The 140,701-nt window shown below is 49.4% G+C and overlaps 6 protein-coding genes across 7 annotated transcripts; 5 read left to right on the forward strand and 1 right to left on the reverse strand.

The window, feature by feature from the left end:
- Positions 1-4,229: 4,229 nt before the first annotated feature.
- On the forward strand, positions 4,230-58,733 carry ATP13A3 (ATPase 13A3; the record flags this gene model as incomplete). Of its 2 annotated transcripts, none has more annotated exons than XM_082003919.1 (33): positions 4,230-4,599; positions 24,867-24,960; positions 26,899-27,072; positions 27,881-28,051; positions 28,367-28,437; positions 32,087-32,167; positions 32,816-32,885; positions 33,634-33,768; positions 34,577-34,649; positions 35,405-35,536; positions 36,539-36,718; positions 39,648-39,805; positions 40,490-40,678; positions 41,620-41,681; positions 42,258-42,408; positions 42,869-42,985; positions 43,994-44,011; positions 44,097-44,250; positions 44,337-44,457; positions 45,536-45,660; positions 46,575-46,753; positions 47,211-47,333; positions 47,417-47,496; positions 48,162-48,204; positions 48,301-48,410; positions 49,242-49,338; positions 50,232-50,304; positions 51,140-51,317; positions 51,982-52,169; positions 52,628-52,716; positions 52,911-52,991; positions 56,881-56,970; positions 58,536-58,733. In XM_082003919.1, the coding sequence occupies 33 exons, from the start codon at positions 4,562-4,564 to the stop codon at positions 58,731-58,733; spliced, it is 3,843 nt and encodes a 1,280-aa protein (XP_081860045.1). The 2 variants fall into 2 exon arrangements, with proteins under 2 accessions (XP_081860045.1, XP_081860044.1); XM_082003918.1 differs by lacking the exon at positions 4,230-4,599 and adding an exon at positions 20,078-20,124.
- An 8,121-nt stretch (positions 58,734-66,854) lies between these two features.
- LOC309407813 (uncharacterized protein) lies at positions 66,855-68,795 on the forward strand (the record flags this gene model as incomplete). Its single annotated transcript, XM_082003457.1, has 1 exon — positions 66,855-68,795. The coding sequence occupies one exon, from the start codon at positions 66,855-66,857 to the stop codon at positions 68,793-68,795; it is 1,941 nt and encodes a 646-aa protein (XP_081859583.1).
- A 10,725-nt stretch (positions 68,796-79,520) lies between these two features.
- On the forward strand, positions 79,521-81,249 carry LOC309408112 (uncharacterized protein; the record flags this gene model as incomplete). Its single annotated transcript, XM_082003852.1, is given in 6 exon segments — positions 79,521-79,901; positions 79,903-79,948; positions 79,951-80,312; positions 80,314-80,568; positions 80,570-80,672; positions 80,675-81,249. Coding segments are annotated over 6 exon segments (1,722 nt in total).
- A 3,166-nt stretch (positions 81,250-84,415) lies between these two features.
- LOC309407814 (uncharacterized protein) lies at positions 84,416-86,514 on the forward strand (the record flags this gene model as incomplete). Its single annotated transcript, XM_082003458.1, has 2 exons — positions 84,416-84,698; positions 84,827-86,514. 2 exons carry the CDS (start codon positions 84,416-84,418, stop codon positions 86,512-86,514), a joined length of 1,971 nt encoding a protein of 656 aa, XP_081859584.1.
- Positions 86,515-90,276: 3,762 nt separating this feature from the next.
- On the forward strand, positions 90,277-93,268 carry LOC309407774 (uncharacterized protein; the record flags this gene model as incomplete). The annotated part of the gene is made up of 1 exon (XM_082003407.1): positions 90,277-93,268. The coding sequence occupies exon 1, from the start codon at positions 90,431-90,433 to the stop codon at positions 93,266-93,268; it is 2,838 nt and encodes a 945-aa protein (XP_081859533.1). The 5' UTR covers positions 90,277-90,430.
- A 29,660-nt stretch (positions 93,269-122,928) lies between these two features.
- Positions 122,929-124,749, reverse strand: HES1 (hes family bHLH transcription factor 1). Its single transcript, XM_082003781.1, has 3 exons — positions 124,654-124,749; positions 124,487-124,574; positions 122,929-123,783 (listed from the first exon to the last, which is right to left on the reverse strand). The coding sequence occupies exons 1-3, from the start codon at positions 124,732-124,734 to the stop codon at positions 123,299-123,301; spliced, it is 654 nt and encodes a 217-aa protein (XP_081859907.1). The 5' UTR covers positions 124,735-124,749; the 3' UTR covers positions 122,929-123,298.
- Between the last annotated feature and the right edge of the window lie 15,952 nt (positions 124,750-140,701).

Genomic DNA, 140,701 nt, shown 5'->3' on the forward strand with positions numbered 1-140,701 from the left:
TTCCTTTGAGTCATATGGTAGGCTCTTCTTACCAGTCAATACTTAGTCCAAAAAAATCTTCTCTTTGGCTTCTCTGCATCATAGTTTTGTTTTTGGGTCTGTATGGATGCCTGCTACTCTGCTTATGTGTTTTGCCTCTGTTTTTCTCTTTCAATCAATATCCAGGCAGAATGGTACCCATTTTAATCTCCCTGCCTTTGTATGACTCTATGAGGGACACTGCTGCCAAGTTTGCAAGGCTAAAAGCAGTTATAAGCAAAAGCAAGCCTGAGGAAATCCTTCAGCACGATCCACATAGAAATTGGGGGAATTCTTCACCAGTGTGTCATTACATGACTTCAATGCTTACGATTTTGATGGCATCAAAGAAGACTCTTCTGGTTTTAAAATAAAAAGAACCATGTTGCTCAAAATGGGAGGCATAGGCGACAGTAAAGAATTATAGATAGGTGGAAATTTGGCAAGCTGATAGCAATGGGTAAATCAACAGTTTGGCAACAGGGGTAATGAATTGGGGAAATTCAGTGAAAATATATGACTGATCACCACCCTTTCCTTGAGGTACAAAGAAAATCATAGCAATGATTTAGGTTGGATATTAGACACAGACAATAACACTTCAGTGGAGAAAAAAAAGCTGAAATTATTCAGTAAATGTTGCTGTTGTTCATCTGGAAAACAGAAAGAACAATGTCGTCAGGGTTAACAGAGGTATTTTTGCCTTCCACATGTAACCAGAGTGAAGGAAAACCACTGGTTAATACCCATCTTTAAAACTAGGGCTGGAAAACTTGTATGCAAAAGTATCTTTAAAATTGCCTGAGAATATCATCAAGCCCTTAGTACTGATTTCTCAGCAAATACTGCATCACTGAATTCCCAGAGAATCAGGGGAAGTAATGATTGAGCCACTATATTAAAATCAGTAACTGATGTGTCCCAGGTAAGCAGGAACCAAAGCTCGGCTAGGCTGATGCCAACTTTTGGCAAAAGTGGTAAGGAGGTCAATGAAGCATGCAGTCAATGCAGAATTAAACTGTGACAGTACTAGAGTTAACACATTAACAGAAAATAGATGGTATTAATTTTTTTTTTTTTTGAGTAGTGGAAGGCAACCATTGTGACTTGAGTCAGAGCAGCTCAGTATTATGCCTGATCTGTGGGCGGCTGCTGAAAGGGGCAGTTTTGTTTCTCCTTTTCTTTTCCTCTCATTCCCTTAAATAGTGGTCACATGCCTGCCCGGTGAATCAGTTCAACACACCGGCCCAACAGAAAACTATGCCTTTTCTTTTCTTTTTATTATTGGCAGAGTTTCCTGCTGGATCCCCGTGCCGGGCTGACTCACCCTGGGGCTATGGGGTCACTGAAGCTGGCGTGGGATGCTGAGAGCGCTACTGGGGCGATGGGATGCTCTGCCAGACATATGTAGCCCCTGTTCAGTCACTGCTGGTGTTGCATGCAATGAGATGTAACAGTCAACAGCTCTCTTAATCTGCAATGGAGGAGAACTATTGGAAAAAAAAAGTAGTACTAAATGAAAATAAATATAGACCCTATTGTGGTTTACAGACCCCCAAATAGTTTACAGTGCTCTTCAAAATCTTTAACTGATGCGTCTGAAAACTTAACCTCTCATCTACCTGAGGGTATGTTTAGTGAATTCAGGCAGGTGTCCATTTTTGGCCTTAGAGTATTAATTATCTTTATATATATTACCTGGAAGTAGTAAGAATAATTTCTAATACAGTGTCTGGAGAAACGCCGAAGCCGGTGGGACAGTAATGGAGTGGGCTGTCAGGCATACCACCCCAGCCAGCTTTCTTGGCTGGGCATATCTGAGCAATGCAAATTTTATAAAATTAAATGCTGGGCTGTAGGCACTGAGAGAAGAGCGCACCCAGGACCCAGCTGAGCATGCTGTGGGGAGCAGCGGCAGGGGAGAGGGCTGCCGATGAGGCAAATAACAAGCAGCTGAGCACTAGGTACATTCCTTGGACACAGTTACGTTTCCAGGTAAGCGTATCGTTAGCGGATGGCAAAGGCAGCCGACAGAAGCAGAGATGGATTATTAAAAGCAGGTGTATATTGGACTGCGGGGTGCGCAAAGGGCCCTTGGCAATCCTGTCCCTGAAGGGGACTGGGCCACCCGCTGGCTTTTTTAAATGGGGGGGCTGGGTTGTGTCCCACACCTGACCGGGGGTCTGCGAGGGAGCCCCTCGGTGGGTGGTGCATCTGCTGCGGCGTCCCGGAGGGATGGGAGGTTTCCATGAGCCGTTCCCCACCCTCTCTCACCGCTACATAATGTATGGAGCGGTCACATACAGTGACATAGCAGCCTGCTCCCCTGGGTGCCGCAGCTGACTGTGAGGCCCACCACGGCGTGAATGCCTGTGCTGGACGGGACCCGTTTCTCCAACAGAGGCTTTAAAGGTCTCGGCCCAGCAGCACCCTGTGGTGCTGCTCCCCGTCCCACAGCCATTGAGGCCTGGGGGTAGCTCAGGAGGGTAACAGGAGGAGCCGGCCCCCAACTCCACGGGGATGGCGGCCCTGCAGCTTTTAGGGGCAACACGGAGCCCCACTGCGCCTGCAGGACACCCCACAGCCAGCACCTGGGGTCCCCCACGAGCCTCTGCTCCCACCCCGGAATGAGGCCTTGCGGCCCAACACCCACTGCCATCCCCAGCTGAGACCCCCAGCACTGCCCCACATGTGTGCATCCCCAGGGAGCCCCAGGCCTGCTCCCGCAGGGCCCCCCACCCCTGCCCAAAGTGCCTCCCTGTGCCCCAGAGACCCACTGCCCTGGCCCACAGAGTGCCCCATAGCCACACGCCCCCGAAAGCCATGTCCCCCCCCGGGCTTCCCGACCCGACCCGTGCCTCCCCTCTGCCCCACAGCTGCCCCCGCCCCCGTCCAAACCCCGCCCCCTCCCGGAAGGCCCCGCCCCTCCGTCGACCCCGCCCAACCCCGGAGCCGCGCGGCACCCCGGTCTTCCGGCGCGTGACGCGAGGGGCGGTGGTGGTGGGCGTATCACGGCGACGTCACTTCCGCGCCCCTCCCTACCCCCGCCCAGCGCGGCCGGCGCGTGGAGCCGGTTGGCGGTGGATCCGGTCGTGCCTCACGAGGCAGCCGCGGGCGCGCCGCCGGGCGGGCGGGGTGGGGCGGGGGAGAACCGGTCCCGCTCCGGTCCCGCGCCCGCCCCGCCGGCATGGGGCTCAGCTGAGGGCGCCGCCGGTGAGTGGGGTGGCGGGCCCGGCCCGGCCCGGCCCGGCAGGTGAGGGAGGGAAGGTCGGTCCGTGAGCCGGGCCGGGCTAGGCTGGGCTGTGCCGGGCCTCCAGCGGCGCCTCGCAGCCCCCGCTGCCTTGGGTTTGGGCCCTCTCGCCCTTCAGCCGCCCCGGCGTCTCCTCTGCGCGCAGCAGCCCGCGCGGGGCGGCCCGGCTCGGGCGCGGAGGTCGTGACGGGGCCGCTGCCGTGAATAGCGGCTCCCCGGAGCGGGGCCCGCCGCTGGGGCAGCCCCTCTCCGCCCGAGGCGGGGCGGGCGTGTGGCTGGGAGCGTGTGCGCGGCTGCCCGCCGTCTGCTGGCCGCCGGTCCCTGGACACGTGCGGAGCCTTCCCAGCGGCCCGGCGGCTCCCCCCCGCCCTCGCCCGCCACTCGGCTCCGCGCCAGCAGCACCGGGCTGCTCCCGAGGCTGCCCTGGCAGGAGTCCGAATACACTTCTTCCGTCTGCGCTGCCCGGCTTTCACTTCTGCCTGGTTACCGCACACCAGGGCATAAAGCCTTTCGCTGCTCGGGCACGCACGGTGTGCTTGCTAGTGGAGGGGTCGGTGGGGAAGGGTGGTGCTCGTGTACCGAAGAGAAGCTTTCCCAGCAAAGGAGGAGAAGAGGGCTCCATGAGTCTCACCCGTTCAGCAGATGAGTCAGTGTGCTGTACTGCTGTTGACAAAGGTTATAGGGCGCCTTTCTGTCAGCTGAGCTGTGGCCGTGGGCATCTCGTGCTGCAAGCGCCCCTGGCAACCACTGCTTCATCCCAGAGAGGGGGCCCGTTTGTGCTTCGTCAGGGGTAAACAACTACTGGGTGAATTGAAAGAATGGATGAGGCGGTTTTAAAAGCTACATTGATACTTAAGGTGAAGAGGAAGAACTTGAGTATCTGCAGTACTGGCTCTAAAAGCTTGCTGCTACCTTTAGTGCTGTGGCTTGCCCGCTGGGAGCTGTGTATCCCTGCAGGTGCTGTGGTTGGAAGACTCTTGGAGCCCTTCAAGAAGCTGTTGTCTCTCTCAGCTGAGATAGTGTAGCCTCCAGCAATGGGAGATGGTTAACTCTAAACTGTTCTAACATGAGCACTGATAGTTGTCAGGCCTCACCGACTGACTGCTTCCTCTTCATCCAAGCTTGCTGAGAATTTCGTTCCAGTTTTAGAATTTGTTAGATGTTTTCTTTGCTGTATGCACTTGCTAGAACTGTACAGTATTTTCTTAGCTAGGGCAGTTAAGATTAAGTTTCATTTAGCCTATTCACTCCTTTGACTATTTTTTTTTTTATTGTAGGTGACTCAGCCGTTGTATGTATGAGATTTGTCCACACACTGGCTCTTCAGACAGGTTAGCTATATTCTTCTGCCATCAGTTTCATCATATATGAAAGAGTTGCTATCTTCGACCTTTTATTAAAATAAAACTGGCTTTTGTACAACACTGTTAATGTCCTGTAGAATTGATTTTCTTGAATCTGTGGAGAAACAGGTTTTTTTGACATTATTTAAGTATACTCTGGTATAAGTCAGGCCCTCAAACTTGGTGTCACTGGTGACAGCAATAGACCTTTACTGCATGTACACTGAGGAAATGTTTGTCTTGGTATGTAGCGTGACAGTAAGGGACACCTACTGCTAGTTTGTAAGCTCCTTTTTCTTATTGGCTAATTACAAATACAGCTTTACAAAGTTTAAGGAGGGTGTACTGTGTAAACTTTGAACTGTATAATCGACTTGGAAGTTTATTGGTACTGACTTAACTCCTGACTTCTAAGAAGCATATCGTTAAGATGGCTCGGTGAAATAAAAGCATTGTGTATTTTTGGTGTGGTCACCAAAGAGGAAGAACAGTGGCTTCTGACAGCGTGGAATCTTCCAGTGTGAGTGCCTAGGTCAGGTAGGGAAAACTGTTGTGCTCCCAAGTGCGCAGCTTTTAAAATGCTTCAGCAAATGGGTAAGAGAGATATTCTTGTTAGCTTTGGTTTTGGCCAAAGCTGACTGTCCTTGCCACAAGGAGGAGAAAGCAGTGAAAGGGCTCTGAGCAGTTCTGCAGACTATCTCGAGCATTGCCGCTGGACAGCAGCACCCGCCTTCCTGAATACCTTCCTGGAGCAGCGGTGCTTTTCTAGATAGTCCACTTGGTGTCTTCCAGTAGTGCTCTCTAGACTTCGAGTTCATTATGCTCACACCCCTTAATTTTTTTGTTGGTTGTCTTCTAGAGTCAAGTGTCTTCCTGTATTTCTTTTTCATTCATCCCTTTCTCCTCTATGGAGGGCTTGATGACTTGGGCAGGCACTAATTCATCCCTAACCTGAAGAGAGAGGGATGAAAGTTCCTAGCTGCCTGGTCAGGCAGTATGCAATGCCTGGCAAGGGAGTGTGGGGGCTGCCTAGCAGAGAGGGAAGTTGCATCACCATGGTTGAGTATGATTGAGAAATTTTGTGACTGAGTACTCTTCTGCTAGTGTGCCATGTGATAGGGATGGTGCGTCAGACAAGCTGTCTTCCTGTAGTCCTAATAAATTATTTTAACAAATAAAAATAATCTGTATTGACATGGAGCCCCCAGATTAATTTTTCTCATTTGCCTCGAATAGGTAGTATCCTCACTGGCTTCTGTGTGGAGTATAAAACAGTCAACAAGACAAAGGTTTTCTGTAGTATGGAGCAAATTCCATTTGTTCTGTGGGAGTAAAATACCTTTTTATTGTTAAAGCCAGGTCCGTGTGGGTTGCCCAGGTCATAGAGGAAATCTGTGCTAGAACTGGGAGCTGACATGGAAGGGCCAGGTTTTCGTCAAGTGTCTTAACCATTGCACCCTTGTTTCATTTTCTGGCAACCTTCAGATACCATTTGCTTTGTTTCTGTAAAATACCAACAGTGGATTACTTTGATTTAGCTTGTCCAAGGTCTGTTGTAGGAATTACTACTTCTGGTGTGAAAAATGTCCAAGTTGAGCAGTAGTATGTTTAAGCATCTTTAACAGCAGGCCAGGGAGAACTGTTGTAACACTTTCCTGGTTAAATGTCTTTCTGATATGACCCTGATAGTAGCTGGCATGGAGGGAAGAGTTTTCATTCCTTTAATAACTTGTGAAACAAAGTCCTTTAGTTAATTCTTCTAAAACTCTGAGTTTTGGAAGTTAGAAAAAAAAGGGCTTCCTTAGCTTTAATTTTCTCAATGGCCAAACAGGATCAGCATAATGTAAAAATGTATGCTTCTGCAGTGTACATTTAGACTCATCTTTTGAGTGGCTTAAAGACTTGCATTGGAGAACTGAGTCTGTATCTAAGTTTATGCTTTTTTGGGTAGGAATTACTGGTCTCCACAGCATAGCATCTAGTATGGCCAAGCCTGCTTGGGATCTGTAGGCATGGTATTGTGCAAATTAGTAGGTTTTGTGTTCTTTCAGTGGTGAAAAAAAACAACATTCTGATTAGTACTTGGGTCTGGTTATGTTTAGCATGGGAGAGTTGGTACAAAACAAAAGAAATCCTAGTTCAAAAATCCTAATTTCCCAATTAGACATTTAAAAAAAGTATTTTAAATAACAGTAATGCTAAAGTGTTTCCCTTTCACTGTTACACAATAAGCTAAAAATAGTTTTCATTCATAAAAAAATTACTTCCTTTGTTAAGTAATCTACTTAGCAGAGAACAAAAGTTCAGTTTGTAGTAAACTGTAGTTGTATTATAGCTTCAAGTCTGACGCCTTTATTCCTGATTGAAATAAGACTGTTAACTAATCTTTGGTGGCTGAAAGGCAGACTTAAATAAAAAAGGATGAGTGATTCACAGTTACTCTTTAGGAGCCATGGATGTCATCTACACAAAAATCTGAAGTGCTGTATGCTGCTGCTCCTTTTCTGAAATACGTAACTTCAGCATCATCTGCGTGGAGTGCTGTGCATGGGTTGGAATTGGGAAGGGGCCTCTGTGGCCATGCAGTCTAGCTGCTTGCTCTGAAGTGGTGCATTGTCAATCATAGTGTTCGTAATCCTGTCAGTCCTACCAAAATTAGCTGCATTTTACATTCATTCTAGATTTTAATTTTTTTCATTGTGTATTTTTCCTTTGAAAGAATTTACCCCTATTTTGAGGTTCTAGTTTATTAGAATTGTGGCATTGCATCATTCATCTTAAATCAGCTCTTTGGAAGAGGACAAGGTACTGGCAATGGTAGCAAGTCCATTACTGCTTTAGTTGGATTTGAGATTTTATGTGGTATTTAAGATCAAAATCAAGATAATGAACTCTTTCATCTTTGACCTTTATCAGAGTTATGTGAAGGTGACATTTTCAGTTTAGAAGGTACATACAGCAACAAAAATGGCAACTCCTTTAGATTTTATTCTAGCTAGAGGATGTCAAAATGAGAGGTGATAAATGGCAATGACTATGAAATCAGAGCTGGTGATCCTTATAAAGGATAGGAGACAGAACAGCAAAATGGGAAGGCTTTTGAGAAATAGAGAAAGTAGTAAGACCAACTTACATTATGAGTTTTTACTGACTTCAGATGCAAGAAGAACAATATATGTGAGCGTGAAAGTAAGTCACACTATGAAGAACATGTGTAAAAGAATAGTAGAGGCAGATATTGGTAAGGCCATAGCGCAAATGGAATTCCAACTAACAAGAGGCATAAAAGCTAGCAAGGTTCCTGTAGAAGTATGTTAATAGCAAGAGGAAGATTGGAAAATGTCTTTCTTGATTCAGTGGAGAACGTATGTATCTACAGAAGGTGCAGAACATTTAAAGTGCTCAGTGCCTGTTTTGCTTGTCTTCTGTAACATAGTGTCATGCAGGTGCTTAATCTTATTAATACTTGTCGTGAGGTAGTATTTTACACTAGATACACAATACATCCATTAGATGTTCCTGTGTCAGCTGACTCTGATAAGCTTCACTGTATGATTCTCAAAACAGCTCAAAAATTGCAAAAATATTATCTAGAAATACTCAGACATACTAGAAGACTGCCAAAGGATGAGTCTTCAGAGAGTTATAATGGAAGAGAGCTGAGGAAGAGGAGTTGAATGCTGAGAGTTCACTTTATATAATTTTTTTCCGTCAGTTGAGATTAATAAGCTATTTTCAAGTGCTTGGAAGAGAACTAAGAGAAGAATAACAGCATGAACTGATTTGTGGGAAAACTAATTGCGTCCAAAGTCTAGTACCTTTCTACTGCAGAGCAGAAGGTTTTGTAGTTATGGTAGAAGTGGCGGAGGTCTTGTCTCCAGATTGATTTATTTAATAAAGTTTTCCACATTTTAATTGCCTCATAAGTAAATGGAGACATGATCTGGGGAAAGTAGTCTACCAAATGTGCAAAATGGGGTAGATGATCCTATTCAGAGAACAGTAATTATTGATTCAGTGTTGAAATGAGAGGTTATGTTGAAGGGTTCTGTCCTGGGTACAGTTGCTTTTAATGGAAACATCAGTCAACTGGCTGATTAAATGTGCTTATTAAATTCTCAGGGACTATGTGTTGGAGGACATGATGAGAGTTCAAAATGACCTGAAAAATAGGGTGAAATTCAATAGGGACAAATGCAGAGTACTGCACTTAGGCAGGAGTTATCAGCTGTGCAAATGCAGGTAGCAAAAGGGCCTGGGGGTGTACTGGATCACAAGTTGAACATGCTGTTTGCAGAAAAGACAAATATCTTACTGGGATGTTTAAATGGGAGTGTTGTCTGTGAGATGTAAAGTTTAAATCCACCGGCTTTATTTGCTGTTGGTATATTCTCAGTGTGCAGACAGGACCTGTTTTGAGTGCCAAAATTCAAGAAGAATTTGTACCACTTGGAAAGAGTTCAGAGGAGAGAGAAAAGCAAGTGATCAGAGTTCGAGGAAACAAATTCATAAACATGGAAGAAAATCTGAGTTATTTTGGCAAGATATGAGGAGGTTAAGGGAAATGTAAGATATTTCAAGTATTTAAAAGATTTGTTACAAGGAAATGTGATTTTCAGTGACCATGATGGGGAGGTTGAAATGGGATTAAGTTCCATCAAGGGAAATGACAATTGAACTTTTAACTTTCTCACAGCAAAAATGGTACTTTAAGAAGTCTTTTATTGGTGGCCATTAAGAACAAGGTTGTGTGTTGAGAAAGACTAGTGTAGTTGGTTTAGGTTGGAGAATAAGACTAAACTCCATTGATGTCCCTTTCATCTCATTTTATCGGGTTCTAGTTTTAGTTTGTGTCAAGTTTGGGCCAAGGAGGGGCAAATACACAGGATTCTTTGTATATTGCTTCATCATATCATGTGAGTTTAGACCTTGCACAGGTTCATACGGCTAGATTGTGGTGTTTGTATCAGTTTGGAAACATACAGTGTTCTGGATGTTCTCCTCTGGGATGCTGCCTCTTGCAAATGAGCAAGTTTTGTTTGTGCTGTTGGGATGTGCTAAACTTCTGTGGTGTAGGTGCTACAGGATGGCAAGGGAGTTGTGTGTGTAACAGTGTAGCAGAGCACTGAGGAATTTTCAATCATTTTAGTAGTCTTAGTAGCTTCAGATTACTACTTTAGACTCGGGTGGTAATCCTAATGCTTCTGATCCATGCTTAGAAAGGTCTACCTTTGGCTTTGAAGATCTTTTTGAAGGACACATACTTTGGTATATTCACCAGTAGAGAGCCTAAGTGAGGATGGACAGATTTCAAAGTGGAAAGTCCAACCGTGAGTCTAGCCATGCTATTTTATTAATCATTATTTTCATGCACTCTTATAATTGCTTTTGATTGTCTGCTGTAGACTGCATGACAAAACAAAGGATCCAACTATTCCTTCTATTTCAGTGATTAATTTGTAAGATAACTGGAATGTGTGGAAACATTTAAATTAATCCTGTGCACTTTGCTGTCATACCATGTCTCCAAATCAATGAAGAAAAGTACAGTTAGCCTTGTGAACTCTGGCCTTTAGATCTGCCACCGCATTTAATGTCAACAATAGCAAGAGCTTATCTTCTGGAGGATCCATTTAATGCAGTAACAGATAGCAGGAGCTGAAAGTTCAATGATGGTAAGGGTTGGCAACCAACGTGGTGATTGTACGGTGTGTTGGCAGTTACGCTGTGTTACCTGCCTGACTTCTACCTTCACCCCATAACAGTATTTATTGAACTGTGTAACTTTTGGGTACAGATTAATTTCCTGAAAAGTCCTATTACTGTTGAATTGCTAGAGAATTTTTTCTTTGAGCAGAGGGACAAAGAAAAACAGAGGAACTGTTTTTATCTTAGATGAGTGGAGGAATCTTAACATATCTGCCATTGTCACTAAGTTGTGAAGGTTTGATCCAAAGCCCAGAGAATTCAGAGTTGTTCCATTGGCTTGAGCAGTTTTTGGCTGAGGGTGCTGCTGTCTAAAGCTGGTGCTTCTGTCACTATAGCAGTACTACAGATCTGACAAGCCAGCAAAAAGTTCTTTTCAAACCAGCTGGTAATTCAAACAGGAACATAAAAGGGCTGTCAAATGTGCAGTCTTGCAGGGCGCATTCTTTGGATTAACCCTATCTTCAGTTGGTCCGTTTGACAAGGACCACAACTTGGTTATGTCAAGTGTCTTGACATTACTTTCCTGCATCGTAACTACATGCTTTATTGCTAGAGGCAATCTACTGAGCCTTAATACTGGCAATGTCGAAGACCTGTGGTGTGAAAAGGAGTAATGGTTTTGACTCCAGTTTGGACAGCCAGGCTTTAAATGCCAACAGTGTATGGATGAAACACAGCTGCTGCCTATTTGTTGTCTGACACAGTTGTACTGCTGCGACAGTTTTCTGATGCTTGGGTGAGATCAATCCGTGGTGAAGGGTGTGTGTCTGGAGGAGAGGCAGATGTAATGTGTCTGAGCGAACAGAAGCACTTGAAAAACAGCTGTTGTGCTTAATTTTGAAAGTGTAGTAGTGTATCTATTAAATACAGCTATGAAAATTGGCTTGATACCTATAACATATAACATCAACTTGAAAGATAGTAAAAATACAGTAACTTGTGGATGATTCCCTTCAAAGTAACGTTAAAGCTTTCAGTCTTTCTCAAAACCTTTTTGATTGTTTTGGTTTCATTCAGATAAAGTAGTTGCTTGTGAATTTCCTTTCCCAAGTGCTGTGACCAAGGAGAAACCAGATTGCATATTCATTCAGCGAGTTGTGGTAGTATTTAAGTTGGGTCTTTCCTAAGTTCTTTTGTTCCACCTTGATAAACAAAGGCATTTTTAAAAACTCTGTGAGGTTGGTTGGTATGTTTGCAGGTAAGATGAGAGCTAAGTTAATGTCTGTCAGAAAGTTGCATGTGTGGATTTCTAACTGTGTTAATAACATTGGTTTCCTAGGTATCTGGGATAAAGCCTGCTGCATCTGGAATTGGGCTACTCTGCTGTAGTTTCTGTAAGGCGCATACAAATTTGAGGACTCTTCAGAGCATCTACAAGTGGTTCAGTTTATGCTTAAGTCTTATGATCCCATTGAAGCTTCAGGGTTAGGTGTCAAGTTTGACTGAGCTGCCCTGTGGTCACTTTGATGTAAAGTGTGAATGTTCAGCCCCTCTTCGTTTGTGTAGAAAGCCAGGGTAAACAAAACATTGCTTACGCTGTGTTTGAAGTGTTTTCAGATATATTCTGTGCTCTGCCCTAGATCTCTTTACTGTGAGGTTCAAAGTGTAAGACAGGGGTGGTGATTTGGATGCTGTGGCACCATCTGGAATAGAAGTGTTAGCTTCATCCTGTAAACCAGAAATCCAGAAGGTCCTGGGCTTGTCAGAAATGGCATGTGGGGATAGTCCTGATGGGAACTTCTCATGTTCTAGAGATATTTCAGAGATCTGGGACTTGATGTTAAGGAATTTGATACCCATATAATTGCAAGTTTTTTCCTTGATGACTTAAGAAGTCATTGAAATGTTTGTTTTAAATCTTTCATCTCGCGAGACACCATTGTTTGAATCTTCTTTTATGAAAACATACTGGGTATGGTAAATGGAATCGCAGGATGATTGAGGTTGAAAGGGCCCTCTGGAGATCATCTTGTCCAGTCCCGCTTCTCAGGCAGGGCCACCTAGAGCCAGTTGCCCAGAACCATGTCCACATGGAATATATTTTTTTTTGTAATATACATAATGGTATTTAATGCTTCTATTCTATAGAGTACTTTTTAACATAAGCACTTAATGTAACCAACAGGTGCTTCTAGGAATGTGTGACTTCTCTTTCATGTACCTGTAAAGACTGGGGAAGAAAATAAACACTTCTGCTCTTGAAAAATAGTTTTTAACCAGTCTTAATTAACTATTTTCATAGTGTATTATTTTCTAATTTATTTGTAGCATTAGTGTGTTATTGGCCATGTGCAAATTCTTATTGGGAATGAGACATTATAAGAAAGATAACATAACAGAACTGTGAAAGATGCTGACAAGGATCACCAGAAGTACAGAATGACCTCTGTAAGGGAAGCTGTTGGTCGTTTCTGCCTGGAGAAAACTGAAGGGTGGGGGATAAAACAGTTTGTAAAAGAACCACAGGTGTCAGGGAGGGAGTAAATAAGGCATGACTTCACTGCCCTTTCAAATACAACAGGTAGAAGGCTTCTGGTGAAACTAGCAGATGCAGGGTCAAAATAAGAAAAGAAAAAATTCCCCATGAACTCGGGAATTCTTTGCTGCAGAATGTTGGCATGTTTAAAATGTACCCCAAAATAATTTGAAAAATTAAGAAAAATTCACTTAGTATTAAATAAGATGATATGGTATTTGGCTGACAAAGCTCTTGAACTGCAAGTCCCTGGGATTGGAGAGAGTCTACTGGATAGTATCGTTCCATGACTACCTGTGATGGCTTCTTGACTGCTGCCCTTCAGAATGCTGGGATAAGTGCATATTTAATCTGACCTTTCGGGGACTGTTATTTTGCTGCTCTATTAGCCTTCAGCCATGTTTTCTATTCTTTGGTTACTTTCATTCAAAGGCTATAAAGTAAAAGCTCCTCACACATTTCATGTTTGTGGAGGATGGCAGCAGTACTTAACAATGCTTAGAAAGCTGACCTGTTTTCACTTAATATTTGTGAAAAAACAAGGCTGATTGGGGAAAATCTGAGTGAAGCATCTGGACCAGAGGTATCTGAGAAGAGGCTACTTCTGAATATTTGGCTAGACAGCAGTGATGTTTCAGTTAGTGAGGTCAACGCTTGAGGAGAGAGTGCTCCTTGATGCATTTAATGTACTTTCATTTCATTCTTGGTTTTAAGAAAACTAGCTTTTCTCCTTGAAGCAGAGAAGATGGGTACAGTTACATCTGTTAGTACTGTTACAAAAAAGTTTATAGGCTAGGAAAGAAAAAAAAAAAAGAAAAAGGTAGCTCAAATGCAGATGTATATGTTGCTCTTGACATGATAAGGTAAAGGAGAATTTCTCCTTTTAGGTCAGTGTGCAGGATAAAAGTTAACTATAAATGGAGTGATAACCAAAAGCTATTGCTTACTGGAAAAAGCAAGTCTGAAGACCTTTACTGACTTTCATCATCAGTGCTGAGAAGATTGCAGCAACTGAAGGGAGATCATGTGTCAGATTTTTGCAGATTCTGCTTCCATTCTACAGAAGATGTCTCCCACTGCTGATGCTGCGGAAGTCATTCCCAAGAGGTACACCAGTGCTGCAAACTATAATTTAGACTGAGCTATTTAAGGCAATGATGAAATGTGTTGTAGTAGGCTGCTGTGAGTTCATTTAATTTCATGGATTGTAGAAGCCCTTCTCTGAGGGATAACTGTGTACTAAATCGCTAAAGCTCTTCTGGTTTGTAGGGCTGTTCTGAATGACTGGGACATAGGAGCTAGGTGGATGTTTACATTACAGGCATGGAGGAATTGGGTTCAATGTTACAGTCCTCTATGTCTGTTCTCTCCTTGTCCTTGTCAAACTTCGGTTCATGGAGATAGAGAGTGTAACTTTTCCCCCTTGGTTTTCTCATCTTACCTCATATGGTAGTTCTGAGAGTAAATTGATAATTTTCAGGAGCTAAGGTGTCAGGTTGTATAAATTCCTGGGAATAAGAAAAACTTCTTTTATAGCAGTCTAATCTCTGAATGGAACTTGTTTGCAGATTTTTCTGTTACTTATTTCAGTTATTAGAATTTGATCAAGGCAAAACAATTGGCCTGCTTGACCTCTTAAATTGTGTTAAATTCTTTGATACAACCTTTTAACTTTAAATATCATATAACAACACTAAAAATTAGAGTTTTAGCAATTTGTCAGGCATAGTATTTCTATTGATTGGTGGGTTGGTTGCACAAGGCTCTTTCCTTAATGTGTCTGATCTAAGCAAGGTAAATTTCCCCCATACTTAAAGCTTTGTATCCATTTATTATGACTTTAAAAAAAATTGTACTTTCAGTAAACATCAGAAAACACAGGTTTAAGTGCTGAAGTTTAACCTCTTTGCATGTATAGATCTTACAGAATAAATTTTTAGAATTGAGTACAGTTTGCTGCTATTTCTGTTAAACTGGAAGATACTCTGTGTGTACATTTAGCAGTCGCATAGCTGAACTCAAAGATTCTTGAAGTTTTACATCATGACTTCAGGAAAGTGTGAAGAAGTACTGCTGCTTTGTCTTAGAATGCTCAGCTGAAAGCAGTGAAAGGTGCTGTCATGCTTATGGTGGGAAAGAAAAGAAAGATGCTAAAGCAAATTGCTTGCTTATGATATATGACTGGTTTTCAAACAATGCTGTGGTCATAGCTGTATGCCAACTATATGTGTTTTTGATGAAACAAAAGTTAAATGTTGAAACTTCAGAGGAAGGTTTGTCTCTTGTGACTAGTCTGGTTGTGCTTGGTGATCTCCTTGTAGGTGGCCAGAAATTTGATTCAAATGTTCTTATGTTAACCTCAAAAATATTTTCCAAGAATTTAGAGGAAGGGGGGGGGAAAAAAGTCATTACCTCCTTTTACTGAGCATCCATACTACAAAAGCAAATATATCCCAGGAAGCAGATACTCTGCATCGCACAATAAGGCGGCAGCCACACAGGAAAGGTTGGGCTCTTGGCACAGCCCCTGAGGGGAAATGCTTCCTTGAAAGGACCCATTGTTGCTGGATCTGGGTCTTCAGACTCCCAGTTCTCTGAGTATGAGGTTCTCTTGGTGCTGGGATGGGGCATCTTTGCCATCTCCATTATCTGACCATAATAGTCTTGGTTATTTAATCAAGTAGAAGGACTGAGTAAAGTTCATGCCCCACAAGAGAAAGGAATGTCTCTTTGGAAACAGCTTCAGGGCTCAGCTATTGAAAACTCACACTGGGTGTAATGGCGCCATGCCTTATCCAAGGCATTTCAAACAGTTTAACTTTCTCTTCCAAGAACAGATAAAACATTTCATTGTCCCTGTGTCAAAGTCCGTGAATTCTAACCCAAATATCCAGTATACTCTTCCAAGAGAGGAAAGAAACAATAAACATCTAAAAGAAATGTATGCTGTATTGGATTCTCTGACCGTGGAACAGACCTTCTTTCCCTCATGGTAGCCAGGTAGGAGATCCAGAAATCTAAAAAGGGAACAAGGAAAGACTGTATTTCTGTGTGCCGGAGAGTGGGAACAAGCTTTGGGCAATTTTGACTTTTGGTGCTTGATTTATCAGTTGAAAATTGTCATTAATGTAAATAGATGCTGTGTGAAGTAAGATAAATGAGATGCCAGGAAGGTTAGGTGGTGAAGTGCTTGATTAGTTGTCCTTGATATGAATGACTGCTTTCCTAAATTGTCTTCTCACGTGTCTTCAACTTGTGCATGTGCTGTTACATTAATAGCAAATTTTTAAGTGGTCTGAAAATAACGATCTGAAGACCAGTTAGAAAGTAAGTTTTAAGTACGGTATTGGCTATAGTACTTTGTTATCATGATGAATTGCGATACTGAGATTATTGTTAAATGTAGAATTCTCTTTCCTTAATGTAACATATATTCTACTATAAACATTGCAATTGCTATTGCAGCCTGCAAAAAGTATGCTTTCCAAAGAATACACTCTACAAATGTAAATACAATTTTGGTTTGGTGATTGTTGGATACAATGGTCTTCCTTAAGCCTAAACACAGAAACAAAAGCTTGTATTATAACAGAAAGCCCAAGATGGGAAGTGATAAAATAGGTATTGAGTGGAGGGCTTTGTTAAAATTTAGCTCGTGTACTTGTAAAATTTCCATGTATTCATTAAACTATTATGTCATTCTTATTGTTAAAGCTTGGTTAGTTGACTAAAGTGTTAAGCTTTGTTTGTAGTACAAATTATAACCTTAACTTCCTTCCAAATATAGCTGGAGGATTTTTGATCTTCCATAGTTCTTTTAGCTTGCAGGTCTTATCCAAACATTTATTGTACATTATGTGGATAACTTTGTATTTAAGGGTTCAGCTGCAAGCTACTGGAGAACCTTAAATCGCAATGACTTCCATTCATGTAAGGTGCATTTCTCAGATTGAAGGTACCTCTGAAGGAGATTAACTTTTCCATTTGTAGCCTGGACTACAAACATAATAAATATGAATATATTAAAATAATACTGAAAGTGTTACAAATAAATTTAACACCTGTAAGCTCATCCTAGTAAGTTAGAGTAAAATGTGGTAACCTTTGTTTTTTATCACAGAATCATTGAGGTTGGAAAAGACCTTTAAGATCACCAAGTCCAACCATCAGCCCGACACCACTATGCCCCCTAAGCCATGTCCTGGTCATAAAAATGTGATATACCCAGACTATTGGCTAAGTTGTGTATCAGGTATAAAGTGATCTGTTCCGGTTTTGAAGTGACCTTTGAGTGACATGGCTTTCGTGTTTGGGAGCAGGCAAACACAGGCTCTCATGCACGGTGTCAGGCTTGCCAGATGACACGAAAAGTCTCTAGCATTGTGCTGCAGCTCATACGTGGATCCCTCTGAGTCCAGGGTGTAGCGTAAACCCATCTGCCCCAAATCACGGCTGTGGTCCTAGATACTAAGTGGAAGTTGTCACTGCAACAGTGGCGCACATCAGAGATGCAGAAATGCTGAGCGTAGGCACACCTGTGTTCAGAGGCTCCTTGAAGACTGTAAGAATCTGTAAAAAGGAACTTTGGAAGCTGTTTCTTCTGAGGAGATTCCAAGACCAATGAGTGAGGGGTGATGAATCCTGGTAACAGACTGTTAGGAGACAAGGTGTCAATGTGGATTTTAGCAGGGCATTCTTACAGCCTCTAAAACTGACTTCTAGCTTTTGTAATTGCAAGTCTGTTTAAAAATGGTCGTCTTTTTCATTTCCAGTGGCTGCAGGTTCTGCCAGTCTTTTCAAAAGCAGCCAGTGGAGAAATTTTAGGAAACAGTACATTATTTTTACAGATGCTGAAATAGGATCCCTTACATAAAGAAAGAGGACTAAAAAGTAAATACGGGACTGATGTCCAAGGCACTGTGGGCGGAAGCTTTGGTTTCAGCTCTTGAAAGCTTGAAATGTTCTGTTCATTTGCTTTTTTTTTGTGACTGATTCTTAAAGTGTGCAGCATATTATATGACAATGTTTTGAGAAGAATGTGCCTCTGAATATTTTTTGTCTTTATTTTTTCTGATCCTTACATCTTCTTAGCCTTGTGTCCTTGTCCATTGATTTATTGGTACAGCACATTTTAAATGAAGTCAGTGTTTTAGAGTCGGCTTTTCAGGTATTGTATGTGGAACTCTTTGGCAGCTGGCATGGGCAGGAGCTGCAAGCTCAAGTAGTAATAGCTGATAAGACTTTTCCTTCTATTTTTATAGCTTCTTTTAACAGTGTGCTTTTTCTAGAGTATGGTCTCTTAAGCTATACCTAGAACATCCTTCCTTGGCTGCTGCAATTCTGACATCAGATTAAATATTACACATGCGTTGAAAGCAATGTATTGAATGCAACTTTGCACAGTCAGTGCTGCCAAGTGTTGTGTAGATCAGGATGTCACGTTAGCAGCATGGCAAATGAGATCTTGGGTCAAGAACAGATTTTTCCTTTTCTGCTGAGAAATGTTTCCTTGGTCCCGGGGGAAGTGTCAGTCACTTTGTAAAATGAACTGCCATCCTATCCTCTTCTGCTAATGGTCAACCGCAGCCCAGGCTGTGTTTTCACCTTTTCTAAGAAACCAAATGTCTTTTGAAACTGAATGTATTCTCACATACCTCTTCCTGGCTTGTTACTGCTCTTCTAGTTCGAGTATTTCTTCAATTTTTAATTCCGTTAACTGCCAATATGGCAGAGATTGAGCATTAGTTGGTGTTTTGTATATGTAAGAGCAATTGCTTACCTCCTGTAGGTGCGTTGCATGAATGCCAAAAACCTTTCCCATAATGTGTGGGAAAATGGACTGTTTGGTAACTGCTTTGAATGTGTGGGAATCCCATGTTACTGGGACAAGAATAAGCCCTGGTGGTAAACATTGCCGTTGTAAGGCCTGTTGCCTTGCTGGGTTGATTCATTCTCGTGGCAAAGGGTTGGAAGTATGGCTCTAAAGTGCAGAAATGTTTAGTTTCTGAGTGACTAAAATGATGTTTGGCTTTCTAGTTTCAAAAAGAACAGGGTTTCTCTGTTTTGACAGCTAGTCAGGATATAGTTGAAGATGATGTCTGTCTGCTATGCAACAGGCACTATCTGCAGTTAGGAATGACTGTTAAAGATATTTTTTTTAAAATTCAGAAATTTGAAAGACTTGTAATGACATCAGGCCATTCAGAAACTTAATTTTCAACTCCAGAGCTGTGAAGTGTCTCTTAATGGAGGATATATTTGTTGTAAATACGTTCTTGAAAAGGACTTGAAGAGTCTTTCAGTAGCTGGTATGGATACCGTAATGGATCCTTTTGGACCCAGGAGAGCCGGACTGGTCACTTAGTAAGACACTAGATCAGATTTCAGGAATATGATTCATGTTTGATCTGTATCATAATATTTTTCTAGACAGGCCAATTGTTTTGGGATTTTTTTGTCTCATTCTCTTCCTGTAGAAATTTATGGTGCTTGGTTTATTTAATGACACTTAGGGACCTGAGGAAGATTGACTTGTATTAATGGCTGCACATAGGTGGTTTTTAAATTTGGTGTGTCTCACTTTCCCTGTCTGCTTTGTTAAATCTTTTCATTTGCCCTTCATGTTCTGACCAAAGCAGTGCTGGTTGATCCTTCTCTTGTACAGAAACGTAACTTATTTCTGCATCGTTTGGGTAGTGGCCAAGTTACCTGTTTTAGCTTTGTAGCAGTTGAGCTCTAAAGGTCGTCTCATTTGGTGTATGTGATTGCTTCATTTTACTCTGTGAGAAACTGTAAACTGCTGAGAGTGAGAAATGTGTGTATTTCTTAACTGCTGCCTTTATCATCGATTAGCTCCTCAAAATGAATGTTGTTGTCTTCACTCACGGCAGCTGTAAATACAAGGAAGGGTTTGGTCAGAAACATACATGCTTTTAGCTGGCCAGATAATATCAGGACTCGTGCATAGACCTGAAGCTGTCTGCAGGCTCCTGGTGAGGCATTTATGGTTTGAATAGAAGGAGCTGGACCGGGCGGCTGATGCCTGGAAGCGCAGCCTCCGCGCCAGCCCGGCCACAGTCTTGCAATTGTTCGGCCACACTGGAGGGAAGAGAAAAAAAAAGGCATTCCAAGCAGTGCCAAATTTTCTTTGATATGTTAATCTTTTGATAACAGTTTGAAAAGCCCTTGGAGACTTTTTTTAGATTTTAGACAAAATAGTTCATTTGTCAGGACTTCCCTTGTAGATAGGGTCTCAGTTATTAAGAACTGCCTCACTAACTCATGATAACAAAAGCAAGTGCAGAGGACAGCTGCTGGACTGCTTGTTGGTAAGAGAAACTCTTTTAGTTGTCTCAGGATTTTTACAAATATCTGAAAATAATAAAATAGGGAATGTTTAAGATCCAGTTTGTAAGTTTATTTACTTGTGTATTTTAAGCTGACGAATGATGACAGAATGTGAGCATATGTAACAACTTGATAATTTTATATGCATATCCATACATGGATTTTACTAAAGATTTGAGCTGTCAAAATTATATTTTCATCTGAGAAACTTGATATTTAAATTTACCCAGTGACTGCAGGAGATCTCAAAAGTTTCTTCTTTTGTAGCTATAGTGTTTCCGGACCTTGGAATTTTTCTTTTGAAATTATGAAACTTACAGTTAAACTGGAAAAAAGAATAAACTGATGGCAATGTACATATGCTAAAGCAGAATTAGTTTTTAAGGATTATGCACTTGGGACAAATGTTGATAAGAGGGAAGGTCTCTTTGCTTCCCACCACCTAAATCAGGCTTGAAGGGTAAAATTTGCACTGAAGTAGTTTAACTATGCCAACTATTAGAAAACTGACTTCAGATAAGCTAGTAGTCCTTTGAAAGTGTGGCTTGCAGAACTCTTCAGGCATACTGAGACTTGCTGTAGGTCTTTAACAACATTTTCCTTAACAAATACGCCATGAGTTCACTTGCACCTTTTATACTATTGCTACAAATGTTTATTGCCTATATATATTTTGGTAGAATGGCTTGGTATCCTGGTTATTTAGTTAGGATAGATCAACAAGTAGATATTCAGAAAAGGTGCAACATTTTCTTCACTGTGGGGGATGCATGTAGTTTTAAGATCTGTACGCTGCTGTAATTTCTCCAGTGATTCAATTTGTGATCTACTTTAGCTCCAAAAGAATAGCAACTTAAATCTGAAACTCTAGGTGCTGTCCTACTCATAGCTACATACTCTTCAGGACAGAGACAAATAGCAAATGCAGTTTAACTTAATTGTGATATACTTTTTTTTTACAGTGGTGCAGATTTACTGTGTAAGCTTGGGATTCAAATGTATACTCTTAGAAGTACTTACAGTTCAGATGCTGTTCATCTGATCGCTATACCATTTGTTAAATTTATAGCTGTGTTCTAAAATGTTACAAACTATATCATTCTCTTAGTCTCAGTGGCAAACAGCATTTCTTTTACAGACCTTTTTGATAATTCCTACTTTTCTAACTCTAGAATATGCTTAGCTATACAATAGTAGCTCAATGAGTGTACAAATTATGTAAATGGAGTGGCAGTAACTTTCACCATTTCCATTGGTTTTGGCCCCTTTCTTTAAAAGGAATAAATAGTGCTTTTTGGTTGCTATTTTCAGTTTGTTAAAGGGGGAAAGGACTTCTCTAGTCATTCAGTCCAGGGAACTTGTGCTGGAGAGAGGCGAAGTGGCAGCCCTTGCATCAGGGGCACTTGAATATTTGAATATTCCTGAGCTCACATTGCTTCTTGTGAGTGGATTTCACTCAATTCAAGTACTAATAAAATGTCATACTCCCTTGTAGTCTGAAAAGCCTGAGGCTTATATTAAAATATTTAATTGTTTAAAGTATTGACATGTTTAATTTCCCACCATATTATAGAAGAAGTAAAGATCAAACGTAGATTGCATAAGTCCCTTCTGAATTGGTGAGGTGCTGCTACTTCTTTCTTCAGTCTGACCCAGCAGCCTGAAGCCACCTCCAAAGAGGGAAACCCTGTGGAGCCCGTGGTGGTGGTGTTCAACCCCAGTTTTTGTCAGGGCAGTGAGAAGCAAACCCAAAGCCGTTATGCATTTGAACTCTTGATGATGAGCTTGGGCTGATGATGTCTCAAAAGGGATAATATTGGAGAAAGAGTGCTGCTGTTTGTTGCTGAATAGTAATGATTTTCATGACCTATCAACTAAGAAAAGATCTCTAATATTTTCTAAGTTTAGAGATTTGAATTTGAGTTTAATACGGAAGATTACAGGCAGTAAGTGAAATATTGAGAATGTGTGTGTTAGTTGGAGATTGCTCAGTAAGTGAGTCTGTATAAAATAATGCAGATGGAGCTAATGATATGAGTCAAAAATAGCCTCCTAATGCTCCTCATGTATTCCCTGTGTGATTCTACCCAGCTGTTCAAAGAACTCATTGAATCACAGGAATTATTGCTGGTGCTCTCAGTGTTGAGATTTCCCTTCGTGCTTCTTCAGAGCGGTGACTTGATGCTTCTTCCTAGCTGTGGAACAACGCTAAATTAAAGCAATTGCACTTCTCTCGTATGCTGCCAGGGTGTCCCTTAAGGTGCCTGTTCTGACGTGTTGGCCATATGGAAATCTCAGTTGAGATTTATTGATGTTGAAGCTGTTTGCATTTATTTTGCTGCCCAGTATCCTGTATCAAGTACAGTTGTTACTAGATAAGTTCATCAAGGTTGGAGTTTTGCCCGCTGGCACTATTTTTGATGTTGCAGTACATTATAGCAGGGAAATTCATGTTTGTTTAAGAGCAGACTAGTTCAAGTATGATAAATCTAATAATTGTCTCATGGAGCTGTGAACTCTATTAGAAGAATAATTATGTAAATACACAAAACATTTTCTGGCTACATGACTTCTTGTTTGAAAATGTGATTTGTATGGTGTACATAAGTTGTTTGATGTTATTAATTCAATGATTGTTCTCAGGAACTTTCTTAGCAATCCTGTGTAGGTTTAGGACAGATTTTATCTGGTTTCATATACATATCTTTCCCAGGATAAAAAGCTGTTTAGTGAGGAAAAGTGGCAATTTAAACAAAAATGTGGTTTAGAACTTGCATGACTTGTGTAACAGATAAGAAAGTATCAGTGGTGCACATCTCTTGGCTTAGTTTCCAAATTAATCTGTGATAAGAAAGATAGTCATAGTTCAGTATTGGATAGAAATAGAAAATCTTGAGCTTAACAATGCAAGGAGTGTGTGAGCTGGTGTTTCTGTCAAAGGAGACAGTTGTTATCAAATTAGCTTCCTTCCACACAGAACAAAATACAAACTGTATCAAGGGCTCAGTTTATGAAGTGCTGAGTTGTTTTTCACCTGTGATTGAGCCCTGTGTTGTGATGCAGCTCTTTGCTTCCAGTGGGTGTTTCTTCCACTAGCACCTTATTCAGCAGTGGGAATAGATTTCTGAGGAGACCCAGATTTCGGCGGTAGCAGAAACCTTTTCTGTTGGGTTCCTGTTTCATTTGTTGGCTTAACTGGAAAGGAGGTGGTAGCTTGCAGAAACCACGCGAGGATGAGATGATGTTGATAAACTGCGGGAGTTGGGAGAAAGGACCTTTTGAAGTTGGCATTGCTGCTGAATGTAAGTGCGTGGATCCAGGAGCTGGCTTGGAGAGGATCTGACTTGGAGTCTGGTGATGTGGTTTGTGAAAGTGTTGGGGAGTTAATGACAGTTCTTTCTTTAGAAAGAACTTGGTAATTGTTGTGCTTTCATCATAAAGCTACACTATTTTGAATAGTGGCATCCTTGTCTTCAATGGAGTTAAATGGATGGCTTTCACCTTGATTTCTTTTTTGTGACAGCCTTCTGTCTGAAAAATGGCAATGACAAATATCTACTTGTTCTATGACAGACAGTCCTTAATACTGGAGGACTGCTTATATGCTGTGGTAGTAAGTGCTGTCTTCAGAGAGATTTATGTATGTGCAGTAAATAAAAATGAAGGCTGTACAATGTCAGTGCAGAGAATGATAGTCCATGTCTTGGCAGGTGATCACTGGCTATTCAGTGGTTTTACCTGTGGTAGGTAGTCCTGTGGAAATGTGATGTGGGTGCATTAATTATAAATTGTGTACAATTAACATGTGTAGGAGGGCCCAAGTGAAGGTTAAATGCAGTTTTAATTTCAGGAATTTAGCTTTTTGACTTGATATCTTTGTTTTTTCTTGGTTTACGTGATGTTGAGACTTCTGATGAGCCTCACAGTATGTTGTAGCCTTTTGTAGTTCTACCATATTGGCATAGGGATCTGTGTGCACTATGTTAGTCTCATAGACAGCTTCATATTTTTTCGTGTCTTTCCCTATTCATGAAACTTGTGATCATAATCTATCCTCAAAGCACCCCTCAAGATTTGCAACTATGAGAAATTCACAATAACAAACCCATTGATGCAAATTGAATGGTAAAAGAATTGGAAGGAAGGGAAAAGACTAACTGACCATCAAGCATATCTTGATTTAGAAATACTAAACTGGGGACTAAACTGTTTTTAGCATGTACTTATTTTTCTGCTCAGATGAGAAATGCACATCTAGGGGGTACAATACGTTTACTCTTGATAGTCTGGCTTTTCAAAGCATCTGATTTGAGCTATTAACATGTAGAATAATATAAATGTGTAATCTTGACCTACTTTTAAGCTTTTTCTACAGGTTTAATTTATGTTTCCATCGTGAAGTTTGTAGAATGTACCAAAAAATGCTTGCTGCGTGTAGAATGTAGCCGAGTTAAATTGGTACAGTCTCTTTTCCCTCCTTCAAAGCCTGCTGTTTCTGCAGTATTTCACTTGTATTTATTCAGTGTTCAGTCTTAAACCTTTACTGGAGGTCCTTGGGTTGTTACTAATGGAAGCTAGTAGCAGTGCAAATTTAAGATCTATATTAACATGTTGTCAGTGTGTTTTATATGTATGCACTTACAGAAAATAACTCAAAACAACCTAATACTTAGGTATAAAATCAGTAATGTTGCTTCAATTTTTAATTCTTTTGTTGTTAAAGGTCTTCCATATCTCAAGTTGAGAAGTTCCATATCATACTAAACATGGAGAAAGAAGAAAAGAAATTTGTCAATAAAGCAGAGGAAGATGAGATGGTAATTAATTGTGTTTGTCTATTTTTATACACTGAAAGAAACACATTTTCATGATTTTCTCTCTATAAGGGGTATATTACATCAGGAAGCGGGCTGTTTCAGTTTAAATCAGTTTAGCAATTGTATAGGGTTATCATTGGTAATCTTTTTTTGGTATTAAGAAATCTAGTCTTGGGGTAGGAACATTTTTGTTGAAAGCCTTTGCAAAGGTTCTGGGTTGGCTACATTGAGGTCAGCAGTCCGATAGAAGATTTTGGTACTTAAAAAAAAAAAAAGGGAAGTGGAAGCAAAGTTGGTTGTTTTGGGTTTTTTCCCCTTGAAATCCTGGAGGTTTTTTTCTTGTCATTTAAAAAAGGTTAATGCTCTGTAATCTGACTGTACTCTGCGTACTCTTGCATATTCATATTTATGCAGATAAGACCCACTCCCTAAAGCATGGCAAGCAGTTTTATGGGTATTTGGTAGCACATAAACCTTGCTTCCTACTAGAGCAATGATATCTTACTGTTTACGTGGAAGATGCAGCAGTTAGCTTTGACACGAAAATAGTGGCAGTTGATCTTTAAATTTTTAGCCCATTCTAGAGGCAGCAGAAAATATTTGGGGTATATAGGGATTTTTGTTTTAAAAAATGGTAGACTCCTGTGAATTGAAGTCCTTGTTCCTTCTTTGTGCACGCTGCTAAGAAAAGCTGCTCTTTGCTAGACCAGCCCTAATACAGGGAGCAGGCAAATACACCTTACAACAACAAATGAAACCAAGATACTTATGGTCTAATCACTAAAATAAATGACTTCCAGATGAAATAATTTTGTTTTGCCCCACAAGAAGCATTAACCTCTCCTACTATCTTTCACTGACCTGTTTTTATGGGTAAGGAGTGAAAACTGGCTCCAGTGTTTTGGGGGTAACAGAGAATGGGTTTTATCTCTGCTTTTTGTCAGCTGGGAAGAACTGCAAAACAAATTTGTTGAAAAGCTTTTTCTTAGGAAAGGAGTTTAAACAGTTTTAATATTGTTTAATGACAAGTAAAAAAAAATTGCAAAAAGTTGGTGTCAATATGAACAACGTGGGTGGGACTCGGTGGGAAACTTCATTGCCTCTTTTGCAGCGGGAAATAAAATCTAATGATGTAATGTGAAACTCAGGAATGTAACACAGCATCTAGTAAGTCACTGAATTATTTTCTGTTCCTGGCTATCATCAGGTTAAGTTGGTACTTGCCTTTGACCAAGACACGCTTAATACTTTGTGAGGTTTTTTTTTTAATGGGAGAAGAGGATTTTTCCAGCTGGTGCAAGTTACAAAACCTTTGACGATGTGGCTTGCAGTTTCTAATGTTTCACAGTAGCATTTCTTACTAAGTAACAGGCAAAATAAGCCAGTTTCTCTACTAAAAAATAACATTTGATAAGTATATTTACTGGCTTGGTTAGCAAGTATGAAATTCAGCTAGCACCCGTAATTCAAAACTCTGTATGCTAGCTAATCAAATGCTAATGTGGTAAAATCGGCATTTGACAAAACCACATAAGTTTTTGCTCTTAAATGCTTATCTGACTTGTGCTGTATCATGGTCAAAAATTTGGCTGCTCGCTGACAGGGCAGGTGGTGTTGCAACCTCAGTCCTTAGGGAGCAGTGCAGAGAGGAGATGGGTCCTGCAATGAGATGTTTTAAACAATGTGGATGTTCTGCCTTTGTCAGGCTTTTACTGATGTTTGTATATCTGACCAAGCAAAACAGTATTCCTTTTTGTTGCCACTCCATCATGTATTAACTTTTAAAAATCTTTCCTTCCCCCAGAAAAGACAAAGAAGAAAATGGCTTTGAAATTTGATTCGCTTCAAATGCTGCAGTCTATGGAAAAATGAATGTTGGCTTCCTGACCCAGAGTAATTAGGAGGGTCATTGTTATTTGTTTCTCTGTTTCCATGCAGGAGATCTATGGCTATGATCTATGTCGCTGGAAGTTGGTGCTAGTTACTGTAGGAGTGGTCTGTTCTGGTGGCTTTCTTCTCCTCCTCCTCTACTGGATGCCTCAGTGGCGTGTGAAAGCAACATGCAAAAGGACTACACTTAAAGACTGTGAAGTGGTTCTGCTGAGAACAACTGTAAGTCTATAGGAGGGTGCACTTCTCCCAGTTTGCAGTTGTTTCACATCCCTCTTGCTTCTTGCTAAAATACACAAATCCTTGCCTGCAATGTAGACATGATTTTGTTTTACAGCACTGCGGAACTGTGCTCCTTGATACGGTACATAGCTTTGCTGCCTGTATGGGAAGGCTGATAGCTGTTTGCAGAGAGCATAGCAAAAAGAAAGTCTTTGCTTTTGGATTTTAAGAATTAAATACATCAATGCTGTTGTCATCAAAAGCTACAGAACAGATACCCTGTTCATATAACCTGATAACATGGTTTTCAGGTTTCCCCTCCTGTGTTCAGCAAAGGCACATTTGTTGAATTAAGGTGAAACTGTGGACCTAAGTGTGGTTTGATTTCAAGTTATTTTCTTCCACAATTGCTGTGTACAGTCCTTGGTTATGGTCTTGTGTTAAATCCTCAGTTATTTGAAGTTACAGGGTGAGTGCAGCTGAATGCATAGGAATCCCATAGTTCCTCCTACTACAGAACAACTGTATTAAATTGTGAAGTGCTGAAATTGTCAAAATTCAAGTACCAAGACTCATTGTTTAAAAAAAAAAAAAAAGAAAAATCTTTCAGTGTGCAAAAATACACTTTTAGAATTGTGAGAAGAAAATGTATTCTTAAGGTAGCTGATACTAACTTGGAGTTATCTTCTGTAGTTACCTGTGGGCTCTGCTAATCTGTCATCTGCTGCTGACACATTTTGCTACGGCTGTTGCAGTAAAATGCTGTTAAATGCTGTGAACCAACTCATTTTTTTCCCCTCTTTGTCAGGATGAATTCAAGATATGGTTTTGTGCAAAGGTTCGCCTTATGCCTTCTTTGGGAGCCAATCCTTTACAGAATCCTAACCCTACTGTACACAAGCTTTCAAATGGCCATGCTGTTCATTTCTGTGAAACTGCTGCAGAAGAGAATAAAAATGATTTGAAAAAATACTTGCCTGTAAGTAAGCCTGCAGTTCCATGCTTGCTAATTTTCAAAGTATCTCAAGTAGTATCTAGAGATACACAATACAGTACATGAGTTACTACTTTTTTCTAAAAGGCTAACTCATTCTTTAGGTGGAGCACAAATCTTTTCCTCAATAATAACCTGTTACTGGAAATTGTAGAATGCTAGAAAGATTATTTTGAAAGAAAACTAGCCATTTTTCACTGAAGTTTTTCTAAATTCACTTTCTATTGCTCTTCAGAATAAAGACAGTCAGAAGAGAGGTGTTAAGTGGTGCTAGTTTAATTATCTATGTTGCCCTTGCAGATTCGTTATTTCACACATCACAGCGTGAAGTATTTCTGGAATGATTCAGTTCAAAGTTTTGATGTTGTACGGTAAGAATACCTTTTCTTTTGTGCTATGCTTCAAACTACATTTTTTAAAGAATACAGTAACATGCCTAAGAACATGTTGAAAATTGCTATCATATACCTGACCAGCTGTTTTAGCTCCTTGAGTCTTTGAACCATAGTGAGAGCAGTGAGATTTTAACTCTGTGTGACTTTGGAAGGAATGTGTTTGTTTAATCTATCTTTATCAAGCATGATTCGTATAGAGTGACAGGCTGCATGCCTCTGCAGGCTTTTTGCCTGTTCTTAGAGTGTTATTTGAGAATCAGAGCACTTGTTTACAGGCAATAGTTCTTCTGTAAACTCTTAAATTCCTTCTGATGGAATAACTTATATTTTTTGCATTGTTACTGAGCTAGACCCAGAAGGTGTATATAGGAAGAGGGGAATTCAGCAAATTCCTTGTTGCTCATCTTTGTGTAGGTCTGTGCTGCTACTTTTTAGTTCGGTTGAGCTGAATTTGATACCTCTGTTACTCTCTGGTAACAAAAACAGGTCTCTTGCATTGATATAAAATATCTTTTAGTGGGCAGTACTAGCTGCGCTCACTGAATGTGATGCGCTGTATTTTCTTTTATCCAGCAGCACTGTTGCATGATCTTAGGGTTGAAGAATATTCTTTTTTCTGATGCTACTGGTAGGGCCTTCTCGTAGTGCTAACAAGTTAAATGAACAGACTTGTCTGGTTTTGACAAATGCTTGTTAACATAAGAAGTTCAGGTCAGAAATATAACCTCATTTTAACTTAAATCAATGTTCACTGCATTGAGCCATCATATGGAAAAGTCCAAGAAGTACATACAGAAAAAATGAATGACCACTGAGTGCAGGAAAGAAAAATAGCCAAAATTTCTGTAAGAAGAAACACACTCTGCAAATTTTTCTTGTTTCCCCAGAAAAGTGTGTGCAAATAGTATGGAAAGTTATCAGCAATGACAACAATTTAAAAGAAATGATCGTAATACAAGCAGTTACAAAACTGGGATCTCCTCCTCTGGGAGGGTGGAAATGTCTCAGTTCATGTGTAAATAATTAAAAGCTTTGTATGCATTTTTTATGTTAAGCCTCCCATGAATTACAGTGGTGCAGGTAGTGACACTTGTCATTTTACATTACAGGGTCCTGTTTTCATGCCTATAGTGTTGATAATTTAAACTGTTCAAAGGGAGTATTTTCTACAGATGAGATTAAAAAAAACCCTCAAATTAAAACTATACTTCTATAATAAGAGCAGGTATGGGGAAAAATCCTATGACTCCATGTGTTTAGAAAAAAAAAGTTGTTCCTTAATATTAAAGCAGTGACTTGACACTTGGCATTTGTTGGCTGTTTGACTGTGCCTTTTGATGTTCTTGTGATAACTCAGCCGATTTATAAGCCCCAGAAAAATCTCAGATATGCCTGTGAAGTTATGTGAGCATTTATTCTATCACATTCTTGCTGATGTGCCAAACTTTCATTTGTTTGATGTATTGGCAATGACTGAGCCTGACCACTTGTTTAGTCAGGTACTGTAGCTGAGCTGGACACCATTATTTAGCAGTTGGATAACGAAGAGGGGAAACAGCTGGATCTGAGACATACCTGATACTGGCAGACTACCAAGTCACTTGCACAAGGTCAAATAAGAATGAGTTTGCTATAACTTCTCTGAAGTAGGTATGATCGTGTAGTGAAGTGCTAGATACCACCTCGGAAATAATAGCTGAACTTAATGAATGATAAAAAATTCTGAAAAGAAGTCCATCGTCAAGATACTTTTTCTTAATCTGTTCTTCAGTTTATGTGAAAAGCAGAAATCGGTATTACCTAATAACATGGTAGAGAATCAAGTTAATAGTTTTCAGGAGATGGGATATAAGACTAAGGGCTCTACAGTGAAATGCATACAGCAAGCAGCAGAGTTGTAGTTGTGATCTAAGCACTATACTGCATCATGAAGATAGCTTCACTGTGTACAGTCAGTTACGCAAGTATCCAGAGATGGAACAGTTTGATCACATAGTTAGACTTAGCACAGTACAGAAGGGAAGCAAATTAGGATTTCTAGGGCAACTAATTTGGTTATGAGAGCTTGAGTTTCATATCATTGTTCGTTTTATAATAACGTAATGTTAAGATCACTCTTTTAAACAAAGGAAGTGCAAGTGTAATTGTTCTTAAACTGAATCAGACTTGGTCACATAGCCAAAGAGGATGCAACTTTGACCTTGTGTGTCTGTTTTGTTTTAGCTAGTGTCAACTGAATCTCTGAATGAGTTGATGAGTGCTTTATGTAATAAACTGTGTGCACACAGGGATTTTTTTAAATGTCCTGGGAATTCAGTACTGTAACAGTACTGTAAAAAGCAGATAACATCCTGCTAGAATCTTTGTCTTTGCATGGATGTTACACACATAGGTATGCATATTTGCATACAAAGTACTTAATTTTAGGGACCCTTCTTAAACCCACTGTTAAATTCCTTTTTGTGCAGGAAAAGAAAAATTGAATAGTTTGGGATAGAATGGGAGGAAAGGAACAGTTATTAACAGAGAATTGTATATTTATTCATCTAAAAATCATCATTTTAAAATCCTTGAACTTGAAAAATTTTAGTGAAACCTTGTAAACCTGTGGTCGGATTTGCACATTAACATTTTCACCTTCTCTTTTATGAGAGGTTGGCAGAAACATGGTCCTAGCCTTTGCAATAGTGAGGATGTTTAAAGCTTTCCCAGTGTTCTAGAGTATGGAAATAATCGTTACTATATATGCACAATAAAGAGTTTTTTCTTCACTGGGACAACTCTGAATCCTTTCTACTAGATAACTTAATAAATATCCAATATAAAAAAGACTTGTGTTGAATCATGCTGGTTTTGTCATGTCATCTGTGAAAGCCTTTTGGAAGGTAATGATATTTTCCTGTGCATCCAAAGTATATCCGCTAGAAAATGCCTGGGTATTGTGCATGATATGTCTGATTTACTGAGTTTGGTAGTTGAAATTATCCCATAGCTGTAAATACAATGATGTTTCAGGTGTGCTTGCTTATCTGCAGATCTTCTAAATTATAGCATTTGCTTTCACAGCATGTAGAAAAGTCCTGTGAAGATGAGTTCTAGTGATAAGGAAGTGCTTAAAACATGGACTGTACTTTACCTAGTCATGGATAAAATTTTGATAGCGAGATGCTGCAAAATAGCTTCAGTATAGATTTATTTGATAAATTAAGTATTGTTTCTGAAATGCTTCCATTGCTACATAGAGACAGAAGATAATTTGAAGAAGTACTAATCCATATTGATTTCATATAACGTTTTATAAAACTTGCTTGCATTTTCTTTATTTAGAGGCCTTTGAATACTAGTTATGCTAGTGTTTGACTTCATTTTTTTAAGTATATCTCCATTTTGATTGAAATAGATATGACTGTCCTTCAGAGTAAGATGTGTCAACAAGAGGGCTGCTTTTAACATCTTATTAGTGTCTGCAGTTGTAACAAAAATAGCTAGAAAAACTTTAATCCATAGACTTTGTTCTTTTGTAATAAGTGTAACTCTTGGCAAAGGCCTAGCTCTTCAGTTACTGAATACTTAATTTTAAATATCAGGTTTCTTAAACAACTCACTGACTTTTTCCTTTACTTAGAGGTCTAGATGAATCTACATTCTGTTCTTCAATTCATAATGAACACAGCACAGGACTGACAAAGGGAATGCATGATTACAGGTAATGTTACAATATTTGAGGGAAGAATTGTTTATGTTCCCTTACCTGTGCTCAAAGTGTTAACAAAACTAGAAGACAATTGAGTGATTAACATTTACAGACAGGCTCTTACACTTCCTTCAACGAAGGCTCTTAGATGTATGAAATTTTTGTTTTTCTTACCTGTACATTGAGTAGGGACTAGACTCTGATACCGTGTTGAGTTACTTTTCTCAAGCTACATTGACCATGGGAATTGGAACTATTGCTTAAAGTAATTCAGAATATGTTTCTGAAATTTCTGAAACTGCAAGCAGTTACGTTTTCAACCACCTTGGCAGATGCCACTTGTTTGAGCTTAAGTTAATGAGAACCCCGTATTAGCTTTTAGAATGACATGTTTAATAACACTGGACCTATGCCCAGTTTATAGGAATATCTTATATGAAAGAACCTAAAAATTAAGTTACAGTTTAAATTGAAGTATAAAATAATCATCTTCATATCAGAACATCTCACTAGGTAAATGTTTTCTGATAAACACCTTTTGAAACAGTATAATAAAGGGGTCACAGATTAAGTAAAATTTTACTTTCTCATATTAATGGAATTACTTTGAATAAGATTTCTAATAACAATCTTTTGATTGTTTTCCTGTTTTTAATGCAGAAAAGCATTCTATGGAGTAAATGAAATTGCTGTGAAAGTGCCTTCCATTTTTAAGCTTCTGATTAAGGAGGTAAGTTCTTTAGCAAATTTAAAAAAAGTGTATCATTAAAAGTTACTTTAAGTACAAAGACTATTGGACTGGTGTTCAACTAATAATGTAAAACGGAAACCTTCCCCCAGAGCCCTGCACTGTAAAGCAAAATGATATGGACCTTTATTTTTCGGATCTCCACGCTTAAGAGGCCTTAGCTGTAAGCTCTTCAGAGCCTTAGCAAGAGGCCTGGTGCCTTAGCAAGGATGTTAGAACAGGTGTCAGAATTCTTCAAGAGGGCACGCATCTTATTTCAAACATAAAATGACCAATTGTGTTCTGCATTATCAGCCCAGGGATTATATGTTACAACATATGTGTCAAATCAAAAGTGTTCTTGCACATTGTTTTGTTGGATTCATTCTATTTGCCTTGTATCAGGTGGACTTGAATAATTGATTTATCGTCCATGTGCTATAATAATGCATGACAAACTTTTGAACAAAGAAACTCTCCAACCTGAACTGCGTAAGAACTTGAGGTGTCAGTGCATTTATTAATAAGAAATAGATAATAACATTCAAATTAATTTAAGAATTGTAACTTGAGGTGCATCAGAAGAGGAAGTAGTGAAAAAGAGGGAGCAGTTTGGCAAAACAGACAAAAATGATGTATGAAGAACTGAAAGGTTTATCTCTTCCGAGGAGGAGGAGGAGGATTCTAACTATTCTGATGGAGAATGCATGTGACCTTTTGGTGTAACTTTAATGTTTTGTCACTTTTCTAGGTTCTCAACCCTTTTTACATTTTTCAGTTGTTCAGTGTGATACTGTGGATCACTGATGAATATCACTACTATGCATTAGCAATCGTGATCATGTCTGTAATATCCATTGTTAGCTCACTCTACACGGTTAGAAAGGTAAGTTCAAACAAAACATATGCATCTTTTCAGTGTTTTACTGATTTGTTTATTTTGATATGAAATTGCCTCCAAATCTTTAAGGATTTTTGAGGTCTACAGGTAAAATATTGTTACAGGTTTTCCCTCTTTGAGTGAAAAAATTTGGATTTACAGTTCTCTCCAAGACCCTTCTCTGGTGACTTTCCATGCTGTTGAATCAGTAGGTTGACTGCAGATAACAGAAACACTACCTCACTTAACTAAAACCTGGACACAAGTTTGTGTACCAACTTGTATTTACAGTAGTGATTCCATCTTGTATTGTTTCCCTCGGTTTGAAAAAGCCCCAATGGAATTGAGCACCAGCCAAATGTGTGGGTTGTTAAACTGGTGACGCATTTTTCTCTGTAGACTTAGCTGTAGCTGATGGAAATCCAAATAGTAATGATTCTTAAATTGCAATCTCTGAATCCAGACCAGAGTCAAAAAAACCCACCCCAAAACCTCTTACCTTAATCCAAGTTCCTACAACTACTGTAGTTTTTACTTACATATGTTAATGACCAAACGTTTTTGTAACATTTTGCATGGCAGTGTATATTTGTTTCCAGAATACTGTTAAAAGTAGGAACTTGTACAGGTTGATGAACTCGAAATTTATTTGCCCATAAGTTTACTAAACTATGTTCAAGAGAATGTTTTGAGTAACGTTTTGTTGTAAAATAAAGTTGGTAAAGAATCTTGTTGCTTGTAGAGATACAATGTGCATTTAGAAGATGACAAGTTTTTTGCTTTTAAATAATGAACTGTTTTCTCCCCTTTGCAGCAATATGTTATGTTACATGACATGGTAGCAGCTCACAGCATCGTCAGGGTTTCAGTCTGCAGAGGAAACCAAGGTAAATTTCACAGGCAGTTTGGAAGGTTGAGTTTAAATTGTTCAGCAAGTGTGTGGGTAAAGTTGGTATGCGTCTGTGCTTTCTTTGATAGCTTGAAATGCTTGCATTTCTTAGCAAAATTGCATGGGAAAAGGACAAGTTGCAAAGTGGAATTGAGATAGGATAATCACCTGTTCAGGATTATCCTTCTACATGGTATTTTTAGTGAGTATCAGGTTTGTTATAGATCAGGTGCTTGTCCTATTCCTGTTTCTCATTATTTACCACTCCACATATGTAATTGTCACTGTCGTTTCTTTCCTGGCTTAAAGATATGAATGTGTTGAGTTTCTGTTATTATCTATTACTCACCAGGGGCTGCAAATTGATTTCGGGACTTTTGCTCATTTCGATACCACAGTAGTTGAAGATGGTTAGGTTGTGGTGTGTGATATTGTAAAACATGCACTTGTGTTGGACTTGTGTCTTTATACTGAAGTTACACTTTAGTTAATTGTTAATATCTTTCGTACAAGCTTGATTCCTTTCACTTGTTATGATGACCTATATCCATGTATTCTAGAGTTTCATCTGTGATGGAACTAGGTTTGTCAATGGCTTTTTCTGTATCTTTTTCAAAAACTTTTCATACTGCCATTAATAAAATGGTGTATAATCTTAATTGTCACCACCTGGATCTTAGCTGTGGGGATCTTTATCAAGTTTTGTAGATGGTAGCTATTTTCAGGTAAACTTGTTTGTATTTTAACACTCAGAAATAGAAGAAATCCTTTCCACTGACCTTGTGCCTGGAGACATCATGTTGATTCCATCTAATGGGACAATTATGCCCTGTGATGCAGTACTTCTCAGTGGTACTTGCATTGTAAATGAAAGTATGCTAACAGGTAAAGTAGACAATGTATTAGTTTATACCTGTGTGCGTGCTTAACTTGCAGTATGCTCTAGCAGAAATGGTTTTATTTATTTTGCTTGAACTGTGTATGTTCTTGCAATTACATATGCTCCTAAGTACTTAACGTACTTGTGTTGTGCTTGTCTGCAACAGCAACCTGGTACCGCTTTGCCAACTCCAAAAACAAGTGATGATTTCTTGTCAAAAAGCTTTCTTGATAGTTTATCTTCCTGCCTCTTGACTTGGTGTTCTCAGTGCAGATTGAGTTCTGCAGTATGTTGCTTCAGAAGAATTTTGCCCCAACTTTTTAGCTGCTTCCAAGAATGAAAGTAGTGAGTAGAATGTTCTGCTGAATTTAAAAACAGAAATTACTATCTCAAGTTGTGCCTGCATACTCTGAAACTAGGGACCTGATGTATTTGAAGGACAGCTTCAGTGAACAGGATGGACTTTTTGTTATTCCTAGGATGATCTGTCCAAACTGGCAGCATTTAGAAAACTGTCGTTCAGAGATTGTGTGTTTTATCATGTTCAGTTCTTTGAATATACTTGAGCCTCTTGGTGCTGCTAGCAACTGATAAAAATTGATTGCAGTCTTTGCTTGAGTGTACTCACTCACCAAAGGAGCTGAGAATAATTTTCTTAAGCTTCTAGTTTTTTCTGAGTAAAGATGGGGTGATGTCTTGCAGCAGAAGAAGGAAGCTTGTCCTGTTTTCTTTAAATGCACTGTATTTTAAAACTATCTGATTTGAAGTTAGAGGCACAAAAGCTGTATTGGTGAATAATGAATAGAGTTCAGTAGGATTTGGGTAAGGGATCTGGTGAGCTGAGGCTAGGTGAGAGACTACCTAATAACGTGCTGAAAGGAAGATGACTTCTTCCATAAATCTGCTTGTGTGCTGATGAAGTGAGATTATATTGTTCTACATGAATTTGTGAAGGAAAAAATGTCTATTCTTACTTGATCTTGCTTAGAGACTTTTTTCCATTTAAGGTGAAAGTGTTCCTGTCACAAAGATTAATCTACCAAATCCTTCAGAATATCCGAAAGCAATGGGAGATGAAATATACAGTCCAGAAGTGCATAAACGGCATACTTTGTTCTGTGGAACCAATGTTATTCAAACCCGTTTTTATACTGGAGAATTGGTCAAAGCTCTAGTAGTGAGAACAGGTATCGATTAAGTTTATCACTTGTTAGCATACTACTTTTGTAGGTGTATGTCAACTGATACTTTGGAGTATTGTGTTGAATGCTGCTAAGCTTGGATGAAGGAGTATACCCCAAATAATTTGATAAATGTCTTAGAACAATAATAGACTAGATAATGGCCTGAAGAGTATCAACTGACAAGCAAGAAAGTGAATCAATCTTTAGCATCAACTTAAAACTTACTTGAATGCATTTTTCAGGTCCTTTTAGATGTCTTTTATGGTGTGTTGGTTGAAGTACATATGCCTCTCTGAAAAGGTTTGGCATACCATTGCATTGGGTGGGTAGAGGGCAACAGCTTATTTTGGTGGAGTCATTGGCAATGTCAGATGTTTTTCTCTGCCCATAGTTTTGTCAAAGCACGTAATATTTGCTTTAAAAATGTGTTCCATCTAGCCCTTTCTACAGAAGCTTATTCATACTAATATGTTAAAGGTTTGTTTTTGGATAATACAGATGTTCTATTAAAAACAATTGCACAGACTAATGTAGTTGCGGCATTCTGCCTTACAAAGATGATCTTAAGAAAACCACCACAAAATAAATTAATGTAAGTTATAATCCAAGCTACAATAGAATTGGATAGAATAAATTTGACTACATTGACTAGACTGCTACTTAAAGCAAGTTTTCCATCAACTAACTTCATCCTAATTAGCCTCTTCTTTCTCTGGTGTCTTCTCTTCACCTTCTGTTAAGTCTCTTTTAGCAGTAAATGTTCTGATTCTTTTATCTATCTAATTCATTATTGTCTTTCTAGAGGCTTTTATTAGTCTCTTTTTCAAAGAAAAATATCTCCCTTTCCTTGAACGCATCTCCCCTTTAATAATATCCATCTCAACTTCTTTTATTTCTTAAATAAGAAACTTTGTGCCCAGCCTGATGTGTATGTACAGATAGGTGGTCCAAAACAGCAACAGAAATTAAATGCTGAAGACTTACTTATTCACCCTGTGGGAAAGATAATGCTTTTTTTAAAGTCTGAAACCATGGTCTGGAACTCTGACAAGGAGAATTGTAATTGTTTCCAACACACTGAGTCTTACTGCCCTGACAGCTGAAGTCAATTTTTTAATCTGCTCTTTGCCCATGACAGGTCAGAGTTAGCTCCTGTATTGTAAATAGGATGAATTTAGCTCTGTGGACTGTGTTCAGATTTTACATATGGACAAAGGGACTTTTCATTCTAGAGAGAGAGGAGCAAGGGGATATAAAATCCTTTCTATTCTCCTGTCTGGTTTATAGGGATGGCTTTTAGGCAAGTAGGGAATTTCCCACTCCACAGAAGTGGATAGATGTCATAGTGCTTGTAGCATCTCACTCCAAGGATGTCCCATAATAAGAACTAAAGTAATTCTTACCCTAGTGAGATACAACTAAAAAATCCCTTTAAGTGAAGAAGGGGGATGCCACAGAATTGAAGATACTAGAAAATTTAGTCTTTGAATGAATCTCCATTCATTCTCCATGAATCTCCACATGGTTCTGTGCAAAGACATGTAGTCTTAATCTTGTTGTAAATCAGGATATAAGATTGATCTGCTGGGACTGTACTCACAGTACTCTTCAGAGTTAAGGCTTTAACATGGAATGTTTGATGCTACAGCTCAAATACACATAAAACACTGATGAACTAAATGCATTCCTTTTTTTGCTCCTGAAACTCTGTTCATGGCTATGTTACTGTGTATGTCACTGGCTCCTATTGCAATTGTAACTAATTTAAAACTGGTGATTTTTTTAGAGAACAGAAATGTTCACTGAAGCTATCTGTATGTCCAGTGTGTTCTCAAGACTCCACATGAGGCTTTCACTTACTGTTTTACCCTGGTGTGTTCTAGCCTGTGTGGCTACAGAACCTTCTGCAAAACGATTGAAAAAAAAAAAAATCAAAAGTAGTTCTGAATTTGGGGGGAGGTGGTGCTGTATCGAATTACAAAGCATTCATGACTAAACACTCAAGTACATATGGACATGCTGAACTTCTCTGAACAGGCCCATGGTTTGTATTTTGCAGCAGTGAATTCAAAGCCTGGAGGCTTCATGCCTTGTTCCTCTTGTGATGAAGTCATCCTCTTTGACTGATGCAATAGCTGCTTTGTTCTGGTAGAATCTTGCATGCCAAATATCTAGCCTTTGCTGGGAAGGCTTGCAGACTGAGAAGCTGTCAAGCAGCTGTCACTAATGCCAGCAGACCTGACTGATACTGAGATTGTAGTAACAGACTTTTGAAGTCTAAGCAGATACTGTGTTGGGCATACAAAACCGGGCACTGGTGTTGGCCTCTCCACTTGTTGAAACAAAGGTTCAAGGAGGATCTCAGGGTGTCTCTTGGTTGTCTAAGACCCTTAGAATTCCCGTCTCCTAGCTCAGCTGTCAAAATGCAGTCAAGAGGTGGGCTTCTCCAAAAGATGACTCCGTACACTGCAGGTTTTTTCCCTGAATCTTTCTTTCTGGACATCAAGGGAGCTTACAGAGACTTGCCATTTGAGTACTTAAAATTGAACTCTATGAATAACTTAACTTTATTTTTGCAAGGACCAGCACAATTAAACAACCAATAAATATGCCTACTAGCTCTGCACTGTGAGGGACAATGCAGTACAACAAACTTCTCCAGGCCAAGCCACTTGAGGGTGTACTGCTGCTGTAGAAAAGGGGTTCATTTGTATGAGCTATGTGTCCTTGCCATAGGAGAGAAGCACTTAGTATGATGTGCACGTACATTTTTGAAGCACCTTAATTACCGTATTGCAAAACATCTGTTACTGTATATTGAGAAACAGTCTTAATGAAATGAGTAGCTTAAGGGTCTCATTGAGGTTTTTAATAATTTTAATAGCTTTGCTCTTGTTTATACTTTTAATAACTTACTCCTTTCTATGTGTAGGCTTTAGTACTGCTAAAGGACAGCTTGTTCGTTCCATACTATATCCAAAGCCAACTGATTTTAAACTCTACAGAGATGCCTACTTGTTTCTCCTCTCTCTGGTAGTGGTGGCAGGCATTGGGTTTCTTTACACAGTTGTCAATAGCATCTTAAATGAGGTATGTTTTAATTTCTTGTCCAGAACAGCCTTATTTTATAATGGGTTGATTGTGATTTCCAACACATTGCAGATGATGAGAAACAATTTGATATAAAGTGAAAATTTTTTTGCTTTATTTTGTATCAGTGAAACTAGGAAGACAGGCTTACTGAGAACAAAATTCAGGACAGAAGCAGAATTTAAATATATTACAGTGAAATTTGAGTTTACCTCAATTTCTACTGACCCAATTGCTAGACTTTTATCTTTATTATATATAAGATTATTATATATAAGATTACAATCTGAGTGATAGCCAGTGGGAAGAAATAGGATACAGCACATCTAAAACATGCTGCTGGCAAAAAATACTTACCAAGAAATTGATAACTGATAACTCTGTAATTTTTCTGTAATTTCTTCAAAAATGTTTGCATTATTCAGTCACTGTTTTAGAGTAATATATTTCCAGGGGGAAAAGTGAAAACTTGAAGTTATGGGCCGTGGATAATTTAGGGCTGGTTTACCATGGTTGCTGATGATGGGTGAAGATTGTGCTAGGTGTCTGGGCAATTCAGAACATGCTGTACTGGGGAAAGCGGTGTGTGGATTTTGCTTTTGGTAACAGTGAGGTAATGCTTCAGTGGGATAGTGAATCTTAAAGTAGTGAGTTCTTGTTCATTAACTCTGACCTTCATTGCAGGTTCCAGCTCATACCATCATCATTGAGTCTCTTGACATTATTACTATCACGGTGCCTCCAGCACTCCCTGCTGCCATGACTGCTGGTATCGTTTATGCGCAAAGAAGGTTGAAAAAAATTGGCATCTTCTGCATCAGCCCACAAAGGATAAATATTTGTGGCCAGCTGAATCTTGTGTGTTTTGATAAGGTTAGGTGAATTTTGAAACTTTGTGTTGCCACCTGGAGAGGCATTGTATTATAAACAGGAATTGATATAGACTAGCAACTACAGGAAAATTCATTACTTGTGTATAAATTAGATAATTTTTGTTCTGGTAGCTTCCAGGTATTCAGTGTTTACCAGGTATTCTCATATGTTAACTCACTTAATGTAGTCTGCTCTAAAAAGTTGTACAGAGCTTTTACAGAGCTACTTTCTTATCTCAAGACTCCCAAGTCCTAACTTATTACTGGCAGCCCAGAAATGTGAGAGTTGGGGATTATTAAGAATTTTATTTAGTACACAGGCTTCTGGAAAACTGAAGTATGAGGTCAGACTTATTTCTCATTTTAGTTTATTTCAATGAAAAGCCAAACCAGCGTATTTTGTTATTATTCCTTAACAGAAACATGAGTGAAAGACAGTAATGCCACTAGCCAGAATCCTTTGCTTTTAGCTAATTCTTAGATAAAATTTATTTTCCTCCTCAGATCTAAAATCTTAAATACCCACACTAAATTTATTATTTCCCTTGAAATATACTCCAGTTACTGTTTTAGCTATGTAAGAAAGTAGTACTAAGGGTTTAATACCTATTGCCTGTTGCCCCCAGCCCCTGAATATAGAGATGTTGAGCTATCACCTTTGGATTTTGAAGGTCTGTTTCGTTTGTCCTATCTCCAAGGAAGGGCATGATTGCTTTGAATGTTTGTTTGGTTTTTTTAAAGTTATTTAACAGTTGGAACTTAGTTACAGTATGTCCCTTGCTTTTCGCTAGCATTTCTTGTCTTGCAGTCTTGATTAAGTGAAAATAGAATATATTGTTCAGGTGTAATTTGGTTAATTAGCTGTTAATTTTTGCTTTACCTGAGGATAACTTGTTTCTGAAGGGTCTTTCTTTGTGCCATGCCCCTTGGTTTATTTTGCAGACTGGCACACTTACTGAGGATGGCTTGGATCTTTGGGGAATTCAACGGGTAGAAGATGCTCGGTAAGAATAAGCTCAGAGCTGATAGCAAATATGATACTTGGTTTAACAGCTTCAGCAGAATAGAATAGAAAATTCAGTGTGAGCTCATATACGTTTGCATTTCTATAATGAGCTGTAAGAATGCAACTGTAAATATGATTTAGGTATAATGAAAGTTATAACTCTTACAAGGCTGAGGAGGAATTTAATTTGTTAAAGTCTGAGACCTCCTTAGGTTCATACTGCAGAAATGATGCAGCTAAAGTATAGCATGTTTCCTTAATCCTGTCCTCCTAAGTGAAGTCTTTTTGGGCTTCTAAAATGAATTAATTAAGCTGAGTTAAGTACAAAGTTATGCAGCCTCTGTATGAGGAATCAAACTAAACAGGGAATCAACACAGCGTTTTTGAAGGAGACAGAAGTTGACTGTCTCTCAAGACTCCAGCCCAGAATCTTACTCTGTTTTCTGTGATGTGTGAAAATACAAGTGAAGAGACTCGTGCAGTCAATTTTCTTCTGTTAATCTAAACAAACCTTTTGAATTGGCTCATAATAAATAATTATAGAGCTAAGTATATTATAACTTCATTGTTTTAGTTTCCTTTTGCCGGAAGAGAGGGCTTGCAGTGACAGCTTGCTGAAGTCCGAGTTTGTTGCTTGCATGGCAACTTGTCATTCCCTTACAAAAATTGAAGGGGTACTTTCTGGGGATCCACTTGATTTGAAGATGTTTGAAGCAATAGGATGGGTAAGTGTCCTCTTGTTTCAAGAGAAGCAATGTTTTTAAGATCAGTAGTCTGAAATTTCCTATGCTGTTATATACAAGATTCGCTGTTATATGGTGTTTCAAGCTGTAATTGTAAAATGGTGGGCTTTTTACAATGCCTGTGTGTCAAAGAAAGTCTTGATATGAAAATGTTCCTGAAATGTGTTCTGTGCAACAATTTATAGAACTGAAAGAATCTGAAGAGCTAATTTACTGTTTTCTGATGTTGTGTGTGGCAAGGTTTCAATGCGTATAATAAACATGTAAAATAGTGAAGTGGATCTTAAGTTAACTGCTAAATTAAGACACCTAATTCTCACAGGAAATCTTGTTTAGAAAGATTATTGCACCTTGACTTCCAAGGTTGTGTTTTTCTGAAAATTACATTGTGAGAAAATTAAAGTTAATGAATCTATAAATTAGTTGATTATTTTTAATACAGATTTTAGAAGAAGCAACTGAAGAGGAAACAGCCCTTCATAATCGAATCATGCCAACAGTGGTTCGACCTTCAAAACAACTTTTCCAGGAATCCAAGCAAGCAACAAATCAAGAAATGGTATAAAAATTCAAAGCAATTATTTGAGTTAAAGTAATCCTTTGTGTTAAACAAATATTTTACTGTATGCTGTGGTTCTGGCTGATATAATTCAAACAGGATCAAAATTGTGTGGTTTTTGATGGCAGAGATAGAGAAGACATGTTTAAACTGTTGTTGAAGGTAGTGGTTCAGTATATGCTACTTTCAAGGTGAGAAAACTGATTGCCAGCACTACTACCCTTACGGACTGGTTATAAAGTGCTGTAATGCTTTTTGAGCCTACGCATTTTTAATATTGGTATCATTACCAAATTCTTATTGTGCTAATGAAGTGCTTAGGTGTGCTCACCTTGTGGTTCCAGCTAAAAGAATTGTTTGTTAATGTCACTGCACGGTGCAGAATTCTTGCCACCATTGTACCTTAGAGATGTATGTTTTAATTACGTGCCGAGTTAAAAATAAAATGGACTTGGCAGATTTAGAATTTTTCTCTCTGTATTTTGAAGTATTTTTTTGAACAGGAGGGGAAGTTTAAGCATATGACTGTATACCCAGATTATCACAGAGCAGGATAGTGGGAGGGTATAGCAGGCAGGTTCCCGTAGAAGAGTCTTACTCTACAGTGGATAGAACCATCTTTTTTTCAGAACTCTCTGTACGTGCACAAGGAGTAACTACTGTGTGGTAGTTGACACATGAACATTCTTGAAACTTATTACATGATTGGGGGGGGGATATACTTAATGATCATGGCCTCATTCTGAAATACCATAGTACTTAAATCATTTATGTAGGCTAAACAGACACTGGTCAAGCTCTAAAGTTCTATGTCTCACTTGAAGTAAAGGATACTAAACAGATGCAGTATATTCACGTTCAGCTTTTATGAAATCCATTACAAGTATAATGTGACTTTATATTAAGAATGCTGTGTAGATTAATTTATTGATTTATGTTGAAATAGTTGGTAGCTGAAAATTGTAACTTTAATATTTCCAGTAAATGTCTTTTTTAATTCTTTTTTAGGAATTGTTCGAGCTTTCGGTAAGTATGCTTTTTCAATTAAGCATGTAATTTTTTCAGAATGTATGTAGATGTAACACTTTTCCTTCCTTCCTGTATGACACAGACCAGTTATGAGATTGGAATTGTGCGCCAGTTTCCATTTTCTTCAGTTTTGCAACGTATGTGTGTAATAACGAGAGTTCTAGGGGAGAAGAGAATGGATGCTTACATGAAGGGTGCCCCTGAAGTGATTGCCAGCTTGTGTAAGCAGGAAACAGGTAAAGGAACGAACTATTTTTTTTCTTGTGTAGCTCAGCTGTAATATGAATAATTTTAATAACTCTAAACTTGACCTTTTTTTAAGTTCCTGTTGACTTTGAGTGTGTCCTGGAAGAATACACTAAGCAAGGCTTCCGAGTTATTGCGCTTGCTCACAGAAAATTGGAGTCTAAGCTTACATGGCACAAAGTCCAGACTATTAATAGGTAAGAGTGACTTCTTTTTTAGTAAGTAACAGGCTTTAAAAGCTGCATACTTTGAATTAATTATGTAACATTTTTGTTTCAATCAATTACTATTCTTCTTTAGTTTTCTCCTGTTTTGACGTATGCATTCTTTATTTGTACCCTGGACAATGCAGAGAAACTTAAGATATGGAAGTTTTTCTGTTAGAATGTGAATTCTGAGGAACATCTTCAAGCTTGAAATGAACTGTGATAATATTTTTTTATGATGTTTAATTTATGCTAATGTGGCAGAAAACCCTTATCTGATTTCTTTGTTACTTGAACATACTTCTGTCATCTGTGTCTGGTAAAGATAATGGCAGGTAGTGGAAACCCTCCTGTGAATGTTTGATTTAGTTTCTTCATCTACTATAGGCAGCATGTCCATTTTATCATTGCAAAGCTTGTCAGAAAGGTTTGGAAGCTAGAAAGATTTCTTCCTTCAGAGAGTGGTATTTCCTGTTAATTACTTTTCAGCTGGTCCTAGTTTTGTGGATCGTGCCATCTTTTCCATAGTGTTTGAAGATGCCAGCTTTGACTCTGTTCTTTATCAGCTCTGTGTACTAGATTTTTGCAAAACAGTACAAAGCAGAGAAATGGCTTTCCAGTTTCAGGTGTGAAAATCTACAGTAGCAGTAAAATACCCACCACTTGTAAATATGCTGACTCATGTAAACCAAGGTTAATTAGCTGCTCTACTTAATTAGCTAATACCTATTAATCTTACTAGCCTTGGTAACATAATGTGGTAGCTTCTATGTTAAGGTTCAGCTAATAACCTTTCTTTAGTTCTTGTGGAAGAAACTAAAACTAAAAAATGTGCTTGAGCGGAAATGATGTTTTCTCATGCTGGTTTTCAACTAAAGCAAGGGAAATAAGTATAAATGATTGTGAATGATGATATCTCTCAGGTCACTTTATAAGGCATGTTCTTCACATTTCATGGTTAAGAATAAACATTTCCCTTTACTCTGATAAACAGAAAATCAGGCTCTTTAAGCTACCTCTAATAATTCTAATTCTTCAAATGTTCTGTTCATTGCCTCCTTTTCTACAGAGATGCTATTGAAAGCAACATGGATTTTATGGGGTTAATCATAATGCAAAACAAGCTAAAGCAAGAAACCCCTGCTGTACTTGAAGATTTGCATAAAGCCAACATTCGCACTGTCATGGTTACAGGTTAGCATGTAAATATTCATACCAAAACCAGATCTATTTTTATCTTTTGAGTATCATTTTAATTATAGTATATGAAGTAAAATGTTAGTGTCAATAGGCTGGGACTACACTGTATTGTAGCAAGAGGGAAGTTTAGAAACTGTTGTGAGAATATTCAGACACCTATGTTTCTTTTTGGGTGAAAGTTGCTTTGGTAAGTCAGAGATCATAAACCAGTATGGGGATTAATTCTACTTTGTAGCTTCCTCTCCCTGGCTCCATGCACAAGTTACTTTATACTGAATTGAAGGATGAAAAAAACCTCAGAGGTCTTCCAGATCAGGCTAGGTGAAAGTCCTGGTCTAATCTTGACTGACTCTGCTTTAAGCAGGAGATTGCACTAGATGACCCTACCATTTTGAATTATATTATGATAAGTCACTTTATCAGATTTTTTTTTTTTGTAAGAATGACTTCTTATGTTCCCATAAGTGGGCTAGGTATCTGTGCTCAGTGATTTTCCATTAAATATGTGTGTTTAACTTTGAAGTCACAGGTACTGCAATTTCAGAATAATGTTTTGATAGACTAGCAATACAGGTGTTTACATGTTCTGTGACTGTGTTTAAAAAGTGATATTTTAAATGACAGCATGTTTTCTGCATGATTTTCAATATATACTAAGCTTTGGTCAATAAGAGATCTCTATGGCTGAAAAGTGTACAAAGTTTCTAGTGATGCTAGTGCAGGGGAGAGTTTTAACACTAGGCTTTGGATTTTGTTTGTAGACTTGGTTTGCCCTAAGGTTGTCGCTGGTACATTAGCCAGTCCTAGTTTAAAACTGCCTGTGTTAGCTTTTCTATTAAGTAGAACATCAGTATATTCTATTGACCCCTTTTCTAACCGAAACCTTTTTAAATGCGATTGTTTAACAGGGGATAACATGTTAACTGCTATCTCAGTGGCTAGAGACTGTGGAATGATTCTACCTCAGGATAAGGTCATTATTGCTGAAGCACTACCTCCAAAGGATGGGCAGGCTGCCAGGATCAACTGGCATTATGCAGATACCCTTGCAAAATGCACTAGTTCATCACCAGCCATAAACTCAGAGGTAACATGAGCATTATTATGCCCTTAGAGTGTAAGCAGTTAGTTTTCCTGTTGAGTGTCTGTCTTTTTATCTTATTCCTTCAAGTAGCAAACCTGCTGTTAAGTGTCACATCAAAATTGATGTACTAGTTAACTTTCAGATCTTAAAATACCAGAGAGTAGTAAAACAGCTGGGGGAGTTAGTTTTTCAACTGTGATAAGACACTTGACATTTTGGTTGTGCAGGAGACAGGTTTTTTCCCACTCTTAAGACTGCTCTAGCTGCTTGTAGTTGAAACATTAAACCATGGTTTCTTATTAATAAGTGTTTTCCTTCTATGAGGTTTTCTTTCAAGTGACACTCTTAAAAACGTCCTCTAGTGTGGGATCCCTTGGAACACCCCTCTGCATATTAGCTTGAAATTACAAGGTACCTGTGTAAATACACTACATCTAGAGTTTTAAACTACTTTTGGTAGGATATTCCAGTTAAATTGGTCCATGAAAGCCTTGAGGATCTCCAGATGACCAAATACCATTTTGCAATGAATGGAAAGTCATTTGCAGTGATTTTGGAGCATTTTCAGGACCTGGTACCCAAGGTGAGCATTTTACTTGAGTATGGGCATTTCTGATGGTGAACAGAATTTGCCCTGTAATCATTAAGAAATCTTCTGTCTTCCAGCTTGTGTTACATGGCACTGTGTTTGCTCGCATGGCGCCTGATCAGAAGACTCAGCTGGTGGAAGCTTTACAAAACGTAGAGTAAGTATTTGCTTAAGCATATAAAGCGGGAGGGTTGACAAAGTGTTTGGTGTGATAGGAGAAAAAATTATGCTGCTAGCTGTTTTGCCAAATGAAAAAGGCTGGGCACTATAACTTCCTTGAGCTGGTAAATCAGCCTATTGGTGGAGCAGGAATGAGAATAGTACCATCTGCTGGCTAGTTGTGAAAGTTTCAGAATTTCCATGAAGTTATAAATGATGAATAACTAAACAGACTAACATATGTTATAACTCTGGTTGCTTGGCTTAATAAACACATCCATCCAGGGTCTTCTGTGTGTTAAAGAAGTTTTAATAGGATGACTTAAGTTCACATATGTTCAGTATAATGTCTGTTGATGTCAGGCCTTGTAGCTATACAAAATACTACGAAAGTCTCTTTGCCTAGAGCAAGATGCTTTAGACCACTTTGGAATGATAGAGGGCTGATAACTATTATTGGTATGATTGACCTGGCTAAGTTGTGTTACTTTTCTGTCTACTTATATGTAAATGGGAACAGTAATTGCTTTCAGCATTAATGATCACTCATTATTATGCAAACCCTGAAAAAGTTAAATAATATAGAAGTATTTAATGAAATAAGCTAAATGGACTATGGTTAGGGACTGGTCCATAATGCTGACACCTGTTTGGTTTTTGTAGTTACTATGTCGGCATGTGTGGAGATGGAGCAAATGACTGTGGCGTAAGTTTATTTTATTTTCCATACAGAACTGTTCAGCTAAATTCTACATCTGAAAGCAAGTTTTAAAATGTTCTCTATTTCAATGTTAAATGGCAGGCGCTAAAGAGGGCGCATGGTGGTATATCTCTGTCTGAACTTGAGGCTTCTGTGGCGTCACCGTTCACTTCCAGGACACCTAGTATTTCCTGCGTGCCAAAGCTGATCAGGTAATGTCACTTACTGTGAACTTAAATGCGTCTGTGTAACTTTTTTTTCATACCCTATATTAGCATATGTTTGATGCTGTAGGAGGCCAGTTTGAATTACAGAAAAAGCCATATATTTTTAGTAGTTCTTTTTCTTTACTGAAGGTACTCTGAGCAAAGGCTTTCCATAGCGTGATTTACTATTTTGTTTTAAACCCTTTTGTCCATGTTTAGAGTGTGAACGAGTTTCTGCACAATAGTATTTGATTTGATGTCTTAGTGACTAGGCTAGTTTCCAGAAAGCCTGTGTGTAATGGCAAGCAGTAAAATTCTTCAGATAAGTACTCAGCACCATATAAAGTAGAAGACAAATTTTCTAGATTAGGTTTGATAATTTTTTGATTCTAGAATTGGAAGCTAGGTAATAATTTTGGATAAAGGTCAGCCAGAGAAGAATCGAGTTAAGTCTGCGTGGAACTAATGAAGTAATGCATGCTCAGAAGCATTTCTGAAGTCAGCAGCTCTGTGGCTGACTGCACATTCATTTAATCCACATAGTAAACTAGGGCTTCATAGATGCTTTTGCAAGCAGACCTTAATTTTAAAACCTCTATTGGAAAACCACATGAAGTCCAGAGAACACCAAAGTAAGGCGGTGGCTCAGTTCAGAAGGCATGCTCACAACTTTGATGTACTTGAAAGTGTACCATTCCACCCCTTTTTCTCGGTCTTTAGCTAATGTCCCTCAAAGGGTTTGCTGATGTGTTTAATTGCAACTAACGATCTGTTAAGCAGAATTTAACTGCTTGCACAGAAAGCTTTCTAGTTACGTGATTGCATTTGTTTTGACAGGGAAGGCCGTGCTGCTTTAATAACTTCCTTCTGTGTATTTAAGTTCATGGCATTATACAGCATTATCCAGTACATCAGTGTTACTCTGCTATATTCTGTAAGTATTCTCTAAGTGCTTGAGCAGTGTCAATGTAATTTGGAGATTTGAAAATTGATAGATATTTAAAATAAATTGTTGCAAGTCTCTTGTGTACACAACACCCGCATTCTAAAAGCTGTCTTTGGACTAAAAGTATTATTAGTATTTTTTGCCTTTTTAAAAAAATATTAACTGTATGAAAAAGATGGTAGCATCTATTTTAAAAAGGCAATAATTAAAACCTGTGAATGTAAAATATGTACAGTGGGAAGTCCAAATAAGCATATAAATTGAACAAAAATACAATTATTTAAAAACTGTCAGCATTTTAAAATAGCGTAACTTTATTTAAAGGGCATTGCATTACTTTTATGTGAGGATTGAAAGAGAGCAGCCTGTAAGTATTGAGTTAGGAGCGAGGGAAAAAAAGCAGAGTAGAGTATTTCCTGTTAATATGATTGAATTTACAGTATGGCATGTGGTAGAAATACTGTATTTTAATTTGTATTCTGAGTAAGTTAAACACACAAAGTTTTAAAGGACCTTTGAGGTGGTAATTTTGACAACTGTATGACTACATAGTGAGGTTATGGTGTTTAGAGAACTGTGGGCCTAAGCTGTTATTTTATTGTTTTGTAGGATTCAGTAATGTAAGTTTGATTATAAACAAATCTCAATTGCAAATAGCTTATGCATCTTGAAACTGAAATTCTTTCATACCTTAATACTTGAGGAACTGGCCTGTGAATTATAGAGTACTCAAGACTCCTGTAGATAAAGGAAGCCAGTTTGACAAGAGACTCTCTTGTTTATAGCATGAAATTTAAAGAATTAATGCTGTAGGAATGTCACTGTAAGATGTTTCTGTCTGTGAAAAAATTAGCAATGTGTCAGTTGTGATTTCTGTCTAGATCCTGAGCAATTTGGGAGATTTCCAGTTTCTCTTCATTGATTTGGCAATCATTTTGGTGGTTGTCTTCACTAGTAAGTATGTGCTGAATTACCCTGCTGGCTTCTATGAAGCAGTTTTTGCTTGATCAAATTTTCTTTAATATCTAATTACATGCTGTTTGGAGTAAGCACTGTGACATACAGTTAAGATGTTATGACTGCTAGAGTATATGCATTAAAAAAGCCCCAACCCACTATGTACTGAGTTAGATTAATCTGAAGTTTGTGAAATGTTGTCATATAAAAAGCAGATTGTGGGCATGATCTTAGAAAAGTAGTTCTTCACGGTATAGGAAGTCATAAATCTCTACTGACATGAGGAAACTCTTTTTGGAATCAAAACGGGAGTTGTTCCAATGTTGTCTTTCTCAAATGTTTTGATTTCTTGCTTTTTTAGTTGAATTTCTGTCCACAAAATGTATACTCGAAAACTGTTATCTAGTGAAGTATTTGATTCCACATGTGAACCTAGCACTCAGTTTACTGGCTAACAGTAGAATTCCATTTTCAAGTTAATAGAAACAGATTCTTTGAAGCAATGGCAGACCAAAACTGAGGAGACGAGCTGTAAGTCCTTGTGCCAGACAAAGGGAATTTGGCTAGACACTACTAATTCCTTAAGTCTCATGGCTTCTATTATTGTCCCCTGCAATCCTGTGGTGCTGGGGGTAACCAGCCTGTAGAAGGCACTGTGGCATTATTCTAGTGTAGTATAATCTTTTCAAGGTGGTTTCACACTTGCAGTTCTGGACTAATTTTTAAAGTGATGTCATGAGCAAGCCATTCTAATTCCACAGAATGAGAACAGGGTAAACTCTTGAAAACCATAATGATGTAATGCATATTTTATTTTTCTTTCTCTTTGCAGTGAGTCTGAACCCTGCTTGGAAGGAGCTTGTTGCACGAAGGCCTCCATCAGGTCTTATCTCAGGTCCACTTTTGTGTTCCGTTCTGTCTCAGATCATCATCTGCCTTGCTTTCCAAACCTTCGGGTTTTTTTGGGTCAAGCAGCAGTCCTGGTATGAGCCTTGGACAACGGAATCTGAGTAAGTGTTTTGGTGGCTCCATGCAGGATACAGTAATGGTCAGAAAGCTATCGGTAATAATTGCAGCAATTCATTGACCCCTTTTGGGGACTTTGTAAATAAGGCATCTGTATGGCAGCTTGTTAGTCTGCTGAATTTTTTGTGAAAAGCATACTAATACATAGGAGTTACCCAATGGCTGAAATGCAAAACTGGGTCAGAGCCAGACTGCAGGGTCTTCAGACTTCGGGACAGTTGAGATCAAAACTTGAAATTAACGGTTCAGACCTATTTCAACTCTTCTACGTTATAAAGTTTTGTTTTCCTGTTAGAGATCCAGTAAATCAAATTAATATTTCTGAAAATGAAGATGTGTTTTCATGTTTTCTTAGCTTGCAATATTTTCTTACTTGTCTTGAAAGTGTATCTACAGTAGTAGTTTCTAAACAGTTCATGTAGTGAACTTACAGGCTGGAAGCATAGAAGTACTGGAAGCTAAGGATTCACAAAAATTGCCACCTCCCTGCCAGTGTTTTGAGTTATTTCTTACTACCTGTAGTAGGTTTTCAAAGATAAGCTTTTTTTTTTACTATTGGAGCAATTTGTTCTGTCATTACTTTTGTTAATAAGTAGGCCTTGTTTGCATTTTCTCCTTAACTCTGTTAATGTTCTTTTGATATTGTAGTGCCTGTAATGTATTGGATGCCACGAACGCCAGCTCTGCACACCAGGGGAATGAGACTCTTCATGATGAACATTACATTAAAAATTATGAAAACACAACTTTGTTTTTTATATCCAGCTTTCAGTACCTCATAGTGGCAATTGTCTTTTCTAAAGGAAAACCCTTTAGACAACCATGCTACAAAAATTGTAAGTCCTTTCTTACTATGTACAGTTGCAAGTAAAACTCCAAGTGACTTGGAGCACTTATTTATCTGTGGCTTGGTTACAATTCTGTTGTGCCACTTCAGCAGTAATAGTGTTGCTAGGAGAACGTAGTACAATTATCCTCTGGTAATCAGAGGTAGTAGAAATAGGGAAGTATTAAACTGTATGGAGAAATTTCTGTTAATAGTTGCTTTGTTTGTAGAAGTATATCCATGTATACATTTCAGCTCCACAAGTGAGCCAGTGAGAAATTGAGTCCGGCCTTTTGTCTCTTTATGGCTATCAGCACAGCTCGTATTGCCAAGATCTGCCCGGAAGGGGTTTAGAGGGAGAAAAGAGGTTATTTCCAGGGAGTAATGAACAAATGATACATGGAAAAACTGTCTAAAACTCTGATTGTGAGATGGTCTGATTAAAATATTTTTTTTCTTCTTTTACAGTTCTGTTTGTTGTATCTGTGATAGTTCTTTATGTCTTCATATTTTTCATCATGTTGCATCCTGTTGAATCTATTGACACATTTCTTGAGGTAAGATTCAGCAGATATGTGGGCGTCTGTACCTCCTGGGGTAACTGGTCCACTGCCTTTTGGGCAAGCTTGGCCCCTTTGGAGCTCTAACTTCGCATCTCCGTGGAGGGAAGGGAGAATTTATAATTCTGATCCTGTTTTGAATGTCTGTTTACTTATGTGTATTGCTAACCTCTGGCAACTTTTTCTCACAGCTCGTGTGTGTGCCATATGAGTGGCGCTTAAGAATTCTCATCATTGTTATTCTCAATGCAATTGTATCCGTGCTGACGGAGGTAAGAAAGTCAAAAAATGCTTGTCTGTTAAGTGGGTTTTTCTTCAGGGTACATGTTTGTGTTTTGTTTAGGAGGTCTCTCTCTTCACAGCATGCCAGTGTAAGTGGCTACTGTTTTCTTGTTAAGTTTGTATTCCTAAAAATGTCCGTGTAGGCTAGATTTCAGGTGTCAAGTTTCTTGTGTTAAAAGCATAATTTAAAAACCTTTTTTATTGATTGAAAAAAAAGAGGTGGAAAAGTTGAAAGACTTGGAAGTTATTTCCACTATTTCATAGGGCAATACTCTCCATATTTATTTGCTGTGTTAATTCAGTTCAGATTAACATAACACAGTAAAGAACTATATAAAACCATTAGTGGAGCCCATCTTCATTCAGTTGGCTCATACACATAGCTTGTTGTTCAGAATAGTGCAGGTCTATATAACCTTTATATAACTTGTTAATCTAATCTGATCCAAGTCCAGAAGTAGAGATGTTTATGCAGATCTGCTTTTTGCAGCCCTGAGCTTGTCCAAAATCAGTCACTCTGGATATTGACCTTTTCTGCTGTAATTCCAGAGCTAATGTGGGCAGAAATATGCCCTACCTTTCAACCAGGTACCCCGTGTTGTTTCCAAGGGTTGGAGTTTGACAGCTATATCTTCCGGAAGGAGTCTGGATTCAAAACCAGTCATTTATTCCTGTGGTTAGTTCTTGTCCCCATTAAATTGTTGCCTTGTATTCAGGTTGGAAATATTTGAGGTTTGGTTGCAGCCATTAGCTGCTATTTTGCTTCTGCAAAATGAAAAAAACTTTCAACATTATCTAGTGCTTGCACACTACAATTATCTGTTTTTACTGTATAACGCTTTCTGCAGCTTCTAGTCAGTATTTCCATTACTACGTGAGGGATTGCTATCAAGGTAACAGCATAATGTTTGTACCATTTTGGCTTTTGAAGGTTACTACAGCATTAATATTCTTTCCAGTTGACTAGCTTTTTCCCTTTTATTTGTGACTTAGTAAAAATAAAATCAACAAAGTGGGGGGATGATACTTTAATGAAAATTACCAAGACTTTGTGTTCAAAATGTTGTTCCAAGTAGAATTTACAATATATGCTATTACGTTGCTGCCTATTGGAACATGTTTTTCAATGTTTTCACATGATGGACAATAACTTGTCTTTTCCAAAACATGGCAGTAGATACTAATTTTTTTGGCCTTTGCCTTGTTGTTAACAAGTCTATCCTCTCCTAAAGATCCTCTCCCTTTCTTATGTTGTCCTGTATTTACTCTAACCCTGCTTGTGATGTTTTCATTTATGCCCTTTAATTCTTTCATGTTTTGGTACTACTAAACTCTTAATAGTTTTCTTTTTTTGCCTTCTTTTTTATTTTTTAATAGTTAAATGTTCTGTATATTGCTGTCTTTGCTGCTGAAACAGAATAGTTATTCTGAAGCTGCAGAATCATGGCTTTTTTGTGTTTTGATAAATTTAAAACAAACCTCCTGGATAGAAATATTTTTTTCCTGTTTACTTTTTGTAGTCAGTTTGGGTGTGTTTATTACCATCTCTGGGAAATCAACTTTTTTTAAGCACTAAGGTTATTTCTTAGATGCATGAAGTATAAATAGGTGGTAGTTACAATTTTCAGTCCAGTGATAAATGTTACTGAGAGAAATAAACTTACCTTCTGCTGAAAAATTACTTTGTTCTGCAGATGATCTTTCTAACTTGTATACAATCTGGTGATGTTTCTGTTCTGGCAGTGTAAGGGCTCTTGTAGAAAGTCTGTATGGTGTGTCAGTCCACATATTGGCACGCGCGTCTCAAGGACAAATGGTTCTTCTCTGGCTTAAATGTTTATAAGGTTCCATTCCCGGGCGTTGTTGGTTGCCACATCAGTCTGTAAATGTCTGAGTTTCTAGTAAGCATAACCTAAGCAATATAATTATTGTAGGGCATTTGCATTCACCCAGTATTTTAAACCCCACCCCCCTCTTTTTCCTGTGCAGGTTTGAGTTAGCATCTTTCAACATTTTAGTCACTTAATCGTCCTTACCAAAACTGGTAGGATGATTTGGCACATTCCTTTTAACCTGACTTTCCTACTTATCTTGTTTCCCATACTTAAGGAGTGGAATAGAAGTAATTCTATAATTTGATTTTCTTCATGTTAATTGTTTGGGATGGTCTGCTTTCACTTGAAACCTATTTCTTCTACTTTCACTGTTAGTTGAATACTTTGTTTAGACCTAAGTTGTCTTAGTGTGCAGCAGGTGTTCTACAGAAGCATTGTCGAGTGATCCTCAAATCCCAAACCTTGTTTTACAGTAACACGCTTCACCATCCTTAACTTCAACCCGCTTTTGTCCCATCTTTAGAACTGTATGTGTCCAACTCCAGCAGTATTACTCCGGGCTCCCTGGAGCTCTTCCATGTGGTCCCAACTCTTTGGGTCCAATGTGTTACGTAGAAATCGCAGGCTATTTCATTCCTTCGCTTCCAGTATAGCTCACTGCCCTTCTGTCCTTGTGTGCCCGGCTGGGTTTTCTGCTCACTACGCTTTTCGCTACAGAATTACTGAGTACCACAGGTCATGTTATCAGTATCTCAGAAAAGATGCCAGTGGCATCTCCTTATTTCTTTTAACAAGGTGTTCCATAGGTATATCATCTATAGTTTGTTCTGCTGAGACTAATTCCTCAGTAATTGCCTCTTTAAGTGTCTCGTAGTGATGGGATAAACGAGGGATTGGATCTATCTTTTGTCACGCTTTCCAGTTTGACACTTGTGTCATACTATACTCATACGTAGTTTCTTATTTGCTTCTACTACTGGAATGATTTCGAATGTGGTTGTCCGAAACATGTTTTCTGAAATGTTGTGTAAAGCTTTTGCTCCTTCCATGTGGGTGCCAGACTAGGTTCACCAAGCACGCATATTCTTTCTGCCAGATGATAGAAAATACTGCATAATGGAGGCAGATCTTAGCAGATGTTCCTCCTTACCCCAGTGCCTGATATAGACATACTTAAACCAGACTGGCTTAAAAAATGAACATCTAACAAGCTGAAGATTTGTTGGCAAATGCTTTATGAAAGCACTATAAAATTCTGGTATATTATAAAATCATAAACATTGTAAAATCTGTTCTAAAAGTCTGGCTAATCAGCTCCCCTTTCTCAAGCGGTTAGTCAGATGTTAGAAATGGAATCTGTCCAAAGATCAGAGTTGCAGTCTCAAGGCCATGGAAGATACAGGTTCACACCTGTGTTGCCAGATTCATTCAGGGCTCTCGAGCCTGCCCACACAGCCATATGAGAATAACCAGACGTACTGAACATACCGTTCCACTTCTGCTCTTTTTTTTGCAAAATCTGGAATGGCTCCTACAGAATTCCTTCAGACCTCCTGATGGTGGCTCACCTTTGCCATCCCACTGAAGCCTTTCTGGGAATGTCACTGGTTTAAAACAAACTATGAAAAAAGCATAGCTCCAGGATGAAGTATACTCTGAGGTTAAAGATGGTTTGATGGGAAACTGCTTTAAGCATTCATGTCTGCCGTGCTTCACGGGTTGTGGGTTGGTTTTTTTTTTTTGACAGTATTGAAACACATTAAGAATGTATATTTATGATTTTTACCTGTATCGATGGATGCAGTTTTGGTAATTGATGCTATTGATTTAAAGTACATGTTCATATTCTTAAATCTCATGTGGACACTTTAAGAATGAGAATGTTTATCACTTAAGTACTGACAAATAATGTAAACTCCATTTTGCCTGGCACTGAATTAGTTATGCCTAACACACTATTTCAGGTTTTATTTGTAATATGCACACTAACAACAAATGATCATTAGTTTCTTTAATTCTTCCTGCTCACTGCAATGTCTCACAGAATGTCCTCCTTGATATGATCCTTTGGAAGGTTGTGTTCAATCGAGACAAACAAGGAGAATATCGCCTCACCATACCCCAGCCGCCTCAGGTTGGAGACTAGTATTTTGCTGTCATCATTTGAGTGCATGCAGATTAATTCAGTTTGTCTTTTTTTATGATCTATAAGTGTCTGTTGCCTTATCTTAAGACTGTTTAAATTAGCTTTCTGTAACTTGAATAATAAAAGGAAAAGCTTCTGGTTTTATGTTTTTCTCCTTGTTGACACTTAAAGAATTTAGCTCTGTATACAAGAGCTGCGAAGCAAACCCCGAGAATTGCTTTTAAGACTTTTCTCGCTTTATCTTCAGTTTGCACATTTAGCAAATTTTATTTGCATTGTCATAAGTTAGCATGCTAGGACTGGGAACATCTTGATTTGCTTGGAAGCAGAATTGCTGATGCTGGGTCTAATCCAGTTCTGTGTTAAATTGATTTGGTTTAGGGTTTTAGAACATAGTCTGTGTGAGCAGTAGCTTATAACGTGTACAAATGAAATGAAACAAAATGGCAAATGAAAGTATGTTATTACTACTTCAGATGGTTTAGGAGACTGAAGGATTTAGCTTCTGCTTTTCAGGTGACCATAAATCTTGGTCTGGTCTGCCCCTCTGTCATTAATACTTGAAGGATATCTACGTGAATCCCATAAAAACTAGCTTTTTCTTTTTTAAGCCTGTTGGCTTATTACTTTTAGCTGGTTGTACATTTGTTCTTGTTAGTTACGATGGTTTACTTCTCAGCAGTAAATTTTATTAAATGTATTCACTTCAGATTCACATTTGTCCTTTTGAGGCTGTTCAAGAAAAAATTGCTATGTGTCCACTGAAGAATGGAAGTTGGTTTAAGGCTCATGTCCGGTTCAGTTGCCTAACTGATAGAAATTCAGAGCATGAACTAAAATGTATTGAATATATCTCCATTTAAAATGTCATCCCAGATGACTACAGGTAGTCTCTGAGACATGAGAGGAATCCAGTCATGAGAGTGAGGAACAGTGTTTCTTTTCTCCAGCTAGTTAAGTTAAACGCATTTAGGACTGAGAGGGGAAAAATCTGAAGGAAGACTTAAGTTCAATAATTTGTGCCTGTGTTAATAACTATTAATACCTGCAGGACTTAGGTTTCACAGTATCCGCAAGTTAAATTCTGCCACTTGTGGGTGGCTGACTGCCTCTTCAGTTAAACAATTCATTGCTTAAAAACTGTTTTGAGATTCTGGGAATTTGACTGCTTTTTCTAGACCAGGTTTTTATTTCTTCAATACTAACATAATTTAATGGTATCTGTTACACCTGTTTTTATTGAAAAACAACAATGACAGTTTTTATTGAAAGTGTTACAAAATAGGCATAAAAGCTGTTTGTGACCTTAGATGTTACTGTAATGCAGTATACTTGGGTTTTTGTAATGTTTTTTTAAATGTCATTGCTACCATAGTATAGAAGAGATAACACAACAGCAGAGTTTCTGTACTATACTTTCTAGGTCCAGTGTGACAATGACAAGTAAATTAGAAACTAAAATAGTAGTTTTTCTTCTAGCGATTTACTGTGTTGTTAGTTACACTAACTTTTTCTTACGGTAATCCAATTTTCAAATCTGTTCACTTCTGCAGGAGGCTGTGGATCGCTGTGGAGTCTGTTTCCTTTCTTCCCTGTTTGGTTGTAGAGAGAAGACACCAAAAGCCAAGTATATGCATCTAGCTCAGGAACTGCTGGTTGATCCAGAATGGCCACCAAAACCCAGAACAACAACAGAAGCGAAAGTACCATCCCAAGGAAATGGCTCATATCAAATCATCACTGTAACGTAACAGCAGATCTTGGTGGCATGTGTCTTTAGTAGTATTCAGAAGAATGTAACTTCAAGGCTTTATTTGAAATTGCCGTATACTAAATGTCAAATTCTAATGCAGATATTTCCAACTGTTTTGTCTCTCTGAATACAAAGTTCAGAGACAGACATCTATGGTTATACATTTTAAAAATGTAGGTTACCTTAGGCAGAACAAAAATGATTGTGTTACCTTCCACCTTCTTTCAAATTTCATTATTCCTAAATGAGATGGATTTGAAGGTTTAAACTGCAGGGCAGTTAAAACAGGTTCACTTTATTTGCCTGGAGTATCTTTATCATTGTTCTAACCTGCTTACCTGGGCATATGTTCATCTAAACCCTGTGATGTAATGGTTTCATGGTAGTACTAGAGGCACATGATAACCTTGTCACGGTTTTGGGTTTTTTTCATATTCATTGTTGAAAAGCTTTGTGCCTCAGAACGGTTCTAAAGTTTTGGGGTGTGTACCTCTAAGTTTGTCCCTACTAGTAAGGAGTGTTTCCAGGTGTAAAGTTTGGATTTTATGTTTTAATTTTTTAGTCTGCCACAGCAGAAATTGGGAAAGCTATAGAAGCAATATGCTCTGTCCTTAAGAAAAAAGCACATTGCTTTCAAGTGGGCTCATAGCTTCTTTTCTAGCTAACCCCAAGGAAGAGCTTAGGTGGCCTCCAGAGGAGGAGGCATTTGGCTACAGTCTAAAGTTTCTGGAGAAGGAAGGCTGGAGAATCTTAACACTTTCTTCTGTCTCATGTTTTACTACATTTAGCTATGCATTTCTCCACAGTCTTTGCTTTTTCCAGCAGAAGGGTTGGATTATCCCTTTGTGGACCATGTTTTATTTGTAAATCTTAAGATAATTCCCTATATACCTTGAAGTAGTAAGGCCAGAGTTACTACTGCGAGAGAAATGGAAGTGGGAGGGAGCAATATTTTCACATGCCCACGCTTGGGGATTTGTGCATGCTAAGAACATACTCATTTCAAAAAGTCTGCCAGTGTCTGAAGCACTATATGTAGCTGTATGAAACAAAATTAAGAGAAAATAGATGAGCTAAAATCTGTCTTGCTGCAGAACTATAAGGCTTATGTGGATTTTATTTATTAAAAAAAAAGTTTGCATCACTGATAATGCTGCTTAAGCACTTGGGGTAGCGATACATCACTTTGCCATTAGGTGGTGTCAAAACACAAAACCACTAGAAAAACAGGTCTGCAAAGATGTAGAGGCAGGCATCGTCTTCATGTGCAAAGCTTAAAATTTTTTTTTTTTTAAATTACAAGTTACTTATCTTCAAACCATCTTCAAGTTGCTAAACTTTCAAAAAGTCGTCTTTGGGAAGATGATAAAAATACTGACTCTTGATCCAGTCTGTTTTGACCAAAGGCAACTGACTGGTTCAGACCTCCAAGCTGTGGGAGGGGATCTCGGACCTAGAGAAGTCACGAATCTGTAGAGATCCTTTAGAGAAGGAAGTCAGGTCCTTTAGACTAGCTGTGGAAGGAAGGTCCTAAACTCCCCGGCTGGCTGGGATTAGTTTGAATTGTGTGTATTCTGATGATGGAATTTGAAGGTTGTGCGTTGTTTTTTGGTGGTTTGTTTGTTTTTTTTCTAATTCCTGTGGAGACATTTCCATTTCAACATTGTTTTAATATGGGGAATTTTTCAGGTTCGGGCTAATTCCCTTGTGCAGTTCTGTAAGACAGTGTGGGCGGTGTCCCCTACTGCTCATGTTATGGTCTCTGCGATGTTGAACATACTGTGCCAATGGGGAATTTAAAAGTGGTGCTAAATGGTTTGGAAGACTTTTTCCTAGAATTTGGGGGGGGTTAAGTTATTAGCACTTGTTCCTCATAAATGGTATGCATGTGGTGTACTATCCTCCAGTCCAGCTGTCAACTCGTTTCCTGATTTTGTTTGGTTTTGGGGGGTGGAGCAGGAGGAAGGGGGAAGTGGTTTTCTTAACATTCATTCAACAGAGTAATGTAAAAGTCTTATTATTGTGGCTTCTTAGGGTCATAAACATCAAACAACACTGGTAGCTTTTAAGGGGTCTGCAATTGTGGACTTGGATAAATTTATTAATCATGAACTTCAGTCAGTAGGCTAATTTCTGTCAATGTTGATTTTACGAAATCTTTGTAGCATGGAGTAACTGATGAAGAATAATTCTAAGCTGCGTAAGTAGTATTCAAATTTAAAGAAAAATAATATCTTAGCTGAAAAATGTTGTGGAGCTATGCATCTTGGACCTCGGAGCTGTGACTTATCCTTAAATGTATCAGCTTTTGCTTTCCATTTCATTGACCATTTTAGCTTGGTTGTACCATCAGAAGTGAAAGAAAATATTTGTGTCTTCTATATGCTTTTGCTTAATACTTTCTCTAAACTGCTGATTTCTTTCAGCTTGTTTGGTTTCTGAAGCTAGTCTTTCAATCCTATTCTAGTTTATTAGACTTATCTAGAAAGTGAGGAGGAAACAGCCTAAAGTGGGCTTGTCTTCAGAGAACATTTTAGGCAACTCTTACTAAAACTGAAATTGCCAAGTGTCTCCATTTGATTGAATGACTAATGAGTCATGAGTCTATTAAACATGAATATTTTGCAAATGGGAGCTAGTTTCCTCAAGGTATGCATTCAGAGTTAGTAAATGTTCTTGAAGTTGCATGCTTGAGCTCTGGCCTATTTGCTTCTGACGCTTAGTCAATAATAATAAATCAGCTTTTCTGAGAATCCATCTTGTTGCAAGTTCAGCCACACAATACGCTTCTGCATCTTCTGCAGTTATTGGGATTTATGCCTTCCTGCCCAAGAGCTGAGTTTGGCCACCTATAATTTTTCTCATTTTGAGCAGTTTAGTTTTTCTGGTTTTTAGAAATGCAGCAAACTAGATCTGCACTAGCGTATTCAGTTTCTGCTTCGAAGTAAGATGAAATTCAGTTTGTAGTGAGAAGAATCTCTTCTAATGTTCATCTTGGAAGTCTAGAATCAGGTGAACAGACCAGTTTAGTGATCTCCACTAGATACTTGGTAGACATTTTCTTCCTGCTGTATATTTTGGCCTTACATTGAGGAGTTTGATTTATTATTAAATTATTTGTGTATGCAGACTTCAATCTGTACGTATTTTACTTTGATGTATTAGGATTTGTAAATATTACTGATTTTTAAATATTATTTATGCACATACTTAAAGGACTGGTCTACCCAGAAGACGAATTGCTGAATAATAAATGTTACTTTTTAGAAATAAATTGCAAGATCATTGAATTGTATATCCCTCAGGGTTATTTTTAAAGTTTTTTCTTTCTCTTCCCTTCAGATTTAATTAGCAGTAACTTTAGTCTCATGTACTATAGAACTAAATCTACTGTAAAGAAAATGCTGCGAATAATGCTTGAGTAGAAGCGGCTAAAACACCCACAGAACTGACTGTCCGTATTCATTGTAACTTTAAATTGGAAACTCTTACTGTTGCACTTTTTAAAAAGTTGTTGGATTTTTAATTTTATTTATTGTTTTCTTTTCTCATGAAGTTTGTGCTGAACAGTCATCCCAAATTGGGTAAATAATCCTGTACTGTATATGTGTATACAGTATAATACTAAGTAGATGTGGAGTCCTTTTTATGCTGCAAATTTTTAATGCTTATGTTCGTCATCATAAAATGAGAGCGCTAAAGTTCTGTAGGATTTCTCCCATGGAATTCTGAATTGTAAACTTAGGTTTTTGTATGTCTAAGGGAAAGCTGTGGGTTTTTGACAATTTTTAGAGTATTGACTGTGTTGATTTTATACAGTAAAGCTTCAGGTTTTTAAAGCTATTTTCAACAAACTGCAGCTTGTTTAATAATTATATGAACCAGAAACTACTCGGTTTGTCATTAGTTCCTCAAGCCTAATACAAATGAAAAGGTTCATCATTACAGTGCTCTCTAGAAGCTCAGCTTCTTTTTTTTATTTTTAAATCTGAAATGATATTACATCTTTGTATTTAAAATATGGATTGCTGCTCTAGAATGGTACCCTGTTGTCAAGAGGCATACATAAATAACTGTACAATAGAATTGTAAATAGACTTGTAAATCATTTTTGTGACTGAAGCTCTTTGAAAATAAAATTAAAAAGAACAGATATTTTAACTCTTTTCATTAGTTTCATGAAATTGTTTTTAATTATTCTTTATACAATTAGATCCAAAGCTTGTTGAAGAATACAGTCTTACTCCCATTGATGTCATGGGTATCTTGTTCAGGGCCTATGTATTTTTGAAGATGGGGGTAGAGAAGTATGCACGCTGTGTGTTAGTGGTGCATTCGGTAGCCCTGCTGTTCTGCAGTGGGATAATATTGACCATACTGTCACCTGCTGGTTTATGAAACCATTTTAAAGCCAGACCTTGTACATGTGATAGCGACTTGTTTCTACCTTCTGTTATTCACATGTTCCTTCTGTTCTTTGATGTGTGGGAGGCATTGTGTTGAAAAGACTCTTGGGCAAATGTTTCTGGTTGTGAGTTGTCATTGATGTCACAGTCATCTTCAGAAAAATCACATGGAAATGAAGACATCTTTTCCATCCTGCAGCTCACCTTCTGTTTAAACATTCATTGACAGAGCACATTATTTTAAAATTGAAGACAGGATATTTGAAATACCTGGTTACTTCATTACAAAAACATAATCTTTTAATTTCAAGCTAATATTTTAAAAACTTAAAGCTTTTCTTTCTTCAGAATCTTTAAGACTTTAGGTTTTGTTGGCCTGTGACTACAGAAGACTTGGAGGAAAAACAGAAGCCAAATGGGTCAACCCTGGATTGCTTAACCAAAGTGTTAAGTAGAAAGCTTCATTCCGTACTCAAATTGCTTTGACTCCAGTCCTGCAAGAAAGTAAAAGTGCAGCCTCCTGAAGGTACATATCAATCACTTGGTTGTTTAAAGTACATGTGTCTACTCCTTCAACATCTGCTGCGCCTGTGTAGCAGACTGCCGTGAAACTGTCTTGACAAATTTGAAATTTCTTTCTGATCATAATTCATGCTGAAATATAGGTATCTGTCTGACTCTAGCCAGATTTGCATTGGGTTGACTGAAGCACATACTCCAATATCACTGTCAAAGAAACTACAAGTGTTTTTTGTGCTGTTGCATGTGTAACTTCAACCTTTCTCGTGTTCTGTGAGTGGTCTAAAATTCTACTTTGGAGTTGCATACAACCTATGGAAGCTGGCTGCTTACACAACTAAATGTAGGCAAAATCTGCTCTGAAGCTTAAAATATTCTTTGGCCTTTCACAGTAGTTATGCAACTATGGGTGAAAGTGTTATCTAGAGGATGCGTTTTGCTGTTTTACTTCCCATTTAAAGTGCAGAATCATGGTGAAGCCTGATTGCGTGCTATGCTCCTAGTAAGTTCCTCTAAAAAGCAGATAAGTTTGTAAGGTACAGTTGAAAGTTCTTTTTTCATGCCCATAGGAGCTTTTAACTTTTTTTGCAAGTTTTAAAGTGAAGCACCACAGTAAATGATACACGTGCTCAATGAAACTTAGTATTCTATGAAACTAAGTTCCAAACTGATTTGTGACTTTTAATATACTAACAGTATTAATGTATTGCTTCTGGCATCCTTTCATAATCTGAGAAACATTAGGGGAGTGGTAGTGTCCTGGTTTCAGGACAGGTAGAAAGGGAAAGAGGCTGTAGGCCAGAACATGGCACCTGACCAGCCAGGCTGATGTCCTTTCTGGAATGGCAGGCGTTTCATGTGAGGGTTTGAGACGTTTTTAATACATGGAATGTATAGTTATGACCCCTACGTGGATCTTGCTGTATTTGCTACTATTAAAATCTTCAATTATGGAAGTTTAAGTATTTCTTAAAAAAATCCAAACAAACAAAAAAACATTAGCAGCTCTAGATATTTGAGATCCATAGGATTATCGATTGAGTTCCTGTGACATACTTGTGGCCTTAATCTCTTGCAAAAAATTCCTACCGTTTTATTGTTTGTTTGTGAAAATGCACATCTTCTAGCACTCCTGAGTGTCTAACCTTGTCTTGTTGAATACTCTCACCTTTTGTTACGAGACCAGGAAAATGGACATCCCCAGTCTGCAGTCTAGTGTTAGCCTGTCTCTCAGACTGTGGCCTGCAGTCATGCCCTCTGAGGGACCTGCATTTGCAGTCTGTAGCATAGCAGTTTGGGGTTGCTTCCCCCCCCAACCCCATTTGGTTCTCTAGATCCTTACTTCTCTCGTCTTGCTGAATCCTGTAGTTCTGCGTGGCCTTGGGTTGAGTTGGTGCAGGTTGAGATGCCAGTCAGGGCTTGAAAGAGAAATTTCTTGGTGCGTGGCGGGTTGTTCTCGCGCACCACGCAGAAGCAGCTCACCGCCTGCCCGCGCTGCGTGCTGGGGGCTGTAGGCCGAGGCGCGTGCCCTGGGTGCGCAGGGATGTGCTCCTCACTGCCGTGCTGAGGTGGGGATAGGTAGGAGTTTCTCTGAGGTGAAGGCATCGCTGGTTTATGTGAGATGCTCAGTTTTGGAGTGGGGGGGATTACTAGGAGGGCGAGATTCTCTGAAAGATTCTTGTTTGACATGGAAAAGTCCTTTGGAAGGGTGAAATCTCAAGGCCTTTTTTTGTAGAAAGCCTGGTGAGAGCTTGCTTTGCAGCACCATGTTGCTGGTAGTTGATACCCCTAAGTGCCATGTCCTTCCCGAGGAAGGGATGCAGATTTTATCGGTCTTCGGTACTCTAAAGTTAACAAAGAACCTTTTTATTTTTAAACAAAAAATACTCCCTTTGGCTTTTTTTTTTTGATGTAGCAGCTGGTTTTGATCCATGGTGGTATGTTCTTGTCAGCAGTTCAGGCATGTGAGAAGCTCTGCTCTCCCACCTGATTTACTCCTTTTTCAGTGATGGGGTTTGTCCCCATGTCTGGTTGTGGGCTTGGTACAGCAGAGCTTCAGCCTTGCCCCTGGAAAAGGGTATGTCGGGGTGGAGCCCTCCCCTCCCCCCGGTGTTGTTGGTGCTGAAGACTGACACGGTGTCAGCTATTCCAGTTAGGTCTGCAGAACTTGTCCAGCTATTCCAGCAGTTCCAGCTGCTGCTTCTACTGATCAGCCAGGTCCTTGGCTTCCAGGTTTCTGATACACTTGGACTTGTTGATTTCACTAAGGAAGTATTTCTAAACTGTGGATTTCTGTTTGACTTGCTCTTTTAAATATTATCATTATCGCTACAATGATTGCTTTCCTGTTCCCTTTTTTGTTTGGAAATCTATACAACTTTCCAACTTTGTGGTATGTTTCATGCAGATCTACCTGTATTGCTACAGCTTTCTAGCTAACTTCATGGCACTTCTTCCCTCTCCTTTCATTGTATTTTTAATACCACTGATAAGTCAGTATTGTGTTAAGCTGTTGAAATGAGACTCGTTGGTTATCAGAGGCTCACTACTGTCCTGTGCGGCGTGAGCTCGTGTGTGTTATTTCAGGCTACATCAAAAATAGCCTGTTGCTTCTTGTGTGTTCTTGGGCTGTTCCAAGAAGCTATCACTTGCAAATACTGAGAGGTGGTTTAACTGAACTGTGTGCTGTTTTGCGTTTGGCCACTTAAAATATAGGACACCCTTTTTACCTCCAGTATCTATTTTTACAGACTAAACTTTATTTTTAAACCTCAGGTTGTGCGTGCAGGAACTTTTGATCATTTTCTTTTTTAAAGACTTTCTGTGTGTAACTTGGTATACTGCTTTTCTGTTCAAATAAATACATGGCTTATGACTACTTAGAATTTCATCATTATTTTTATATGCTTTTATTATGCTTGATTAGTACAAATATAAACAAAGAATACTTGATTTACAAAGAGGTTTATCAGTACTTCTCAGTGTAAGCTGAGCACCTTAGAAATATTTGCAGTCAACAGTAAAGGAAATTTTGAAGCTTGCTTTCAAGCCAAGAGAAATTTTGCACACATTTTGCAGCTCTTATGATATATTCATGCAACTTTGTCAGCTGCTAAGTTATTAACTGCCTGTGATCAAATCCTGACTCTCCCTTATCTCTTGTAACAGCTAATGTTTCTGGCACTTCAACAAGGATGTTGGTGTTTCGCTTGTCAGTGGTGATCAAGCTTTTCTTCCAGTTGGATGCATCTCTTTGTCCTGACAAATGCGACTGCTCTTCAAAAAATGCAATTCATTGCTCTGGTCCCCACATAAAAGACCTGGAATCTTTAAATCTGCCTTGCAACATGACAAAAATCCACATAACAGACACTAGTGTAACATACTTGCAGGATGTTTTTTCGAGAATGGTGGAACTGCAGCATCTCATCTTGTCTTCAAACAACATCTCTCTAATTTCACCAATGGCTTTTAAAGGCTTGAGAAGGCTAAAAGCCCTCAAGCTGCTAGATAATAAGCTGGTCAAGCTTCCCCCAGAAGTGTTTGATGACATGGTACAGCTTCAGCAACTGATCATTGAAAATAACAGGTTGAAATCCATCGAAGATAGTCTGTTTGATAAACTAGCTAGTTTGGAGGAGCTTTTCTTGAACAAAAACCAACTAACAGCACTTCCTAGTGGCGTGCTGAAGAAACTGGCCAAACTCAAAGTACTAAACTTGTCAAGAAATTGTTTGGCCGCACTGCCTAGAAATATATTTAGTGCGTTAACCAGGCTTGAGAAGCTGATGCTGTATTTTAACAGGCTGTCTTCAATAGAGACTGGTATGTTTGATAGCCTGAAGGAGCTGCTGGAACTCTTCCTGCATTCCAATAACATCCAGTCTATTGCCCCTGATGCATTTCATTGTCTTCATAAACTGAGAAGCCTAACGCTCTCCAGAAACAAGCTTGAGGTTTTGCCTCCTGGGCTCTTTCTCCACTTGCATGACTTGTCCAAATTGACCTTGTACAGGAACCCACTGAAGTCTCTTCCAGAAGTATTGTTTGGAGAAATGAGGCATCTTGGTAGCCTGTGGCTGTATCACACAAAGCTCTCAACAATACCAGATTTTGTGTTCAGTAACTTGACAAATTTAGAGCTTCTTGTGCTGAGTTTTAATCCGGAGCTTAGTGTTCTTCCTAGGAATGCATTCAGTGGTCTGAGTGAACTGCGGGGTCTTTCTCTGCATACAAATAATGTTTCCAGTCTGCCAGAGGGCATCTTCCTGAGCCTTCAGAAACTGCAGAACATTTCCCTTTTTGATTCAAGGCTTGAGGCTCTTCCTAGAAATCTCCTTCATAATCTCAAGCACCTTCAGAAAGTTTACCTCAATCATACTAAGCTGCAGTCTCTTCCTGGAGATTTCTTTACTGCTTTACCTGAGCTGCAAGAAGTCTTCCTTGACGACAACCCTTGGAAATGTGATTGCCAAATTCTTGGCTTCCAAGAGTGGCTCCAAAAGAGCATGGAGATAGTTAAAAATGTGCCATCTCTAATGTGTGACAGCCCGCTAGCATTACAGAATATTTCTCTTGTGGCCCTAACAGATGATCACCTGAAGTGCCTACCAACCACAGCCATTACATACCAGATGTTCAGCTCAACTTATTCCCAGGCTTCAACTTCTCTTGTGACAGAGCACTTGACATCATCTTGGGAGACTAGTGTAACAGTGGTGTCTGACATGGATACCAGCACACCCACATCAATTCCTCCAGGTTTCATCTCCTCACATGTTCAAGCTGTTGGATGGCCCAGGTTTCATTTCTCAGATGTTCCAACCCAAGCTTCTCCCAGCATTGTAGTAGAAACCAACAGTGTCAGAGGAACAGATTTAACTACTCTTGCCTGGTGGGATGAGCTGCCAGCCCGCAGAAGTGCTAAGCCCTATTTTAATACCAGGATTGCTTATTGTCAGCTATTCTTGTGCCTTCACAGTTTGATTTTAGCACTCCAGACTGTAACCATTGTGCTCAGTCTGTATGTGATGGGTAAAACCAGGCAGCTCTTGCACTCCAGAAATATTCCTGCTCAGCCTGTAGTTCTAATAAAATTTTTAAGAAGACAGACAATACCAGCCAAAGAGGATTAGAAGCACTGTTTTGGATGCCTTTCAAGCATTTGGGCAGTTCACACTTGATTCAGATATGGATTACAAATCTTCATAGCAACAACCACAAAGGCCTTGTTTTTACAGCACAATGAAAATGCTCTTTTATGTGCCTTACAGTGATTGTAATCGCTGTATGTTGCTACAGCACTTGGTGCGTGAACCCAGAGGGAGAGCTGAAAGAAAATCTGTGGTCACCTCTGCGTGTGTGCTGCTGGTTTCCTGCTTTGGACTGCAGCCCTTGTCCCTGCCAGACACTGCTGCCTGCTGCCGTGCTCACGCTGCTCAGGTGGAAGTGGCATCGATGTAGGGAAGTTGCCACAGGGACACGGCTTTAACTGTGCTTTAAGGTTGCCTGTAGAATTCCAAATGCTATTATGCCTTATACTGCCTGCAGTGTTTTGTTTCCTTATTGGGAAAAGAAATAGTATTTTTGAGAGGAGGTGCTGGAAAAGACCTTTTAAAAATTGAGGTGAGGGCAGAATGATTTGGTGCAAGTGTCTTAGTTTTTGCTTTCTGTCCTCAGCCCCTTTCCAGGACATGGCAGGAGGAAGGGGTACTGCTTAAAGCTAACAGTGCTTTCCTCTGGCTTAACCAGAGTGAGGTAAGAAAGATGCTGGGCTAAGAAGTATAATCTTGATGCATTTTGTTGTTTTGGTTTTTTTTTGAAAGTTTGTAACATTACTACGAATCTAAATTTTAAGTAAACACTGTCATCCTTAAATTTTGACCAGTGGTCTGAGAAGCAAGGCGTTACTCGCTGCGTGATGCACTGAGTCTTGAAACCGGAGTACCAGGCAGATGCCCGGGACTGGGGCTTGGCTCCAGAGGAGCGTAGCTGGTTTCAGAGCTGGTCTTGACTGAGCTGGGAGGGAAGGGGTTGGTCTCTCCTGGGCTTGGCTAGCAAAACACAGGCATGCAGCAGAGTGGTAGGGAGCCTGCCTGGTCTGAGGGCCCTGAAGTCTGGCGACCTTTTTTGAAGTTGGCTGGGGGACATATGCATCTCCGTCAAGCTGCAGTAAGCAGTAGCATTATTCAGTCCTATTCAGTCTCAGACCTTTTCTTAATTTCATAGTATTACTCCCTGAGTTCCAGCCCTTTCAAGTGTTGATATGCAAAAACAAGTACAAGGCTAATGGTCTAGGTTTTGGTCTTCATACTGAAATGTTTTTTTAATATTTTGAATGATAGGGAGTAAATAGTTTGTAAATAGACTGGTCGCTGTCGGACTGCGTGTGCTTTGGTAGCTCTTTGATTTAACTATTAGCTGGTATCTTAATTATGTGACTTAGCTTGTTCTTAAAAGCTCTGACATTGTGCTCAAAAGCTAGGGCTGGATGAAGGAGCCTCTGGATGTGGTTCCCTGGCCCAGTGGGGAGGAGACCCTTTTGTAGCCTTACTGACTTTCTAATTATTGAGGTCTTTCATGGGTGGCCTTGAAATGGCACTTTACAAGCCTGAGCTGAAGAGAGCTTGCATTTGCCGCAGGCGTGTGGCCTGTTCCCTGTTGTGTGCTACTCTAGGCATTGAGAATAAACTATGGACTGCTTTGCTTCAGGGTGCTCTGCTGCTGGACTTTAATTCCTGTTGTAGGCCGTGAAAAGAGGTAATGTGCTTCGATAGTGTTAAATAACCATCATCTTGCTGGTGAGGTTTAGCAAGCCTGGCTAAATGGTAGGTAGAGCCATCTCTAAAGGAGGAGAAATCCGTGAAATGCGAGTCGCTACGGCTGGTGCAAAGCAAACCGGGACTGGATTCATAAACAGAAGCACCAGAATATTCACTGCAATGTATTTAAGAGAAGCACAAAGCCAACGGTGAAGCTTTCTTGGTTGTTCTGGGTTGTTACATGCTAGTGTTTAAAAGGAGGCAGTTGTTACAAATTTAGGTTCTTGGTTGGGCAACTGTAATGACCACTTAGTGTTGTTCCGGCCCCGGCGCCGTCCTACCGATGCCACGCAAGCATCTGCTCGCAGCAGGCAGGAGATAAGTATAATCTGGACTAACGAGGGAATTATACAAACCACGCTGGCTATTGTTTGCCTTGGTGAGGCACTGAAGAAATGCGTTCGTGGCTGCGGGCCCTCGGACGCCCACAGTCCGATTTTGAAGAAGCAGCAACGGTTGGGTTGCCGCGTGGGTGTATCCCACCCTGGTGTCTGACCTCTGGAAGAGCAGCAGCTGCCACCCGCCCGAGCCCTCCGCTGGCTGCCCAGCCCTGCTGCGGGGCCGGCTGGGCCTCCGCGCTGCTCCTTTGGCTCCCACTCTGCAGTCGCTGAGCTCTTGGCACGTGGGGGCTTTGGCACGTGGCTGCGCACAGTCAAGCGCTCAGAGGAGGATGATTCGTCTCTACATGCTGTCATCGGGCTTCCCCCATGCTTGAGCCAGACGGGGAAGTGAAGTCAGCAGACAACAAAAGGCAGGAGCAGTACGAGCCTGGGGTGTTTTACTAACTCTTCCTCTGAGGTGTCCTGTTTTGAGCTGCCTCTGATTCATTGCTTGTTGCCCAGCAGAGCTCAGCCCTTCCTGCAAAACTCCCTGGCCTGGGAAATCCCAAGATAGGCTTGTTTATATCCCATCTCTGCTTCCCCTGGAGGAGGGACGGCCCTCGCGGTCAGCGTGACGGCGCCTGTAGCTGGTGGGGAAGCGGCAGGGAGGGTTCCTTGGGGAATGTGCAGCTGCACCTCGGACCCTCTCCCTGGGCAGCATTGCCGCACTGGTGTCTCAAGGTGCCGATGGCTTGCCATCGCTGCTGTACTGGCAAGGTTTCTCCCAGTCCCTGCAGCCCACACCTTTACGAACTACTGCCTGGCCTCTGCCACCCGGCTGGGCCGGGGACAGTGGGCTGGAAAAGGTTGGAGGTATCTAATCCCCAGTCCAGGAAGGGGTGGATTCAAAGCACGCCTGTGCTCGGCAGCTGAGGGGACCCGCTCCACACCCTGGGCTGCTGTGCGGGCCTGGGATGCAGAGTCATGGTTGGCAGCCCTGCGTGTCAGCCAGACCTCCCAGTCCCAGGAGCCGCCTTCAGGAGCGCTTGGAGTGCGTCGCCAGCGCAGCCCAGCCACGGGTGTTCCGTGACTCGCTCGGTTCCCTCAAACGCTCATTGGTGCGGCGGCTGCTCCTGCGCTCTCTGCTTTGGAGCAGTGGGAGCCTCCAAGCGCCGTGCTGGGCTGCGGGAGTACGCAGCGTGTTTCCAGCCTGACCTCACCACAGGTGCCGTTCTTTGGTTGTCAGGACTGGAGCGCACAGAGTCCCCTCCTAACAGCCTGAAGAGCATGGTGGCACGGGGCAAATTAACTGCTGTTCTGCCTGCTTCCCCGCTGCTGCAGGACCCTTCCAGGCCACCCGTGTGCTGGGCTCATGTCCCCAGCATCTCTGCCCTTTCTGTCTCACCTCTGCCACGTGAGGCCAGCAGCTGCTGGAGGGCCTTTGCCGCTGCTTGCAGAGGGGAGGGAGCTCAGGTGGGCACCTACTAAATACAGCTCAGCCCTCCAGCGTGTAGCAGCAAGATCGGAGCCTGCACCTTGGATCCTCCCTCTCCCGGTGGCAAAGAGAAGCTGGGTGATGGCAGATGTGCTCAGAGGAGACACCCAGCAGCGCTCTGTGGTTCAAGAGTGTGTGTGACTGCTGGCTGCAAGGCGGGAGCTCTGGGATCCTCTGCCTGACGTTCCGGAGCATTGGCCGCGTCTCCTCCAGGCCTCTGACCAGCACATCTCGCCTGGGGAAGCTGATTCAGCAGCCATGATATCAGAGCGCAGCATTTCCTAGGGATGACGGAATAGCGGGGAGGAGATGTAGCCAAAGGCATGTACCCGCGGGACAAGGCTGGGGTTGCGAGTGCTTACAGACTCTCCAAGTGAGCAGGAGGCCTGAAGCTCCCGCTTTGCATCCAGAGATGGGCAAGCTGTGGAGGTGTTATGCCTCCATTTTCCTAGCCCGAGTCTGGATTCACATCCCCTTGGCTCCTGGGTGTTCGTGGGCCCATGAGCCCTGGCAAAGCCTCTTGCCTGGGACGTGGGGGGTGCATCCCCCTTCATTGCAGGGTGGGGGGCTGCTGATCCAGGCTCAGCCCCTCTTGTGCAATCGCTGCTGTAGGACTGTCGTGTTTCTCCGCAATGTGCCAGGCTTCCAGCTGTGCCTTTGTGTGTCTCTAGATGAAAAGAAAAGCCCAGGGCAGGGAGCCAGCGACGGCTGGCAGCGGCTCCCCAGCCTGCTGTGCACTTCTCTGTCGGCTTCCCCTGGGTGCTGGGGGGAGATGGGGCCCCTTCCCCCTTGGGGTGTCAGGAAGGGGTCCCTGGGGCATGCCCTGGGGCCAGGGCTGGCTTTACAGAGATGGAGAATGGGGAGAAGCTGGTCCAGCAAACACCTTCCAGTGCATTAGCAGGGACAGCCCCCTGCCATTGCCTCCCGCTCCAGCTGGTCCTTCCCCCCTCTCACAGCGCCCATTGGACAAGCTCTTTCCGCTTCGGATTATCTCTGCAGGCGGATTTGGCCGCAAGCCCCACATTCCTTCCAGCCTAGCACTGCCCTGAACCCACACCAAGCCCTGTGTGCTGCTGCTATCGCGTGGGGCTCGGGCCAGGGTCGAGCCTGGAGGAGACGGTCCTCCTGGCGCTCAAGTTCCTAAATGCCATTTTCCTTGAGCTCCAAGAGGTTTTGTGGTGGGTCTCATGCTGGTGCTTGGATGGAGGTTAGCCTGATGGACACCCCTGCTGCCCACCCTGGAGGGACCAGGGCTGCTGCTACTTCCCAAACCTCCCACCCTGCATGTGTGCTTCCCCAGGGAAGGCAGGACCCATCCCCTGGGGCAGATGTAGATAAGGCAGCCCTGGCCCTGCGTACCTCGAGTGGAGAGCTGAAAATGCCATGGCGGCTGGATCGCTGGCCCTATGGAGGAGCTCTCTTACTTGGGCTCCTCAAAGGGTTGGGGGTGTGTGCAGTGGGGAAGGGGCTCTCTGATGGATGGGAAGGGACCCAGCACCAGTACCCAAGTGACTTAATGTATCTTGCTTCACTCCTCAGTCATGGCTTAAGCCTACATGTCCAGCTGCATGGCTCAGGCCTGGAGGTGACCCCCACATGCTGGAGCACCAAGGGGACCCCTCCCCTGGCCCCGAGCCCAGCCCTCCACCCTCCTCCTCCGCTGCAGTAGAGCAGAGTTTGGCCCGATGCCCTGGGCCAGCTGGTCTCTGCGAGCATGGGGGGCCACCATGGGGGTTTCTCAGAGCATGCTGGGCTTCGCAGCAGTGCAAAATAATGGGGGGGGGGTGTGTGTCTGAGCCCTGTGCTGTGGGGAGCAGCAGGGCTTGGGGACATCCTGTCCCTCCTAGGGGTCCCAATTCCTCCAAGAGCCGGAGGTGTGGGGAGCAGGGGCTGAGGCGAGAGCTGGGGGGGAGCGGGGCTGCCGGGCCGCGCAGCGGCGTGGTGCGGGTGAGTGTGCTCAGCTGTTTGGCAGATGAGCAATGTACTCTCCTGGCCAAGCCCACAAGCTGCTAATTTTAGCGATTACATGAATTTTTCCAAGCAGTCTTGAGTCCCTTGGTGATTCAGAGCCACTCAGCTTTGCTGCGCCCGTCACCCTGGCTGTGGGGATGTGCTGGACATGTGCCAGCACAGTCGGATCTGGGACTGTCCCGCTGTCCAGGAGTGCCACCCACCTCCCCAAAAATGGTGGATGCTGCTGTTCTGGGGCTCCTGGGCCCGCCCTGGTTGTTGGTGTTTTGGAGCTGAGCTCAGTGCGGGGAAGCACCAGGGCTCGTGCAACAGGCCACAGGACAGACGGGAGCCCTGGTGGGGCTGGGAACCCTGACCGTGTTGAATGCAGTTGGCTCAGTGTGGTCAAGGGTTGCCTGCTCCTGGTCCTGCCGGTCTCTGAGAGTCCCAGCCAGGGTTATGTCAAAGCTCAAGGCATAACAGTGGCTGGGACCGCTTGCCACAGGACCTCCGGCCCTGCAGGGGCTCAGCAGCATGCGGAGAAATGCCTGCAGAAAGCACCGGGGGCAAGGGCAGCTCCAGCCCAGACTGTCACTGCCGCCGGCGGCTGGGCTGCGGGGCAGCACCCCGTGCTTTTGCTTTTCCCTGCACAGCGGCATTTGGCCACTAGGTTTGGTGAGGAATCGGAAAACCGTGTTTGTGCAGGCAGCAGAGACAGCGAGGAGGGCTGGGGTTCTGGGGGAAGGAGTGACCCTTTCCCCCTGAGCCCTGATCACAGGTTTCACTGCCAGCCCCATCTCACAAGGACAGAGGGTCTGGCAGGTGCCCGCCCTTGGGCTCTGTCGTCCCCTTGGCGGCGTAGGGGTGCGGCAGTGACTCCATGCCCACCCGAGCTTGGTCTGGGAGGTTCAAGCCCTTCTCTAATTGCCGCAGCTGGAGCTGCGGAAGGTCCCCAGAGCACTGCTGGACCCTGGGGCTTTTCTATGGCACGAGGTTTGCTCCACTCCATCCAGCGCCGTGTGAGCTCCCAGCTCCAAAGGGAGCAGCCTCCCTTTGCAAAACGCTTATTTCACCCTCGATCACATCCTCGCGCTGTCTCTTGGGAGCTGCCCCACTCTCCACCAGATGTGCGGAGCGTGTCTGTGCTGCTGTCCTGAGCTCTCACACCCTCTGCTCCTCTCCCTTGCGCGTAGCCTGGGGCAAGATCCTGCGCGCTCACCTCCTGGAGCGGCTCCCTTTCCGCTGTGGGTGCGGTGCACAGGCTTGCTCAGCCTTGCTTTATTTTTAGGGATGTCTTGAAAACAGACTCGTCCTTCCCAGCCAGGGCCTGGAGCCAGGTTCCTGAGGCCTGGGTAGAGACAGCTGGGGTTTTGGCAGGGCTGTTACTTGGGGTCCTCTGAAACTTTGGATGCTCTGCGTGGCCATAGGGACCATAACCTGCTCATGCCTCCCCTGGGGTCAGGGTGTTTGAGGGTACCCATTGCTGCATCCCTGTCCCTCCTGGGGCAGTGCTACTTGGAAGGAGCTGAGTCTGACATTCCTCTGTTGGACTGGGCTTGGAATGGTGGTTTTTCGGAAGTGCTGGGGTTTAATTTCTGTGTTTCCTTGCTGAAAAGCTCTGTGCTTCTGGGATGAGTCAGAGCAGGCAGGAGCCCAGCGGCTCTGGCGCTGGCAGTGGGCAGACAGAGCCGGTGATAAGGGTGCGATAAGGCCATGAAAGCCCTGCTCTTGTGCCAGGCCTGCAGGGAGCGGGCAGCTCCCAAGCCTGCTGCCTGACCTCCAGCTGCATCACTGTCAAGGAAGCGGGGAGGTTATTTTGGGAACCACGATGCTGGGAAAATCTGCTATGTCAATAGAGCGTGAGCTAAAGCACTTGTGGGTGGTGATTTGAAATGCCCCTTTTCCATGCCCAAATCCCTGGGCTTTGCCTCAGGAGCAGGCAGGGAGCATGGCTGGGGGGTAGCCCCAGCCTCGGTGCTCACTCCCCAGCTGGGAAGATGTCCATGGCCATCCAGCATATCCCACGGCCCCCAAGCAATCTGACATTATCGGCAGCGGTTGCCTCCAGCTTCCCATGATCTCTGCCGCCTTCCTCCATGCCTGGCTGGAAACTCCCCTCTCCATCCCTGCACTTTGCTGTTTATCCTGGTCTGGTCCCTGCTTTGACCAGGGTCCCCATCCCCTGTGCTGCCCTGTGCCCTCGCGGCACAGCACGCCGTGGCATGGGGATGGAGGCAGGTTTCCTCTCTGGCAGCAGCCCCATGCTGTTACCTTCTCCAGCAGCTCGTTAGCGCTGGCTGGGACCTGAGCAGGGGCTGCCGCAGCCAGCGGAAACATGGGTGGGCTGAGACGGGATTAGATGTGGTCAGGGAAATTCCAGCTGCCCCGTGCTAAGCACGGGGCTGCTCCAGCTCCAGGAAGCCCAAAGTGGTCACAACGTGCTGGCTCTCCTTAGCTGCTTCCTTCCCGAGTATCTGTTCCCGGCAGCTGCTGGACTGGGGCTGCCCTGGAGAGGTGGGTGAGGGGGGGGATCTGGGCTGGGTGTCGGGGACCAAGGGCACCCCCGTGCACCCATGTGGGCTGGAGGGGGCAGGGAAGGGTTGGCAGCAGGCATCCCTGAATGAGTGGATGGGACAGGTTTGTACACTGCTTCCCGAACTCAGGGCTCCATCACCCCTGTACCAGGGCTGCTGAGGATGAAGAGCAGCATATGGGCGGCAGCGCAGCTGCAGCAGCCGCTGGGAGACGGCAGCATGTGCTTCCTCGGGGCTGCAAGGCTGCGGGCAATTGATGCTGAAGGGGTTCCTCAGTGCCCGCAGGCACGGCAGCGCAGATGGGAGATGCTCTGGCTTGCTGAGGGCTCTCTGAAGCAGCCTGGCCTCCGGTTCGCACCAGCAACGCCGCTGACCCCTGTTTGGTGCCCGCTCCCTGGCTGGGCTGGGCGAGGTGCCTGCAGGGCATAGCCCTGGGGTGCGTGCTGGTCGGTTCCTGGCCCATTTGCATCTGCAGTTGGGGGCAATGAACAAGCGCTGTGGCCCTGGGCAGGGTCGGCACGCAGGGGGCTGCCTGCGCTGCCGGCCCTGAGCTGGGGCATGGCCGGAGGTCCTGGCACTGGCAGAGGTTGTAGCCGGGGAGGCAAATGCTGTGCGTGTGCCGAGGCAATGCCATGGAGCAGCCCTGGTGTGAATGCGTAACAGCAAAGGGCAGGATTGTGCCCAGGGGCCTGGCTTTGCCTTGCCTGCCCCTGTGGGATGGGGCACCCAGCGGTGTTCCACCGGGGACCAGGGGGGCTCCCAGGGCCGAGCTGCTACCTGGACACTGCCTGACATGAGCAGTGTGTTCACGGAGCCGTCTGCTTGTCTTCAAACAAGAGCACTGGGGTTCAGGAGAGGGAAACCCAAAACTCCATCCTTGAGACGCCTGCTCTGTTTGCCGAGGAAATAGGAGTTGGAAGCAGCTCTGCTCCAGCGCTTTCCCTAACCCCGACGCTGCCCCTGTGCTGATTCATTGATTTGGACGGGTTATATACTGGGAGGGGAAGCATGAACCACACTCGACTCCGTTGCCAGCACGGAGCTGTGCTCACTCGGCGCTCGCGGCTGCAGGACACTGGGGTAAGTCTCCTCTCCACTACAGCCCCTGCAAGCCCAGCCCTGGGCCCAGGGGAGTCCTGGGGCAGCTCCGAGGGGTGGTGGTGTGGCAGCGGGGTGTGCACATTCAGCATCTTTTGATTTGATGGAGGTGTTTGTCTTGCAAGGTTTCTCCAACTAACTGAGCCCGCTTAGGCATTGTGGGAGCTGCAATACTTACATAGGCAACATATCTTAAATAATAACCCATAAAGAAAATCAAGGGGGGGAATGTAACATTTAGGGGGGCTGGGGTTAGGAGCAGTGGGATGCTGAGGGGCTGAGCAGTAGGGAATATTCAGCCCCTTGGTCTGTGAGCTTTTTGTCCCTAGAAGAAAAGAGATAAATTGTTTTCAGCTGCCTTTCCTTGAAGGGTGCTCCAGCTTGGATGCTCTCTGAGCTGCCTTACCAGGGAGTGACATGAGCAGGGCTTTTGATGTGCAGAGCGTTTGGGGAAGTTTATAAATGGCTTGCTATAAACAAAGCTGTTCTTGGATGCAGATTGTTTCCATATGGAAAACATAAACTGCGCTGGCTTTGTGGAGGGTTCCTCCCTCCTCGCCAGAGAGCAAGCATTCTCCCTGAAGGGAGCCTGGGCAGAGGGCAGGGTCTGTGTCCCCAGCACCCGGGGGTGCTGTGCCAGCCGGGATGCCGTGCCTGGACCCCTGCGCTGCCAGACTTGCCCCTCTGGCTGAGCTGTGCTCTGGGACGGGAGAGCCGCAGGTTTTTCACTCCCCCTTGTGCCACTGGAAGCTGTTAGCCGGGGGCTGCTCTGTGCCAGCCTGGCACAAGGCTGCTGCTTTGATCTATGGAGCGGGGAAAGTTCCCAGACCAGAGAAGGGAGGAGAGGGTGGCCGTGGTGGCTGTACTTGTGGAGTGATGGAGGACCTGGCGTAAAGCCCTCACTCCCCCCAGGGCTCCCCCAGGCACTACCCCTGGGATCACCCTGCACATGGGTACCTGCACCAGACACTGCGCTCTCATGGCCAAAAGTGGTCAAGGCTGAGACCTTCTGCTGGGGATGGGGTGCAGACAGGGCCACCCCCTTACCAGCCTGGGCTGGGAGCTGGCAGAGGGCCCGGCTGACCTGGGCTCCTGCAGGATCCGGAGCTAAAGCACACCTGGGCAGCGGGTGCCGGTGCTGCTCTTGGCTCCGCAACAGGGGCTCAGAGCCCTTGCTGCCAGGCAGAGCCAGGAGGGTGCTGATAGGGGGACATCTTTCTTCCTGCCCCCACACAGCATCCCCAGGACCCGCTCGGCTGTGGGTGCCATGGGCCAGCTCCAGTGAAGATCTCGGCTGTTCACTGATGCAGCTCGCCGTATGCGCTGCAAAACAGGAAACCACCACGCTCCTGGCTGCTGGAGGAGCCGAGCGAGGGGGATGCCAGGGATGCCACTAATAGCTGTGGTATGGCAGCCAGGCGCCACGGCCCCCGGCTCTGTCCTGCTCTGCACTGCTGCCTGGGCAGTGCCCAGCCCTGCCTGCCCCCAGCCTTCCTTGCCTGCCCTCCTCTGCCTCACTGCCATGCTGGGGGCCTCAGTGGCCCTATCCAGGGCGAAAGCAGCACCCATCCCCGGCAGTGGCTCTGGGGGGCTGGGACATTGCAGGGGCTGAGCCCCCTCCTATGTTTTTGCTGCAGGCCCAATGGAGAGGGGAGGCTGGTGGCAGTGGCTGCTGCTGCTGGTGGGCATCCAGCTGGCTGGCGGCCAGTGCCCGGAGCAGTGCCAGTGTGTCCGCACCGCCCAGGTGGAATGCTCCGGTGCTGGCATCACTGAGGTCCCCAGCCCCATCCCTGCGAATGCCATGACCCTCCAGATCATCAACACGCGCATCACTGAGCTGGGCGACGCGTCCTTCGGCAACGCCTCCCTGCTGATTGGGCTGCGCATCGAGAAGAACAACCTGTCGCGCATCAGCCCCGGGGCCTTCCAGCACCTGCCTGACCTGCGCTACCTCAGCCTGGCCAGCAACAAGCTGCAGGAGCTCCCTGTGCAGGTCTTTGAGCCGCTGGACAAGCTGGAGTCCGCTGCTTCTCTCTAGCAACCAGATCCTCCAGGTTGAGCCTTCCCACTTTGCCACCTGAGCAACCTCAAGGAGCTGCAGCTGCACGGGAACAACCTGCAGGAGCTGAAGGAAGGAGTGTTTGACCAGCTCACCAGCCTCACCAAGCTCAACCTGGCCAGGAACAACATTGACCGCCTGCCGCCCCGGGCCTTCGAGCGGCTGGCGCGGCTGCAGGTGCTGCGGCTCTATGAGAACCGGCTCCGGCAGATCCCGGCAGGCGCCTTCGATGGGCTGCCGGAGCTGCAGGAGCTGGGGCTGCACCAGAACCAGCTGGAGACGCTGTCCCCAGAGCTCTTTGTGCACAACGGGAACCTGCAGAAGCTCTACCTGTCCAACAACCTCCTCGCCACACTGCCGAGCGGCATCTTCCTGCCCCCTGCACGCCCTTGCCAAGATCACCCTGCACGTCAACCGCCTGCGGGACATCTCCCCCAGCGCCTTCGGGCCCATGCCTGACCTGCGGGAGCTGTGGCTCTATGAGAATGAGCTTTCCACCCTCCCTGCCGCCGTCTTTGGCAACCTCACCCAGCTGCAGCTCCTGGTCCTCAGCAAGAACCGGCTGCGCTCCGTGGCGCCAGGGGCTTTCCGGGGTTTGGGGGAGCTGCTGGAGCTGTCGCTGCACTCCAACAACCCTGCGCCGCCTGGACGCCCAAGCACTGGAGGGGCTGCCCAAGCTGCAGAACATCTCCCTGCACCACAACCAGCTGCAGGCACTGCCGCGGGGCCTCTTTGGGCCACCCCGGGGCTGCGGCACCTGCAGCTGCACGCCAACGCCCTGGAGTATCTGCCCGCTGGCATCTTCTCCCCCCTGGCCACCCTGCGAGAGGTGAAGCTGCACAACAACTCCTGGCGCTGTGACGAGGGCATCCTGCCGCTGCGGGGCTGGCTGGAGGACAACCCCCACAAGGTGGGCGAGACACCCCCCCTCTGTGCTCAGCCCCCCGCCCTGCGGGGCACCCCCATCGCCGGGCTGCCGCGGGACCAGCTCCGTGCCCCCCGGCCCCCCACTGCCTCCCCCCATCCCAGCACCCAGCTCCCTGCTCGCCCCTCCGAGGCGGCGTTGCCAGAGGGTGCCTGGACGGAGCCCCCCATGGGGCTGCCGGTCTCACCACGTGAGGAGGAGAAGGAGGAGGAGGAAGAGGAGAGGGGGCGGTGGGGGCTGACGCGCATGCAGAGCGGGGTGGTGGTGGCGGTCATCGTGCTGGTGTGTGTGGCCCTGCTCGCTGCTCTGGTGGCGCTGGTGGTCTATGGCTGTAGGAAGAAGAGCCACGTTGTGCTCATGAGGATGAAGGCGCCCAACGAAGCCTGAGCGCCCGGCAGACCCTGGGGGGAGCAGTGCTGGCGGGGCATCCCCTCCCCATGGGGCCAAGGGACACGACAGAGGCTCTGCATCAGCTGTCCCTGCTGATCAGGACGGGCCAGCATCACCCCGCGTGCTGCGTGTCCCCTGTCCCTGCTCTCCTGTGACCTCCCACGGCTGCCCTCTGTCCCCAGCCCCTCCTGCCTCCAGTGCAGCCTCTGTGCTCATTCCCTGCCCGGGGACAGCAGCTGGGGTGCAGGGTGCTGACAGGGACCCCTCGATCTGGAAGCCACAGCCTGGCCATGATGGTGCTTACCCCAAACAACAGGACTTCCCATCCTTCACCTTCCATCGTGCCCTCCAGTGCTGCCTGCCCTTGCACTGCCCGCTGCCCACCCCAGCCCCTCTTCCCCATCTTCCCTGCCCGCCATGCCTTCAGCCTCTGCCCCGGCCGGCAGGCAGGTACTGGCCCTCACACAGGGCCCGGAGCCTTCGCCCCCCAGAGCTGCACGTCCTCGTGCTGCTTTGTAGCTCGCCGGCATCCGGGCGGGGATCGCCGCCAGGCCGGGCTGCCTGGGCCTTGTGCTGCGGCTGGGGCGGCACACCCTGCGTGACTCGGCCGCGTCCACGCCGCCCTCCCTGCCCGCAGGCAGGGCAGGCCGGGGCACAGCCAGCACCGTCCCGTGCTCCGAGCAGCCTCCTGCTCCCCCCGCCCTCGTGCATCTCCTGCCAGGAGAGCCGCTGGGCAGGGCGCTGGCCTGGGGTGCAGCGGCAGCCCCTGAGCCCTCGCTGCGCGCTGGAGCTAACCCTCCTGTGGCCAAGCCCCTGCCTGCAGCACCCTGCCCCCGACCCCACGGGTGGCTGGGGGGCTTGCACCGGCCCCTGCTGTGGGGCAGTTATAGGGGCGAGTCAACGGGTGTGAAGTGTCTGCCCAGGGGCTGGGCGAGGCTCCTGTGCTTGTGCCCCGGGGCTGCTGGAGCGTGCTGGGGCTGCTCCTGCCGCACCCCATCCCTGCTGCTCGCTGCCGCAATACCCTCATGCATCCTCCACCAGCTAGTGTGGCCCTGCTTTGCCTGGCAAAGCCTCTTCCTCTTCCTCCTTCCTCTTCCTCTTCCTCCCTCATGTGTCCTCCTGTATGTGCCCGGTCCTGCTGCCTGCTCGCAGCCCTCAGCAAGCGCTGGCTGCTCTGCAATTTGCAGGTGGGTGCTGCGCCGTCCCCCCGCAGCACCTGCATCCAGCAGCCACCCTGCCTCCTCCAGCTGCGGCACGGCCAGGGAGGGCTCCAGCTCTCTGCGCGCGGTGTGGCGGGGCCAAGCTGCCTGGGGATCGCTGCCGTGGGACGAGGGTCACACTTGGTGTGTGCCCCACAGTGCTGGCTGCTCACAGCACCCCAGGAGCCAGCGCTGGCACAAGCAGCCCCACGCTTACACACATGACGGGTTGCTCTTCTGGGCTGGGACTTGCACGGCAGTGGGAGACATGGACTGTGCCGTGGGGCTGTTGGGTGCTGCTCTGTGACCTCTCCATTAAAGTGCAGTTGTCCACCCCCAGTGCCGAGAGCTGTTTATTGGCGCCTCCATGGTGTGTAGCCAAGGAATGATCCAGCAGGGACAGGAGCTGTGCTTGATTTCCACTCCTAAGACTTTTTTTTTGTGTTGAGGAAAAGCCCATACAGGCTGGTGGGGCTGGGAGAGGGTTAGTGGGCTGTCGTTGCGGAGCCTATGCTGGTCCCTGGGCTCCAACCTGGGGTGAGGGACCAAGGAGGGCCCAGCCATCCAGGAGCAATGGGATGGCTTTTGGAGAGGGAGCTGAGACCTCAGCAAGCTTCTCAATGGAGACACTTGCAGTCCACTCCCTGGGGAGTTTACTCAGTGCCACCCCGGGGTGGTGGGGAGATCGCCTGGCTCCTGTCAGAGCTGGCTGCCGCTGGCTTGTGTCAGCTGAGTTTCTCCATGCGTCACTGTCTGCTCCATCACTCTGGCTGAAAGCACGTAAGTGTCCCTCCTCCTGCCCTCGGGCTGCCTCTATGGCTGCTGCCACCCCAGCCCATTCCAGCACCAGCAAGGCAGCCGGGCTGCTCCCCCGGGCAGATCACAAGCTCCCAGGGAGTCCAGCTCATCCATGGGTCCCTGTGGCCATCCCACCACCACCTGGTTGCACGTCATGGGCTGCAAAACACCTGGTGCATCTCAGTATGATGGTCCCAAGGTGATCCCCTCCCTGTGGCATTGCTTTGCCTTGCTAAGCTGTGCCTGGTCCCCCTCTCTCATGCAAAAGACGTTTGCTAGCACCATTTTCCAGTGAGATTTAATAAGTCCAGGGGGTCTCTCGGGGGGCTGCTGGAAGCAGGTGTGCTAACTTTGGTGTAGGACTGGTGCCACCCATGACAGCAGCAGCCTGCCACCATCCCCGGGCCAGTGGACGTCCGGGCCGGGACCCCGCTTGCCTGCCAGGATGCTCGCTGGCAGCTGCCTCTGGCCTCACCTCCAGGCCCTCTGGGGTCAGGTTATTTTTCGAAGCGCTCCAAGGACACGGCTTGTTGTTGCTGATAAGCAGCGAGGGGCAGCTCCGCCCCAGCAGGAACAGCTTGTCAGCCGGCTTCCCATCCGCCCCAGAAAATATTGTCCCATCTCGGTGAGCAGCGTCCCTGCGAACCTGCCGCAGGCTTGGTGGCAGTCTCCACGATGCCACATTTGGTAAGTAGTGGCCACGCCACGCGGGTGGTTTGGGGGGCCTGGGATGGGTGGGAGCTGCTGTTGGCTCTGGTGAAAACAAGTGAGATGGTGGAAAGGAAAAGCCAAGACCGACACAGCTCTCGAGTGCCAGCGTAAGTCCAGGATAGCCCCACTTGTGTGGGGTGACTGCTGCTGGGCATTGCTGTGGGGCAGGCAGCATCCCCCATCACGCGGCAGCATTGGCATGTATCCCAAGCAGGGAGGAACTGGCAGAAGTCTGGAGGCCTGCCTCAAAAAGTGCCTCCTGTGGGCTGGGAACAGGCGTGTGGTCAAGCTGAACATCCCTCAGGCAGGTTTGATGCTGCTCTGGTTGCTTGCAGAGAAAGAAGTACTTGATGGGCAACTAGAAATGCAACCGGTGGAGCCCACGCCTTTTGTCACTGAGCGCAGGGCAGCCCTGCAGCGTTGTCCCCATCACCCAGTGTGTGCAGCACATCCCCATGCTTCGCATGCTCCCCCACCCAGAGACTGGCTTTGTGCCCGTGGAGACGTTGTGTGAGGCCACAGGCTCCCCCGAGAACCTCACGGGTCCCACCTCGGCTGCTGCTCTGCAGGTTGTGGGGACCTTTGGCGAGGGTGGCACCACCCTGGTTGTCACACAGCAGGCTGAAGTGGGGCTGGGGCGCAGGGGAAGAGCCCTGACCTGCCGCACGGGGCCGGCAGGGAGAGATTTGGGAGGGAAATGCTCCCCGTTCCTGCGAGGGGAGCGCTGGGATGGTGCGGGTACCCGGGACTGGAGGGCTGCCCCATGGCCAGGGCAGCTGCATGCGCTCCAGTGCCCCAGAGGTTGCTCCCGCTGCATTTCTGGCTGCAAAAGCCGCTTCCCCAGCAGCGCTTGCCTGTGGGTGCAGATTTCTGCCTCGCCAAGGCAGGGGATGAGGCTTGGCTCCTTCTCCAGTGCAGGCTGGTCATTTACATGCTGCTGGGGCTGGGGTCCTTGCTGGTTGGGGGGCTGTCCCTGCCCTGCCCCCCCACCTGCCAGTGCTACGACACCTCCAAAGTCTTCTGCTCAGAGGAGAAGATGCGGGAGATCCCGGCGGGCCTGCCAGGGAATGCCACTCAGCTCTTCTTTGTGGAGACAGCACTGAGCAGCATCCGCAGCGGGGCCCTGGGCTCCAGCACCACCCTCACCAAGCTGGTCTTCCTCAACAATGACATCCAGGAGCTGGAGGCTGGTGCCTTTCAGGGGCTGCCAAGTCTCACTGAGCTGGAGGTGTCAGGCAACCCCTTGCAGGCAGTCAGCCCAGGGGTGCTGGTGGGCCTGCCCAGCCTCAGGAAGCTCTCCCTGGGTGCCAACGCCATCCACTCCCTGCAGCCGGGGCTTTTCATGGCCGCCTGCCACCTGCAGGACCTGCGCTTGCCGGGGAACAAGATCGAGGCACTGCCCCCCGGCATCTTCCGCCCGCTCCGGCGCCTCCAGACCCTGGACCTCTCACAGAATGCCCTGGTCCGGCTGCCGGCTGGGCTGCTGGCCCCCCTCACCGCCCTCCACCTCCTCAAGCTCAGCAACAACCTGCTGGCAAAGGTGCCCCCCGGCACTTTTGGGGCACTGGGCCAGCTGGCCGAGCTCCACCTGGATGGTAACCGGCTGGAGGAGCTGCCGGCCAGCGCCTTCGCCGGGCTGGGGGAGCTGCGGCGGCTGCAGCTGCAGCACAACGCCCTGGGCAGCCTGGCCCCTGACATCTTTGCCAGTCTCCCCAACCTCACAGTCCTTAACCTGGAGGGCAACCGCCTAGCCACCCTGCCCGCTGCCCTCTTCACCAGCACCCCTCGCCTCATCCACCTCTCGCTGGCTCGCAACCGGCTGGAGATGCTGCCACAGGGGCTCTTTGCCAACCTGTCGGCACTGCAGACCCTGATGCTCTCGCACAACGCCATGACCCACCTCCCAGACAGGGTTTTCCAGGGGCTGGCGGGGCTGGCGGTGCTGCAGCTGAGCCACAACAACCTCTCCAGCCTGCCGGCTGGGCTGCTGGCTGGGCTGCCCCTCCTCACGGCCCTGGCGCTGGACCACAACCGCCTGGCGCGCCTGCCCCCGGGGCTCTTCGATGCCAACGAGGAGCTGGCACGTGTGGGGCTGGTCGACAACCCCTGGGCCTGTGACTGCCACCTCGCCTACCTCCTGGGCTGGCTGCAGAGCTTCGCTGAGCCCCTCACACATGTGCAAGCCTCCTGCGCCAGCCCAGCTGCCCTCCGGGGACGGGCCCTGCTGGAAGTCCCCCAGGGGCAACTGGAGTGCCCGGGAGCGCCTGGCATCCCCCCGGAGGAGGGCTGGGATGGGGTGCCGGCGGAGGATGCTCCAGGGCAGTGCACCTACAGCAACCCTGAGAGCACCGTAAGTGTGGCCTGCGATGCCACAAGCTGCCAGCAGCTCAGCCTTCGCCTCCCTCCTCTTCCTCGTCCTGGGCAGGCGGCGGGGCCGGCATACCAGGGCACCTGGGTGCTGCGCTCCCACTGTGGCACGCTGCAGGTCAGCGTCCTTATCACAGCGCAGAGCGGGGACGAGGCCACGTCGCCAGCTCTCCCCACTGCACCCTAGAGCTCAGGCAGGAGCCTGTTTCTGCTCTGCTCCAGCACTGGCAACCTCTGAACCAGTGTGGGTAACAGCACCTTGACTCGCTCCGCTGCCCCTACCGTGGTCACCAGCCATCACCGAGCTCTCCACAAGAGCTGACCTGGTGGTATTTATTCTCCCAGCTATGTATTTCCTGTGTATTTCAAATATAATTAAAATGTATATATTATTTCTGTGCAGCCAGTTCCCATGGCAGAGAGAGGAAACACTCTGTTCCACCCCCTCTGCCTGTGTACCTGGGGGAAGCAGTGAAGGTTGCTGTGGTCCGATGGGGACTTGGCTGGGGCTGTGCATGGTGTGGCATGCGTGCAGGTGCATGGCGGTGAGTAGGTGCCGCTCTCTGGAACGCTCATCTCTGCCCGCTGCAGATCTCCAGCCCCACCTTCTGCCCTGCACCCATGGCAGCGCAGAGACCCAGCCTGGCACTCAGCCCCTGGGCACGGGTTTGGTCTGGGGTGTCCAAGGGAGAGGTGGGCGAGTGCTGCCGACCGCCCAGCGAGGGGCACGGGCTGCCTGGCTGCAGAGGGGGCTCCAGCCCAGGGCTGTGCACCGGCAGGTCCCCCACCCACCCTGGCAGGGCTTGCCCCCAGCCCCACAGTCTGCCCCAGAGAGGCTCGGGGACCCATGGAGATGGGGCGCAAAGCCCCAGCAGCGCTGCCCACCTGGGGGACGGCAGGTAAGGTGGGTGCTCCCCTAAGAGAGCCAGTGTGCGTGCATGCAGGTGCGTGTGAGTGCATGCACGCGTGTGCGTGTGTGTTCGTGGGTGCACGCGCGCCCAGCAGAGCCCTTCCCGCGGCTGCAGCGGGGCCGCAGCGAGGGCTGGCGGCGCGGCGGGGCTGCACCACCTTGCGGCCGCCGGCCCCGGGCTGTCCCGGGCCGGGCAGAGCTGGGAGAGCCCTGAATGCGCCTGCCCACCCTCCTCTGAGCCAGCCCCAGCGACAGGGCAGCTGGGTCGGTGCTTGGGGCTGCGCTGGGTTTGCTGCCGGGCTGTGCGGCTCTGCCAGCCCCTTCCCCGCTGCTGCCCAGCCAGAGGCTCTGCGTCGCGTTGGCCCGAGCCGTCCCGGCAGCGGGCTCTGGGCCGCGGGCCCCATGCTCCCGGGAGGCAGGTGGGCAATGCTGCACCCCAAGACGTGGCCCAGCACACACCCTGCCGCCTCTCCCGCACAGGGGACTGCCACCGTGCCGCAGCCATCTCCCAGGTGGTGCTGACGTGGCCACCTCCAAGCCTGGAGCAGGGTCCTGCGGCTGGCTGCAGCTCCCCAAACCCTGGCACAGCTGCCGTGCCGTGGCCGAGGGAGCCTGGTGTCACTCCTGCTGTGAGCTCTGTCCCGCTGTGCACCCTGGCTCCAGTCACCCTGCAGCCTCTGGAGCAGCCTGTCACCGAGCGGGGACCTGGTGCATGTGGCACTGATGTTGGAAGGGGGTAAGACTGTTGAAAATGTGCAGTAGTTTGAGTGTTTTTAAATTTGCCAGGAAAGGTGTAATGAAGCCCAGCAAGCACAAGCTGAGCCTTAATAAGAGCAGGTGAAAACTGAAGAAGAAATGTTTAAATGCAATTAGTGCAATTATCCATTGGGAAGCGATGGGTGCCTTGTTATTTTAAGTCTTTGCATCAAACAGGGTGTTTCTTCTCGCAAGATGCCCTGCACTGGCCAGGAGCCCTGGGTGTCACTGCGGGAGGGTCTTTGGCTTGTGCCAGGGTGGAGGGGAGCACAACATTCGGCCCCAGCCCTACGGCCGGCAAGGTGTGGAGCTGTGGGGCCGAGCCCAGAGCCCGAGTGCCCGCATATCTGTCTGGCTGCAGGTGTTATCCCTGTTATAAGCTGAAACAAATGGCTTCAGAGCAGCACCTTTAGCTACATAAGCCAATTCCTGAGGAAGGAAACAGCTGGATACTTTTAATAGGAAAAGCTTTAAATAGGAAAACTCCTTTCTGTTGTGTCAGTGGGGGTGGTGCCTGTGAAGCTGGCGGGTTACACTGGTGGAGATATGGGACTGCAGAAACCATCAACTACAGAACAGTCTGGCCTGGAGACTTTCAGGTTTCCCTGGATGCAACTAGTCAAGTGGTGCCAGCAGATAATGCCTGGCGAGTACGTGCCTGCGTCCTCTCCGAGGGGTTTCTGCACCAGCCTCCCACACTGGGGGCACAGCTCCGCTGCCTGCTCCCCGGCCGTCCCTTATCTCCCCACGCAGACCTGCGCCCTGACCCCGCATGAAACCAAGCCCTGTGCCTGGGCCGTGGATAAAGAGCTGGCCAGGTGATGGGACCCTCGTCTGGTGGCCTCGCTCCTCGTGCAGCACAGCTCCCTCCGGCAGCTGGACTCATTCGCAAGCTCTTGGCCAAGTGAGTGATGCAAAACGCTTTTTTTGCTCTTTAAAATGTACCGGGAGGGGTGGCTGTGGGGGTTCTTGATCATTGCCTTGCAGCAAGGAGCAGGAGAGGCTGCAGCGCCGTGATCTGGGGCTGTGCCTCTGTGTCCCCGTGCTGCTGGAGGGTGGGACAAGCAAGGGACCACACTGAGGTCCACCGCAGCCAGACAGGGTGAGGGAGGGTTTTAAAAGAGGTTTGCAGCTCAAACCTGTTTATTTTCATCCCCACACACTCAGTCCGCCCATTCCCACCGGTGCATTAACCCATTGCGCTGCCCCTGCACTTCTACAGCCACACCCCCGGCTCCTGCACCCAAGTGTCCCTGGGGCGAGGATGGGCAGGGATCAGCAGCAGCTTCTTCCCTGGGGAACCCCACGGGGCAGCTGGCACATACCTCACCTCCCATCCGTTTCTCTTCAAACCCAGCGGCTTTCAGCCTCCTGTATTTGCTGACCTTTCAACATTTTTCAGAAAATAGCTTTTCATTCCAAATTTACCCTCCCAGCATAAGTTTTTTTGCATGGTCAGCTTCGTTGGGCACCCAAGAAGCAACCTACAGCCTTTTCCCCTGCTCCCACCCAGAGCTGTGAATCACAAGCTGGAAACTACTGTCTTGGTACGATGCTCATGGCCGTTAAACCCCAGCTAATGTGTTAGCTGGGTGTTTCCAAATGACTCAATGGAAGTGGTGGGCTTTACGTAGCTGCTGGTGTGTGTGTATCAGTGACTTCAACTCCTTACTTCAGGTCACAGCCCTAAATGTTAGGTATTAAACAGTTAATCTGTGGACATCTTATAGCCTTTTAATGAGCCTCACCCTAAAGCTTGGCTGCTGGTTGTAAGTCAACCGTTTCTATCTGACAAAGCTGCATAACCAAGGCCAAAATATGATGTGGTCAGCAAGAATCCCAAACAGGAGATGCTTAGAAGCAGTGTTTTAACTAACCTTCCTGAACTGAGAAGCACCAATGAAATAGCAAGTCCATCCAGCACGGTGGGGAAATTCTGAATAAACAAGGTCATCTGGTCTTGGCTGGCTCCTGGGACCCTAATGAGCCCTCATTAGCCAGTGCAGGGCTGATTGCTTCTGTTGTTGCGTGAATGGGTTATTGCCCTGCTGAGTAACTGGGCCCACTGGGGCAGCGCTAATGAGCAGCAGCACTTCGCCTTCTTCACCCAGACAGATGCCAAGCCTACAGCCCAAATGTGGGAGAAGGAGGACCAGAGAACAGACTGTCCAGCCCTTGTTCCTCCTGGAGCGTCTCGCAGTGCCAAGCCATGAGCTGGCTTGCTCTCCCTTCCTCTCTATCCCTTGGTACCAACAGCAGTGAACTCTGTAGATGCAGCGTATGTTAGTTTGTACAGTCTCTCTCGTAAGATGAGTTATGATATGTCAATAGAAGAGTCCTGAGAGCTGAACGAAGCGTGGTACCACAGTTCATGAGCTGTGGACAGAGATTTTTTGGTTCTTCATAACTGATTTTTGAAGCTTTTTTTTTCAGGACGATGTACCAGCATTTCCTTTTCCTTTTCTTCTTCTCCTTCCATCCCCATAAATGCCAAGATAAAGTCCCAGGTGAAGATCCATATGAAATACCCAAAGGCTACCAGGAGGTTTACAGAGGGACAAAAAATGACATCAAAGACATCCCAAAGATTGCAAAGCCCTTTGTTTCTGAGATGATCTTTGTGCAAACCAGCATCACTGCTGTAAGGAAAGGTGCCTTCAGGTACATGCCCAACCTGACCAAGATTTTGTTTATTGGCAACAACATCAAGACAGTTGAACCTGGAGCCTTTGATAGTTTGGAGAAGCTGAGGGACTTGGAGATCTCCGGTGCCTCATTAGAAGAACTAGCTGTGGGTACTTTCCAAAACCTCCCAAGCTTGCAGAGGCTGGAGCTGAGAGACAGCCACCTCAGACACATCCCCAAAGGCCTGTTTGATGGGCTGGAGAACTTGGAAGAACTCTCCCTGCACATTAATGCAATCCCTTCTCTTCCAGAAGGTGTTTTTGATTCTCTCACCAATCTAACGTTTTTGGACCTGGCTAGAAACAGGATCACGGCTCTTCCCAGGGATGCCTTTAGCAAACTCCCCCATCTGCAAGTCCTGTGGCTGTATGAGAATGAGCTGCAGGACCTCCCAGAGGGGCTGCTAGATGGTCAGCCGGGGCTGCTGGAGCTCAGCCTCCAGAGGAACAGGCTCAAGGCGCTGCCACCCCTGTTCTTGAGGAGCCTGCCTCACCTGGAGAAACTCCTCTTGGACAACAACGTCATCGGGGCTCTCCCACTCCAGGGCTTCTTTGGTTTAAACAAACTGAAGCTGCTGACTCTGGATTCAAACCACATTACGGAGCTCCCCTGCTGCCTTTTTGACACTATGCCACACCTGCGGGAGCTGGACCTGAGCAGGAACAATTTGGTTACACGTCCAGATGGCATCTTTGTCAACCTTACATCTCTCAGCAAACTCATTTTGTCCCACAACCAGCTAGCAGCCCTGACAAGAGGAGCCTTCACGGGGCTCAGCAAGCTCTCAGACCTCCAGCTAGACACAAATCAGCTCTCTGCTCTGGATGATGAGGTCTTTGTTTCTCTCCCAAATCTGAAAACCCTCAACCTTCAGAAGAACTGGCTGGAGAGTGTCCCCCGAGGGCTCCTGGACTTCCTGAAGAAGCTCACCTCTGTGTATCTGAGTGGAAACCCATGGAGATGTGACTGCAATCTCTACTACCTGCACAGTTGGATTCTGGGCAGCAGTGAGAAGGTTAAATTGTCCACCCAATTATCATGCAAGAGTCCACCTCACCTGGCAGGGCAAGCAGTGACATCGCTGAAGGATGACCACTTAATTTGCCCAGCTACTCTCCCTCTTTCAGCTTCTTTTACTCCATCTCTGCCATTCACCTCCACATCATCACAAGGGACGTCAACCTTGCTGTCACCTGGAGCCTTGCCCACTGCAGCACCAACCTCGCTGTCATTGGCAGCCTTTCCCATCATGGCACTGCCAACTATGCTGTCACCTGTGGCTACCTCTGCCATGTTGCCAACTATGCCAACAGAGGTCTTTGTTACTGCTCCATCACCAACCATGCCATCTAAGGCCTTCATTGTCAGTCCATCATCAGCTGTGCTTTTGGAGACTTCCATTGCTACCCCATCACCAGCTGTGCTGCCAAAGACCTCCATCACCACCCCGCCACCAACTGTGCTGCCCAAGATGTCCATCAGCAGCCCATCATCAACAGTTCTGCCAAAGACCTCCATCAACACACCATCACCAACTGTGCTTCCTGAGGCCTCCATCACTACCCCATCACCAATTATGCTGCCAAAGACCTCCATCAACACACCATCACCAACTGTGCTGCCTGAGGCTTCCATCGCTACCCCATCACCAACAGTGCTGCCCAAGACGTCCATCAGCACCCCATCACCAACTGTGCTGCCAAAGACCTCCATCAGCTCCCCATCATCAACAGTTCTGCCAAAGGCCTCCATCACCACCCCATCACCAACAGTGCTGCCCAAGACATCCATCACCACCCCATCACCAACAGTGCTGCCCAAGACATCCATCACCACCCCATCACCAACTGTGCCACAGGAGGCCTTCAGCCTATGTGCAACTCCAACCATCATAAGCTTACAGCCTCCTGGGGCCACCAGCCCAGAGCCCGCACTCTCCACTCTAGCTTCTGCCACCACACCGGTGCCAACCAGCACACTGGCAGGCACCACCAGACTAGTGCCTCCTGCTCTTCTGGCTCCCACAGAGAGGCCAGATGCTGTACCATGGGGGACACCCTGCATCTCCCTTGTCTCAGCCTCCCCCTCAGCACTCTGGACACCCTACAGGGCTGCTGCACCAGGCATGGTCCCACTGGCCTCACACTCCCCATCCCACTGTGCTCCTGTGCCAGGCAGGGAGCCGGACCATGCCACTACAGGGGGCTTGCACACAGTTGGCACCCAGCCGGCTCCCACTGCCCCCCAACACGTTCCCACCCCTGCAGTCACCATCCCATTCCCGATGCCTCCTGTCCCCCCGCTGAGAGACCATACAAGCCCCTGGCCGGCCTCCCCACCCCTGGCCCCCAGCAGCCGTGCCTGGGGCTTCGCCCTGCGGTCCAGCCCACGGCACTGCCAGGTGGCCCTGGCCCTGGGCCTGGCTGCGCTGGCGTTGCAGGCGGGCTGCATGCTGCTATGGTGGCTGTTTGCCCTCCTCCTCCATCGAGCCACCTGCCGCCGGGGCCACCCTGTGCCGCCGGTGAGGCTGCTGGGTCTCCAAGCCCTGGCTGCCCTGGGGCCCCCGGAGCAAGCCCGGGCACCGCTTTGAGCTTCACTGCCCCTGCACGACCTGGGGAATGCCCATCGTCCTTCTTTGGGGTCCGGAGCCGTGCCGGCGACGGGGTGCATGTGTCATGGGGGATGGACCAGCATCAGTGGGGTACAGTCCCCGGGGTGGGTGTCCCAGCACCCATGCTGTTTTGGGGTGCATCCCAGCTTGGCCCCTGGAGATGCTGTGAGCCTGGGGAGCCTGTGCACGGTGTCACTGCAGGACGGGCGCTTCTGCCAAGCGACACTAGATGGCAACCCGACACAGGCAGTGGCTGCCACCGCCTGCCCAGGGCCGCCGGGAGCAGAAAAGGCGAACAGTGGCCCTGGAGGCACCGCACCGAAATGCCGGGGACCCTGCACCCGAGCTGGGGACCTCGCCTGGACCGCGAGCACGGCCCGCTCTGGCTTGCAGGGTCTGGCTGGGGGTCCTGCCTGCATGTCCTCCCCATCCCTGGCAGGTACCTGCAGGGTGCAAGCAGTGCTTGCAGAAGGACTTCCCAAGGCTTCCCGCCCCGCGCCCCGGCCTCCTCCCTGCGTCGCGTTGCGGGGTGTGTCAGTGCCCGTGTCTCCATCATAACATGCTGACCTCTTCCCCCCTCTTTCTCCCTTTCCTCCTCCCTGATATTAAAGCCTCCTCTGCATCGCTGCCGTGTACTGAAGGGCTGGCAAGAGGAGTATTTTCATCCCAAGGCTTTTCTCGCCATGATCCGCTGCAGGGGATTCCTGTTGCTTGCTGGAGCATGGGGTCCCCAGTCAGGGCTGGCCATCAGCGACCGGTATAGGACCAGGGTTGCACACCCTCCTGCAGGCAGCGGCATAGTGAGACAACAGACATGCTTTTATTCCCCCTCTTAAATCTCATGACCCCAAAACCTCTTTGCGATGCTGCCTGCCCTGGTCTTTTTGGGAGAGTAATGTTTGAGCATGGCTGGCCACGTGGTTCTCATACCAGAACTTCACCTGATGCTGAGCCCCAGCTGCAGGCTGGGCACCTGGAAGCTCGGGAGGAAGGGGATAACTCTCCTCGTAACTGGAGGGTTGATGTACGCCTTCACCTCTGCAGTCCTGGGCTGCTGCCAGGGCCAGGAAAGTGCCAAACTTAAACCAAAGTGTCCGTTTGTGCGGGTTTTCTACCATCACAGAAAGGCCGAAACTTTCTCTGGAAAGCTTTAGCCCAGGAGATTTCTGAGCTGATGAACGCAGGGGTTTTCCTTGGTTTGGGTCTCTGGGTACCTTATTTCGCTCTAGGCTCAATGTTGACTTGGCCCTGTGCCAGGGAAGCTGCTCCCAAATTTAATCACCCTGGTTACTACAGGGTTCAGGTGTGCGTCTTCAACTCTTCGCCTTTGCCGCTTGCGCCTGCTCTGTCCTGCCCTGCCTTTGGGTGCCCTTCCCCAGGTGTGGGGCATAGGGGCTGCCTGACTTTGGGGGGCCGCAGGGGCAAGAACCCCTGAAAATCAATAGTCTGGACGTGTTGGGCGAAGAGCCACGGGAAGGTGGCTCAGAAACCTCCCGGCTGGGGAGCCCGGACACCCCAGCTACCCCGCCTGGTGCAAGACCAAGGGAGGGGCAAAGGGGCTTCGCGTCAGGGTATGTGCCGGCGTTAAGGACCTGGATATATGTCTTTGCTAAGAGCCTGTGCAGTGTTACAGGCCCTTCGGCTGCTCCTTGAAGTCCTGCTGACGGCTGTGAAATATGGGGGGCGAGTGCGGGGCAGCACATCTGGGCGGGATGGAGCGAGCGGCTCCGGGGCTGGGGCTGGCACGGCAGGTAATGAGACGCAGATGAGGGGAGGGAGTGTTTTTCCTGGCAGTCCAGATGGGCTCAACATAATACTTGATTTAGAGGGTTTGAAAGCGGGGCCTGCCTGCCGGGGAACAGACCCAGAGCACTTCCCGGGGTGGCAAGGGGGGGTCTGAGCTGGCTTTTCAGATATTTAATGGCCCAGCGCAGTCTAAACAGGGAAGTACTTTGGGGTGAGATTAGCACAACATAATCACATCTTAAAAGGTCTTCAGAGACACAAGGCACGTCCGCTCTCATATTAATTACTTGTTATTAATAAAGCTGGGGTCAGACTAGAGGTGTTCACTCCGGAGCGTGCTGATTCCCTCTCTGCAGAGCAGTGGTGTATCCGAAAGCAGCACAAAGGCCTGCAGCCTCCACCTGTGCCCGTCCCACTCTGGAAACCAAATGGCCAACATTCCTACAGCCACCTTTAATACTAATTTGCCCTGTAATACCCTGAAAGGGCCACATCTTTCTAAGTGTCCAGCACACCTCCGAGTGCTGTAAAATAATAATAGCCAAGGTGTTCTCAGCACGAGAATTTCCTGCTATGATTGATATCTAATTTGCAGTGGAAATACAGCAGCCTGTGTTCCCGGGGCCAGGCTGGCGCAGCTGGCTCAGTAGGAGTCGGCTCCCTCCATCGCTGTGGGGCTGATCCCCAGGCTATGGCTGCGCTGGGCTGGGGGGAATTAGCACCCGTTCCCGTTTGCCCTTGCTCTGGCGTCCCCCGGCAGGGAAGGGGCTGAGAGGCGGGTGGGATGCAGGGTGTCCTGGGGGTGATGTGCCTGGGCAGCGTGTGCAGGAACACGCTTGGGTTTCCTGATCGCTGAGCAAGAGCAGCCAGAGAGCACGTGGGGATGGGGCAGGGCATGGGGGATCTGCACCAGGGAGGCCAGTGTGCAGGTCTGCTGCTTCGGAGCTGCGCCTCGCTGCGATGCCAAGGAGAGGCCTTCCCCCCAGCGGGGAGGTACGTGTCCGGGGCACCCTGTCGGCTCTGCTGCGGGCAGCCCTTGTGCTGAGTAGCGCTTGATGTTTTTTTACTCTGCAAATTTCTCTGGTTTCTCTGAACTCAGGTAAGGTTTTAGCATCCACAGCCTGTGGCAAGGAGTGCCCGGGATTACCCACACACCGAACGAGGCAGCACCTCCCTTTGCTCGCCAGTCCTTGCATGGGATGCCCCTGGTTCTTGCACTGGAGAAAAAAGGTGAGCATCCCTGTGTGGCATCTCCAGGCAGCTTGTGACTCAGTAAACTTCTTCCCAGTTGCCGTGACTGCCCGAGGTCCTCGTAGTTAGCCTCAGGTAACAACCAGTTAGAAGCAGAGACAGGACGCTGTGCATCTCCTCGAGTGGTGCTGGGACCGGGGGTCTCCTGCGTGGCCTGGGAGTCCCACAGTGGCCACTGGCTCTCTCCCTGCCCCGTGCAGACAACACGTGGTTCCCACAGCCCCTCGCTCATGCTGCGGTACCGACCTGTAACCCCCCTGCCCGTCAGCTGCGCCGGGAGTGCCCCGTGCTGTGGGTGCGGTGGCCCGTCGCTGCCACCCACCTCCGGTCCCCCTCCTGCCCCGGGGCACCCCACGGGCACGAAGGGCGCGAGCGAGCGACAGCCCTTTCTTGTGGCTGGCAGGAAGGGGGGCAACGAGCACCTGCATGGGGGATTTGCACAATAACCCAGGCGGGGAGCAAACCCGGGCCTCCGGCAGGCAAGTCCTGCTCCCGGCTCCCTGCTGGAAACCTGCCCCCCCTGCCCTTCCTGCCTGGGCGCCCGCCTCGTGTGCCGGCCCCAGATACGTGCCGTAGCTGTGCCGGGAGCGGTGTCTCGCTGGCTGCTGGTGTGGTTTGAGCCCCCCCATCTCTCGTGACCGCCTGCCCCTGTCGGGGCTGGCTGCTCCGTGTGCTGCAGGCAGGGCGAGAAGGGGCTGGTTCGGTGCCAGGTCCCGTAGGAGCAGCGGGGTTCTGGCGGTGCTGCCTGGAGAGGTGGGGCGGGTGACATGGGACCTGTGGGGTAAGGACCTGAGCTGGGGCAGCTCCCTGGCGGAGGCAGCTGGTTTCAGCCTAAGGACCAGCTGAACAGGCACATGTCCCTCTCGCTGTGCATCTTCCGGGCTCCTCTCCCCTAGCAGCGTGCTGTCAGGCACCCACCGGTGCCCAGCAGAGATGGCCATGGGCGGGCAGTCGTTGCTCGGTGTTGCTGCTGTGCCCCCTCAATGCTGGTGATGGTCGTGAGCCCCAGCACCACTCCTCCATGTGTCCTCTGGATGGTCTGCCTCCCCCTCCCCATCCGTCACCCACAGCGTCCCTCCCCACACCCACTCACGGCACCCACCCAGCTATGCCAGGCTGCTCCTTGCCTAGAAGCCCCGAGAGACACTTGGGCAGGAGGCTGAACGGGGACATTCATTCATCTGCTTTGGCCTTGGCATCTCACAACCCTCCTGCAGAAGGGCCATGTCCACGTCCCACCGGGGCGCGGGGCCAGACCTCCCCCAGGGCAGCTGGGGCGGCGAGAGGATGCCCAGGCACGGGGGACAGGGCACAAGGGCGTGCAGGGCTGGCACCCTCGGGGTTCCCACCCTCGGTCTGCCTGCTTCACACCTTGCGCTGCCCACGCTTTTATCCAGGATTTGGGCAAGGCACGAGAGCAAGGGCAAGGAAAACCGGCCGGCGCGTCCTCCCTCGGGCAGCAGGAGAGCCTGGAGGGTCGGAAGTCGCCTGTTTGTTTAAGGTGCAAACAAGTGCTGTTAATCTGCTGCCTGTTTGTATTTCTTTAGAGCCCCCGAGTGTGGGTGGGGGAGCGGAGATGGGGTCTCCCCTTTGTGCGGGGGGCAGGGTCAGGCTATTGGAAGTGGAGGTGAGAAAACACAGAGGGGCAGCTGGAACCTGCTTTGGGAGGGAAAGATTTTTTTCGGCTATTTATGATAATTAGTGGGAAACGTTCCTCAAGCGTTTCAGATGATTCTGTAATGAAGTTGGGCCGAATGTTCCCGCTTTGTTCCCCTGGAACCATTAAAAATCCCCCTTCTTTGCCTGCCTTAATGCAATGCTCAAAAGGCACAATGGCATTAAAAGTGGCTCTGGGCAGGGCGGCACGCCTCCTGCCCCGCCAGATAGAGCCCTTCAGAGCCCAGATTTCCTGGGTTATAAACCTCAGCGCTCGCAATGTTCCTGCAAAGGCTGCTGCGGACCCCGCGCCTGGGGCTCCTCCACGTCCCTGGTGCCAGTCAGTGCGTGTGAGTGCCCGCCGACACAAACCCACCGGCATGAGAAAGGGCAGGCACAGCAAGGGATGCCGTTGCTCCGCTCCTACAGAAAAGCTGCTTTCAGCCCATGATTGTGCTGGGAGTTTGCTGGGGTAAAATGCTGCGCCGGGAGGGGACCGGTCCCTGTGCAGGGGGAAATGGGGAGTCCAGCCCCAAGGAAAGTACTTCTGAGTCAGTGCTGTTCTGGGCCAGATCCTGCCCTGCCTGCTGGGGCCGGGCAGTCCCCCAGGCACCGGCACAGAGCAAGGCAGCCGAAATCCAGCCGTGAGCCTCCGGGTGGATTGCTAGCAGGCTGCAAGAGCTGGCTCATTCTCCTCTTGCTTTTAGCAGTGGAAAGCTTCTCCTGCATAAGTGATGAAAAGAAAATCCACCTGCCTGATCTCACACATCTATCAGCGCTATTTCCCCAAGGATGATGCGTAAAGCTAATGGGAGCTCTCCTGCTAAAGCCGTGATAAAAAGGCAACACTGGCAGGAGCTTTTAGCGTACTGGTGGGGGCTGAATGTGATGGGTTTTGGTGTCCCCATCAATATTCCCATCTGGACTCTGGCCGGTGAGCTCAGCATCCCAGGCTGGGACACGGGGCTGCAGCTGGCAGGGGGGAGCTGCTCCCCTCCTGCTCCACCCCTGGCTGGGCGAGGGCGGCTGGGGAGCACTGGGGCACCCGGGGAGCACTGGGGCACCCGGCAGCAGCACACCCCTGCGGTGCTGCGAAGGCAGGAGGGTGCTGTGCCTGCTGGCCGGGCTCCTTCCTTCCCAGCCACAGCTGGTGTTATTTAGATGGTGAGCACTAACTGGGATCACGCCACCCGTAATGTCCACTCGCTGCCCCATGGCTGGAGCCGACACGCCTCACTGAGGCGTTAAATCATCAGGCTGGGGAGGAGAGGTTCGGGGCTGGGAGCACGGCTCCCCGCGAGTGGCCCCGTCTCTCCACCTCGCCTGCCCCGGCTGGCCGTAATCGAGCGATGACCCCGGCCCCCTCGCTCCTTTCAGAGGGGGAAAACTTGCAGACGAATTCCTGCCGGCGAGATGTTGGAGCTCTCCTGGGTGGTGGGATAAAGATACCTGTCATCTCCGCCCGGCCTTGCTGGGAGCACGGCTGGTGGCTCCGAGCGCTGTGGGAACGGGCCGGGAGGGCTCCCAGGAGGAGCGTGAGGGCTTTCCTTTTCCCCGAGGCAACACACGGCCGCGGCAGCGGCGCGGCGGCACAATGAGCCCTGCTGTGAATCGGCTGGAGCCCTTACCTCTGGTTTCTGTTACGGCAGGTCCTGAGGCACCGCTTGAATTATGATGCCTTTGCCAGTCCCTGTGTCTGTCCCAGCAATCTTTTTTGGGGAAAAACCTCTAGATACGCAGTAAATTTTCTTTGGAGCTGAGGTAGAGGTATTTGGACACCTGCTGGCACTGAGATGGGGTATATTTGGCTGGTGTATGTCTGCAGGGAAGGGTGATGGGTCCCGGGTGAAGCATGCCGCGTTTGGTCTTGGAGATGGGGACATCAGCGAGGGGTGCTGCCCGCATCATGCTTTAAGCCTCCACACTGAGCCAAATTGCTCTCCTTGCAAAGTTAGCCATGGGACGCCAGCTAACTCGATGTGAAAAGGCGACGGCGTTGGGCCTTGTGGACCATGGCAAGCCCGTGGCTTCCTGAGGAGCATGCAGAGGGTGGGCACTGGCAGCACGCAGCAGCTCTGGACAAGACTCAGCATGTCTGATGGACCAGGCAGCTCCGATACCACCCGCACCCCTGCAGCACACCTCCACCCCTTCACTCTTCTTCCCCCCCCGGGTCCGGCAATTGCTTTCCAACAAATTATTTCCATAAGCTCTTGGCAGCGGCCGGAGACAAAAGCTCAGGTACGGAGTGGCGGCGCGCTCCTGACCTTTCCCACCGCCGGACAAACGGAGCCAGCAGCACGAGGCGGGCGCACAAAGGCTCTGCGCCGGCCGGAGCACTGACCCCGCCGTGCCACAGCTACCTGCTGCTCCGCCACAATGGCCCTGCGGCCCCGGCCGGCCTGCCGGGGCGATGAAAAAGGGTCTGAGATAATAATGAGCCTGACTACCACTGCTCTCTTCAGAGAACCGAGTCAACTCCTTGGGAAGAAAGAGAAAAAAAAAAAAAAAAGGAAGAAAAAAAAAGAAAGAAAAACCCCTCTTGGATAATAAAGAAGTAACAAATGAAGACTGAAAGCCTATAGAAGGCGTCTTAACCCAGTGAAGAAAAAAAATGTCAACATCTGTGGAGCTGTCTGCAAAAACAGACCAAACCTCTAATGAATACCCTCTAGAAAAGGCATTCACTCAAGGAAAGGCAAAAGGCTACATTTTTCTATGGAGGTATAAAGATTTTGATGAATCTGCCCTTTCCCTTTCCAGTGCAGTTGAACCAAGCGCTAATGTTCATCTTCAGCTGTATTAAAGGGTGCAGGGGGGGGCGGAGGGGGGAAGAGTCTTGATCTGAAAGCTTATGAGGAGGGTGGATTTAGGGAGCCTGGATAGATGTCTGAGCACTAAGGCAAGGAAGAAAAGCAACAGGCATTAGAGAAAATACTGTTTAACAAGAGTTTCTTTAGTCAGCCCATTTGAGCAGAGATTGGTGCACCATAAATGTAATCCTCTTAGTGCTGACTTAAACGTGTTTGTACAAAACAGGGAAATATAATATGAATGTAATAGTCACGTTTGCTAAAATGCTTAATAAAAAGACAAAAGTCCTTTATTTTGATCTTCAGCTCTAGTGCGGGCTTGGGGCACAGCAGATGTCTTCTCAGAAGACTGCTTGGAAAAAAAAAAAAAAAAAGAAAGAAATTCAGAATATGGCTGTGGCCTGGCTGGCTGCGCTGCACGGCACCACAGCATCCTCACCGGGCTCATCGCCGGTGAAGCCAGCCCCTGCCTAGTGAGCCCTAATGGCATGCAAGGCCAGCTGCATGGCTTCGACCCTATAAATGCTTGATGAGGAGCTGTTAGTAAACGAGGTGTGTTTCAGGTGGGAAGGCAATTCTCTTTCCTGGCCCCGGAGGTTTTTGCTGGGGGGAACAGTGTTAAGGAATAGTCCCCAGCTGGGAAGGGTGCAGCTCCTCCTGAGCCAGGCAGAGTTTAAGTCCCCGGCTGTCAGATTCAGACCCAGACGGAGCTGTCGTGGAGGGAACGTAACAGCCAGACCCAGGTGCTTCCTACCTTGTGCTGTGGACGCAGCAGGAAAACTGATGGGTAGACTTTCTGTAATCGCCATCCTAACACCTATGCTAGCCACAGACTAATTTGTAAAGACGCAAGTGGAATTTCGCAGGATTTTTTGTGGTTTTTTTCCTTTTTTTCTCTTATTTTTTTCTAATTTCTGTAGGATAATAATGGAAAATGCTAAGTTGAAATGGCAGTGTTTGGATTTGACTTAGCTTTCTAAACTTTTAATTAATGTTGACGCTGTACAGCCATACTGGCTAATGTTAAATATATTAGATGTTTTGGTGGGTGCCTGGTCGTGCCAGGGTGCCCCTACAATACCACCTCCCGGAGACGGAGGGGTGGCGTAGGGACAGGGCTGTCTGCTTTCTGCTGCAGCAAATGTCAGTGCAAACTAGGTAAAACTTGTTTCCTGAAGCAAATTTCCACTCCAATAGGAACAGAAATGCCCTGACGGTTTTGGAAGCACATCAGATGTTTTCTGGTATGGCCCACAATGTGTACAGCGAACGCAAGGCATTTTCTGTGGAGAGCAGATATTTTCCACCATAACAACATTTTTTGTTTAAAAAAAAAAAAGTCATCCGGTCTCCCAATTAAGAAGAAAGAAAAAAAAGCTTTGAAAGCAGATAGTTTGTGACTGCCAGGGTCCTGTGCTCAGGCGCTGCAAGCAGCGGGCGGGGATGGAGCAGCCCCTCCAGCTGCAGAGGAGCGAAGGGGAGTCGGGGGGGTGAGCTGGGCTGGTACCTGTGCCTGGCTCCTGCCAGCATGTACGTGCGGTTGCGTTGATGCCATAGGATTCAGATCTCCAGCATCTCCCAGGTCCTCTCCATCGCTCATCGCCGGCCGGGGAGGATGACAGGTCCTGTGTTTCCCACCAAGCACCTGCTCGGGAAGGTCTGCTGGGGCCACCACAATCAGTCGTGGCTTGAGTGTGAAATGGTGAAAAAAGACTTAAAAGAGCCAACTTGCTGCCTGCAGAGGATGGATGCATTTTTGGTAGTGGGAAGAAAGGAAACGGCTTAATTATTTGGGTCCACCATCACTTTTTTTGGAGGCTGCTTCCTTGGGAATTTTCATAAAATAAAACATGGGAGGTTTTTCTGTGGGGCAGGGGAGCTCTCCGTGCTTGGGGCTGCTGGCTCGGGCAGCGGTGCCCTTGCTCTGCGCTGGGCAGCAAGCGCGACGTGCCACGTCTTGCCAGGAGGCAGCGCAAGTGCCGGAGCACGGCAGAGCAAAGGGCACCAAAGCAGAGCCGAGGAGCCGGCAGGTACCTGCTGTCTCCCTGTCACCTGCCGCATTCTGGGTCAGAGCTTCCCCGGCAGCGGGTGGGGTGTGCAGCCCCGTGTCGGGGAGCAGGGGGGCTGAGCACCGCTGAGCCAGGGCTGGGGCAGATAAATGCAAAGGGCTGAAAGGCGCAGCAGCCCTGGGGGTAGCGGTAGCATCTCCCTAATTCTTCCTTCCTGCTTTCTCCCATGCTTGCTTTGTTTCTCTCTCCTAATAGCAACAGCAGAGCCTCCGAACCCTGCTATGTTTCCTCCTGGCACACCTGGTTCCTGAGCCTCGTGTGCGAAAGGCACATTTCTTCACCAGCGATGTCGTTACTGTAACGGGAACAACACGGTTTACAACCCAATAAACCCCACGTCCTTCTGTGCAGGCTCTTCTTACGTGATGCTAATGCTTACAAGATGTGCAACACTGCGGGACAGCCCCGGTAACCAACGCCCCAGCAAGCAGCTTGTGGTTTACACTGCTCTGCGGCCGCAGCCTTTGCTAATTAATCCCAGCGACGAGCCTCCCACTATCGGCAGACCTGCGGCCACTGGGTGCCGGTGCCCACTGCGGCTCCAGCTCCCGGCTCCGCGGCAGAGCACGAGGCTCTCTCCTGCCTGCGATGGGTGCCCCCAACCGCAGCCCACCTTCAGTCCCCGCTTTTGGCCGCAGCTCGGGGCTGTTTATAGCCCGGTGCCGGCCGTGGCTCGGCGGGATGCCCAGGCGCCGGGGGAAGCACGGCTTTGTCTCGCAGCGGCGTTGTGATCGCATGCAGCGGCGTTGTGATCACACACTGCGGCTAACGTGATTTACATCCCATATTCGACCTCTGGCGACTTCAAAGCTTGGGCAAGAGGGGGATTAAGCAGAGGGGCTGGGGCTGAGGGAGCTGGGGGGGGGCTGGCTCACCTTTGAGCTCCCGTCGTCCCCTCCCCGCCAGACCCGGGATAATCATCTCCCTTTGTCCTGCCGGGCAAAGCCGGGGTGCAAACACAGGGACCTTGTCAATATTGGTTTTTGAGAAGACTTTTTTTCTATTCTCCCATGTCTGGAGTTTTTGTACCCAAATCCCCCTGGGGCTGCCCAGCCTTCCCCTGGGAAATCGGGATCCCGGGGGTCCCCGCTAACACCAGCCATTGATTGAAATTTCACACCCACCTGTTTGCACACAAGATTTAATTTGGTTGATTCTTCATGCCCTTTTCCTGCTTAATTGTCAACCTATTGACCTTAATATTAAAAGGGGCTAAGGGCAAGGGAGGGAGAGACTACATTTCTGGAAGGGAACAAAAGCTTCTGGAGAATAAAGTAGGCACAGCCAACCCTGAGCTAATGAGTCCCCGCCGCACGCAGGAGCCGAAACCCCCGTGCGCTGCCCTTGGCTGGTGCGGCACTCCTCTCCCGTGCCTGTCCCTTTCCTCCCTGCCCTTTACAGGACCCACAAGTTTAAGGCCAGGAGGGACGTGAGACCACCCAGGCTGAGCCTGGGCACGTACCAGCTTTGTGAACATCCTTGCTGAAATGCCTCCTGTTTGGCGGAAGATGCAGGAAACTGCCCCGGCGGTGCAGCAGCAGCAGTGGGCAGAGGTCAGGAGAGTCCCGCACACCTGCACGGCAAGCGCCGGTCCCTGCCCCGGCGCTGCGGTGTGGCTCTTACACACACATCAGAGCAGCATCCGTGCGGCAGCGTGAAGCCGAGCCCAGCTGCAGCCTGCACCCAGGGGTGCTCCGGCACCCTGGCCCGCGTGCCCCGCCAGCTGGGGCTGGGCCAGTGGCGGAACCGAGCGTCCTCCGCCCGGCACAAGGCAGCCGGCGGGGAATCGCCTCCCCGGCCTGTGAACTAAAGAACGCAGCAGCTCGCTCAGCCGCAGCAGCACCGAGGGATGTGTCTGCCAGCGCGCCATGGCCGGGCAGCCTCCCTGCGCTGCAGGGGCCCGGCCGCTCTCACGCCAGCTCTGCGTCTGAGCACAGGCAGGGAAAGGGCAGGAGAAAAGACTTCTGACGCCTACCGAGCTCGGGGCGCGGGGCAAAACGTAGCCTTTAACCAGCCCGGTGGGAGGGAGCTGGGACTGTCCATCCCCGCTGTTGGGCTGGCAGGAGGCACAGAAACCCGTCGGGCAGGGCCTCCTGCTAATTTGCCATCAGCCCCCCAGCACGCCACGCCGTGCCGGCACCGTGGGGGCAGCAGGAGGGGCCCGGCGCGCCGGTAAAGGCAGGGCACAGCCCACAGGGCCCCGTGTACGCCCCCACGGCGACCGGTGTGCGGCTGCTGGTTGCCGGAGGCACGTGTCCAGCCCAGGGACGAGACCCCAAGCAGCAGCCCTGGCTGTGGGGTACCGGGCAGCCCAGACCCCGGGGGTCTGACACCTTCCCTGCATCACCCTGTTTCACAGGGTAGAGATGTTGGCGGTTTCTGCGCTTGCAGATGTAATCTGCCTGCTGGAAAACCAAAAAGGAAAAGGAGCTCTCTTTTTCCCTCGCTCTGCCTTAGCTGACGTGAAACCCAAGCTGTGTGGGAGCCTGCGAGCGCGTGTGGCTGCGCTCACACGTGTGTGCGGCGAGCCGCCCGCGCCCTGCGCCCTGGCCGGGGCCGTGCCGGGGGCGGGCGTGCGGGTGCGGGTGCATGTGCGCCTTTCCCCAGGGGGGCTGTTCTGGTCTGCAGAGTGCGGTCATGTTTATTTAATATCTGACGTCCCTTCTGTCTTCAGCGCTGACATTAATTGCCAGACAATGAGCAATGGAGCCCAGATGTTCCCCGGCGGTGGCCTCCCTTCCTTCGCCAGTGCTGTGTGGCTGATAAAAAACCCAAGGGGGAGTCGTGTTTGGGGGGCTGCTGCTGCAGGGCCGTTAGCAGGAGCACGCGGGGGGCTTGCAGGTCCTCTCCCCGAGCTGGGGCTGCCCACGCGCAGGCGGCTCCCGCCCCAGCCCCTGCGCGCCGGGAGCCGGGCGCGGGCAGCCGGGGCACCGGGGAGCAGGGGCCGCGCAAGGTGCTGGAGGACGGGCTGATCTCCAGGACCTCCCCAAGTGCCTCCCTGCCCCGCACTGCGGCCGAAGGCTTTTGCAGGCTGTGCCCGGCTGCCGCGCTGCTAGCACGCTCGCGTACCAGCCTGAGATTAACACGGCAGCCTGTCGTCTCATAAATATCCTTACTTGCGAAATGAGAGGCTGTTTTACAGCAGATGTGGCCTTATTGGAGAGCCACAGTGCTGCCGGGGCCCCCACGCATCCAGCCGAGCACCCGGGCTGTGGCTCGGCGGCTGCGCAGGGGCTCTGGGTGCGGCCGGGATTTGTCCTTTAGACGTGGGGCAGGATCGGTGAAATACTGCTGATGGGTTTGCAAGTGCTGAAATGGGTGGGCTGGGCAAAGGAAGGCGGCATCCCCTCTCCGTCCTCCGCCCTTGGTAGGACATGCCATCGAGGAAGATGCAGGGGTGGTTTGGGGGGAGGCAGCCCGATTCCCTGCTCTGCCAGGGGCTTAGTAAGCACCCACCGCTAATCTTTAGCCATTATTCTTTAATCGGGAATGAATTATTAGAACAAATGGCACTGGAGACTAATGCATGGGATGGTGTTATTTTTAGAAATTATGTCTGTCACGGTGGCATCACTTCCTAAAGGGACGCGCGTGACAGGGAGCGTAACCAGCAAACCGGCCTGACCAGCAAATAACCCCTTGCACGGTTTCCATATTGCCTTTTTAAACAGGAAGGGAACATGATACAAATGCTATGCGAATTATGATCTGAAAAGTTTTCCTGGCAGGTTGTCACATGAGTTGTTAGTGTCATTCTTTGACATGCACACTCAAAGCCTTTCTGTACCACTGGTTTAACCCTCTCGCCCCCGGCGAGGGCTGCCAGGCGAAGCTGTCCTTCCCCACCTCTCGGGTCAGGTCTTTTCTCAGGTACCCCCGAGATGTGATTTCACACCAGTGCCTGACCCAGGGCTCCCCAGCTGCCGAATTTGGGGTGCAGCTGGAGCGGTTGGTAAGCCCGGACAGGAGACATGATGCCCGCTGCAGCTGCCCACTCCCCCCAGGGCTGCCAGGCTGGGAATTGGCCGAACAGCCCTTCCCGTGCACCACCTCCTCTCCCCTGGCATACCGGGGCATCCTCACTGCCCAAAAGCATCCCTGGCCAAGGCAGGGAGCGTGCCGGGGCCCGCTCGACCCGGCGGGGCTGTGCGTGTGGGCGGGGGTCCCTGCCCACGCCTGTGCTCATCTCCTTCTGGGCTTCCTTGGCTGCGGCTTCGCGCAGAGCCCAGCTGCGCTCCGGCCGGGGAACATCCGCTGTGGAAATCTGGGAGGAGCTGACAATCCCCAAAGACTGGCTGCACACCCGGCCAAGCAAGAGCTGCTGGCTCCCGGCCTAATTCGTTGCAAATGTGCTTCCATGTGGTTCCAATCTGGAGTCCCCACTCCCCCTGTGCTGCCCCCCCCCCCGGGCTCGGCGGGGGCCGGGAGCAGCCGAGCGGGGCAGAGCCGGGAGCAGCCCTGATGCTGGCCCGGGCACACGGCAGCCGCCCGGCTCCCCAGCCCCAAGATGTGTCTCCTGGGCAGTCATCTCCTGGGGGGCACAGGGAACCTCCACCCCCCACAAGAGGTGAGACAGGCTCATGGCAAATTCCCGCTGGGGACACAATGCCCGGAAAGGTCCCTGCTGGCCCGCGCCCCACGGAAGGGCTAACATCGCTCTTTTGGCGCTTCGCCGGGCCCCAGCCATTGTCTCCCCTCGGGGTTTGCTTTTCATCTGCTGCTGGGTGATTTGTGGGGCTGGCACTGGGCTGGCAGCCAGGAGCGGCCGGCATCCTTATTTAGCCTTCACCTCGCCCTCCCCGGCTGTTGGCCGGGGCCGGGGCTGCCTCCCCCCCGTCCTTGGGTGCAGGCGGGCTACCGGGGCAGGGCACCTTTTCTGCCCTCCCTGCCAGGCTGGCAGGGTTTGGGGCAGGAGAGGGAAAAGCTGGCTCCCACTCACTGCGTCCCGTGCCCCTTAGGGATGCCGGCAGTGCTGCATCGCTACCCCTGCGTCGTCCTGCCCGCGAGACTGCTGTGCTGCGCCCCTCGGCGCCGCTGCCCGCCGGGGCTGCCCCGGCAGTGCTCGTGGCACCGCCTCAGCCCCTGGCACGCTGGCTCCGGCAGAGATGTCCCCAGGCAGCGCCAGGCTCCAGAGCCCTTGCTGGAATTCCCGACTCCCCCAGAAACAGGACAGCGCTCTCGGCCCCCCAGGACCGGCACTGTGGGGACTCGGGACCGGAGAGCTCCCTGCCTACACCCTGGTGCACAGTCCCAGCACTTCCAGGCGGGTCTTCCGCTTGTCCCATGCACACACCTGGGTTTAACATCTCAGACTAGTGCAAGCACCGTATATTCCTTTCAGGTCTTCCATCTGAGGGTCTTTCCCCATCTTTTGGAGTCCTTGCCTATGTCCTGCAATGCCCCTTTAGTGCTGCCAAGAAACTTTAAACTCAGTTTAAAGTAAGAAGTCCAGACTCAAACACCCTCTTTCCCTCCGACTCAGGCATTTGGAAGGAGATTGCATCAAAGCTTCAAAATAATCAATAAAAAATGGCCCCATTAAGCAAAGTTACAGCCCCTCTCCTCTCCAGTGTTTATAGCTGGATTAAAAATGCCTGGCACAAGGTTAATTCTCGGAACATTGAAATAAAATGGCATAAAATGAGTTCAGTCCTCCTCAGGTTTCAGGAGAAGCCGGGTGAACCGTGCGGGGGAGCGAGCTGGGCCGAGGCCGGCACCTGCAATAACATCTTTGGTGTCACTGCAGGAGCGGAAAAGGAAATGAGCAGTCAAGGAGCCGGGAGCAGCACCGGTGGCCAGGCGGGCTGGGCTGTGATTGCCGCCCTGCCACCCCTCGCCGAATCCAGAGCCCCTCCCCGGGGGGGCTGCGCTGTGGCCGTGGGCAGCATTGTCCCCTGGGCAGCCCGCGGTGCCCGTAGCACCGGGAAGAGTGACCTGGATGTGCGGCGGTGGCAATGGGGTCCCTCTGTCACTCTTTGCCTCCAGCCGTCGGGGTGGGTCCGGGCGCCAAGGAGGAAGGACTCTCCCAGCAAGTGCTTTTGGATGCTGGGGAATAAGCAGCTTGGCTGAAATGCAGAAGCATCAATGCTGGCTGTGGGAGGATGCACCCGCAGGCATCGCCCCGCGAAGGGCTTTGCCACACGCTGCTACTGCAGGGAGATGCTGGGATGAGCTTGGCTGGACCCTGCAGAGCACAGGCTGCATGGGAAGCCCTGACTGCACCAGGCTGGGCTCCCTCCCTCCATAAAAAGCCAGGCCATCCCCTTTGGGGTGACTCAGGACTGCTGTCAGCCTTGCGGGAGCAGTGTCAGGGTTGCTCTAGGTCTGCACCAGGGTGGCAGGGGGAGAGCCGACGCCCCGACGCCCTGCGAGGTGCGCAGCCCTCGCTGTGCCGGAGCGCTGCCGCCCCGGTGCAGCCAGGCCTTGTGCTTGGCCTTTTAAGATCAGAAAGGTTTTTGAACTGACGTGAGCTCTGGTATGGGGAGGAGAGCGTACAGCAGGGTAATTAAAGTGTAAGAGCGAGGCTGGGTTTGCCTTTAATGGCTTGCAGCTGCAAATATTTTTCTGTCTTCTCGAGCCCACTTGTAAGCTGTCTGGCTGTATTTCTCATCCTGGCCAATTAGATTCCCATGTGTGCTGCAGGAGTGAAAATATAGAAAGTGAATAATCCTCCAATTCTTCTCCTCGTTGCAGAGGCTTTTGAACCCCTGGCTGCCGTGGCTCGCTCCCACCCCAGCCCCATCGCCGCCCTGGCCAGCCCCTCCGTGCCCGCCCCGGCTCTCCTCTTCACAAACTGAACTTCACCTCTTGCGAAGCTGCCTGGGCATCACTGCGATTCATCTTCAAGCCTTTCTGATCAAAGCTGGGTGTTTTTTTTTTCTTCCCCTTTTTGCTGATTTTTACAGCCCTTTTCCCTTTTGGATGCTGGTTTTCTGCCAAAAGTTCCACTCTAAAATCAAAAGGGGCAGTCCATTAATACGAGGCAGCTGTAACAAGTACACTATTGTGTTGTCTCTTCCAAGGTACCCGGGATTTTTAATAAACTGTGGGGCGTGGGGAGCTGATTGCCTCCAAGAAGGGGGAGGCAAAGGGTGGGGAGAGGGAGCTGGCAGAAACCGCAGCGCCATAAAACGCAGCCCGTCGGCGCAGGGCCTTCGGCACGCTCGGCGCTGCGTGGTGGTGGGAGCGGTGCAGGAGGCACTCGGCAGCCTCCCGGCTCCCTTCCAGCTCCAGGATCAGGTATCGGTCGGGAAACGCCGCTCGCTTTGATCCCTGTGGGCTGACGGGGCTCTTTGCCAGGACCCACGCAGCAAGAACAGGCTCACCGCTCCGGCTGCCCTGCACCGGACTGCCCATGGCCGCCGGGGCGGCTCGCGCCAGGGACGGGAGCTGCCAGTCCCGGGGAAAGGGGCTGCGCTCGCCGAGCGTGTGGGACACGCAGGGTGTGTGGCTGCAGTGCCTTTACTACTCCTAGCCACCCTGGTGCAGGGAGGGCAGCTCGGACCCTGCAGGGACCCCCCTGCCCGAGGGGGCTGGGCTGGCTCGTCTGTGTGCCATGGCACCGGCTCTCCAGCCCTACGGAGCCAGCAGCCCCGCCACCCCGCTCGGCGCAGCTCTGCCCTCGCCTTGGCCGTCGGGCTGCAGCCTGTCAGCGCCGCTTGCCCGGGAAACGCCAGCCGCATGGCTGGGCTTGGTGGCGGCAGCCGACCCAGCGGCGGTGGCAGCCATGCCGTTCCGCAGCCCCCGGGGCCCTGTCCCTGCCAGGGCAGCCCCCTCCCTGCCACGGGCTCCTCTGCCCAGCTTGGGGGATGGCCTGCCGGCGTGGCTCCCTGCGAGGGGCTGGTGGGACACTCTGCTGGGGTCAAGGGCACCCATGCACCAGCTGGGAAGCTGTAGGGAGCTCCGATAAGTGCAACGGGGTGTAAACCTGAAACCGGCACAGCCGTGACGAGCCCAGACCCAGGTTCCCAGGCGGGTTTGGGTCTCTCTGGGAAATGTCGGTGTTATTCCTGATTCAGACTCAGCCCAGCTGGGGAAGATCCCCAAGACCTTCTCTGCCTCATTGCCCATGAGGGACATCAGCCAGCGCCCAATGGGGCCACGTGTGAACTGCCTTGTCCGGTCAGGAGCCATGCGAGATGCCCCAGCACCCATGGCCGAGCCGCTGGAGCAAGGTGGGCAGAGCAAACCCCAGCCAGGGCCACCACACCAGCCAATTCAGTCCAGCACCCCTGCAAATTCCCGGGGCTCCTGCCCTCCGCTCCCGCGGGGTGCAGGGAGCACCCTCCGGCAGGGCGAGCCAAGGGCAGGGAGGCAGGTTCGCGCGCCGGCGTTTGGGAGCAGCAGGGCGGAGGGGCTGACCCCGCAGGCTCACCATTGCAAGTCAAGGTGAGGACGGGCTGGGAGCAGATGGGACCTGCTCGGCTGGTGAAAGAGCGTTTCTGCTATTTATGCTAAGCGGTGGGAATGCTTCTCAAGCATTTCGGATGGCTCTGTAATGAGGCCGGCCTAAATATGCCAGCATTGTTTGTGCCGGACAATTAAAAACTCCCCCTTGCCACATTAACGGTGTCTCTGGTGGCGGAAGGGCCCGGGAAGGCGCGGGCGAGGGCAGCCCACAAAGCCCGCCTTTTGTTTCGTGCTCCTTTGAACCCTCTCAAAGCCCCCGTTTCAAGGGGTGGCTTTTGTTTTCTTTTCAGCAGGCCTGAACCCAGAGCCGCCTGTTGTTTAGCAACACAGAAATGTGACCTTAATTGACTCTGCTCTCGGGTGCACTCTGTAAATCACTTCTGGCACCCGGGGGAGTGCGCGACGTGCCCCCTCCCCGGTACACCGGGAGCATCCTCCCTCCGGCCGCTCCCCGGCGCAGGGGCACCCGCGCTCTGCGCACCCGCTCGCCCCAAGCGGGCAGGGGAGCGGGACGAGAAGCGGGGCTGGCAATGCTCCTGGCCCCGTGGCAGAGGGTTTCCCTTTTCCACGGCGGAGCAGGGAAAACTTTCCCTCTGCTCTTCAAACGCCGTTTGCAGCCGGTGCCTCCTGCTCGTGTTTACAGCCCAACTGGGCGGGTAAGCCTCTCCACCTGCCTTTCCTGGGACTCCGCGGGTTAAAGTTTATTGCAAGATAAATTAAATGATGATGATGAAAATGACTAAGTGATGAAAAGGTAACAACTTCTCCTGTGAACGTCTGACACGCACTTAGCCAGACGACTTATTTGTAAGATACCAGGGGGCTGATACATTAACAGATATAATTTGCGGTCTCCTGAGGAGAGGTTAAGGGCTGGGAGCACGGCTCCCTGGGAGCGGCCCCGTCTCTCCACCTCGCCTGCCCCGGCCTTAATCAAGCGATCATCTCAGCCTGCGCCTCGCTGGCCCCCTCGCTCCTTTCAATGGGGGAAAATTTGCAGACAAATTCCTGCCAGCGGGACGTTGGAGCTCTCCTGCGTGGCGGGATAAAGATACCTGTCACCTCCGCCCAGCCTCGCCGCGGCTCACGCTGGGAGTGCCGTTCAAGGAGCACCATGCTGATACCCTTATTTGATTACGCCTCTTCATGCCTTCCTCTGTGCGGGAAGAGCTATTGAGCAGTGGCACCACGGAGCTCCCAGCACGGGCTGGCCCCGTTGCTGGCCTTTTGTTAGCACCGCTGGCGGCACACCGGGCGTCAGGGCTCTTCCTGATGCTTTGCAACGGGGCCCTGGCTAGGCTGTTGATTTTTGACCGGAAAACTGTAAGAACAAGGGGACAAACAGCGTTTAGGTAGGAACACGCATGGCTCTGTGAGCCAAGTGCGTGCTCTGTTCCTCGTTCTGCCTCACCACGCTTTTGGTACGGTGGAGACGCAGCTGCCCCGCTACCTGTTAGCTGTGTCCGGCAGGAGATCTTACCGGGATCAGCCCTGGGTGCTGCTGGCTGCTGGGTGATCCAGCTCCTCTGTGGCCTCGGCAGCTGCTGGATGGGTTTGTGAGCTTGCAGAGAGGGGATGAACTGTCCCTCTGCTCGGGAGCTCAGACCTCAGCAGCTGGAGATCCCTCGGGCACGAAGAGCTTTCGGCTGCAATCTCAACATAAATGCCATTTTGCAGATTCCCTGGCAGAGCCACCTGCCCCATGCCACACTACCCACTGCTCCTGGACAATGCCACCTCTACCCTGCCTTGTCCCAAGGACCAGCAGTGGCCACCTCGCCTGCCGAGAAGAAGAGGTGTGCTCTCTGCAGCCGAAGCATTTAACGGGCCACCCCATTCTGCCCCAGCCCTGCAGCCCCTCTGCCATCTCCAAAATTTTCTTGTACCTTATGTTAAGATAAAATACGCTGCTCCGGGTGATGCTGGGCGGGAGCCCTCAGCCAGCCCCGCAGCAGCCCGGGGGAAGGCAGCCTGGGTTCCTGCCTCTCCTTCTGGAGTTAATCACCCGGACTGCTAGAAGTGTGGAGCAATTGGTCCTTGTTTTGCTTTTCCCTCCTAGATTAAAGAGCTCTTAAGTACCTGGCTTGTTATTTCTGCCAAGGTACTTACGCACCAAGGCCCTTGTGACTGTAATCAAGCCGCCTCTTGATCTTCTTCCTGATAAAGTAGGCAGGCTGAGTGTCCTCTCTGCCTCCATCCAAAACGTCCTCAGCCCTTGTTGAGCTCTCCTGGGATTTCTCTGCAGGCTCTCTGGCTTGGGACACAGCCTGCTTTGGCGACGTGCACACAGCAACAGCCTCGAGCGTGCCAGGATCGGACCTGCTGGTGCAAAGTCACTCCCCTGTGCAGCTCCTCCAAAACAGCTCTTACATCTTGCAAAGCCAGCGGCAGAAGCTGAAGAGCTGATGTCGGACAGTGTCCGTGCCTGTCTCACTGCTAGGGTGGCTGCACAAACCTCCAGGCTCTCCCTGCCCGCACAGGTGTAAATCCTCCTGAAAAGCCTGGGAGCTTTGGGCACCTGACCATTCTTCTCTTCCCCATGCCAAAGTTTGCTCCAAGCATCAGCCACCCTCAAATCTCGCTCCAGCACATTTTGCTCCTCCGGACTGGAGCAAGGCTCTGGGGAGCTGTGCAGACGTAAGCGTGGTGAGGGAGGAGCATCTCTGGAAGAGAGGAGACTCTCCAAGCAGCCACGGAGGGACCAGCCCAGCCCTTACCTGGGTGTAACATCCATCTTCTGACTCCCATGCCCAGCTCCCAGCTCTCAGAAAGCCGATGGGCTCGGGCACCGATTGCTGCCAGCTTCTCCACCTTAGCAGCTGATGGCCTGCAGGTTCTGGCTGGAGAGCGGCGATCTGGGTGGCCACAGGGCAGCAAGGCAGGCATCGGGGTCACTGGATGCAAGGTGTCACCTGCAGGAGCCCAGTCCCTTGGGTCAGAGCCACCGTGTCGGTAGCGCCTGTGGTCTTTGCTGTCTCCAAAGTTGCTGCGCCAAGAGAAGTGCCAGATGGGCCGTATCACCACTGTGTTTGTAAAGATAAAATGACAATCCAGTACTTAATTAGAGTAATCACTGATCTCTAACTTTTGACCAAAAACCCCCATGTTGCAGGTGGTTCGCAGATGGGTGCTCGCCCTCGTTAACAAGTGCTTCCAGCCCCGCGGGGAGCATCCCCCGGTCCCCGCTGCCGCTGGCCCTGCCGCCCTGTGCACGCTCACCGCCCGGCCCGAAAAGCGGCATTTGCTGGACTCAGGTCACTGCCCTCCAGCAAAGGGGCTCTCGGCCCAGCCCGAGCAGCACGTCCTGCCACCGGCACCTCCTGAAAGGGACCTTCCGCCGCAGCCCCGGCCCATTGTCCGGAGGGATAATTGGAGGGAGAAGTGAAACGGGGCTGTAATGAATTCTGCCGCTATTCAGTGGGGACGGCAGGCAGAAAGCTTGCTGCTCCTGCCAAAGTGCTGAGGCTGCTACTTCCATTCTGCGGCCGGAGGGGAGGTCTCTGGAGGGCAGCTCGCTATTGAGGAGGCTCCGGGGTTGAAACAACACCCGACATCTGAAGTTTTACCCTTTCTGCATGAATGTGCTCCGATGCGGCTGTGCACAGGGCCCTTCCCTGCGGGCTTAGCAGGGCCGTAGCCAAGCTGCTGGTGCTCCCCCGCTTGCACAGCGCAAGGCTGTGGCTGCACGACGTGTCAGAGCGTCCCGGTGCCCGTCGCACTGTGCTGTGCTGACAACCAGCTTCAGCTCTGCTGCCCTTCTCCCCAGGCTGCCCTCGGGGGCTCTGCCCAGCCAAATCCTCTTTTCTTCCTCCCTGGGGTCCCATGCAAAGCTCCCTCAGCCATAGTGACCCCCCTCAAGCCCCAGACCAATGCCCGACAGCACCCAGCAACACAAGCACAGCTCCCCCAGCCCCCTGCCAGGGGCTGCACTGCCCCTCCATATGTTTTTGGGGTGATGGAGCAGGCCTGGAGCAGGGACCCAGCCCAGGGGCGGATACATGGAAAATCTGTGCCGCTCTTTCCAGGCGCTCGGAGGCTGTGAAGGGCCGACGGCAAAGCGCCTGTGTGGTCCCTCCCGCGCGCAGGCAGAGCCCCGTGGCGGGCAGCTCCTCTCCCACGCGCTCCTGCCGGTAGCTGGCCGTCTCCAGACATCTTGCATCGTTCTGCTCAGCCCCGCTGCAGCTGCTGCCGAGCTCCTGCTGGGGTCTCGCACGCAGGGTGGGGTTCTCCCGCTTCCAAAAGCCTGCGGACCCTCCTGGCAGCATCTGGCTGGAGGCAGGGACCCTGCCAGGAGTGGTCCCCTGGGATGCTGGGCTGGCTCAGGCACACACAGCCTGGGTCCGTGGTGCCTCAGCCCCCAAGGGAAAGCTTTCTGCCAACTTGCCTGAACTGTGGAGGGATCGGTGCCAGAAGAGCTGGCAGCCTGTGTGGGGGTCAGCCTCCCACACACGAAGCCCAGAGAGAGTTTTGGGGTGTGCAGCTGCCCCCCCGGCACAGGGAGGCGTGCAGGGGCAGTGAGCTGGCATTACAGGACAGTCCCCAGAGATGCCGGCGTTGCTCCTGCCCCGAGGTGCAGGTCTTATTTTACATTCAGACACTCTTTAAACAAATGCATAAGTAAATCACTTCCCCTTCTTGCCCATCGGGATGACATGGTTTCAAACCTTGGAAGGGGATTTAGGGCTTTTGGCCCTGGCCTGGCAAACAGGGCAGGCGCAGAATCAGCAAACCGCTGGCAATCACGGCCATCGCAATTTTCTGCATCAGTGCCACAAACAAGCAGGCAGGGGAGCCCAGAGTGCAGCACCCTGAAGAGCAAGGGAAGACAAACAGGACTTTGTCCCAAGGTTTAGAGCAGGCTGCAGGCATCCCCAGGGCTAAATGCTGTTCTTCCCAACGCATGGTGCTCTCGTAAGACCTTGGCTCAGTGGAGCTTAGCGGGCTGTCACAAGCCCCAAGGAGAGCCCTCCTGCCCCGGGAAGCAACTCCGGTGAGCAATAAACTGGCTCCTGTTTACTTTGGGAGGGGGGTCTCAGCAGGCTTTGACACAGGAGGGACAACTCTGAGCTGTGAAATGTGGCTGACAGCAGAGCCGTCGCTGGAGCAGCCTGCAGCCGCCAGCGCGTGCGTGGGGCCAGCGGAGGTCTGGGCCTCCCCCATGAAGGATGAGGGGCCACAGACAGCCCGACCTGTCAGACCTTTTCCTGTTGTTTCCCATGGGTGATGGTTAACCAGCCCCATCTGCAGTGTGCTCCTCCAGACAGGCAAACACCTGGCAATAAGGGAGCCCTCACCCCCTGCAAGGTCTGCCGGGGGGGGTGAGGGTGGGCGGGAGAGCGGTGGCTGTGCCATGGGCTGTCCTGGCATGGTGGGCGCTCCCCAAGAGGCGCCTTGAGAGACTCACGCTCGCCGTGACGCTGGCTGAGCAAGCGCAAGGCAGCTCACGGCCAGGCCCCCTCCCCTTTGCCTGCTCCCATCCCGCTGCCCTTGTCTGTTTGTCCAGCAGTGGGTGGCCGTGGTGGTCCAGCTCCTTGTCCTTTTGGGGAGACGTGACCCCACTTACCCAGTGCCCAACTCGGCATGCCAGAGCCACTCTCAAACCTCCAGGGAGATCCGACCCAAACAAGCAGTGCCACAGGCAGGGGGCTGCCCGCAGCCTCTGCCTGCAGCCTGCCCGCACGCAGCTGAGCCCAGCAGGGAAGGCAGCGAGCGCCAGCGCCGTCTGCGAGCACAAACAGCTGCTTGGAGCCCACTCAGAAACACCAGCCCAGGCTGTCCAGCTGCCAGCCCCTCTGTTTCAGAGCACAATGGAAGCTGAAGGATGGCTGAAAGCAAACCGCCCCGTGGGAAGGGAAGCCGGAGCTCAGTGCTGCAGGACGAGCCAGTGCTGACCCCACGGCGAGAAGTGAGGCTTGGCTGCAGGGAGAGAGGAAGCATCCGTCAGGCTCACCAGGGTCCTTGCCATGAGATCCTTGTGCGGCTGCTGACCAGCCGCAGCCCTCCCAGATGCAGAGCTGGGGCTGAGGGCTACAATCTACCTGTCCCTGTCCACGCAGCATAGCCGGGACCAGTTCAGTTGGGAACGCTGCCTAGTGGAAGGGTTTGTCCCAATGCATCATCATCCCAAAACTCCCCCATCCTTTTCCAAGCTTGTCATCTCCTCCAGCACCCACTGTGACGCTGCTCTGAAGGATATCCCGGTCCCTCCTTTGTAGCCAGAAAGGGCTCCAGCATGTATCTGCATTTACATGTTGCAGTCAAACCCCTGAGAGCAATGGGCCATTTGCTCTCCCCCACCATAAACTGTATTCATTTCATGGCTGGCACAAAGGCAAAAGACCTGTCTTCCAGGTCTGGAGCTGAGCCTGCTGCTGATGGAGGCAGGGATGGGGCTCAGCCTGATGCTGGAGCTGCAAACAAAGCCAAATGTTCCCCAAGCCCAGCAGGATCAGCCTGTTTTGGTCCTGCTTTATACTAGTCATTAGCCTCAGTGAGGATGCTGCTGGGCTGCGGTGGGCTCAGGCCCAGAACTGTCTCCCCTGTTTGGCAGATGTCCTACGCGTGTCGGCACTGCCAAAAGAGATGGGGGTTTATCTGTGCCTGGGCTGCAGCAGGGCTGCGGGAGTGAGAGCCAGGCAAGATACGTAACTCTGGGGTTCGGCATGTGTCTCTACATCCTGCTCCCTCTCTTGGTACAAACACTGTCCAGATTTCCAACGTCAGAGGGAGAGACACCAGCCAGATTGTTTTACGGTTTCAAGAACTCATAATGTTTTCCAGAGAACTGAGCTGCAGCCCATCTTCTGCAGTGGGAAGAGCCACAGCAGCCTCCAGTCATTGCCGACAGCCGTCTGACCTCCTCAGCAGCCAAAAAAGCCAGTAAAACGCAGGGCACCCTTGGAAAGGCTCTTGCGAGGCACCCCAGGGCGCCCATATCCCGAGCATGCCTGGTCCCCACAGACCTGAAGCAGAGAGCAGCCTCATCCCGGTGCTGCCACGGCTCCGCCGTAGACGTCTCGCTTGCAGGGCAGGCTTGTTTGCTGGCAGTCCTGGTGCCGGTGTGGCCGGGGGTGCGACTGGAGCCAACAGCCTGGGGATGGTGTAGAGCCCACTCGAGGGGAAGGACCCAGCAGAGGCCCCGCTCCAGGGGTGACTTCAGGGATGACTCTTGGCAAGGGGCTAAGCAGCAGCAGGCTGGATCTGAGACACGCTGTGTTTCCTCAGGCGGCTGGGAGGACGTGAAGGGAGACGTTGCTTCGCAGGGAGCCATAGGGTGACCCTGCCCTGGTCCCAGCCTTTGGCTGCTGTGTGTCCCAGTCCCACGGTGAGGCTGAGTCCTAGCCTCAGTCCTAGCAGAGCCGCCCGAGCTGCGCTGGTGTGCCGGCAGGCTCGTTACAGCAGCTCTGCTTTTAATTAAGCAGGACGCTGCTTTTGTGCAGCTGAACCCCTCAGGAGTTCGGATACGGAGCCTTTGCCCCTGTGGCCGGGCTCCTGCTGCTTCCCCCTGTGTGGTGGGTGACAAGCAAAGGGAGCCGGGGCCAGGGGCTGCGGGAGCACGCACCAGGGTGGCACGTCCCACCCATGCAGGGTGCCGGCTGCGTCCCCGGCACGGGAGAGCATGGCACGGGCTGTGCCATGCCCTGCCGCGGGTGTTTGCTCTCCTCAGGCCCAAAGGTGAAGCCCAGAGGTCTTATTGTGCTGGGCAGATAAGAGTTAATGCCCCAGAGTTGTGCTGAGCTGGCTTTATTGGCAATAAACCCTGGCTGGAAACAGCTTCCTAATCACTACAGATCGCAGGTAGCCCTACCTCGGCGGCTGTCCTTCGGCAACAGCACCTCTGCCCTGCGCTGCTGCCTCGGTGCTCCCCTTGGCAAACACCCTGGGGGCAGCCACCCTCCAGCCCTGCACCCCTCCAGTGCCGCGCAGCCCCCGTGCCACCCTCGCTGCGGTGCTGGCATGAAAGACACCGCGTGCAAGACACCCAGCCTGCTCCTGGTGCTCACCGCGGGTGCCAGCCCAGGGCTGAGCCACAGCTGTGCACGGGAAGAGGGAACCAGAGACTGCGTGGGTCAAATCGCTGTCCTCGGACATCTGCAAGGCACCGTTAATGGGGAGCTGCTACCCCCGGGGCACAGCTCTGGCATGGCTGGGCCAGGGGGACAGCTCTGCTGGGGCAGGGGACATTGGAAATGGCTCCCATTGCAGAGGCTGGGAAGGGGAGAAGCCTGCCCCGGCTCAGCCGGGAGCGCCGTCCCCAGCCCCAGCTGATGGCGCGGCCACGAATGTTTAATGAATGGGAGCAGAGTGATTTGTCTGAGCTGACCCCCCCCAGGAAGTCTGCGCTCCGCAAAACAAACCAAGCTTTTGTTTGACTTGTTTTAAGTAAAACACATGTCACCCCTGTAAATCATAGGTCCCCTTCCCCACCCTGCCCTGGGGGCAGCGGCAGAGCAAAGGCGGGTGCTGGCCTTGAGGTGCTGGCACAAACCTGAGTCACGGGCTCCCTGGGTCTGGGCAGGATCCGGCCCCACGGGCTGGGTGGGAGCCGTGGGGCTGGAACAGCCTGGTGCCCGCAGCGAGCGGCCATCCCCAACCTGCTCACGCACCCGCGGCACGCAGGCCCCCAGGGAGGTTCGCAGGGCTGGTCCCAAGGGGCTTGTGCCCTGCCACCCCCAGACCGCCGGCCTTGCTCCCCCCCGGCTGCCAGGCTGCCTTTTCACCGTCCCCACGCTCCCACGGGCCGGAGGCCTGGATCCCAGCCCAAGGCCGGCCTGCGGCCGCCGGCCCCTGCCACGAGCGAGGACGATGGTTTGGGACAGCCGGCCGGGGGGCCACGCCGCCGCGGGGCCGGGTCTCGTCCGCGGCGCGCGGGCGGCGTGCGGCGGCGGGCTGCCGGCATTCAGCCTCGCCGCCTGCCAGCGGGGGCCGGAGCGGGCTCGTGTGCCGGCGGCGGCAGCGCGCTCCCTCCTGCGCTCCCCGCGCCGCCTGGCAGCCCGCCACCGCGCCGGGGGTTCGCTCCTTTCTCACGACCTCTCAGGTTCCTGAGCTCATCTGGGAGCTATTCATTTCCTGCCAGAAAACAGCCTTGCCTGCTAAAAAAACCACCTTGGCCGCAGAGCGTCCCAGGGCTTGGTACGAGGGCTCTCCCGGCTTAAATCATAAAGCTCCGGCTGTCTGGCTGGAATCAAAGGCAGGGCGGGCGCCGGGGGGGCACGGGGGCCCGTGCCATATGGTAGCACTTAAGAGCCAAGGAGGAAGCGAGGAGGGCTTTTTGCGCCGCTCGCAAGGAGTGTGGGAAAAGTTAATTGACTTTAATGACAGGTTTCCCGGGACGGCAGCAGCAGCCGACGGAAGAGAGCTGCAGGGGTGCGAGGGGCAGCCGGGAGTGCGAGCCCTGGGGTGGGCGGGGGGCGCGGCGGGGTGCTGGCAGAGCCCAGCAAAGCCCCTGCCCGCGGACCCCCATGCAGGTGTGCCACGGGCGGGGACGGAGCGCTGCTCCCCGCAGCTCAGCGCTGCCCGGGCTGCAAGCGCACGCACCGGAGTGTGTCAAACTGCTTACAAGCCTGAGAGCAGTAATCAGAGAGGGACAGACCTGGCTCCAGCCCTCCCCGGGGTCCTCTCCACTGGCAGGCAGGGCTCACCGGGACCTCCAGGGAAGCCAACAGGAGCTGCATCCCCTTTGGCAGCACAGAGTCCAGTCCCTTTTCCTACTTGTCCTGCACAGCCCCACACCAGGTCATAGCCAAGTGAGAGGCCACCATCCAGCAGCTCAGCCCTGTCCCTTCCCATCCCTCCCTTACCCTCGCCTGCTTATCCCACAGCACCGGTTCAAAGGCAATTGCTGCACCTGAAGGGCAACTCCTGTACATAATGGTCCATGGACGCACAGTCTGCATGTCATCTCAATTTGTCACGGGCTCAGTGAATTGGCATCAAGAGCACAGCTCCTGGGAATTGCTCTGATCCCCTCAGAGCTCACAAACTGAAGTAGATCTCTCATGTCAACAGGCTGTGGGATAGAGTAAACACAGAAAGCTTTGGAGAAACCAGTCCAAGCATGGCCTATCTGCTTTATACTAGACTATTTGAACTCCATTAGCAAATAAGTTCATCTTGTCTTTCATTCCTGGATCTGTGATATGTTCTCCATTAGCCTACAGCAATGTATTTTTCAAATGCACTTTCCAAACCAACTGCTTCAGCAGAAAAGGGAGACTCTGCTAAGCTGGAACAGCCTCAGGTCTTACAGGTGATGCGTTACTGGTCTGCATCAGCTCCAGGCAGGCCGTCCAGCAGCAGGAGCTGATCTGATGCGGTTCCCAGATGGGCAGGTCCTGCAAGCACTTCTCTGAACACAAAGGGGGCTCAGTCCTGCGCTCGGTACCTCCAGCGCAGAAGTGCCACTATGGCTGGTGGAAGGGAAGGCACGCTCAGCCCATAGAGCTGCACACCTGCCTAGGGATAGCAAATCCAATACTCCCAAGCCCAGCACACAAAACCTGGCTGTGAGATGCCACCATGAGGGTGGCAATGCAGACAGGTCATCAAGGTGTTGGGAGACAGAGGAGGGGAAGCTCTTCTGTATCACCCAGAGAGATCATCCTCTGCAGGCCCTTTTAAGAGAGCTGCCACTGGCCCCATCCTCATCAGTATGCCCTGCGAAGAGATCCTGCATACATCTCCCCTCCCTCTCCCTCCAGAATTCACCCCAAGAAGTATATTCAGATCAGGAAGCTGTTTGTATACAGCGAGAAGGGAGCGGGGGAAAGCTGGAGGGATTCAAACCCCAGCAGGTTTAATCTGCCTGGTCTCACACTCTCCCCAGCTTTCATTTCCCCAGCACCAGGATACAGTCAAACACCTGGCTGATCCGGACAAAATCCAACAAGCTTTTGCAGTAGGATTTGGAAGGAATCCCCAGTGGATCCTGGCACAGTTTAAAGCTGTCCGCTCCGAGTTAGGACTTGTTAAGAAAGGCAACGCAAGCGGTAACCTGAGACTGCCACTCACCTCTATCTGGGGCTTCCATCTTGCCTGGAAATGGGGCATGACTAAGTCAAAGGGGTCAGTTGCCACTCACTGTTATAGAGATAGTCCGCACAGCCCCACATCACTCCCTCAGACACATGTTTTCCATATAACAGCAGAGGAAATGCCCAACTCTATCAAAAACACATGCAGAGCATTAATCATCAAGCTGAGCCTGGCTGGTGCTCAGGGCCAGGAACAGCTCTGTGCTTTTAAGTCCAGGTGGAGGTGGTGCCCAGCGCCTGCTGCAGCCTGTCAGCCAGGAGACAGGAGCTCCCGTGTCAGGCCTGTCCTGCCGAGAGCCGCTGTTTTTGTAACACGAGAAGCTGGCAGGCACAGCTCTTTAAATCAACTGACCGAAGTCATTCGAGATTTACACCACAGCCTGGGAGCTGGCCCCTCCGGGTCCAGGGCAGGAGGCTCACCCGGGCAGCCTAGACAGCAGCCAGGCTGTCAGGCTCTGTGCCGAATCCGTCTCGCTTTACCTGGGCTACTCCACTCCGTCAGCCTGAGGAGCCAGGAAGAGCGCGGAGGTGCCTCCCTCAGCGCATTCACCAGCTCTGCAAACATAAGCTCTTTTTAACGAGTCTGATCAGCTGCGCTGCTCCCAAGGAAGCAGCGATTACATCTCCCCCGGGGCAGGGAGCAGGGACTGAGGGTCTGAGTGACAGCTCCAGCCTGCAGAGCAGGACAAAGCACCCCTGGGAGCAGCACGATCCATAGGCAGCCGGGAGCAAGCCGGGAGCTGGGCTCTCTCCTATGCACTCATGCCAGCACTCCAACTTATCTCCAAAGGCCTTCCAAAATGGAAGAGACACTTTTATTTTAAGAGCATTCAAAAAAAAAAAAACCCCCAATCTTTGGTGTCACATAAGGAAGGGGAGGGAAGGGAGAAAAAAGATCTCGTGTAAAACACGAAACACTGTCAAGGGAGTGCTATGGTACAAAGGCACAATCCAATATGAACATATAACCTATGTACAGCCGTGCCAGCGGCACGGGGTGCGGTGCTCAGTCCAGTCCGGTGCCCGCCATCCTCACCAGGGTCTCCAGACCGAGTCAGCTGTGCCGGGTGGCGGGCCAGGCGGTGAGGCGGTGGTGGCAGCTGTGGGTGGGCCACCGTACAGGGGCAGCACAGCCCCGCCGGGAGCAAAGGCAGTGCTGGGGATGAGGAAGGCAAATTGCCCATCGGAAGCCGGCAGCAGCTGGAAGCCACCGTACACCTTGGCTGCGTCGGCACCCGGTTTGCAGGGCATGCCCGGGAGTGGCCCTGCGCCACTGCCCGGCGGCACCAGGGGCGGCCCAAAGGCTGCAGCTGGTGGCAGCGGGGGCGGTGGGGGGGGCGCAGGGTAGTTCATGGCGTTGATCTGGGTCATGCAGCTGGCCAGATGGCCCAGGAGCCGGGTGCGCACCTCCGTGTTGACGCCCTCGCAGGTGGAGAGGAACCGCGTCACCTCGTTCATGCACTCGCTGAAGCCGGCGCGGTACTTGCCCAGTACTGTGGGGTCTGTGCTCAGCGCGGCTGCGGAGGGGAAGAGGCACACAGCAATCAGCAGGCTCCACAGGGAACGGGGGTGTGCAGCCCATCAGCACTGCATCCTGCAGCCCCTCCGAGCAAGGAATCCAGGTAGGGAGGGCGGCTCCTCTGGCAGCATGTCTCGTGCTCCCGGGTGCCGAGGATCCGGATGGAGAACATGGCCCCTCCACTAACCAAGTCTCCCAGCATCAAGGACCCAGGTGGGGAACAGACAACCCCCAAGAGTCCTCCTGTGCCCCCAAGTAGCGGGGATGCAGGTTGGGAGCACTGTCCCCTCGGTGGCTCCTTTGCCCCTTCCCCCCCAAAACAGATCCAGATGGGGGGCACAGTGTCCAGTGTCCCCCAGTACCGAGGATGCAAAGAGCACAGTGCCCACCACAGCCTCCCCATACTGGGGGTATAGGTACAGAGCACAGTGCCCCTCACCACCCCCCAGTACCTGTGATGCAGGTGGGGAGCGCTGTGCCCCTAGTACCCAGGATGCAGGTGGGGAGCCCACCACTCCCCTAGACGACGGAATACAGGTACAGGGCACGGTGCCCCCCCATGGCCCCCCAGTACCGGGGATGCCGGTGTGGAGCGGGGTGCCCCCGCTACCGAGGATGCGGGCAGGGAGCGCGATGCCCCCAGCCCCGGGGACGCAGGCAGAGCCGCCCCAACCCTCCCTCCGGTTCCCCCCGCGACTCACCGGTCATCTGGGCTCGCTGGAGGCTCCGCAGGTGCTTGACGGTCATCTCCAGGATGTCGGCCTTCTCCAGCTTGGAGTGCCGCGAGCTCTGCGGGCACAAGCGGGGCTCAGACCGGCCCGGCGACGCCGGCTCCCCCCGCGCCCCCCGCCCCCTCCCCCCCGCTTACATCCTTCTTCAGCGCATCCAGGATGAGCGTCTTCAGCTGCCCCAGGCTCTCGTTGATCCGCGCCCTCCGCCGCTTCTCCATGATGGGCTTGGAGGACTGCAAAAAAGGCGGCGGTCAGCGCCCGCCACCGCTCCGTAGGGCACTGCCCGGCCCGCCGCCACCCCGTACGCCTCTGCCCTTACCTTCCGATGCTCCGCCGCCGTCTTGGGCTTGTCGGGTGTCGCGTTGACGCTGGCGGGGGTGGCGGCCACCGGCGAGGCGCTGCTCTTCTCCATCAGGTCGGCCGGCATCCTGCGCCCGCGCGCGCAGCGCCCGCCGCCGCGGGAGAGGCGCCGCGGCGGCAGCGGCGGCGGGGGGAGGGGGAGTGGCGGCGGCGGGGCAGGCGGGCGGGCGCGCGCTCCGGGCCGGCGGGCGGCGGCGGGGCGCGGGTGCCGCGCGCCCTTGGCCGCCCCTACTTATAGCGCGCGCCGCACGCGCGCGGCTCGTGTGAAACGTCCCCCGCCGCCGTTCCCACACTCGCGCCCAGCCAATGGGCGCCGCCCGCACGCGGCCCCGCTCGTGGACGCCGCCCGCCCATTGGCTGGGCGCCGCGCGGCGGCCGCCGGCCAATGGCGCGGGGCGGGCGGGCGGGCGGCCGCGGTTAACCCCTTGGGCACCGCCCGCGGGGGGGCGGGGGAGGCAGGACTTCGGGGAGCCCCGCGCTAATTACCGGGTTAATTGGCGCCCGTGGCAGGCGCGGCCCCGCCCGCTCCCCTCGGGGGGCGCCGGCTGCCGGCCCTCGGGGCGGGCTGCGCTGTGGGGGGCCGTGGCCCTCCGGGTGATGGCCCGGGCGCGACGGCCTGGGCCCAGCTCTGGTGGCTGGAGCTCAGCTACAGTGCGCGGGGCCGGCCGCGGCCCCTGGTCCCTGCCGAGGTGGCCTACGTCCTCCCTCGGCGGCCTGGGCCTTGCCACGGCAGCCCATGCCTTGCCGCAGTGGCCCGGGTCTTCCCATGGCAGCCTGGGCCTTGCCACGGCAGCCTGCGCCTGCCGCAGGCAGGTGTCAGCGAGGCCGGGGGGCATGGTCAGCGCCCGGCTGGTCTCCAGACGAGTGTGTGGTGGAGGGCAGGGATGCGTGGTGGCACACGCGGGGCTGAGGGAGGCCGTTGTTGTGGGTTACGCTCCCCAGCGCTCGCACGCGTCGGTGCGGCCGCAGATGTGGTGGTGCATGCTCTCGCATCATCGGGCAAAGGCGAAACCGCAGGGTGGTGCCTGTCCCTCGGCTCTGGCCCAGCTGTGCCTCTCCTGCTACCTCCAGCTGGTTCGGACAGTTTGTGGGTTACTTTAAAAAAAGAAATAGGTATTTTGCCTGAGGACTTGAACCTTTTTTTTTTTTTTTCCCCTCCACTTGACTGACTTTCTCACACTCCTATTCCCATAGTCTGCCAGCTAAGCCTGAGTCATCCTGCCAAGAACTAGACCTGGCCTATTCAAAAATGTGCTCACTCGCTCACTCTCTCTGTCTCTCTTTCTTTTCATTTTTTTTTTTTTTTTTTTTTTTGAGTATACACGGTAATGTTTTTCCACCTCCTCCAGTACCTGATCTGCACCTGTACAGGACCAATCCCACACGTATCACCTGATCTCGCCTTTTCAGAGACCGTGAGAAAAATAAAGTTCAAGAAAGAAGAGACATGTTTGCAGATCTCACCGGTGCAAAGCCCTCGTCTCTGCAGAGGCTTGCCTGCTGAGCCTTCAGAGTTTAAAAAAAGGAAAATAAATAAAAGGGAGAGTGTCATGTTTAAAACTGCAGAAAAGTACAAATCCAGGCTTTCTTTCAGCTCCTTGATGGAGCCACCAGCCCTTTGACAAAAACAAAGAGCAGCCTTCAGCATGTAAGATTTAACTTCAGATGAGCAATATTTGACGTAAGCTTCAATTAACTAGACATTCGGACAAACTCAAGCGAGGAAAAGATGAAGACTGCACTGGGGAAATTGCTACCGAAAACCCTTTTCTCAGTTGCCTTTTTGGGGAAATGGGTGACAACTGATTAGCATGAAAACTGCAGTGCATTTGTGGAGAGCCTAAAAAGCTCCCCAGTGGACCAGTATTTTCTCTAGCGCTGGTATTTGGGTATATTTAGGGGAAAAAAATAAAGGAAAGTTATCACAGCTTCTGAGCTGGTGTCCTCCCTGCTGCTGGGATTCGCGAAGGGCTCAGGAAATGGGGAGCTGGGCAACACAGCCCTTCCCGGGCCGGGGGTGAGAACAGGCTGTAATTATGTCCCGGCTTACGGCAGCAGGGTTGCTGCTAACAGCCTAATTGCCGGCAGCAGGTCGGTGTCTCTGGAGGATGAGAGCGGGGCAGGCAGCAGGACAGGCTCTCATTAGGGGTTACCAGCACTCGCCCACGCCGGGGACCCTGGACACGTGACTGTGGGCAGCAGCTCCCTCGGCCCACACAACCTCCCTGCCCCAGCCCGGCCCCTGCCCACTGCAGAGCCCATGGGGAGGGTTTCACTTTTGGGGCGTGCGAGGAGCTGGGCTGTGGGGCACTGGGTCTCCAAAAGCATCCACTTCTGCAGAGGCTTCTTGGATCCGCGGGCCGAGCGCTGCGCGGGGCAGCGGGGAGGCAGTGACGCTGCCGTCCCTGCTCCACATCTCCTCCTCCGCCTGCCTGCTGCTGTGAAATAAATGCCTTACACGTGCGAGGGTTGTGATCCCCGAGCGGAAGCACGTATATGTGTGAATTCCCCGGGGATCAGGAGAGGAAGGGGAGGATTTGCATGGAAGGATGTCTCTGGAAATGAAGTGGCCAAGGCCAGGTTTAGGCTGGAAGGGGGTGGTTGAAGGGGTTTGTACTGTTGGGAGGAGCTGGAACAGATCTTCCAGGCTTCTCCAGCCCTGCCCTTCCTTGTAAAAGAGGTGTCAAAGGGGTGATAAAGCCCTGAGAATAAGGGGCTGCCCCAGGGACTGGGGTGTCTCTTGTCCTGCAGTCCTCTGGCAATGTTTTTTTCTTTGCTTGGGCAGTAATCTTGGGTTACAAATTGGGAATTGTCCAAAACAGATTTGGGAAGAACCTTTAGACAGCACATTAGGGCATTACTGACTGGCAGAACATCTTGGAGAAAAAATGTGTTGGCAAGAAAATTTAGACTAGTCCTGGGCATGGGCCCAGGGGCGGGAGGGTGGAATAAAATAGGATGGTGCTGCTGGTGTGGCACGCAGGAGGTGAGGAGGTGGCAGGGCTGGCTGTGCCTGTTCTCCGGTCCTTTAGGAAGCAGCCAAGACAAGCAAAATGTGCTTCTAGAGATCCAAGAGCCTTAATATCCAAAGCTTGAAGGATCCTAGGAAATACAGAAAATACAAGCCAAGTTGCTTGTAAGAGCTGGGGTACGAGCTGGAGCCCAGGAATGGCACACCAAGCCCTTCCTCTTTGGGTCACATATTGAAAACCTAGCCTGGCCGCAGCTCAGAGTCATCGACACCCTGAAGGCTGGAAAACAAGTGCTGCGATTCAGGGACATGTCCCTGGCGCAGATGTCTCCTCTGGGCAGCCCCGCACACATGCCTCCGCTCGTGGTTCCCGTCCCAGAAGCTGTTGTGCAATCCATACCCGTTCTGTGATCTCAGAAGCTTTGGGCGTAGGTTTCAGGGTTTGTTTCCCCTCCATAGACGCTTGCCAGGTCTCTGGGACAAGGTCATGTTCAAACTGACTTCCTGACAAAGCTTCCTAGATGAAGCAAAGCTTTCATGGACGTTGCTTCCCTGCGCACCAGGTCTCGGGGTAAAGCAGGCAGCTTTCACGCAGCAGCGTCACTGCCCGGCCCTCCCGATGGCAGGAGCGAGCTGGGTAGGACAGCAGCCTTTGTTCTGCTTGTCCTCTCCTTTCCACTGGGGACCTGTTTCCCAAGGGTCTGCTGAGACCCAGGGTCCCAGTGCTGGCAGACGAGCCTCGGGGGGCTCGCACGGCGGCTGCTCCCCTGCCCACCACGTGCCTTGCAGCAGCCGGGCTCTTTCGGCTGTTCCCTGGCTGCCGCTGCAGAGGAGCGGCCGAAGTGTTTGTTCGTTTTACTCCCCACTGTCGGGCTGGGTGTGGGGGAGCTCCGGCCGATCTGCGGTGACACCCCCTGCGTTGGGGAGCGTCTGTGGGCTCCAGGAGTTGGTACCCTTCCGTTGCCCACACAGCCAGGCAAGCGTCCCCAGGAACGGTGCAGGAAGCTGTGGGATGAAGCGGCTGAGGCTTTGCTGGAGTAGCAAAAAGTACCACTCCGAGAAACTCCGGTGGTGTTAAGGACAGGCATTGAAGAGCCATTTTCATCTCCCCATCCCACCCCAGCACAGGCTGGAGCACAGCTCTGCACTGAGGAGGGCTCTGGGACAAGTGCCAGGGTACCTGGATCTCTCACTGAGCTGATTCCTCTTGGCAGGCTCCTGTCCTGCCGAACCAAGGAAACGCTGCCGGGGAGCTGGCGGGGAGGGCATTTTGGCAGCTGTGAAATGCCACCCATGTGGATGGGAATTCCCTTCCTGCCCTGATACCCACGGCGTTGCTTCAGAGATTGCTGGTTGGGCTGGAGCAGCCGCATGTGCTACTGGGCACGAGATGGTGCGGCCCCAGCTCTCCCCTTTGTGCCCTTGCAGAGCCCCGGCTCCAGCCTCCGCTGGCAGCGAGGGCTGGGCGCTGGCAGGCGCTGCAGCTGGGAACAAGCACTGGGAACATCCCCAAATTGTTTGCAGGGCTTGGACCTGTATCTGCCCCTGCCATTGCCAGCTGGAGGCTGGGAGCTGCCCTATACCCTTCTCTCTGAGATGCTCTTTCCATGCGACACAGCCAGAGTTCACCGGACCACAAATGCAAAGTCTGCTGGCCGTGACAGGGCAGTGCCACTCCAGCACAACAGGCAGTATCTTCTGCAAGATACGGCAGCTCCAGGCAGAGGGGCATACAGCTGAGCCTGCACCCCTCTGAGAACCAGAAATAAATGCGCAGTCACTGCTGTGCTCCGGAGGGGAGAAGGAGCGTCTCTCGGCTGTCATCCTCTCTGTGTGTGGTGGGAGGTGTTGGCAGTGAGAGCCGAGTTATTTATTTATTAAGGTCCCACTTGTGTTGCTGCCGGAGGCTGCCGTCTCTGTGCTGGAGCTGTGCTGCCTGTGTGCTTGCAGAGCACAGGGAGACCCTGTGAGCCGTGGAGCCTGGGTACATACATGAAAATACTGTGACTTTGGCAATGATGGGGCTGGAGGGAGGCATGCAGGGCTCGTTGGCACTGACCGTGTCCCTGTTCCAAACACGGAGCAGCAGGCACGCTCCTGAGAGCCTCCAGGCAAAGGTGGATGTGCATCAGCTCCACATCCACCGAGTCCAGACCCCAGCCACGTTGCTGCAGCACCCGTGTGCTGAGCTGCCCGTGATCCCTGGCATGCTGTGGCAGTAGGAAGCCCCGCAGGCTTTTCCAGAACATGGCTTTTAAGTCAGATCAGACCAGCAGTGCGGTTTGTAGCCCAGCTGTGCGCAGCTGGACCGGCACAGCCGGGGGCGGGAAGATGCATGCAGGGGAGTGTGGCGAGGTGGGAGCCTTGCCAGCCGTCCCAGGCGCAGGGAAACCGCGCCGGGGTGCGTCAGCGTGCCCTCCAAGTCCCGGCACACGAGTCCTTCCGTGCCCCCTCTGACCTCTTTCCCCAGCCCCACTGGCACCCGCAGCCGAGGGCAGGTGGGAGCCACAGCACGCGGCTCCCTGGGGACTCAACCTTCACCGACCGCAGGCTCATAAATCCCACGAGGCCAGCCCTGGCCCGCAGCCTCTGTGCTCTTCTGCAAGAGCGATCCATCACATTTTCCAATGCGATTTCCTCTCCTTGGCATTCATCAGTCCAAGAAAGGAGCCTGGACTGATCACTGCTCTGGAGCTTTCTGTTAAATTCACCAGTTGATCGTCATCTCTGATTCCTGACGCCACGAATCGGCAGCGGGGAGAGCGGCGTGTAAACTGCGCGTTATCCTCAAAACCCTGGCAACGACGGAGATGCAGCAAGAAAATATTTGGGACCTTTGGGAGGTGCTGCGACAGGCAGCCCTGCCTCGGGCCGGGAAGCTCAGCTGCGGGCAGCGCGGGCAGCGCAGGGGCTGTGTGCCCCACGGAGGGCAGGGAGAGAGGTCTCAGCTCCCCTGGTCTGACCCAGTCCCGCAGCCCTTGGGACACCGGGCATTTCCCCGTGACAGATGGCATCAGTCACAGCTTGCCAGCCCTCCCATTTCCATTATTCCTGTATCCATTTATTCAAGAAAACACAGGATATGTCAGGGTGCAGTGCTTTGCTACTGCTGAATAGAGCCTTTGCACAGCCAGCGTCTTTCTTGAAGTGGTAAGTAGATGGACTCCGATAAATCCAAGGTGTGATGAATCATTTGCACTTGGCGCCTGGTCTCCCCGGTGTCTTCAGTTTTGTTTTAGCTTGGCAGTGTTACGGAGAGAATTAGCCTATCTCACTAATATTTTAATGTATATATAATTTGAACGCTGCGTTCCTAAAATCAATATTCATTATTCAAGGTGATAGCAGAGCTAAAATTAGTCCTTTAGCTATATCAAGAATATCGGGGCGGTCACATGAGGATTGGCGTGTCATGAAGACACACGTCTCCACACGCGCGGGTGGGGCAGCGGGGCACGGTGCCGAGCCGCGTGGCAGCGCGCGCTCCGCAGCGCGCCGGCCGCCTCTCCGGGGAGCCAGCCCCTGCCCTGCCCTCGCCTGCGGCAGGCCCGCTCAGCCCCCCGGGTTACGCCGGAGCCAAGCGGCGGCGGCGGCGGGCGAGGCGGTCCGGGGCGGCGTGCCGGGGGACACAAGGACGCAGGATTTTGCGGTCAGACCTGACGTGGGAGGTGGCTGTGGGAAGGGTTGAAGGGAAGCAAGTCGCATCTCGGTAGAGCTAAGGTCACTGTCTAGAAATGGGCTCCATCTCAGGGCTTCCCAAGTGAAAAAGAAGCGTGAAAGCCACTTCTCTTAAGAGTTCTCCTAACAGACCCACCCGTCTCTTGCCGTTTTATACCACGATTTACATTTTTTGCGTGCTTGGGTGACTTCTTGGGGGTAAGCAGGTTGCAGTGCCTAGAGCGGGCACTCACGAAGCTGCATTTTAAATCCTCAATTTACAAATGTTGACAGCAGAGCACGGTGGGTGCTAAGATGGTCTGGTTTTCTCCCTTATTTTCCTTCCTTCTCTTGCCGATTTGCAGCCAAGCCCCTCCATGAGCCCCGTGGTCACTGACAGGCTTTAGCAAGGGGTGGGATTTTGGGAAAAACCCTGTGCACTCTCCACATGTGGCCAGCCCAGAGCTGTGTGCTGTCGGTGTCTCCTGCCTGGTGCTGGAGGTGACGCTGGGGAAGGATTTTTCTCATACTAGCTAATACGAGAGGAGAAAAGGTGGAGATCTTTTACATGCTAGTCAAGAACTGATGTGTTACTAATTGCTGTAATAGAAAATATTATCCCTCGGAGGATGCTGTTATTTTATAAACAAGGGGATAATTTACAGCTCAATTACTTAAATCATGAGTTAATTGCTAAGCGCAATGAATAAATGCATTTGCAAGTACAGCATTTAATTTGCACAGATTCCAGTAGTCTAGGCATTAAAAGGCAGATCATTGTTTGATAAGTAATCTGGAATGTCGTATGAAATGAGATTTATTTTCAGTTGTAATCCAAATGGCGAAATGTCCTGAAAGGAGATTTCAAGGGCCTTGTCCTTCCTCCCCTGCATCGAAGGGCAGCGTTTTCATCAGCTGCCTTAGAAATGCGTTCGGGCTGCCTGGGAGCACCGGGGAAGGCAGGAGTCCTCCGGGAGCGACGCAGACAGCAGCGTGGCAAACCTGGGTTCATGCAGGCGCCATTCCTTAGTACTACAAAATGCAGACAGAGAATGTAGAGACAAAAATCGGGGACGTCTGCGGTGGGCTGGGAGGCTTCACATCAGCGTTGGCTGACGGCAGGACGACCGTGGGGCTGTGAAAAACACAGGCAGGACCCGGGGAGGTGAGCGGGGAGTATTTCTGGTGAAAAAAAGGGAAACCTTGGTGCCACGGCCTGAGGACCAGCGCGACCTTGCCTCTGTGGGAGGATGCAAACAGAAGCAGCAGCAAATAAACCCAGCAAAGGGGCTTTTTGCAGCCCGCTGCTGTCCGTGCGTGCCCAGCAGCCTCCGCTCGCTCTGCAGGAGGCTGCAGGACTTGGGAGGCTGAGGGGCTTTGTGCCCGTTGCAGGCAGGTCCCGTTCTGCGGGGCGTGAGGAGCCCTGCCTGCTGCCTGCCCGCGGCCGCGCTGCCTGCCGAGGCCGGGGCCGGCTGCCGCTGCCCCGAAGAAGAGGCCCTGCAAACAGCAGGCACCTGCACTTCGGTTGCTCCCACTGAATAATCTTGGGCTACTGATACCCTTTCGTAGGCTCATATCTTTATTGGAGGCTGTTAAAGCCAAACCTCCCAACAGCCATAACATGACTACAAAGCATTTCTAAGAAAAAAGTACGTGGGAATAAGGGAGATACTGAGATCCCAGCCAATTCCAGTACAATACAAGTCTGAAGTATCCTTATAAAGTTAACAAGTCGAATTTAAATGTATACAAGGCTCAGGAGCATACAGGAAACAGGATCAGCCAAACCTTCAAAGGCACATCGTTGTCTTTCAGAAAGTCCACTGAAAGGGCTCATGCCATAAAAGAGGTGCATTCGCACGGCTGATGCAGCGATAAACCCGGGGGAGAAATGCCAGCAGCCGGAGTGGGCAGGGGTGCTCGCTGCGGGGGTGTTGCAGTGGCCCAGTCTGTTGTTTCGGAGCGCTTTGTCCTGCTCTCTGCTACTGCCCCACGATGAAATGGGGTTCTTCTGGTGTAAATTGGGGAGAGTTTGGCGGATGATTTCCTCCAAGGCAAGCAGCGACCCTTGCTGATGGCTTTGCCACGGGCAAGCCAGCCTTTGCAATCCCACTGCTGGAGAGAGGCAAGAAAATAAGGCTCATGCCTTGCCCAGCACCATCTCCATCACACTCCCGAGCAGCCCAGGCCCCAGCCAGGAGTGCAGCACACCGTGGTGGCTTCCCAGTCCCCTGTGGTGTGGGCACCCTGGGTGCCACAGGCTGGAGAGGACGAGGAGGGAGCTAGGAGCTTGTCCTGGCTTTCTCCTCAGAGCCTGTGGATTCAGAGCACATCTGCTGTAGGCACCTGCAGAACAGCTTGTTTTAGCAAGGTGAGCTGGAGGGGACCTCGCGGAGCGTTGCAGTGTGGAAACCATGCCAAACGGTCCCAAGCCTGCCCCTGTTTAGCTCACTCAAGTACCAGATTAATCGCCAAAAGTGCTCATGAAATGCCAGCGACCCAGAGCTCATTCAGCTTGCCTGGGTGGTGTTGGCATGGCCAGCTTTCCATGCCTGATCTTTCCTTTTCCCGTGTGTTACTTGCGGACAGCAGGCTATATTCTGCCTTCATCATGTGCCGTTGTGTGTTTGTACGTTTTACCCATCTGTTCGAAAGCAAGAAGCAATACCACATGACTTAAGCCACCAGCCATGCTCTCTAAGTAGCAAAGCATCCGAGCAAGCTAGAGTGCAAACTGTCCAAAGGCTCCAACAGAATGACAAAAAAGTGTCAGGAAAATGCCCTGCCACAAAGACATTAGAAAAATCAAAGTCGTTTCATGGCTTGTTTGTGAGCAGGAAGCAAAACCACCCCGATGTGGTGCCTCTGAAGAGGCCAGCAGATCTGGGATGCGTGTTGCAGGACCTGGCGTGCAGGAATTCGCGAACCATAAGGCCTTGTCAAAAATAATTTTTAAATGAAATGCAGTGTCCTAGCAAAACACATGCCTGAGGCATAAAACAAAACCAAAGTACAAAATGTGGCGTTTAAAGGCTGGATTCTGTCTCAAGTGAATAGAAGCCACATGCATGCATCTGAGATCAGATTTTGGCCTGATTTGAAACTGTGCTCGCGGATGCTGCAGCAAGAGCAGGCAGAGGAAGGCTCCATACGGTCCTCTAGACCAGATCAGCCTTCCTGTGCTTCCCTGAGAGTGGAAAGGCTTCTGACACCAGCCCCTGCGTGCATTCGCTCCCCAGCTGCGGGACGGAGAGCCCGGGGCTGCGCCGGGCAGCACGGCGGCTCAGCTGCCCGCTCCACACCATGTGCAGGCAGCTGCCACCTGCCTGAAAGCCGGGTCCAGACCTGCACATTGTGCCTTCCCCGGGCCGGGTTTGGGGCTGGCGAGCTCCCCGTGACACCGCCGTGCCCCAAGTGTCCTGCAAAAGTGCCGGTACCAAGGCTTAACCTTTATTAATTGGAGAGAGGAAGAAATAATGCTGGCAAAATATTGTCAAATACTTCAAATTAATGATTAATTCTGGATGGAGTGATACTGTTTGATGTGGTCTTTGCTGGTTTAAACAGGAGAAGGGTGATTCACTCTAAAGGAATTTATAAAAACACAAGTATTTGCTCATGGACAATAAATACAGGGGCAGATAAAAAGGGGGATGAAGTGTTCGACATTGTGATAGCAACTCTGCTCAAGAAAACTTTTGGCTTTCTCACATCTTAAATCAACACCCCCACCCCCCCCCCCCCGGCTCTCCTCCAGGCCTGCCCTTGAGGCTCAGGGGATGAGTACGCGGGAGCGCGCCGGGCTCGCTGCGGGCTGCGCCGCTGGCTGCATCACCCCCGTCTCCCTCCTGTCCCTGCAGAGAGGCTCGGGCACCCGCCGGCACCCGGCGAGGGGCACAGGGCAGCACCCGGCAGCAGTTTACACAATCTGTGTACACAACGTAATCTGTCAATTTGCCTGTTGTAAATGTAAGCGTATAAACCCGGCGCTGAAGCTGCTGCGCTTTACAGAGCTGCCCCGCCTGGGAAGCTGAGATTTATGCTGCTGGCTGGCGAGCGAGGCGTCCCGTCCTGTCCTGTGCCGTCCCGGGCGCGGGCAGGCGCGATGCCCAGGATGGGTGGCTGCAGGCAGCAGAGAGCCCATTAATAACCCAGACGGAGCTGCAGCAGAGGCGCCGGCAGCGCTACGCGTGCCCCACGGCACCTGACAGCCGTCGGACGTGTCCCTGAAGGAGGGAGCTTGCCATCTACCTTTCCCGTGGGAATACGATGCAGCCAGGATAACCCTCAGACCTCGCTGGGGCTCTGCCAGTGCCATTAAAGCGTTGATGTCCGCTGCTTACCCTGACATGATGCTGGTTTTATTGAGACAAGATTAGCCACTCGCACTTTGAAGGGAGGCCGGGCACAGACCGTCACTGGCTGTCCCCTGCCGGGAAGGGCTCCGGAGCCCCTTTTCACTCTGGGCCTTTTTTCTTTTAAAAAAATCTAACAATTTCCCCCCCTAAAAAATAACAATGTGGGGGTGAGCGTGGGGAGCGGACAGGGCGAAGTCCCTGAGCTCGTGTCCAGCCCTGCTGTGGCTGCGGTGTGGTGGCCGGCAGCGTGGGGTCCCTGGTCACAGCACCCGGCCGTGTGGGACTGATGGAGCGGAGCCGGCGGTACCCACGGAGGGGCTGCGCCCCTACCTGTGGCCGTTCCGCAGCACCACCTCGCCGGCTGTCAGCGAGCCTTTCATCGCAGACCCTACTGACATCATCCTTTCCAAAACACCTGAGCTCCTCGTGGTCCCTGTGCTCATAACACTTGGAAGCGACAGCGACTTCTGGTTTCAATTAACCCGGGGGCAGTTTGGGGACTATCTGATTGCACAGGAGTGGAGGGGAGAGCAGAAAAGGCCTTTCCGAAGAGTGGCAATGGAGTGTGTGGGTGAGGAACTTCTGAAAAAAGCAGATGGTTTCTCTCTTTCCTTCCTCCTTCTTTTCGTCGTCGTTTTTTTTCTTCTGAATTCTGAGGAACAGACAACCCGACAGCACATTTTTCACCATCAAAGCTTTGCTGAAGGGAATTCTCCATCGCTATTTCATTTCTTCCTGATGTTCACAGATCATAAAGCAAACGGCCTCTGGAGGCCGGGGAGAGCAGATCTGTCCTGGGGTCACTGCAGAGGACCTGCCCGGCACCCTTGGCACACAACAGCCTCTCCCTGGTGGTTGGCAGCCAGGGAGATGCATGCATCTCATCACGTCATCTCATCACACGCACCCACGTTTGGAACCATCGCCAAACACGGCACCGTGGCCGAACGCTGCCGACACGGGAATCTGGGACACACAGAGGTTTGCAGAGGTCCATGACCTCCACCGTGGACGTCTGCATAAGGCTCACGGCCATGAGCGGAGCCTGCTTGCAGCAAAGGAAAGCGGGCACCAGAGCCCCCGGCTGCCCCGCTGACTAGGTTTGCTGGTGCTGTCCCGGGAGGATATGCGCTCGCAGGTCAGCAAAGGCAGGTCCCACCTGGAGCCTTCTTCCCGCAGGCTCCCCACGGCCACGCAGCAGCCAGTGATCCCAAATCCTGTGTCTCTGGGAGATATAAGGAGGGTGGAAGCCGTAATCCCACAAAATCCCAGCCCACAGTGTGCTGGTCCCGTAAATTAATCTCACACGTGTGCATCGTGTTCAATGCCTTTTGGAAGAAAGGCAGTTCAAGGAAGTAAATGGGAAATAGGATTGAGGGGCAGACAGGGCTAGCGAGTTCTGTCACGCTAACCTGAGAGCTGCTTTTTTAAGACACCGTTTTTAGACTTGGCAATGCTCGTTGATTGCTGTCCCCTGCGACGCACGGCAGCGCTGGCTGCACCACGGGTAAGATACTTTTTGAAAAGGAGGAGGGAGAATTCACACCGGAGCTGCGGCAGCGGGAGGGACAGGAGCGAGGGACGGCAGCCAGTTGTGCTTGGAGGGCATGGATGGGGCTGGGGGAGGACACTGGTGGCTCCGATCTTCTTTCATCAGTGACTTGGATGCAAAAAGGGAGCATTTTCTTGTGAAATGTGTTTTCCCAGCTGGGAAAGCGAGGCGTGGAGGCTGGCGTGGGGCCAGGAGCCGCTGCCTGGTCCCCCAGGGCTGCCTGCGAGGGCGGGCGGCAGGGTGAGGGACGATGCGCTTGCTACACGCGTGCGGCCGAGTAAGAGGCATTAAAACACAGAAGGGAATGACAAAACTGTCGGGGAGACAAATGGGGCTGAAGTGATCGCTGGGACGAGGAGGGTCTGGAGCAGCTCCCAGCAGGAGCGGCAACAGCCAGAAAATAACCTCATTGCTCGCTGGAGCCTGAGCCACACGTGAGAGGGACAAGCTGGCGTGGGCCAGCAAGGGACGGGTGTCGCCTACACCGTGTCTCCATGGCCTCTCCCACCACCACAAGCACAAGCCTCCGCCACGATCACAAGCTCACGCTCGCCGTGAGCTTGCGGAGCGGGCGCTGGAGGCAGAGGCGAGCAGCAGCCAGCCCCACGGGGTTTATCACCAGGTATGTGTTGCGCTTGTCACCTCTGACACGAGCTCTATGCCCTGAAGATGTCCCTTGCCTAAGGAAAAGCCACTTACAGGCTCCGCACCCGGGATGGTTAGTGGCAGCAACCCCGTGTCGGGGTGTGGGTTGCGCTGAAGGGACAGTGCACAGCGATGCCGCCCCACACCACGGTGCTGCCGGTAGTGCAGAGCTGCAGCGCTGAGCTGGGTCCGTCCCCATGTCCCGGGGGGTCCAGGGAGCTGCTGACCCAAACACGGCAGGTTTTGGGTAAAAAAAAAAAAGCAGGCTACCCATGAAGGTACTCCAGCCCTCTCCCCATGTGCCATGGGGATGCCTGGCAAGGACAAGGGCACCGCTCGCCTCCTCCCCGCCTGCACCCCGGGGACCCAGCCAGTCCCCCCGCTGCACCGAGAGCAGTGGCCGCGGGGGGAGGACGGCCGTGGGGCTCGCCAGCAGCCGGCGCAGCCTCAGGGGCCTGGAGCCAGCCCAGCCGAAGAGCTGATGGTTTTCACACCCCGTCAGCCTGATGAACGGCCCCGCTCCCTTGGCGCTCGGCGCCTGCGAGGGTCAATTACAGCGATTACTTCAAGGAGCCAAACCGGCTGCCGGCAGCGCTGGAGAAAATCTTTGTTTCGGGTTTGGCTTTGTCACTGGAAGGAAAGAAGTGCCTGGGTGTGCGGCGGGGGGTGAAAGAGCCTCTACTGTTCGCGGGGCAAAAGTCAGGGGGTGGCCGGGGTTTGTGGGGGGAGGAAGGCTCCCCGGGGCCAGCTGCCCTGTTCTGTTAGCGCGACTGAGGAGCAGCTGGGGCTTGTGCAGCCCCCAGCCCTTTTGGTGACTCAAGAAGGGCCTAAAAGCAGCCCAGCGGTTGTAGGGAGAAGCTAGTGAGACCCTTAGTGGTGGAGAGAGCCTTCAAAAGTGGACGTGGTGCTGTAACGCGAGAAACAGCAAAGAGCAAAACTCTGGCAAGTTAAAAGTAGTCACAATAAAGATCATTAAAAGGTTTGGGGAAGAGTTTGCTGAAGGTGTTAAAAGCTGAAAATAAGCACGCTTGCATAGATGCCAGGAGCAGGAAACAAGCCAGCCAGCTGGTGCAGGTCGTGGAGGATGGAGGCACAAACAGGGCAACCCAGGAAGGCAAAGCCTCAGCAGAAAAGCTGAGGGGTGGTTTGGAGATCAGGGAGGATGCTTGGGCAGTGCCCCCATGGCAGCCTTCCTGCAGGGCTGTGCCGGGGACCTGTCCCATGGCAGGGCCTGCCAGAGACGTCTTCTAGCAAAGCGAGGAGCTGCGGAGCGGCACGTGCCCGGGAGAAGGCGATGCCAGCCCAGCCGGGTCGGTACCTGGCTGCTCCTGCCAGCCTGGGGCAGAGGGTGGGGAAGGCGACATGAGCTGTAGCCAGTGGGGCGCAGGGGATGTCACGGGCAATTTGGGAGAAGTCATCTATAACAGTCTGGGTCATTACAGTGCTTGGGGAAGAGTCAACACCACCTTGCAGGAGGAAGCCATGCCTCACAAATCGGCCAGAGTGTGGGGAGCAGGGCGATGTGCCGGTCATGGGGCAGCAATGTTTCCAAAACGGTTTTGCCTCGGCACCTCTCCAAAAGCCCCAGTGGACTGGAGGGACATTCTCCTTGCAGGGAGCTAACAACTGATTAAAAGACTTGGGGTCACCGAATGTAAAGCTGACTGCTGAGCAGGAGCTCACAGTATTAAACTTCAGGCTGTTAAACTGGCAGATGAAATTCAGTATTGAGAAAGGCAAAGCAAAAACCCACAGAAAAGCAGCCCTAACTAGCCATGCGAAACGCTGGCCTCCTGGTCAGAGATGCTGGGTGAGAGTCAGGACAGCAAGTGTGATGCGTGATTTGGAAAGGAAGAGAGAACAAATAAATAGACCCTTCTCTGGAATATTATGTGCAGCTCTTTTTTCCTCAAGAAAGATGTAGCGGGAATGAAGGAGTATGATGAAAGGCCTTAAGGATGCTTGGGAGTAGAGTTCGGAGGCATGGTGAGGAAAGATCAGATGTCCGGGTCACATAAACTTGGGAGAGCTGAAGGGGAGATGATGGAGGTCCCAGGAGCCAGAGTAGTAGGTGGAGGGAGAGCTGGCATCAAACTGGGAACAGTGAAATCACGGTGAGAGCACGTCCAAAACAAAGAGGAAGAAGCCCTTGCCCTCACCAGGCGCTGCTCATCTTGCGAAACCGTCTGCCACCGGCTGTTGTGGCAGCCAACAGCGCACGAGGTGGGGAACGCTGCGCCCAGCGACGCTCTCACTCAGCCCGACACACCGACTGCCGGCCGCTGGGGTGGAGCTCACGCACACTCGCGGTGCACTGTGAGCCGGGAATCCTTGGCCTGGGAAATGGGTGAAACAACCAGAAAAAGGAGGCACCTTCTGAGACGCAAAGGGTCGGACAGGGAGCTGCGCCCCGGCGCTTTGCTTCCCACGTGCCGTGCTCTGGCCCCGAGGTGCCAGGAGAAATCCCCTCCCTGCCGCTGCTGCCTCCGCTGCACAGCGCCTTTGCCCCTCCTGGCTTTTATGAGCAAGAATTGACCAAGATTTTCTCTGTCAGACTGCATAACGTCTTGAGTCAGGAAGAAAAAGAAGCTGAACCTGCCTCTGCATTGCACCGGGGCTGTCCTGGGCGCCTGGGCTGCGGG

Source organism: Phaethon aethereus, assembly GCF_964289735.1.
Source record: "Phaethon aethereus genome assembly, chromosome: 9".
In the NCBI taxonomy this organism is placed as follows: domain Eukaryota; kingdom Metazoa; phylum Chordata; class Aves; order Phaethontiformes; family Phaethontidae; genus Phaethon; species Phaethon aethereus.

Coding starts and splice junctions, on each gene's coding strand:
- HES1 (XM_082003781.1), bottom strand. CDS start 124,734: ATGGAGAAGCGGCGGAGGGCGCGGATCAACGAGAGCCTGGGGCAGCTG. Junction 124,575..124,653: donor TGGATGCGCTGAAGAAGGAT/GTAAGCGGGGGG, acceptor TTGTGCCCGCAG/AGCTCGCGGCACTCCAAGCT. Junction 123,784..124,486: donor CCAGCGAGCCCAGATGACCG/GTGAGTCGCGGG, acceptor TCCCCTCCGCAG/CCGCGCTGAGCACAGACCCC.